Source organism: Apostichopus japonicus, chromosome 14, assembly GCF_037975245.1.
Source record: "Apostichopus japonicus isolate 1M-3 chromosome 14, ASM3797524v1, whole genome shotgun sequence".
In the NCBI taxonomy this organism is placed as follows: Eukaryota; Metazoa; Echinodermata; class Holothuroidea; order Aspidochirotida; family Stichopodidae; genus Apostichopus; species Apostichopus japonicus.
The window spans coordinates 624,093-737,307 of NC_092574.1; the positions used below are offsets into that span (position 1 = coordinate 624,093).

The 113,215-nt window shown below is 38.6% G+C and overlaps 3 protein-coding genes and 1 long non-coding RNA gene across 51 annotated transcripts; 3 read left to right on the forward strand and 1 right to left on the reverse strand.

Annotated features, from left to right (window-relative positions):
* Nucleotides 1-940: 940 nt before the first annotated feature.
* On the forward strand, nucleotides 941-40,638 carry LOC139979730 (BRISC complex subunit Abraxas 2-like). Of its 25 annotated transcripts, none has more exons than XR_011797286.1 (19): nucleotides 941-1,211; nucleotides 7,680-7,811; nucleotides 10,850-11,115; nucleotides 11,611-11,809; nucleotides 11,923-12,145; nucleotides 16,228-16,338; nucleotides 17,646-17,740; nucleotides 18,094-18,407; nucleotides 18,554-18,686; nucleotides 19,143-19,385; nucleotides 21,764-21,941; nucleotides 22,507-22,686; nucleotides 28,779-28,989; nucleotides 29,323-29,391; nucleotides 30,784-30,878; nucleotides 33,569-33,700; nucleotides 34,983-35,067; nucleotides 35,662-35,782; nucleotides 38,459-40,638. XR_011797286.1 is itself a non-coding variant. In XM_071990790.1 (5 exons), the coding sequence occupies exons 1-5, from the start codon at nucleotides 1,195-1,197 to the stop codon at nucleotides 38,527-38,529; spliced, it is 426 nt and encodes a 141-aa protein (XP_071846891.1). In that variant the 5' UTR covers nucleotides 962-1,194; the 3' UTR covers nucleotides 38,530-40,638. The 25 variants fall into 25 exon arrangements, 1 of the variants encoding a protein (XP_071846891.1); XR_011797293.1 differs by having other exon boundaries at nucleotides 18,554-18,667; XR_011797287.1 differs by having other exon boundaries at nucleotides 18,557-18,686.
* Nucleotides 40,639-44,428: 3,790 nt separating this feature from the next.
* LOC139979699 (uncharacterized) lies at nucleotides 44,429-88,713 on the reverse strand. 22 transcript variants are annotated; one of them, XM_071990738.1, is made up of 23 exons: nucleotides 87,511-88,706; nucleotides 85,467-85,598; nucleotides 83,429-83,726; nucleotides 82,652-82,850; nucleotides 82,316-82,538; nucleotides 79,213-79,451; nucleotides 78,374-78,565; nucleotides 76,465-76,582; nucleotides 75,138-76,328; nucleotides 74,687-74,877; nucleotides 73,320-73,481; nucleotides 72,872-73,018; nucleotides 71,130-71,200; nucleotides 69,500-69,705; nucleotides 68,979-69,153; nucleotides 64,728-64,892; nucleotides 62,392-62,707; nucleotides 61,927-62,036; nucleotides 60,977-61,069; nucleotides 57,214-57,345; nucleotides 48,059-48,228; nucleotides 47,109-47,237; nucleotides 44,429-46,707 (listed from the first exon to the last, which is right to left on the reverse strand). In XM_071990738.1, the coding sequence occupies exons 21-23, from the start codon at nucleotides 48,114-48,116 to the stop codon at nucleotides 46,481-46,483; spliced, it is 414 nt and encodes a 137-aa protein (XP_071846839.1). In that variant the 5' UTR covers nucleotides 48,117-48,228; nucleotides 57,214-57,345; nucleotides 60,977-61,069; nucleotides 61,927-62,036; nucleotides 62,392-62,707; nucleotides 64,728-64,892; nucleotides 68,979-69,153; nucleotides 69,500-69,705; nucleotides 71,130-71,200; nucleotides 72,872-73,018; nucleotides 73,320-73,481; nucleotides 74,687-74,877; nucleotides 75,138-76,328; nucleotides 76,465-76,582; nucleotides 78,374-78,565; nucleotides 79,213-79,451; nucleotides 82,316-82,538; nucleotides 82,652-82,850; nucleotides 83,429-83,726; nucleotides 85,467-85,598; nucleotides 87,511-88,706; the 3' UTR covers nucleotides 44,429-46,480. The 22 variants fall into 22 exon arrangements, 6 of the variants coding, with proteins under 6 accessions (XP_071846839.1, XP_071846843.1, XP_071846838.1 ...); XR_011797278.1 differs by lacking the exon at nucleotides 57,214-57,345 and having other exon boundaries at nucleotides 47,109-47,259; nucleotides 64,728-64,879; nucleotides 87,511-88,713; XR_011797268.1 differs by lacking the exon at nucleotides 57,214-57,345 and having other exon boundaries at nucleotides 47,109-47,259; nucleotides 62,290-62,707; nucleotides 87,511-88,712.
* Nucleotides 65,996-67,300, forward strand: LOC139979700 (uncharacterized). Its single transcript, XR_011797280.1, has 2 exons — nucleotides 65,996-66,377; nucleotides 67,119-67,300. It is a non-coding gene; the product is annotated as an uncharacterized lncRNA (long non-coding RNA).
* On the forward strand, nucleotides 85,667-111,091 carry LOC139979698 (calcium-activated chloride channel regulator 1-like). 3 transcript variants are annotated; one of them, XR_011797262.1, is made up of 3 exons: nucleotides 85,667-86,915; nucleotides 105,577-105,747; nucleotides 107,191-111,091. XR_011797262.1 is itself a non-coding variant. In XM_071990735.1 (3 exons), the coding sequence occupies exons 1-3, from the start codon at nucleotides 102,465-102,467 to the stop codon at nucleotides 107,373-107,375; spliced, it is 540 nt and encodes a 179-aa protein (XP_071846836.1). In that variant the 5' UTR covers nucleotides 102,286-102,464; the 3' UTR covers nucleotides 107,376-111,091. The 3 variants fall into 3 exon arrangements, 1 of the variants encoding a protein (XP_071846836.1); XM_071990735.1 differs by lacking the exon at nucleotides 85,667-86,915 and adding an exon at nucleotides 102,286-102,648; XR_011797263.1 differs by lacking the exon at nucleotides 85,667-86,915 and adding an exon at nucleotides 102,631-102,726.
* The last annotated feature ends 2,124 nt before the right edge of the window (nucleotides 111,092-113,215 follow it).

Sequence of the window (113,215 nt, forward strand, 5' to 3'; positions counted from 1 at the left end):
ACCATTTTGTTTTTCAGGTTCACGTGACCGCAAAATGGGGCGTGTATTATGTTTATTTGCAGCGAAATTTGCAACTTTTTACGATTTGGTATTTTTCGGTCATTTTTACCAAGTGATCCGGTAACGAAATAGCTTTACCCAATGGCAATGCCTGAATAGTTTCATGATATTTGGCCACTCCTACGACGTTTTAATGTTTTTTGGAATATCCGCCAGTTTGAGCACTTTGGGCGGTCATAACTTTCGATTGTGGGGTTGTACTTTGACTATGAGTCCTGGGATGAATCCTGGGATGAATCCTGGGTGACTCCTGGGATGAATCTGAATCCTGTGATGAATCTGAATACTGGGATGAATCTTGTGATGAATCCTGGGATAGCTTTCAGGTTGGTGCCAAAAGTTTTTGATTTAGGGTGGCATACTCCTAATAGAATCCATCCGCCCGATTGTTATTCTATCTCAGGACAAGTTCCAAAAAGCAGCAGGAGAATATCTTTTTTGTTGACCCGTTATCAATCATGATCTGGGTTTTTCTGTGGCTTGCATGTTGAAGAGCATAAATGAAGATACATATGGAGCCAAAATTGGGTCAATTTAAAGGCATTGAAGAGTCGCCCCAAACCGCGTGCGGCCATCTGAAACAGTTAACTTTCCGTGGCTTGCAAGTGACGATTTGTTCGTGTCTAGACAGTACAGTAATGAACGTGATACTTTGTTACCTTTAGTTGCACCTGAGATGTCCATCGTTGTATTGTCTGTACACTGTGCTGTAGGTATTGACCGCAGCTGTACAGTTATCCAAACTTTCTTAAACACACGGCGATACACTGTGTCAGCATCCTTCCTATAACAATTTCTATGCACGAAGTAGGAAGAATGACGTCATACGACATCGACTGAAGCCACTCATCAAACTGGTGGCGCTTTGCTTGTACGACAAGCACAGCCGTATATAGCTCTGACGATAAGTAGAGACCCTCTCTAACGACAGGAAAGTACCAGCGCGAAGTACAAACACTATGCCTTTGACATAACTAAAGTGATAAAGTTTACATAAATCACTCCAAATGGTGATATCGTGTGCCGCATTTCGCCAAAAATGTGGCAGTGGACTGCAGCTTCCACAGGCAATTCTTTAGAAGCGATAGCAGAAGCATTTACATATGAATAAAATTACTTAAGTGTCGTCTGCCCATGCATCTAATGATCTAGTGAGTATATAGTGCTGTATTGTTTTTCACTAGACCTAGTTGGAGAGTTGGATGTAGGCTAGTATTAGTAAGCCTACTGTAGGCCCCTAGGCCTAGACCTGCTATACGGCTGTCCTTTTGGATGCGAAATGACTTAAGCCTAATGACAGCAATTATCACCACCTCATTTTACTTAAAACTTTATCCCTAACGATAGATCCACATGCCAGAATAACTGAAGATGACATTTACATAGCCTACCTTGCCCTTGGTCTACTGAAGAGTAAGACTCTAGTCTAACGTAGGTTCGCCTAGGTCATAACGAAGCCTACAATATTTCAGTCTTTTAATATATCTACCAGAATTGTACAAATATTCGAACACATTCTCCATTTGCAACATATTCCCAACAATGTTCAAGTAAGTGTGGCAAAAGGGTATATGGCCTACTGTAAGCAGTAAAGCAGGCTAAAGGCCTAGCCAGTAGCCTAATCTGAGTCTTGAGGTAGGCTAGGCCAAAGCCTATAGCCAGGTATGTTCTAATTACAGGCAATTTGCATAAATTTACTCAACTATGATTTAAAGGCCTAATGATATTCACTGACCATGTTTGGACAAAGCTTTGTAGGCAATACAACACACTCAAGCCACTACTCGTGATAACATCTCATTAATTGATGACAATATGTGACTGAATGTAGATATGCATCAAACTGTTTGCACTCTCATTCATAAGGTGGGATCTGTTATTCTGCATAATCTACTACCCACTTTGTAACATTAACATTTAACTGAAAGCTGCATGCACAGACTAATATGGAAATATTACACAAAAGTAGGTGTGTGGAAAGGGGGAGGGGAGTGGGGTGGAAGGTGGAGAGAGGGTTGCTTCTTCACTGCATTTCCCTGGGACAACTATGACACTATCTGAGTGGAGCACTAATATAATAAAAGCAAGAAAATGTTTGCCATATGTTTCTCTGATACCGGAAATGACATTAAAAGTTGCATAAAGCACTCCACTTGCTCATAAGAGACGAGAAAATGTTTCAAAGTTGGTTCTCATACTGTAAGTCAGGAGTATAGTACTTACTACTCTGATCTGGTCACCATAACATGTCTCTCTTGTGAAAAGTACACCTACTCTTTCGGAGAAATGGGTAAAATCAAATTCCGTTTTCAAAGTCGAATGGACAATGTATGTATGACGACTTATAAATGATCTGGCTCTTTGCCTCACTTTTCTCAAGGCTTCACAGCTTCAACACACGATTACTTAATTTATGTCACATTGAAATACTTTTCTTGACTCACAGGCAAAATGTTTATCGATCCTTTCATACAGAATCTCATATAATCTTTGATACAGCAATCTTCTTTATTCTTGTATATTCTCCTATAGGCAAATATGGAGAATAGATGTGCAATACAGTGTGTCAGTTGTGGGAAGCATGTCCTCTACCGTGCACACCATGTAGCCAGGCAACACCAGGTGAAGGACAAAGGCCAAAGATTGTGGCTTAAGTACTAGTGAGGACAAATGTAAGTAGCAACGTTTGTGTAAAGTATCATATTCACTCAATGAAATAGAAGTAAAGTTCTAATATTTTGACAAGTAAAATTACTGCCTTGTTTTATTAAGGAACTCACATTCTTCTTCCAATTTGAATGACAGCATCTAGCTCTCTCCTTTTCTGCTCAATCAGCATGCAATTGTATTAGCATCCTGTACTTCTGCCCTTAATCAAAAGTACTTTTATTCCAAGGTACTTTCAGATATAAACCTTCACGGTTCAAAAGGTCTCCTGTTAGAAATAACCCTTCACAGTTCACAAGGTCTCTCCTGTTAGATCTAAAGATGCAGTACTTTAAGTGGCTAGACCATGTTTCATATTGTGTGATGTGACTCCAGTCAGTCAGTAACTTTATTCGGCAGTGGATAACTTTGATTTGTCCAGTGGAAAATCCTGGAAAAGTAAAGAAATTTCAGTTTCAACCCTGATAGTTATTGAAATCTTTGATAGCCAAGTACTGTAACAAATTTGTGTTGAGATAATACTAATAGTATGAAATGTTATAAAAAGGTGAAGCTAATATGTATAAGGGTCAGATCCAAAACCTCTGCCAATGTTATGAACGGAATTCACAGAGATAAAGTCCCATCAAAAATAGTGTGAGAGTTAGTATTTGGTGAGGTATGCATGATTGATCTAAGTTGGGATACCTCTACCATATGATGGAAAAAAATTAATTGGGTGGTGCAACATTAGTCTGAATATGCAAATTAGGTGTTCGTTATGGATGGAATCAGAAAAATGATCAATTCCCACCAACCTTCATAGTAGGTCAAAACTCTGTGAAGTTTTCAGGATTTCAAAGTATAAGGTACTGTACATCACAGGCCTGGTACCTAAGCTTTATCATACTCCCACTCATACCCACTTGTACCTCCATTAACCCACTACCCCAAGCCAAAATTCTGTGTTATGGACGAAATGTACAATGTTATGGACGGAATGTTTCGTCCTGATTTAGGATCAACTCTTGAATTGTGAAGTGTGTGTTATAAGTTAATACTTATGGCTAATATGTGTAATAATATCAAATAAAATTGAATTTATTATAAGAAGGGAAAGAGCTACAGTAGTCCTGAAATAGGAATTGTTATGGATGGAATGTTATGGACGGAAAGTATTGAATTAGCCTAAAATGAATTGCTATTGCTATTGTTGCAATTCCCACTTTGCTACTTGAAATTTGGAGGACAGGCTGTTCTAGTTTCCCCATGATATTTCCTAGTGGGATCCAAGATTTGTCTTCAGGTGATGGCCAGAAGAAAGTATTGGTAGGGCCCTTAGGGTGTAGGAAGGAGACATAGACATCATTATTGTCAACTGATATTTTGTCCACCTTTGCCAACCACCAGTCTCCTTCATACACAACAACCACATTGCATGAGGATGACAACTTGGATATATCAGAAATTGCTGTTAGAAGTGTAGGTTTGTTTCATTCATGAAGTCAAACCTCATCAGTCAGGTCAGTTGCAACTGTTTGCTTTTTGCTGACTGTGCCACTCTCATACATCAATGACCGGAATGTTCTGTCACGTTCTGCACCATACTGGCTATTTTTGTAGAAATTTAAAGTAGTTTTTGACTTTTCTGTGGGCTGCACTAGGCATTCTACTTAATGAACCTGCTGAGTGCCTGAGACTCCTTTACTGTCACTTATGTCAAGTGCAGGCAGTGCTTCCTTCCCAAGGTAAAGTACTTGATATTTCAGGTTGTTTGGTCAGCATATTCAGCAAAATGCTTGGCATCTCTGATAACAACTTTGCTTGCCTTCACATCCCTGTAAACACTCATTTCACATGACCCCCCACACCATCCACAGGGCCCTTCCCATGATGAGACTTTTTTTTTTCCATATCACCTTTAGGTCTGATGGATACATTGTAAGTAGGTAGAAACAGTATTGACTTTTTAACTGCTTAGCACATCCGTCAGACCAAAAGTGAACAGTATGCAACTCAGGGACATGATGTCTAAGAAGAAGCACCTTCCATATCATGAATAAAACTAACTACTGTAAGTGGGACAAAGTATCCCTGTTCTAAGGTACAGTTTAGTTTAAAGCCTACTGTAATGTTACTAGTAGTATGCATACTTATGATGTGTACCAGTTCCACTACTGTTGCTCTTGATTGTAGTTTTGGTGAACTGGTTCCCCATCAAACTGACTCTTTAGCTACGTGTATAATTTTTTTATTGTCTCTCCTGCAACAAACTCAACTAAAATACACCACATTGCTCCAAAATAGAAAACAGATTCAAGCATGTCTTGCTCTGTGTTCACCAGGACATGACACACTGCACAAGGCATTTAACGATGACTCATCACAGTGGATGGACCAGTGCACTTTGTAGTATGAAAAGGCACACATGAAAAAAAAAACGTTTCTCAGACGGGTAGGGGTTAGGGTAGAGGTTAGGGTAGAAGTTAGGGTGGGGTGAGGGTGGGATTAGGGTAGAAGTTAGGGTGGGGGTTAGGTTAGGGGTTAGTTTAAGGCAGCGATAATTTCTTCTTTTCTTTCCTTTTTAATTTAGTGTAAACATCACCTGAAAGCCTAGAAAAAATACTATATATACATGTAAAAAAAAGGTTTTCCATCCTAAATAGTATTCATTCACATTTGATGCCTTTGGGTAACATATTAAAAAACATTCTGCATAGTTTTTCCAAATATAGTAATTTCCATCCATAACATTCACATTCCGTCTAAAATGTTTTCCTAATTCCATCCATAACACAGATGTTTCATTGAACCCCAGTTATCTATGTGCAAGAATCTGGTAATTTTTCACATCATCCTTAATGGCATTGATAACCTTCTAGAAGATTACATGCAAGTTTTATCACTGAAGTGAACTTTAAAATTGCCAGGAGATTAATGACATCAGGTAGCGTTATGGACGGAATTAATGATTTTCTTCTCGATTAGCATCTTAATTAGGGATGCCCTACTTAATTTTTTCAAAAACTATTTTGGAGAGATCAGTACCATAAACAATTATTCAGGTGCAGATTCATGTGAATTCCATCATTCCTTGCAGTCCAGTGGCACAAATCACTGTTTCCGTCCATATATAACGCTGGCTTAAGTGCATTTTCGATATAATTAAGCAGTACTTGTTAACAAAGAAACATACAAATTTAATTTTTTTGCCAAGCAAGCTTAAATTGTTCTTGTTTTGGACAAAACTATCAAAATTGATAATTATGATCATCTAAATGTTAGCCCTGAGGTTGACAGGTTTTGGATCTTAGCAATAATCAAACCAGGTTTTGAGACTGAAGACTTTCATTAACTTGGAGATAGTGAGCTTGGTGTCTTGGTAGCACATGCAATAAAAATACTATTTTTGTGGCATAATATTTAATCACAGTACTTTTGTTAAATTTTTAAAGTTAATATTTTATCAAAATGCCACCCTTTTGGACCCATAATGTATTGAATAACCCATCATGTAAGTTTCTAAGATAGTAACCATGTTTTAATTTATTTGTATCTTCACAGAGGGGCAATCCTATACTGTACAGTAGCTACTCAGATTTTGATGGCAACTAGAGTAAAGAATTTAAGTGATGACACACTGGAAGGAAAACCTGCAAAGATAGAAATAGATGGAAGTATGTTGAAATAAAGTATTCAGAGAATGAATTGTGACTTGAATATATGGCATATTGCAGTGATTTTGTCATGGACAGGAGAGTTTGCAGCTAATCAATTCATTTTGCTGCCATCTTAAAGTGTTTAAATGATTACCTGCTTAAATATTGATATCGTACAACATGGTGGATACCAAATCAAATTCATCAGTTGCGCTATTATGCCTCGGTTAAATATTTTGTAAAAAGTGTCATGAATGTTGACATTATTTTCAAATTCATCTTCGTCTGGACAAACATCATATTTCTTTCCGCCGGTAGGCGTAGTCCCTCCATATATGATGGGCTGTAATTGTTGTACTCCCTAATCCTTACTCCTGTGAGTCCTGTCACTGTACCTATCCCAAATCCCTACTGTACCTTTCTCACCCCTCTGGAATCCATTTAACATAACATTCAACTGTTAGACCACACTGCTACTACTGTAGTTGAACATTACGGTTGAGTAATTGCACACAAGAATAATCAAAACAGAATATTTTGGAAAACAAAAGTCGGTAATAAGTAGTTTATTATATAAACAGTATCAGTAAATGGAGCAACAATAAGCTGTAACAGAAACCAACAGGGTAGGATGCAGAGATATTTATGTATTGAAAGCTTTTATTTAATGCAGTTTGGTGCCTTGCATCAGCAATTGCAGTTTTTACCTACAGTAAGTACCCAGTTTATTAATGTACTCTCATTAAGAAACCTGAGGGGCACAGCCACTATTTCGAGGGAGAGAATTAGAAATTGTCTTTGATTTTCATTGAGATAGCAGGGGCACTACGGCAACTTTGTAGTTTTAGTAGGAAAACAAGGCTATTTACATACACTTGTTATGAGGCACCAAGGGGCATGGTTTCCAGAGTGAGAAAAAACATGTAGAATTGACAGAATTTTAAGATCAACTTTTCTTTTAGTGGTTTTGTGAAAACTGTACATCAAAACCTTAACATTTCCTGCAGCTGCTCAATATTTGCTGGCTCTTGGCACAAATTTCGCTGGAGTTTTGGACAATCTTAGAGACTTAGATGATAAAGTTGTAGGATGATCAAGAGGGCACCTAAGGCATTGAAAGGGTTAAAGGCATACCGCAGTTGTTGCTATCAGTGATGGATGATTTTTAAGCTCATTACCGCAAGAGGTATTTTGCCATCCACCTGCTTCCTGACGTACATATTTTTACGTTCATTGAGTGCGTTTTGTTTTATCTTCTTTCACCCTTTGTCTGTCTACATTGTTGGTTCTCTTTTCTTTCATCTTCCGCTGCAGTTTATTCTCCCCACAAAAGGTCGCTATCGAAAATTTAGGAGATACGGCTCAGTCCGAGTACAAGCATGGCTCATCTCTGAACACGGAGTCCAGTGGTAGCGATAGTTACAGGGACATTTTAACCAGTCATAAGTAAGTTTTACTCTCTAAACATGTTTTATTTTAAGCAAGGTTTTGTCAGCTGGCAACATATTATCTATGTTTTATTCTTTTGTAAAACAATTCAAAAATAAGAAACTGACTGGGAAAAGTAAATGCAATGTATTGAGACAAGTTATTGGATAATCCCAAACCGAATGTTTACTTACCATAAATGTAACTGGTTGAAAGGTAACGCTGTGTCTTGGTAACAACATTTTAAACTATCTCAAGTTGTAAAGGATTGGGAAGGTAACTAGAAGTCAATTTGGGGTGGGGGTGAGTGGAGGAGGGGTGGGCGGCTAAAATAAGCTGCTTAAAGACCAACTATGGAGACTTTTCGATGAACATAAAATCCCACCATTTTTCATGTATGTAATCCTTAACTGACTCCAATTACATTGCTGTAATTAACTTTACCAATTTCGGACGTTAAATAAGTGAAAAATGGGACGAAAAGTCAGCTTCTATTTCAGACATTCCTGAAACATTCCTAAGACATCAGGTGACCATGTGACATCAACGTTTGTATACCTCACTCACAACTATACTTTTAGTGTGTAAAGTCGTATACTTGAGCTGCCAAAAACATCAACGATATTACTCCTTTTTCCTCAAAATGTCACAATTCTGTGTTGTTGGAGGTTGCAGTTATACCTCATCCAACAAAAGCATCAGCTTTTTTAGATTTTCGAGTAAAAGAACCGACGTAAAACGCCGCAGACTTTGGATCATTTTTTTGAGATCCACGCGGAAAGATTTTTCAGCACCCGGAGTATCTCATGCCCATGAGTCCACATGCATGACCCTGCTTCTGTGTATGCAAATGTCTCATTCTGTGAAAATTATATACTGTCGATAGCTGTGTCGGACCATGGTCGGACATAGCTAATGTGAAATTGACCGGAAACACGCCCTGGACGTCCTTACATGTAACATTATATCACGCAATTGACAGTAATATATTTACTGTAAGAGATGACCGTACAGTATATATATACCGTGCCAAGGGTATAGCATTGTTAGTACATGTACGGTAGTTAGTTACAACTCTCGCCGGCGTTGGCTCACAGCATGTGTAAATAGCCATGTTAGGATTTATCTATTTCATTTGTTGTATTCCAGTATCGTGAGTTCGTGATACATGTGTAATATTGTCCGTTCTGTTTATTCCGACATCTGCATGGTCCAAGGAGTTGAATAAAAACGGTAGTATGTAGCGATCGGACGTTTTATTTCGTTAGTGACTGTCTTGTGATTGTGGGATGTTAGTACTGGTCAAGGCCTGTTTCAACTAGACCTAACTCTATGGAATTACACAGACTCACGGTAGTTTTTCGCCCAGGATTGAACAAGAAACGTGGATTAGGATATTCACTGCTAAATTTGTTTATTGACAGGATACTTTTTCTGTGTTTGTATACTTTTGGATATTAAAACGAGTAAGTACTATGTAAGTATATTGTACCGTACGGACCTATTGACGCTACGCTATGTAAAAGATGCCTCCATTTCAGTGGAAATTTTGCTAATAAAATAAGCAATTTAACTAAAATTTCTGCTTATAATTGTCTTAAAACTTGTTGTTAACCTTCATGTATTCTTGTTTTAAGCTAACAGCTTTTCAAACGCTCGAAATTGGAAGTCAAAAACAGTACAATTGTTCGCTATCTGTGTACAAACAGTGCCTATATCAGCGTTTGATTTTCGCGGTATACAAACTTTGACGTCACACGGTGACCAGAGGCTCCTTTGGGTCAATCTCTGTTTTCAGACATTCCAGAGGTTCATGTCACGTGACTACCCAAAATGTCCATTTTCGTGGTCGTTTTAGATGGGTTATAGTAGGTTTTCGAAGATTATTTTTTACACATGTTGATTATGGGTATGTAAACTCCTAAATTAATGGAAAATCTCAACAACAAAAAATTGCCTCCATATTTGGTCTTTAAACGATATGATTTTTAAATTTACAATATAAACAGTTGACTGTACTGCAAACTACACAGTGCATTTTAAAGTAGACCACTATCTATTTCTTGCTGTAAAGCAGAACTGTTTGTGACCTTGTGTTGAGTTTGTTTTGATCTCATCTCTCTTCATGTAATGAATAGTTAATGAAAAGTTAAAATTGGTCTAAATTGTGCAAAAGAGTGTGTCCTAGACTGTTAGTCCGATCAGGTTCAAACTTGGTGGGTAGGTGCCTGACCATGTACTGTAAACTTGATCTTTGGTGATTGTCTAAATGTCATAGGTGAAAGGTCAAATACCCAGAATGTGTAGCCATTTTCTGCTTGTCAGCATGTTGGAAAAAGTCATTAAACCACAAATATGTTGACTATAATGAGACAAATTTTAAATTAGAACTTATGCAGTTGTTTAGGGTTAAGGTCAAAGTTCATTGTAGATCCATTCTATCATAAAAGAGATGAGTACCATAAATTGCCATCTTGTCTTATGTTTTAATCATAATAGATGCTAAGATCCCATAACAGGGGAGTTTATTAGGCAAGTTTCAGGAGAGATATGATTGATAAAGATGGCTACCTTCAAGGTATGCAAGGAATTAAGATGACTAATGAAGCAATCCATGGCAGAATGAAGGTGAGATGACAAAACTATTAATTAATGGATCATTCAACTGTCAATTTGAGTATAGTTTCATTAGTTTAATGTACGTTTAATTGCTTTGTTCAAGGGCTGTCCTAACATGTTAGTGTTTGATATCATGAGATGCAAGGTTAAATTGCGACTAACATGCAACATCATGTACAGTAACATGTTGAAAATTTCAAGTTTCATTGCTTACACTACATTTCGATTTAATAGAATGTTGAGTGAAACTACCCACTGCTGTAGGGGATGAAACATTTGGTGTTTAATCCACAAGCTCCAGCTCATTCATTGGGGCTTAAATTTCAACTCCTACCCAGATCCCAACGAAGAGAGTAAGTGACGTCTGCTCTGTAACACGACAATAGCATACTCATAACCAGTACTTTAACAACTTGTTTAATTTTTCATTTATTTAGATTTGGGTGCATGAAAATTGTCATCTCAGACCAGAGAGGAGAATTTGTTAATGCTCTGAACAAGTCCCTGTTTGACATGACAGGGGTGGGCCACAGAGTATCCTTCAGCTACCACCCACAGACCAATGGGCTGGATGAAATTTCAACCAAACTCTGCAAAATGCAAATGTCACTCATCAAAGTTGTCAATCAAAACCAAGATGACTGGGATGAAACACTGTCTTCGATTCTCATGGGGTACCGTACAGCAAAACATGGTTCAACAGGTCTTTCTCCTTTCGTTGTGATGTTTGGAAGGTTTGTAATAACATATAGGATAAAATCTCATTCGACACATCCCAGGTCCTGGGAAAAACTGCTAAATAGAGGACCACCAATAACCCTATTTAAGTTACAACACCTAAACAAATAAACAGATTAATTCTGTGTATGGTACACTCTTCAGCAAGTACAAAAGATGAACATTCATTAAACTATAAAAGCATGCCAATTAATTAAGATACATGCAATTAATGCCACTGACATTGGTTTTGTTTTTCATATACTATATATCATATTTTGGGCTGGTATGCAATTTGGACCTATAACAGCACAGAATATACTTTGGTTTTATATTTCTGCTGGTTTGAGTATGTGATGTGACTCAGGATTTATGGTTCCAGGGTCTTAATAGTGAAAATAAAATATATAAAAATTTATTTATTCTTCAGTCAACAAAGTGTTGTGAATAATTGATTGTTAATTTATCTTCATATATCCAGAGAGCCATTGTTACCAGTCGACATTGAAGACTCCATTGTCCAACCAGAATCTCCTGCTGCAGCGATGCACAGCGGGAGAGGGTTTTACAAATCATGTCACAGTCGCAGGACATAATCAAAGGTTTTGTGAAAGAAAATATTGGCAAAGCCCAAGAACGGCAAGAAAAAGAATTTTGACTAAAGGCAGCAATCAAAACAGGTTATTACATAATGCTATGTTGTGCATTGAAAACTGACTGTAGTTAAATGAATGGCAACATATACATTGTATTATGATGTTTATGTATATTTGCTGGATTTTGTTTTATTCAGAGCTTCAAAGTTGGTTCTAGTGTTCTTGTCCGGAATGCAGGAAAGGATGCCCGAAGAGGAGGGAAGTTGGAAACTCTTGGCTTGGTCCGTATGGAGTCAAGGCTGTGAATGAGAAAGGGCTGTACACACATACTAACAGTTCCACAGGCATTCCTTTGAAGAAGAAATAGGACCAAAATAGATTTTAGCTGACATTCTCTTGTTAGCTCCAATCTGAAGAATGGTAGGTTGGTTTGAGGTGATCCTTGCAGCAATGATGAGCTAAGGAGGGTCGTTATTGCTTTTGGTGCAGATATTGTGCAACAAAATGAGTGGGCAGGGCTTAAACATTAATACCTGTTAGCTCCAATCTGAAGAATGGTAGGTTGGTTTGAGGTGATCCTTGCAGCAATGACGAGCTAAGGAGGGTCGTTATTGCTTTTGGTGCAGATATTGCAATTGCTCACCAACCATATGTGGTATGACTAAAGTTTATTGTGCTGAGCAGGTTGGTTACACAATTCAATGTTTTCAGTGCTATTATTTTGCTGCATATTGATGAGATGTGTGACAAAATAAGGTTCAGCTGAAATTTCCTTATAAACACAGAATCGGAAGAATTTTATTCCATTTGAGTTGATACTTAACACAATGATACCTCATAGCCTGCAGGAATGGTCCGTCTCGTTTTCTTGGCAGATATTTTCCATTTTCGCCCATGTTTGTAGCATCTCAATCATTATTGTTAGCTTTTTCTAATATTTGTAGAACCTTAATTACTATTAAGTGTGTGCAACCCCCTTCCCTCCCCCACACACAAACAAATGCATACACAAAATTACTGTACTCATGTTACATCATGGAAACCATAATGCATTTTAACTTGGTTGATTTTTCATATATTGAACAAACTAATATTAAGAAAATGTCCCTTAACATATTACTTAATTCAAAAGGGAATTTTGATATAGCATCATTATGGTAATGTTGCTTTACTATTCCAATGTTGTTGTTATAATGGTAGAAATGATATACTGCTTAAATCTTCATGGTGGTGGCAGCAACCCAATGAGATTCCTGGCTTGCAGCTGACAACATCAGGAACTTGGCCAAAGTTGGTTGAGTTGATAATCTAACACACTGTCTAGACTGAGTTTGCAGGAAGAACAGCCATCAAATTACCATTTCCCCAAAGAGTGGTGTAGCTGGGAACCACATTGCACTTTGCATGTGTGGTTGGAGTATTAATTTTATACAGGTTGTAAAACACTGCATGAAGTCACATTTATTCTTTCATCAACATTGATTCTATCATCACAGTAATCCTCATAGAGGCAGTTCCAGAATAGGGACTGATATTGACCATCTTAAATTTCTGTTAGTTTAAAAAAAAATAAGGATACATTTTATACATACAGTATATTTGATAGACAGTATACATAATATATGTGTTCAAGATCTTGCCACAAAGGCCAGTGTCTGCAGCTCAGCATTATACAAGTATGGAAGTAGATGTTGTGTTACTTGGCCAATATCTCAGGACGTAACAGATACAGGGATATTGTGACGCTGGCCAGTTTCTTAGGACATAATCATCACACTTCCTTAACTTTGCTGTATGGTGCCATGTTTTACAGATAAAAACGTTGTAATTAAGCAATGTGTAAGTATACTCGAGTTTTCAAATTTGCTTGCAACTATATTGAATCAATAATTTCCATGCATGGGATATTTTCAACATATATCACCCAAAAATGGTAATATTTGCAGTGGTTGGGATAACTTGATAACTTGTTGGTACATGACTGAAAATTATTACAGTACCAGCTATACTTGTAATACTGTGCCCATGCTATTGGTATAGTTCTGCATTTATTGGTTCTTAGCAAATAACCATCCAACATATGAAAATCAATTTAATACTGTATAGCTTCTCAAATTGATTCAGTTGAAATCTGAATTTTATTGTCAACAACAAAGATGTTTGACGACTAATTAATGGAGACACCTAATTAACCCTTAATGCACTGGTCTACATCAACGGCGCATGTCTAAAAGATGTTTGACCACTAATTAATGGAGGCACCTAATTAACCCTTAATGCACTGGTCTACATCAACGGCGCATGTCTAAAAGATGTTTGACGACTAATTAATGGAGACACCTTATTAACCCTTTATGCACTGGTCTACATCAACGGCGCATGTCTAAAAGATGTTTGACCACTAATTAATGGAGACACCTAATTAACCCTTAATGCACTGGTCTACATCAACGGCGCATGTCTAAAAGATGTTTGACTTCTAATTAATGGAGACACCTAACTCATCCTTATTGCACTGGTCTACATCAACGGCGCATGTCTAAAAGATGTTTGACTACTAATTAATGGAGACACCTAACTCATCCTTATTGCACTGGTCTACATCAACGGCGCATGTCTAAAAGATGTTTGACTACTAATTAATGGAGACACCTAACTCATCCTTATTGCACTGGTCTACATCAACGGTGCATGTCTAAAAGATGTTTGACTACTAATTAATGGAGACACCTAACTCATCCTTATTGCACTGGTCTACATCAACGGTGCATGTCTAAAAGATGTTTGACTACTAATTAATGGAGACACCTAATTAACCCTTAATGCACTGGTCTACATCAACGGCGCATGTCTAAAAGATGTTTGACTACTAATTAATGGAGACACCTAATTAACCCTTAATGCACTGGTCTACATCAACGGCGCATGTCTAAAAGATGTTTGACTACTAATTAATGGAGACACCTAATTAACCCTTAATGCACTGGTCTACATCAACGGCGCATGTCTAAAAGATGTTTGACTACTAATTAATGGAGACACCTAATTAACCCTTAATGCACTGGTCTACATCAACGGCGCATGTCTAAAAGATGTTTGACTACTAATTAATGGAGACACCTAATTAACCCTTAATGCACTGGTCTACATCAACGGCGCATGTCTAAAAGATGTTTGACTACTAATTAATGGAGGCACCTATAATTAACCCTTAATGCACTGGTCTACATCAACGGTGCATGTCTAAAAGATGTTTGACTACTAATTAATGGAGGCACCTAATTAACCCTTAATGCACTGGTCTACATCAACGGTGCATGTCTAAAAGATGTTTGACTACTAATTAATGGAGGCACCTAATTAACCCTTAATGCACTGGTCTACATCAACGGTGCATGTCTAAAAGATGTTTGACTACTAATTAATGGAGGCACCTAATTAACCCTTAATGCACTGGTCTACATCAACGGTGCATGTCTAAAAGATGTTTGACTACTAATTAATGGAGGCACCTAATTAACCCTTAATGCACTGGTCTACATCAACGGTGCATGTCTAAAAGATGTTTGACTACTAATTAATGGAGGCACCTAATTAACCCTTAATGCACTGGTCTACATCAACGGTGCATGTCTAAAAGATGTTTGACTACTAATTAATGGAGGCACCTAATTAACCCTTAATGCACTGGTCTACATCAACGGTGCATGTCTAAAAGATGTTTTGACTACTAATTAATGGAGGCACCTAATTAATCCTTAATGCACTGGTCTACATCAATGGTGCATGTCTAAAAGATGTTTGACTCCATGTTGTGCTTTCATCTCATCTATAAATCCAAGTACTCTACATCTGGTAGAGCGGTGCATGATAGAGTCATGAGGTGACTGACACTTATGTGATTCTTAATCATAGTGCAGGGTGTGGCTAACTAAATTATTGAATGTCTAATCATGTCCATTAAGTACACCTACAAAAGATATGGTAGGAGTATTTGGGTGGGGCCGGGATGGGGGTCAAACCTACTCAAGTTTGTACGGAACGCTGATTTTTTATACAAACATATCACATTTTCCAGATCTCCGTCAAGAATATTTACTTTCACACAGAAATAATTCACAAAATTTCCTAGCTGAAGCCATGCAAAAATTCTATGCCAGCTACCCCCCTTTCCTCCCCCCTCCCAAAGGACCAGCTACCCCCTTTCCTCCCCCCAAAGGACCACCTACCCCCCTTTCCTCCCCCGAAAGGAGAAGATTTTTTGATTTCTATTGGTTCATTATGATCAGTAACAGATGAATTAACATATGGTTATATTACTAAGAAAGAGAAATGTAGGCCATTTCACAAATCTAGCAAGACCCCAATGTTACAAACTTATTTTAAAGAATATTTCAGATGGAATTTTGGAAAGCCAGTTAACTGTTGTAAAAGCAAAAACCTTTGTCTATAAGTGAATAGTTACAAAACTTGTCATGTTTTTCTTTGTTCATTTATTCTAGATATATGTCAGATTATATTGATATCATGGAGCCTGACGATGATTCATATGCAAGGGATGAGAACCTGAAAGCCGTCATTGAAGAGAGTCTGAGGGACCTGGACGATTCAAGGTCAATTTTAATCTTCAGTAGTTCAAGAAATATGCCATCTGATTATATTGCAAGATTGTCTTAATATTTCTACCTTTATTTACAGCATATGCTGCAGGATAAAGGCTTAATTGGTTAAATGTCTCATATAATTTTTTGAAACTAGTAACCTAAACAGCAACGTAAACACAAATTTGCCATCCCCTTACGTGACATGGCCTGAACCTTTGCCGTTCTCCTTATCTTTTTTATTTAACTTCATAACTTTCACTTCGGTAGTTGCAGCGGAGCAACTGCATAATACTAGCCTACTACTGTACCACTACAAACTCAATTAGGTCTTACAGTTAGCACTAACATATCATTAGGCCTGGGTCTATCACACCTCGATTATTTTTTTTTGACAACTTGAACATTGTTGGCCCATGTATCCATCGCTAGGCCTATTGTATTTGTGCATCACTATGATGAAGCTGCCTTAGCATGGCTGGGTTTAACTGTGGCAGAGTACCTGTAAATATTCTTTCAGTTTCCATAGATGGCTTTACCATAATTTTTCCAGTTTGGTGAGGTTAGGCTGTACAATAAAATTAATTAATTCCATCTTTAAAGATATTTCTGGAAATTCATTAGAGCCATATTTCATATTATCATATTTCTTTGCTTCTTAAAGGCCAGATGGTCTCAAGTTTGGCAATACAGTCCTATCATAACTACTTGCTTTCTCCTAATACTGGAGGTTAAATAGTAACAAGCACATCATCATGCACATATCTGAAGAAATTTCTCTTTCATCAGTCATGAAACATCAGCTTGCCAAGCTTTAGCATACAGCTCATTGCCAAATTTGCCTTTGCATTTTTTATGGCAACTGCTGCTTTCATGTCAGATTCATTCCGGTTAAATGACAAATAAACTGAATTAGCTTTTCAGTATTGTAAAGCTCAAGTTTGTTTGATAATATCAAACTGCTCAAGTCTTAAAGTCACAAAGTTTAATTCATATTACATAATATTAGGAGATCAATCAACCCTTAATATAAACTTTCATGTGAATTCAAAGTTAGCTTATTTAAATAATATAACTGATTGCTTATTGCCATTGGTACCAGGGTTGTTGTACCAATGTCATTCCTGACATACTATTAGTTAAATATGGGCAGTTCATGCTTGCACATGCAGCTGTTTTGGATTTCTGTTTTAATTAATTTGACAACCTCTGGGCAAAGACTTGTTTTATAGCCGTGAGAGTGGATTGGCCTCCATGATTGACATAATGACAACTTTTGATTTTCTACCTGTATATATTGATTCTCCTCTCTTCATCAGGTATGAGTCCACTCAGGCTGCTCCCAGCCCTTTGATGTCCACACCTTTAGAAGGGCATATGGTTCACAAAGAATGGATCAAGACATAACTGTCAGGTAAGGATGTTTAATGTAGGCATTCCAGTATTTTATGTTGTTACACTTACTCATTTGTGGAGAATGCATTCTTGTTGTTTAAATATGTTAACAACAATTATGTTAACTACCACATACTTATTACAACATCTGACAACATCACAGTAGTGGGTATAATTGTCAATCTTTCAAAGGAAGTTGGTCTTCAAAGAAATATCCCCTTGATGCTAACCTGTGTGTTATCATCAAAGACCATCCAATTGGCCAGATTATGTTGCATACCAGAAAACATGAGTACTCTTAAAGACACTGCATGGAAATTTGTGGAAACATTTTTTTAACAGAGATGTTGAAGATGTATTATCTTTACATAGTTCACCAGTCCAGTCAAGTGGGCCATCAACAAGTCATCAGTCCAGTCAGATGGGCCATCAACAAGTCATCAGTCCAGTCAGATGGGCCATCAACAAGTCATCAGTCCAGTCAGATGGGCCATCAACAAGTCATCAGTCCAGTCAGATGGGCCATCAACAAGTCATCAGTCCAGTCAGATGGGCCATCAACAAGTCATCAGTCCAGTCAGATGGGCCATCAACAAGTCATCAACAAGTCGTCAGTCCAGTCAGATGGGCCATCAACAAGTCATCAACTGCCACAGGATGAACCAATCACATGAAGGGTCATTTGTGTGAGTTAAAAGCCATTTCATTGTCAGGGATGAAACTCTTTGTCCAAACACCATGTTGGTAGATAATTGAGAATTATAGTCCCTTATAGTCCATCGGGCAGGCTCAAATTTGAATTCTCAATCATTAACATGATTTGTCTTTTCAGCAGCAGGTTTGAGTATGAGGAGATTGGGTACTACATCTACCCCATAGAAGGGTTGGAGTGAATGTTCAGAATCGAGTTGGGATGGGGAGGAGGAAGAGCACTCTTCAGACACCAGTGAGGATCTCAATAAAAGGTACCATTGTTTTTTACATTATATTATGGACTGTACTATGGGTGGGTCCGTTTGAACTACGAGTTGACCTAAGAAATGAGACAAGCACAATCAGTTCCATCATGGTTTTGTAAAATCAAAATCTCCCTTCAACAAAACTGAAGATGTCATCCACTGTATCTTCGTGTGTTGTAGATTTCAATTTTTCATATGTCCATTTAATATTCTAATTGTTGTTTGTTTTGATGTCTCAATGAACTGTTGCAGTCATGTTGGCTTGTGTGCGTGTGTTTGTGACACCTACTTTACAATCACAATATCTCAAGGAGAGCAGCTTGGACTGATTTAGTATGTAGGCACACCACATTGAGTACAATGGCGGAGATCAAAGGTCATTTGAAGCTTGAAAGATGAAGAGCTGATATTCAATTACATTTAGTGAGTGTTGTAACAACAACTTCTGCTTTTCATACTAAGCCATCCTGAAGGTGCACCTCAGCCCTGGATGATGAAGAAGTTATAGTGATGCAACAGAAGGAGATGAGGACACCAGTTTTGATGCTGATGCTGTTTCAAGAAGACACAACCTTCATAACTTACCTGGGGAGCATTCAGCAGCTGTTGAGAGTCATCCCTGTACCAATTTGTTTAAAAATATTGTGCACATCACCAGTAAGGACCACAAACAAGACTGTAGTGACTGCTCTGACAGTCTAATGGGTAGGTAGTGCAATGATATTTATATGTTTATTATGTTTATGTCTTTTCATTCTACAATACACATTACTATGGAAATGTGGCAAAGAATGCTGTTATATCGGCTTCCTTCTGGTTCTAACCACAAAGTACAGAACAGATGTTTGAACAATGGTTTTATTGTGAAATACATAGATCCCATGAATCATAGATGGCCACCCTGTAGATCATGGGCTGAAGAAGCTTGTCGCAGTACTTCATGTGGCTCCCTCAGAGCCCTGGGTAGAAGCCTGTGTGAAGAGATTCAACAGAGACTGCACTACTTAAAGTACAGAGCGACCTCCTATCATCCCTGGACAAAGGATATGTAACCGCGTTAATTATGCCCGATGTATGCCCGATCGATCACAAAACCATGCTGCAACGTTTCGAGAACACATTTGGTGTTACTGGAGATGCCTTGTCCTGGATGTCATCATACCTCTGCGATCGCAAACAAGTTGTGACCACCGGTGATCATCATTCTGAACCTGTCATCTTGTAGCGAGGCGTGCCTCAAGGTTCAGTTTTAGGTCCTAAGATGTACAGTATGTATACAGCGCCGTTGGGCGATATTATTCGACGTCACCGATTAAACTACCACTTTTATGCTGACGACACACAGTTGTATGTGTCGTTTAAACCTAACGATGAGGATGCACAGAAGGAAGCAATGAATGTAGTATCCGAATGCTTAGCTGATATCGAGAATTGGATGCACAATAATAAGCTAAAGCTGAACCCTGCCAAAACAGAAGTGATGTTATTTTCCACTAAGCGCAACAAAAACTGTGTCAATAACATTCATTAAATATCGGCGATTCTGTTATCACACCAACACCAACGGTAAGAAATCTTGGTGTAATGTTTGACTCTCATCTGAACATGTCCCAACAAATTAAGAGTGTTTGTAGGTCTGGATACGCGAGTCTTCAAAATATTGGTCACATAAGGTGTTATTTAACTGACGATGCAACCAAATCACTGGTGAATGGCCTAGTAACCTCACGTCTTGATTACTGCAACTCACTGCTTTTTGGTGAACCACAATCGACTTTGAATAGGCTGCAACGTGTCCAAAACACCGAGGCACGTATAATAACCAGAACTTTGCGTTTCTCTCACATCTCACCTGTCTTACGAGATCTTCACTGGCTGCCTGTTCACCGTCGTGTCGAGTTCAAACTATTAGTTCATGCATATAAATCAATTCATTTTCAAGCACCTCAATACTTAACTGATATGATAACTGTGTACAAGCCTAACAGAACACTGAGATCGGCCAGTTCCCTTACACTAGTGGTCCCCAGAGTAAGGACTGCTACATACAGCGAGAGACAATTTAACTTAGCTGCTAGCAAGCTATTGAATGCTCTGCCAAATAATATCTGTGATGCCAAAACATTAGCCATTTTTAAGAAATTACTTTAAACTCACTTTTTCTTTTTAGGAATTTCACTATATTGTATTTAAAATTTTTCCTTAGTATATATATATATATATATATATATATATATATATATATATATATATATATATATATATATATATATAAATATATATATATATATTATTATATTAATATTCAAGCTGCGTCCATTTTCTTTTTCGTATTCATATTTTAAGGGGTTTTGTCATTTTGTTACTTAAAAATACTTAAAACTCACAAATTGTTCACAGTTTTATAACCTCCCAGCTTGACATGGGAAACTCACTTTTGTTTAGCCTCCCTCAAATTGCTTGCCTTCAGCGCATCCAAAACGCATGCTTGGTCACCTTCATCCCACACAAATCCTGTTTAGTATGAGTTACATTGGTTGCTCATTGTGTTCAAGTCACTAAATGATCTTGCATCAGAATAAATAGATGCTCTTCTTACACCATATAACCCTCCTCATGAATGCACTACGTTCCAGCAATATGTCTCTTCTCTGTGAACCGAGATCCAAACGTACATGGGTGGGGGAGGAGGGGATAGGGCTGTTTCTGTCTCTGGAACTCATTTCCCTCACAGGTTAAATCTTGTTCTTCAGTAAATCAGTTCAAGAAAGCTCTGAAGACTTATTTAATGTCACAAGTAATTCCATAATCTGCCAGTTCATTTATTGCATTGCCTGTGTTGTTGTTTACCTCATGTTATTTGATGTAGTATTTAAGTTTGTAGTATTAAGTGGTTATGTTTTGACTTTGTATAATTAAGTTGCAGCTTTCAAGATATTGTATTGCGCCTCGAGCACCTGCTGGTGGAGTTTGTGCGCGTTATAAATCCACATTATTATTGTTATTATTATTATTATTAAGGCTACTTGATATCATCTCATTTTCCCTTCTTTTTCTTGGTCTGGTGATGGAATGAATGACAGATTATAAAACCAGTGACGTCCTCAACATGTCTGTGATTGATAAATGACAAGTGCAGCTTAAATCACCAATTATGGAGAAAGAGGCTTTCATTGAGACAATGGATATCTTAACAAAGAATGGCTTGAAAGTTAAGGAGGGTTGTGACTGATGCACATCCCCAGAGTAAAGCTTACATGAGTAAGTTTGGTATTCTACATTTAACATTTGTATAGCTATGCACTCTTGTTTAGGGAGGGACCTTGAAAAGTTTCTGATTCATCATCATTGTACATAGCAGGCTAAAAACCTTTAAATATAAGACTAGGTGGAACTTTCTGACAAATATCAAGCTGAAATGAGACTAAACATGGACCAAAAATATGACAATCTTGTAGATATTAGATGTTTTAGTATATATATAACATAGTGATTGCATAGAAGTTGGGATGTTCCTCTGACCTATCTGAGCATACAGATTCTGCTTTGTTACATTGGCTAGAAATCATTGAAGCAGTCATGGTGTAAGGTTAAAGTAACTCTTTTGCTGATAGGACATGTTTCAAAAACACAGAAGGACAAATGTGTAGTTTTCTAATCAGATTGCATACACTTGTTGTAGAAAATTAATCTTTAATGAAATTTGGGTCTTTAATAGCTTTGATAAATGGTCAACAGTAACTGAAATTCAAAGAGACCTCACCTATATTGCCGCAAACAAAAACCACACCATTTTCAACCTGTGAACCCCTTTTTCATTGCTTAGATCAGGAACCAGAAATTTTACACTTTTTTGGTGTTTGGCATGGAGCAAACAACGTTGGGAAGAAAATTGCAGAGGCCTTGTAGAAAAAATATAAATCTACCACTGAGTGCTTGGATTGGAAACATAACTAATCACTTCTGGTACTGCATGCTCCAAGCTGGCAGGGGATTATATTTCTTGGTAAGAGTAATGAAAAGGGGCTGGGAGCTATCATAGTAAATGAATGTAAATAAGAATGTTTTCAAAGTTGATGTTCTCCTTTAGATTGTCAAAAATGTGCCCCATTTACAACCTTGACCACTCGATAGATTTATGTTGCACTGCTTGTGTTTATCCAAAGGTAATTTGAATATGTAATCTGCAATGTCTATGAAAGAGATAGATCGAACTGAACCCATTTGAAGAAATCTATGTTACCAATCAAGGTCAGTCATAATCGTATTGCCCGCTTGAACCTACACCTATTAAACAGCATCCCTTGAACCTACACCTATTAAACAGCATCCCTTGAACCTACACCTATTAAACAGCATCCCTTGAACCTACACCTATTAAACAGCATCCCTTGAACCTACACCTATTAAACAGCATCCCTTGAACCTACACCTATTAAACAGCATCCCTTGAATCTATTAAACAGCATCCCTTGAACCTACACCTATTAAACAGCATCCCTTGAACCTACACCTATTAAACAGCATCCCTTGAACCTACACCTATTAAACAGCATATGTATCAATTCCATGAGTTTGCTCTCCACTCTTGAACTTACACCTATTAAACAGCATCCATTGAACCTACACCTATTAAACAGCATCCATTGAACCTACACCTATTAAACAGCATCCCTTGAACCTACACCTATTAAACAGCATCCCTTGAACCTACACCTATTAAACAGCATCCCTTGAACCTTCACCTATAAAACAGCATCCCTTGAACCTACACCTATTAAACAGCATCCCTTGAACCTACACCTATTAAACAGCATCCCTTGAACCTTCACCTATAAAACAGCATCCCTTGAACCTACACCTATTAAACAGCATCCCTTGAACCTTCACCTATAAAACAGCATCCCTTGAACCTACACCTATTAAACAGCATCCCTTGAACCTACACCTATTAAACAGCATCCCTTGAACCTAAACCTATTAAACAGCATCCCTTGAACCTACACCTATTAAACAGCATCTGTATCAATTCCATGAGTTTGCTCTCCACTCTTGAACCTACACCTATTAAACAGCATCCCTTGAACCTACACCTATTAAACAGCATCTGTATCAATTCCATGAGTTTGCCCTCCAAACTTGAACCTACACCTATTAAACAGCATCCCTTGAACCTACACCTATTAAACAGCATCCCTTGAACCTACACCTATTAAACAGCATCCCTTGAACCTACACCTATTAAACAGCATCCCTTGAACCTACACCTATTAAACAGCATCCCTTGAACCTACACCTATTAAACAGCATATGTATCAATTCCATGAGTTTGCTCTCCACTCTTGAACTTACACCTATTAAACAGCATCCATTGAACCTACACCTATTAAACAGCATCCATTGAACCTACACCTATTAAACAGCATCCCTTGAACCTACACCTATTAAACAGCATCCCTTGAACCTACACCTATTAAACAGCATCCCTTGAACCTTCACCTATAAAACAGCATCCCTTGAACCTACACCTATTAAACAGCATCCCTTGAACCTACACCTATTAAACAGCATCCCTTGAACCTACACCTATTAAACAGCATCCCTTGAACCTACACCTATTAAACAGCATATGTATCAATTCCATGAGTTTGCTCTCCACTCTTGAACCTACACCTATTAAACAGCATCCCTTGAACCTACACCTATTAAACAGCATCCCTTGAACCTACACCTATTAAACAGCATCCCTTGAACCTACACCTATTAAACAGCATCCCTTGAACCTAAACCTATTAAACAGCATCCCTTGAACCTACACCTATTAAACAGCATCTGTATCAATTCCATGAGTTTGCTCTCCACTCTTGAACCTACACCTATTAAACAGCATCCCTTGAACCTACACCTATTAAACAGCATCTGTATCAATTCCATGAGTTTGCCCTCCAAACTTGAACCTACACCTATTAAACAGCATCTCTTGAACCTACACCTATTAAACAGCATCCCTTGAACCTACACCTATTAAACAGCATCCCTTGAACCTACACCTATTAAACAGCATCCCTTGAACCTACACCTATTAAACAGCATCCCTTGAACCTACACCTATTAAACAGCATATGTATCAATTCCATGAGTTTGCTCTCCACTCTTGAACTTACACCTATTAAACAGCATCCATTGAACCTACACCTATTAAACAGCATCCATTGAACCTACACCTATTAAACAGCATCCCTTGAACCTACACCTATTAAACAGCATCCCTTGAACCTACACCTATTAAACAGCATCCCTTGAACCTTCACCTATAAAACAGCATCCCTTGAACCTACACCTATTAAACAGCATCCCTTGAACCTACACCTATTAAACAGCATCCCTTGAACCTACACCTATTAAACAGCATCCCTTGAACCTACACCTATTAAACAGCATATGTATCAATTCCATGAGTTTGCTCTCCACTCTTGAACCTACACCTATTAAACAGCATCCCTTGAACCTACACCTATTAAACAGCATCCCTTGAACCTACACCTATTAAACAGCATCGGTATCAATTCCATGAGTTTGCTCTCCACTCTTGAACCTACACCTATTAAACAGCATCCCTTGAACCTACACCTATTAAACAGCATCCCTTGAACCTACACCTATTAAACAGCATCCCTTGAACCTACACCTATTAAACAGCATCCCTTGAACCTACACCTATTAAACAGCATCGGTATCAATTCCATGAGTTTGCTCTCCACCCTTGAACCTACACCTATTAAACAGCATCCCTTGAACCTACACCTATTAAACAGCATCCCTTGAACCTACACCTATTAAACAGCATCCCTTGAACCTACACCTATTAAACAGCATCCCTTGAACCTACACCTATTAAACAGCATCCCTTGAACCTACACCTATTAAACAGCATCCCTTGAACCTACACCTATTAAACAGCATCCCTTGAACCTACACCTATTAAACAGCATCCCTTGAACCTACACCTATTAAACAGCATCCCTTGAACCTACACCTATTAAACAGCATCCCTTGAACCTACACCTATTAAACAGCATCCCTTGAACCTACACCTATTAAACAGCATATGTATCAATTCCATGAGTTTGCTCTCCACTCTTGAACCTACACCTATTAAACAGCATCCCTTGAACCTACACCTATTAAACAGCATCCCTTGAACCTACACCTATTAAACAGCATCCCTTGAACCTACACCTATTAAACAGCATCCCTTGAACCTACACCTATTAAACAGCATCCCTTGAACCTACACCTATTAAACAGCATCCCTTGAACCTACACCTATTAAACAGCATCCCTTGAACCTACACCTATTAAACAGCATCCCTTGAACCTACACCTATTAAACAGCATCCCTTGAACCTACACCTATTAAACAGCATCCCTTGAACCTACACCTATTAAACAGCATCCCTTGAACCTACACCTATTAAACAGCATCCCTTGAACCTACACCTATTAAACAGCATCCCTTGAACCTACACCTATTAAACAGCATCCCTTGAACCTACACCTATTAAACAGCATCCCTTGAACCTACACCTATTGAACAGCATATGTATCAATTCCATGAGTTTGCTCTCCACTCTTGAACCTACACCTATTAAACAGCATCCCTTGAACCTACACCTATTAAACAGCATCCCTTGAACCTACACCTATTAAACAGCATCCCTTGAACCTACACCTATTAAACAGCATCCATTGAACCTATACCTATTAAACAGCATCCCTTGAACCTACACCTATTAAACAGCATCCCTTGAACCTACACCTATTAAACAGCATCCCTTGAACCTTCACCTATAAAACAGCATCCCTTGAACCTACACCTATTAAACAGCATCCCTTGAACCTACACCTATTAAACAGCATCCCTTGAACCTACACCTATTAAACAGCATCCCTTGAACCTACACCTATTAAACAGCATCCATTGAACCTACACCTATTAAACAGCATATGTATCAATTCCATGAGTTTGCTCTCCACTCTTGAACTTACACCTATTAAACAGCATCCATTGAACCTGGTGTAGGTGTAGGTTCAAGGGATGCTGTTTAATAGGTGTAGGTTCAAGGGATGCTGTTTAATAGGTGTAGGTTCAAGGGATGCTGTTTAATAGGTGTAGGTTCAAGGGATGCTGTTTTATAGGTGTAGGTTCAAGGGATGCTGTTTAATAGGTGTAGGTTCAAGGGATGCTGTTTAATAGGTGTAGGTTCAAGGGATGCTGTTTAATAGGTGTAGGTTCAAGGGTTCATCCATTGAACCTACACCTATTAAACAGCATCCCTTGAACCTACACCTATTAAACAGCATCCCTTGAACCTACACCTATAAAACAGCATCCCTTGAACCTACACCTATTAAACAGCATCCCTTGAACCTACACCTATAAAACAGCATCCCTTGAACCTACACCTATTAAACAGCATCCCTTGAACCTACACCTATTAAACAGCATCCCTTGAACCTACACCTATTAAACAGCATATGTATCAATTCCATGAGTTTGCTCTCCACTCTTGAACCTACACCTATTAAACAGCATCCCTTGAACCTACACCTATTAAACAGCATCCCTTGAACCTACACCTATTAAACAGCATCCCTTGAACCTACACCTATTAAACAGCATCCTTTGAACCTACACCTATTAAACAGCATATGTATCATTTCCATGAGTTTGCTCTCCACTCTTGAACTTACACCTATTAAACAGCATCCATTGAACCTACACCTATTAAACAGCATCCATTGAACCTACACCTATTAAACAGCATCCCTTGAACCTACACCTATTAAACAGCATCCCTTGAACCTACACCTATTAAACAGCATCCCTTGAACCTTCACCTATAAAACAGCATCCCTTGAACCTACACCTATTAAACAGCATCCCTTGAACCTACACCTATTAAACAGCATCCCTTGAACCTTCACCTATAAAACAGCATCCCTTGAACCTACACCTATTAAACAGCATCCCTTGAACCTTCACCTATAAAACAGCATCCCTTGAACCTACACCTATTAAACAGCATCCCTTGAACCTACACCTATTAAACAGCATCCCTTGAACCTACACCTATTAAACAGCATATGTATCAATTCCATGAGTTTGCTCTCCACTCTTGAACCTACACCTATTAAACAGCATCCCTTGAACCTACACCTATTAAACAGCATCCCTTGAACCTACACCTATTAAACAGCATCCCTTGAACCTACACCTATTAAACAGCATCCCTTGAACCTACACCTATTAAACAGCATCCCTTGAACCTACACCTATTAAACAGCATCCCTTGAACCTACACCTATTAAACAGCATCGGTATCAATTCCATGAGTTTGCTCTCCACTCTTGAACCTACACCTATTAAACAGCATCCCTTGAACCTACACCTATTAAACAGCATCCCTTGAACCTACACCTATTAAACAGCATCCCTTGAACCTACACCTATTAAACAGCATCCCTTGAACCTACACCTATTAAACAGCATCGGTATCAATTCCATGAGTTTGCTCTCCACCCTTGAACCTACACCTATTAAACAGCATCCCTTGAACCTACACCTATTAAACAGCATCCCTTGAACCTACACCTATTAAACAGCATCCCTTCAACCTACACCTATTAAACAGCATCCCTTGAACCTACACCTATTAAACAGCATCCCTTCAACCTACACCTATTAAACAGCATCCCTTCAACCTACACCTATTAAACAGCATCCCTTCAACCTACACCTATTAAACAGCATCCCTTCAACCTACACCTATTAAACAGCATCGGTATCAATTCCATGAGTTTGCAAGCATTGTTATTGATATCTGACATGATTACCTCACATCAATCATTGAACTCCTGTGCACACCTAACACATATGCAGGAATCTGAAACTAGCCTTACATATTGTGTAACACTGTGTCCTTTTGATGCCCATCTTTCAACCAAACAGTGGTATCATAAGGATTCTGTGAATAAATGTCACATAAACTAACACATTTTTCCATTAAAGTCATATTACCCTACCAATCACTGTAGGCACGTTGGACAGGTCTTTTACATCATTTGGTAGGCAGACATCAGTGGAATTTTGGAGTAAGAGGTGGCACAGCCAAGAGTGAACATGGTCTTTTGGGAGAGAACTGTGAGTCAAAAGAATACAGGAGGGGTCTCCCGCACATCTAACACTACGGGAAGTTGCTCTTGATCAACGCCTCGTCCATAACGTGCACTACTACACACGGTTCAGGTAGATGTTAAGGATATATCTAAGGGGGACGGTCATTCACTAAAGCAATGTCATAACTTGTTTATCTCACAACATTTAAACCCCAGTGACACCATTGCTTTCAGTTATACTGTTATTAAACTTAATTCATCCATCCAATTCACATCTCAGTATCATGCTTAAACTTATGTGAGTTATGTGTTTTTCTAAGTGTCTACAGTGTATCTTTGCACCAATTCCATGCCAGCTCAATATCAAATTTAATGGACATTTTCAATTGATGGTGCTATTCATGGTCAATTTGATATCATAATTCACAGTTATAGAACAAAGTTCTATCCTTATTTTTCACAGTCACACTAGTGGACTAGAAAATGTTCAATCTCACATTCTGGCATATGCTGCAAAGAGATTTGCATACAGGTAACTAGTATTTCTGCTTTGTTTATACTGAAAGGCGTATGTTGTCATGCAATTCCATTGGACTAATTATCTGAAGTATTCAGAAAATGTATTTCTGATGTAGTCCCAGTAAGCTGTAGGCTATGTATGAAAAAACATATACATGGCTTTATAGCTCAATATGACTATGAAGGACTCTATCATCCACCAGTACAGGACTGACAAACTCCAAAGTGTTTGTGATACTTCTTGTATAACATTACCCTTGTCCTTTGTGTTGGTCAATAGTCCAAAGGTCAAACACTGAAAATATTAATTCCAGAGAGAAAAAAAACAGAAAGTCAAATGACTTAGTGATTCCTTGCCAGTCTCTCATATACCTGACATAATCTTTTAGCTCTTTGAGGTATCCTGTTTACAAGCCGAAGTGTCCACACACCATCACACCTCTTTGAGATATCCTGTTTACAAGCCGAAGTGTGCACACACCATCACACCTCTTTTAGGTATCCTGTTTACAAGCCAAAGTGTCCACACACCATCACACCTCTTTGAGGTATCCTGTTTACAAGCCGAAGTGTCCACACACTATCACACCTCTTTGAGATATCCTGTTTACAAGCCGAAGTGTCCACACACCATCACACCTCTTTGAGATATCCTGTTTACAAGCCGAAGTGTCCACACACCATCACACCTCTTTGAGGCTCCTGTTTACAAGCCAAAGTGTCCACACACCATCACACCTCTTTGAGGTATCCTGTTTACAAGCCGAAGTGTCCACACACCATCACACCTCTTTGAGATATCCTGTTTACAAGCCGAAGTGTCCACACACCATCACACCTCTTTGAGGTATCCTGTTTACAAGCCGAAGTGTCCACACACCATCACACGTCTTTGAGGTATCCTGTTTACAAGCCGAAGTGTCCACACACCATCACACCTCTTTGAGATATCCTGTTTACAAGCCCAAGTGTCCACACACCATCACACCTCTTTGAGATATCCTGTTTACAAGCCCAAGTGTCCACACACCATCACATAGATTCCTTTTGCCTCTCGCAAGGAATCAAAAAGGGGAAAAAAATGTTTTCAATTTTTATAGTGTGGCTCTTTAGACAACTCAAAAAGTTTGGAGCCTTTGACCCAAGTTTTCCTTAACTCTGTTGCCAACACCTGTTAAAACATCGTGGATGATAGCAAAGTCAACTGAGCTGAAATCTTTTGTAAGACATTTGAGTAACTGTTTCTTTTGCTTTTGCTTTCGTTGAAGTTGATCAATACTCAAATGCAGTGAAACTGTCATCAAAACTTTATATTGATGGTATTTTGTTCTGGTTTTATAATGCAATGATTCACAAAGCTGGCTTTCTCCTAACCTATTAATTACTCTCCCTTATTTTCAAACAGCCCTCCTCCATTGACAAGGCCAGAAACCCTGTTGTTGCTATTGACTACCAAAAGCAAAAGAATCGTTAACAGTTACAGAGGGAAGGAGAATCAGGGTAAGTTGTGTGGATTCTGTCAAGCCATAGTCAATAGTAAACAATTAATAAACAGTACTTGTAATAATAAAAATAATAAAAATAACAAAAAGTAAATGTCATGGTTAAAGAGGCAGCAAGTCACGTAGTTTGCTGATTTATTTTATTGATTTGTACATCCAGACTTTGCACATCTCTCTCAACCGACTGCTGTGACTGATATTTTCATGAAGAGAGATTTAAAAGGAAAATCATTTCAGATGAAATTATAAACCAGTGCTGTTATCTTGATTCATGTGTATGTATATGTCTTTGTAATACCCACCATTTAAGCGTGATATATCTAGATTGGAAGCTCAAAAGCTGAGTGCGGCAGATACTTCCTGTGGATTGACTGTGCAAGTCTGGTTCACTATTGTTTGTTCCTTTTCCTTGCCCATTTTGCACCAATAATTCATACTACTCTTTAAGTATACTGACTTCCTTTTAGAGGAAACTTTAAAGGAAATAGTACCTGAACCTTTTCATGGGAGAGCACCTGACTTTGTAAATCAGTTTGTCAGAATCTCCCAAAAATTATTTCTTCATCCTAAATATGGAATGAACTTTTGCTGTCTTTTTTTTAGGGGGGTGGGGGAGGTGGGGGTGAGGGAGGTGGGGGGTCATCAGAAACAATGTATTGCTACAGATCCTGCATATGTATAATGGAATGGCAAGTTCTCTCAAAATATATTATTTCTGTTGATCTGCAAAGATCAATTGAAAGATTTGGATTTAACACTGTGATTTTACCTGTGTCAATTTTACTCTACTTCCCTTTGAACATTATAGGCAGTATGACTGGCACATCTACTGTATCTAGTCCTTTAAGTGAATGCTTATTTATGTAGTTTTGTAGCTTGACCCTGTGTAATGTTACATTCTGACATTTGCATTGCACTCCTAATGTTATTTATTGAATGATGCAAGGGAACATTCAGTACATACAAGTGAGAGTACTAAATCAGCAGTTGTGATGCTGATCAAAATCATTACAAGGTTATCTGTGTTAGGTCCCCGCTAAGAACCTTTTACAGAAATATGAACATAATTGATACTGCACCAACTAAAGCATGGAACTGGTGGTGATGTTTATCACAGCTTCAAATTGTATACATGAAATAGCTTGGAGAATGATAAATGCAGCTGTTAATTTCAGGAGATACTTACCATACATATCACAGTTCACAACCAATAGTTCATGAAGTATTATGATGCTTAATGTTACAAATAAAGGACCCCCTTATCAATCTCAAAAAGTGCTCCCCCCTTTCAAATTCCTGGCTACGTCGCTGGCTGATATGCTGTGAATGTGAGTAAAATATTCCAAATTGAACATTGAAATATGTATTGCTAGTCATGCAGACGTCAAAGTGATAACTTTAAATCCAAACTTGGAAGAAAATAATACTAAGCACTTTCTTTATCTTACTTGATGAGTAAAAAAAACCTGATATTTTTTGGTACACATGTTTCCGCACACACACCACACGTTATCTCACAAGAAATGGTTGCTCACATTGATTTTCCAACTCAACAGTGTACTAGCATGATATTACTCTATTGATAAATTAAGTATCCTTAGGCCTACATACTACGACAAAATCAGGGCTTTTCAACATCCAGGACACTTTGAAGGTGAAACAGTTTGTAACGCATACTGTTCACAAACGCTGGTATTTTATGGTTTTAATACACTTAATGATTAAACCACAAAATACCAAAACTTTGCGCTGCTGTGGCTTGAAAACTCCCCATATTGATTAGAAATTATCCTTTCAAACATTTCTGATGGCAATCACACCAACTTTATTATTGGGAGGCATATTTTTTTAATGTCAACATGGGAATTTGACTTAATGCCAAAAGGTCAAAAGGTGGAGTAGAACAACATAGGTGGTGTTTTTTTATTTTATAACTCGATGTTTTTTCTCGATTGTTATAAATCTATCCGGCTACTGTATGTGGCAGAAATAGCAGTAGCAGTAGTTTGCAGAGATATTTATATATTGAAAGCTTTTATTTAATGCAGTTTGGTGCCTTAAATCAGCAATTGCAGTTTTTACCTAAGTACCCAGTTTATTAATGTACTCTCATTAAGAATCCGGAGGGGCACAACCACTATTTCGAGGGACAGAATTAGAAATTGTCTTTGATTTTCATTGAGATGGCAGGGCACTACGGCAACTTTGTACTTTTAGTAGGAAAACAAGGCTATCTACATACACTTGTGAAAAGGCACCGAGGGGCATGGTTTCCAGAGTGAGAAAAAACATGTAGAATTGACAGAATTTTAAGAGCAACTTTTCTTTCAGTGGTTTTTTTAAAACTGTACATCAAAACCTTAACATTTCCTGCAGCTGCTCAATATTTACTGGCTCTTGGCGCAAATTTCGCTGGAGTTTTGGACAGTCTTAGAGCCCTGACTTATATGATAAAGTTGTAGGATGATCAAGAGGGCACCTAAGGCATTGAAAGGGTTAAAAGGCATACCGCAGTTATTGCTATCAGTGATGGATGATATTTAAGCTCATTACCGCAAGAGGTATTTTGCCATCGACCTGCTTCCTGACGTACATATTCTTACGTTCATGGAGTGTGTTTGGTTTTTCTTCTTTCACCCTCTGTCCGTCTACATTGTTGGTTCTCTTTTCTTTCATCTTCCGCTGCAGTTTATTCTCCCCACAAAAGGTTGCTATAGAAAATTTAGGAGATACGGCTCAGTCCGAGTACAAGCATGGCTCATCTCTGAACACGGAGTCCAGTGGTAGCGATAGTTACAGGGACATTTTAACCAGTCATAAGTAAGTTTCACTCTCTAAACATGTTTTATTTGAACCAAGGTTTCGTCAGCTGGCAACATATTATCTATGTTTTATTCTTTTGTAAAACAATTCAAAAATAAGAAACTGACTGGGAAAAGTAAATGCAATGTACTTTATTGAGGCAAGTTATTGGATAATCCCAAACTGAATGTTTACTTACCATAAATGTAACTGGTTGAAAGGTAACGATGTGTCTTAGAAACAACATTTTAAACTATCTCAAGTTGTAAAGGATTTGGAAGGTAAATAGAAGTCTATTTGGGGTGGGGGTGAGTGGAGGAGGGGTGGGCGGCTAAAATAAGCTGCTTGTAACGATATGATCTTTAAATTTACACTCTAAACAGTTGACTGTACTGAAAACTGCACGGTGCATTTTAAAGTACACCACTTTCTATTTCTTGCTGTAAAGCAGAACTGTTTGTGACCTTGTGTTGAGTTTGTTTTGGTCTCACCTCACTTCATGTAATGTATAGGGAGATGAGATATTGTACTTCATCCCACATCAGAAATGTGAGTGAGTAAGTAAGTGTGCGTGCGTGGGTGGGCAGGTGGGTGGATGTGTGTATGTTTGATAGTGAGTGAGCAAAATTAAGTATGTCGCAAACTCCTCCTAGACCCAAAGTCTTGTCAAGTTCAAGCTTGGTGGGAGGGTGCCTGACCATGTTAACTCATGCTTGTGTGATTGATGACGTCAAAGAGGTCGAAGGTCAAGAAATCTAAAATTGGTTTTTAGCCATTTTCTGCATGCCAACTTGTTGGACAAAGGCATTAAACCACATTATATGTAGAGAATGAAGAGACAAAGTTTAAAACAAGACAGATTTAGCTTTTTAGGCTTGTAGTTAACAGGTCAATTGAGTTAAAGTTAAAATTAGTCTAAATTGTGCAAAAGAGTGTGTCCTAGACTGTTAGTCCGATCAGGTTCAAACTTGGTGCGTAGGTGCCTGACCATGTACTGTAAACTTGATCTTGAGTGATTGGTATAAATGTCATAGGTGAAAGGTCAAATACCCAGAAACTAGCCATTTTCTGCTTGTCAGTATGTTGGAAAAAGTCATTAAACCACAAAATATGTAGACTATAATTGGACAAATTTTAAATTAGAACTTAAGGGTCAAGGTCAAAGTTCATAGTAGATCCATTCCATCATAGAAGAGATAAGATGCCATCTTGTCTTGTGTTTTAATCGTAATAGATGCTAAGATCCCATAACAAGGAAGTTTATTAGGCAAGTTCCATTCTTTTCTGTTTTTCTTGACAGGAAAGATATGATTGATAAAGATGGCTACCTTCAAGGTGTGCAAGGAATTAAGATGACTAATGAAGCAATCCATGACAGAATGAAGGTGAGATGACAAAACTATTACTTAATGGATCATTCAAAGTCAATTTGAGTATAGTTTCATTAGTATGTAAGTTTAATTGCTTTGTTCAAGGGCTGTCCTAACATTGTTGGTGTTTAGTATCATTAGATGCAAGGTTACATTGTGACTAACATGCAGCATCATGTAACCTATTGAAAATTTCAAGTTTCATTGCTTACACTACATTTCGTGCTTAATAGAATGTTGAGTGAAACTACCCACTGCTGTAGGGGATGAAACATTTGGTGTTTAATCCACAAGCTCCAGCTCATTCCTTGGAGCTTAAATTTCAACTCCTACCCAGATCCCAACGAAGAGAGTAAGTGGCGTCTGCTCCTGTAACGCGACAATAGCATAAGAGATGGTGGTATGAACAGACCTTATGGGGAAAAAGTTAACTAGTCATTTAATGAAAGTGAAAATATTCCCCATCTTGGTGGGGTGGAATTCATTTCCCCTGTGGGTTATATAACAAAAGAGAAATCTGTAAGCAATGATGATTATTTATGCATCTTTGCGTGATTGAATACTAATCCATCTTTGCGTGATTGATTATTAATCCATCTTTCTGCTTAGACGTTGAAGGACAGCATAGTAAAATCAGAGGATTCCGTGAAGACACTGGTAGCAGAGATCAAGATGCTAGGTCAAAGGGTCGTTCAATCTCATAAAGCCGTACAGAAGGAGGAAGAGCCAGGTACATTTTCAAGTTTCTTCCTTTTGGGTTTGTTACGTTGAGGGTACAAGATGGATATGATGCTCGCATTGTATAAATTATTGGTAGCAGTATGCTGGAGACAATGGGTTGTAGGACTATTGTTTGTGAGCTGGTCACACATATGGTCATGTGCGAAGAAAGTTTGAATGTTTTTCAAAACTAACCAATGAGTCTGTCTTGCGTACAAAGATTTACTTCGCTGCTAAATGAACCCGAGCACGTGCAGCAGGAGTGTCAAGCATAAATTAGGGAAGTTTAAATTTGGTTAAAATGTTCTATTTATGGTAGTTCGCAAGCGAAGATGTTACCTAACTTAAATGGAATTGATACCAAGTTTTTGTATTGAATGAGTGCAGTTGTTAAATTTTATGCTCCCGCCAACCCCACCCCACCCCCGGAAAGAAGTATCCCTAACCGTGATGAAATATCACTTAGTAATATTCAGTCTTACCGAAGGGGATGGAGTACAACAGAGTTGAGGAGAGTGGAATTTTCTGAACGTTAAAGAATACATCAAGTTTATTTCCTTGTCCTCAGATTCAGTGTAAAGTACATTTGGTGAATATTGTAAGGATAACAAGCTCTTTCCCTTTTTCCTAGAACTGAATAAGTATTAACGCAAAGCAAATTGCTCTTTTTACCCATCATGAAAGTAGCTGTCCAGTTACTAGTGTATTGGAAACAATATTATACCTGCCATTAGTTTTGCCATATGTAACTGGGCATGATTTTTTTTGGGGGGGGGTTTTCCTTAAATTGTATGTGCATTGTGTCACGTTTGTTTTGACAAATAAGGCTTTGTTCTGTGCAGTGATAATTTTTTTCCTATAATCCCAGAGATATAAATATAAATATATTTGGAGCAAAATCTTGAAAAGGGTGTAACAATATTAACGTTGGGTCGGGTCAGATCTTTGCGGAAACCCTACACATGAAGAGACTAGGAGAAAACTGGTTGGGGAGGATGGGAGAGGGGGGGGGGTGGGTCTTGGTGGAATATTTAGGGACATTGCAGTTATTGTGTGTTGTTCTCCATCTCAGTTAAAGACCTGTTATTTATTTGTAAATAAACACCCAGTTACTTAGTATTTTGCTGTTTTGGATGCAGCCAAGGGTGGGACCTAGATTTCCCATCTCTTAGATTTTGTCTGTAACCCCACCAAAAAACATATCCAGTACCACTAAACCCTCTCCGAACCTCTGTTGCTCCATTTACCTGAGAGAATCTTGCTATGAAATTGACTGACTTGCTACACAAGTGCAAAGATATTGGGCATTTTCTTTCCATTAACAGAAACTCTAGTGTTATCATCAATATAATGATAAACAAAATGGAGAAACTTTCAGCATATGTATTAAAAATAGTAAACACTTACTTACTGCCTCCACTCCACCCTCCACTTTAATATTATGGCTTTGCTTTCTGATTATGGGTTGGTTTGAGATGTAGTACATTTCTCCGTCCGTGTTATTGTCAGATAATGAAATGAGAATAAGAATTAATAAAATTGTAAAAGAAAGTTTCCTTCCTCGACAGCATGACTTCATATCCGTCACTTCTTCAGTATCTACCTAAATGACAAATGTAGGCTGAATTTTAGACACAATAATGTCGTAGTCCACCAGAACAAGGTTAATTTGAGATTTTACACTCATACACTGCTGATCCAGTTCCAAGCTATTCACCGTTAAAATATGCTAAACCTTCGGTTTATTCCTTTAAAGGCTAACTTCATGATGTTATCAGCTCTTCTAGTACAGGCTTTAATGTTAATGTTAACCCATTGCTTTACATTCTAATAACTCACTCAACCAAAGCATGTTCCTTAAACTTGATATTAAAACAACAACACCCTTGCACCCATGGAATAAAAATTAAACACCATCTATCCAAAAGTTGACAAATTTGTACTACCACTGTAAACATGTCATTTGAGACAGGTAAAACTCTTTTTGTGATTTTGTGTTGGATCTGAGGAACTGAGCTAAATGGTTAAAGTATTAGACTAAATAGTCTTGTCACTCTAAACTGATGAACCTCGGCAAATTAAAGGGTTGTACCCTCAAAAATTAAAAGTGGCATAAAAATCCAACCTGGCCTGATAGCACGTTTTTCAACGGTTCAAAACAAATTAACTGAGGTTTGTTTCTAAAGTCATTTTTTTTATGAAGTTTTCCTTCATGTCTTCCCATTGTAATATAGCTTGAAATTCTATTGCAACTCGAATACTTTTGGCCTTCATGTTGTAGTATATTCCTTTTTTTAATTTTTTTTTTCACATTTTATAATAATATTCTGTAACTACTGTAGTTGATACAACAATACTAGACATTTTTACTAGTAGATGGGTTATAAAAAAATTAAAAAAATATTTGACATTTCTGACATTACATAAGTTAGGGAAATCATTAAATGTTCTTACATCTCTGTCTGTGGCTCTGACCCCCTCCCACCAAGAGAGTGTTCATCCCCCACCCCCTCCCATCACCCAAAGCAATCCGTGTTCGCTCTTAAAATTATTGGCTATCGTTGACTCATTCGAGTCTTTAAATGTAACATGCATGATCCACACTTTATGCAGAGTACAGTACTTTCGTCTAAATGGCTTGTGTATTCCTATCTAGTAATTTTCTTTCATACTCTTCTATGGACAGAACCACCTATGGTGTCCACCATGGAACAGCTCCCGAGTGACCTCCAGAAGACTTCGTTCCAATTCTGGTAGCGACGTGCGGAACGCTTCATCAATCCAAAGAGACAAGCCGATGGAAGTTTCCTCCAAAAGGATTAGAAATAGGACTAAAGTTGAAGAAGAATCGGAAAGTGATTCGATTCAGCTACCAGATAGTCCTGCCAGTCTCGGACTTTCAGGATCACAAACTTTTTGAGCCACCGATATTGCAGCTTCTTAAAAGATATATATATACATTTTATATATATATATATATAAATATATATATATATATGTAAGCTTTTCTACTTTTTTTTTTGTATGACCATGTGTGTAAATATTGAAGCACTAAGGATATGCAGTTTTTTTCCCTTGAAATAGCAACAGATAAAATGGAGAATACTGTTATGAAAGCTGTACTTAAAACACTTTTTTCTGCAGAAATCTATCTATATTTCATGCATAGTCTTGAATACTTCTGCAATACCATAAGACCATCTCTGCCCTGCACCTAAAAATACCGGTGTTTTTTTCTCTCTTGCATGTTTTCAAAGTGCTATTTTCAGGGGTATCTTGTTGAAAATTTTCTCAGATTAACAGATGGAAATTATGAAAGGTTTTTCGTTAAGGATGGTCATGTGATGATGCTAAAAGATAATCTAATGCCTAAAGAGTCTGTAAATTCAGAAGAGAGGAATTTATAAGTATCCTATGCCAGGAATCTTCGATTGATTCCTAGCCAAAGTGCAAAAAGGAAGCTAAAGGTGTATGTACGCAGGTAAACGTATGTTTATGTGATGTTCCAACTTGTAAATGGGATGACTCACCAAGCATATCTTGCATGAATTTCATGAAAATTAGGATGTAAATTTACAGCACTGAATTCTTTGGCTGCTCCAGTTATTTAGCGGAGTCAAGGTCAATTGAGGTCATCAGCGGCCAAAATACAAAAACCTCATAGTCGAGTTTGGTGAACATCTTTAGCATCGGTAGAGTGTCATAGTTAGGTGGTAGGTCCCCCTCACTTAGCATTACACTTTGAGGTCAAATGTAACTTGGAGTCATCAGCTGCCAAAAGCCTGAAATCCTTGTCGACATAGCTTCAAAATCAAAGCTGCGATTATCCTCATGCTCAGAAATGTACAAGAACTGAATGTTCTATGAAGAGGTCAAAGGTCACTTAGGGTCAAATTCTGACCATCTTGATAACTCCAAAAGTTAAGGTCGGATGAATCGCACACCTGGTATGATGGTGCCCCCACTGACATTGCAATCATTTCCTTTTGGTGAACATAATTTGGTCAACTTCAGTTTTAGTTTGTGAAGTGGCCCAAATTACAGATAGGTCTGAAGTAACCTTGAAAAATGCATAAAACAGTCAATCAGGTAAATGATATCTGCTTCAGAAGTGGTAATCATGTGTTTGATGATCTTAAAACACACCTCAAGTGATCCCTGGCAGTAATTGTCACTAGTTGAGTCCAAAGGGGGTAAACAGGCTGTCTGAAAAGTTGCCTTCTTCTGTGTAGTCTATATATACTAGATGGCTTTGGTTTTGAAAATATTTCAGTGTATTGAAGGGGTAGGTTGGTGGCAGAGCTGATTTGCTAACTCCAAAAAGGTAAAAGGTAATGTCCATGCTCATACATATTCAACATCTATGGGTCTATATTTCACATAAAAGGAAGACTGTTCTTTCTGGATTTTAATCCACTTTTGGCCATAAAACTTATGTACTGTAAAAACGTTATCAGTGACTGAATAGGTTGATGTCCAAAGAGTGAGTTAGTACATGTTTTGTGGTCCAGGGATTTGAATTGTCAGATCATTTCTGGTTCTCACTTAATTCTTGAACAAATGTTAACTCACTTGACTCTACATCAGTCAGATAGTAAAGTGGGATTTTGTGCAAATTATACGGCAAGAAAATCACAATTCTTTGCCCCCTGTCTAGAGAATGCTTAAACTCCTCTCTTTGGGGGGTTTGATATAGATGCAATATTTTGTTGTCACTAAGTGGACACAGTTTGTTTATTTGCAAGTTTTGGTTGTTTTGTACATGTAAGCTGCAAACTGAGAAAATGTGAAAAATGTATGGTGAGTTTTTTTTAACTTGTGCTTTCACTGGAAGAATAAAAAAGAAGAGCATGAGTTGAAATTGAACCAGGGACCTTGTGATGCCTACTTTTTTTGTCTATCAGCTACCTTAGGATGCATTTCCAATATTTAAAGATCTGGTTGTTGGTTGTAAAATATAAACACCTCCACTGAACCTTGTCAGGGAGGGGGGTGGTTGCCTACTCGCCTCACCCGCTTGGAAGCCTTGTCAGGGAGGGGGGGGCAGCCAACTCGGGTGCCGCTTGGGAGCCTTGTCGGGGGGGAGGGGGTACCGACGAGTTCCTTTTACAGAATTCACCGGCCCAACCGGGGCTTGAACCCATGCTGCTCAGTATCATTGCAGATGGAACAACCGATCACACCATTTTGGTTCCCAATAAAGTAACCTTCGTTTCTTACCTTTATACTTCCACCTACTCCAAAGAACAGAAAACTAAAAGACTCTGGTTGGGTCTTGAACTCATGACAGTGTGATGTCTGTCTCTCTTAGTCCAGAGCACTAACCACTGCGCCACAGCAACTGTTGAGAAATAATGCTCGTTTCTAATATTTAAGGTTCATAATGGAAGGAAAGAGGTATAAGAATAGTAAAAGGAAAACTGCCTTCACTGGGGTTCGAACCCTAGACAAGGAGTTAGTCTTGCTCTCCAGGTACAGGCACTACCAACTGCGCCACTGTAACTGATGAGAATTATTGCTCGTTTCTAATATTTAAGGTTCATAATGGAAGGAAAGAGGTATAAGAATAGTAAAAGGAAAACTGCCTTCACTGGGGTTCGAACCCTAGACAAGGAGTTAGTCTTGCTCTCCAGGTACAGGCACTACCAACTGCGCCACTGTAACTGATGAGAATTATTGCTCGTTTCTAATATTTAAGGTTCATAATGGAAGGAAAGAGATATAAGAATAGTAAAAGGAAAACTGTCTTCACTGGGGTTTGAACTCATGATAGAGCGTTTGTCAGTCCAGAGCACTAACCACTGCGCCACAGTGACTGTTGAAAAAGAGTGCTCGTATCTAATATTTCTACTTCAAAAAGGAAAAGATTAAAAAAAAAGATTAAAATGCGTCGAGCGCCCTCTTGCGGCCTCGTTTTTGGTCAGTTTTCAACTTCAGAGGAACAATAGGAGAGCGAAAAACTTTTAGGTCGAACAAAAGATTTCAAAACCTTTGTTCGTCCTAAAAGTTTTTCGCTCTCCTATTGTTCCTCTGAAGTTAAAAACTGACCAAAAACGAGGCCGCGAGAGGGCGCTCGACGCATTTTGCCAGTGATACGTGATTTCAAAGCAGTCAAATCACGTATAAAAGAAATATTTTGGAATTGGGTGCTGTGTGTGGACGTGCAGGGGGGCCAAGAAAACCTGATTTATGATTTATGAACAAAAATAGAAATCATATAGACAACAGCCTTTCCCGGTCAGATAATTACACGAAATTGGTGTATAACAAAGACAAGGGTGTCTTCTACTCCACGTCTAATTTTAATGTCGATGGGTGTTTCAGAGAGGACAAGAGAGGAGGCTGAAAAGAGGGGGTTTTCCAATTTGTACACTTATAAAGAACACGTATTTCTATCTTGTACTTTGGGACCACGTATCTCCCGAACGGAAGCAGATATGGACCTGGGAGTTGCAGATTTGTGCACCTGAGCATCGATTACTCCCTGTTACGTCTTTTGGGCGAAATCGATTTTGGGTCAAATTTTGACAATTTTTATTTGCGCCAAAAATAGGATTTTTGTCTGAAAAGTTAAAAAAGTACCTCTTTTTGGTACCCAATTCCAAAATAAACTTCAGATTCGTAATCAGCGTGTCGCGAACTACCAGAAAAGATACACATTTATCGACTTTGCGACACCAAGTTTTTTCACCTCAAACTTGCAAAAGTAAGACCGAAAAACTTTTACGACGAACAAAGGTTTAAAATCTTTTGTTGCCCCTAAAAGTTTTTCTATTGTTCCTCTTAAGTTGCAAACTGAGCGAAAGAAGTTTCATAAGAGAGCGCTCGACGCATCTTGTCAGTGATACGTGATTTCAAAGCAGTCAAATCAAACCTTTGTTTGTCATCTTGAGTTTTATCTTGACATTTATGAATAAATGGGTCAAATTTTGGCATAAATTTTGGATAAAACTGCTTACGGTTTTTAAAGGTGAAAACACTTTTTGTCGCAAAGGCGATAAATGTGTATCTTTTCTGGTAGTTCGCGACACGCTGATTACGAATCTGAAGTATATTTTGTACTTGGGTGTTGTGTGGGGGCGTGCAGGGGGGGGGGACTGATTTATGATTTATGAAAAAAATAGAAATCTATAGACAAAAAGCCTTTCCCGGTCAGATAATTACACGAAATTAGTGTATAACAAAGACAAGGGTGTCTTCTACTCCACGTCTAATTTTAATGTCGATGGGTGTTTCAGAGAGGACAAGAGAGGGGGCTGAAAAGAGGGGGTTTTCCAATTTGTGCACTTATAGGGAACACGTATTTCTAGCGGGTCCTTTGGGACCACGTATCCCCCGAACGGAAGCAGATATGGACCTGGGAGTTGCAGATTTGGGCTCCTGAGCATCGATTACTCCATGTTACGTCATTTGGGCGAAACCGATTTTGGGTCAGTTTTGGGAAAAAAATCAAATCAGGTTTTTTGCCCCCACACAACACCCAATTCCAAAATAAACTTCAGGGTCGTAATCAGCGTGTCGCGAACTACCAGAAAAGATACACATTTATCGACTTTGTCGTACGAGTGAGCTCGACGCATCTTGCCAGTGATACGTGATTTCAAAGCTGTCAAATCAAACCATTGTTTGTCATCTTGATTTTTTATGGTTTAAAAGGTTCTAAGTTTTGACAAAATTGTTCTACTGAAAGTTGGGGAGGAAAGGGTGGGGGTGGGCTGGGTTGTATTATGCATTACAAAACACATTACAGAATGTTTCAATTGGCTTAAAAGGGTGTAGTAGACCTATTGCTTTAGTTACAAGGCCTTTCAAAGGGCAAAACGATTTTTGAGAAATATCTACCTTTCATATCGACTGCAATATCATCCTGTCTTGTCAAAACAATTTTGTTGGCAAACTAGTCTGTCAGATTATTCATAACATCCTGTTATATGTGTGGGTATGTTAAGCAAGGTCAACTTCCAGTTCCATTTGTAAGGACCAGACAAGTTCTCAAATCAGTCTCTGTTTTTTCTTCTACAACTAGAAATAAGAGAGAGACAGACAGACAAGAAATAAACACGGAAAGAAAAGGAATTTCAGGAATGTCTGTTTATTTTTCTACCTCTTGCGGATCACGATATTACCCCCCCCCCCCCCCACCCCCCGCCCCACCATTTTGATTGAAAATTAATTCCGAGTTTAGAAAGGTTAGGGTAACAGTAAATTTTGTCCGAAAACTATAAATATTGGAAAAGAGAAGACCCTGTCACTCCCCTGCCTGGGATTAAGAGTCGATCAGAAGTCTTCTCTTCAAACCAACCAAACGCTTCACAAACAGAACCTCTTTTCTGGAAAGGAAAAAAGAAAACACTTCAGATCGACCTGGGTGATCTTGCCGTACAAATACAACGTCAGGATTAATACCATGGCAATTTCTTTACAGCGTTTCTGACCGTCATCATTCACTTTCCGATAACCATTTTTAGGTTTCCTTATGTCAATATTCAAATTTGGTTACATTACACTAATTAACTACCATACAGGATATATATACAATCAACTTTTTATCTCAATTTAAACTTTTCATGAACTTTGTATCATTTTACAGCCTTGCAGTTATACCTTGCTTCACCTTCCCAATTTTTTTTTCCATTCTTTTTTTAATATTTCTGAGTGCAAAAAATCTTTTTCCAAAAATTTTAGTTAAGCTAACTACATGCATGGACTATACAATCCCTGGGGTATCGGTTCCCATGGTGACTGCAAAACCCTCCATTAAACACGAACGCTCACGTGACGACAACATGGAAAATCAGGCATAGGCATCATGCTAATTTTGATATATGACATGAATATTCATTGTGCTTCTAGTTTCAGTACATCTGTAACGAACATAATTTGCTCCAAACTTGTCTATAAATACTACCACTTTCCATTTGTTATATTTCCCTTCAACCTCTGCTATTGTTACAAATCTCTTAATAAGGCACCACCCGTCATACACACAATGGCTGTAGAATGAGTCATTGCAACCACATCACCATGGTAACCTCACAAAATACCAAGAAATTTGTTGAATGAATTGTTTTCTACTTGGCTGCTCTTTTCCTGCTGATCTGAATACTTTGATATATCAATACAAATTTATGAATATTCATTAGCCCTGCACTAAACTAACATCAGCTAATAAATATTCATAGCCATAACACCAATATTTATATATCCCATTGAACACCTGTTCATGGGGTGGCCTCTGATCATTGTTAAGTTGTACATGTTTACCATGTGGACGCAATGCCAAGTTTTTGGCCCTTGGTACGACTGTTCCATTTATCCACGGGACAATGGTACAGCCCAGTCACTGAACCCGCCCAGAGGTACACAGGAATACACTTAATCGTGGTCTGAAGATGGCTATTCCCTTGTTATCAAATCACAGCATGCATAACTACAGGTTTGTTCACACCCCCCGTGCTAGCTTTTTAAACTTGTGAAATGCATTTGAAGTTTACAGGCAAATATTATTCTGCATCATCATCATAGCTACACCTTTCATAAATCAAGATCAAAACTAGATACAAATAACGAGTCAACAGCGGGCTAACAGACTTCATACTTTAACAACCGGTCGCCGTATTTCACTGCTTTTTCTGTGTTCGACTTTAAATAAAAAACAGAACAGTTTAATATTTCTATATATATGACATAGGAAACAAAGACATATATGATAATTACCTTAATTTTGTTTGTTTTCCATACTTTTTAAATTGCACTTACTAAGGTACTCCTACAACTAAGTTTTAAGTAGGTCTGAATCCAAAGGCAGTAGAAAAAAAAAAAAAAAATGGAAAAAAAAAACTATCCTTAAAATATGGAAAACAGTTTGTATATATGTCAAAGAGCTGTAGTTATCACTGTGACCTGGCCTCGAAACAGAAACAAAAGACAAACTTTCTCTTCACAACATGCAAACATTCAGATAGGTTAAAAAAAAAAAAATACAAATGAGAATAACATTTCAGGGAAATACACAAACCGAACCGACACATGGTCCAGTTACGGAAACCGGGGCATGCAAGAAGGAAGGGGCCTTTATGTGCGCCACTCTCATACATATCTACACAAAATACTAACCGAGGAGAGTGATACGACTCCAATGCTTAAAATCTGTTCAGACAAATACCTGATATTATGTACTATACGCTAAAGTTATTTACGACTGGAGTATGTACTCTCTGCAATCCTGTTAGAGAAAAGTAAGGGAAAAAAATAATAAAGAGAGGGAGAAAACTTTCCCCTGGTCATAATGCTGCTCTAGTCTAGAGTTAATTTCACTATTTTAAATAACAACCCAATAAACATATATAATGGAAGCAAAAAAAAACCTCTGCCCTGACTACTTCCCGTCGCCGTGGACACTCGAGAGAAGCTTCTCGCATCACGGAGTAGGCATATATACTTGACTTGCATATAGCTGTTATAAAGCGTCTACCAACATAGTACTTGCAAAGAGAGAAAACAAATATAACAAAATCGTAATAACGAGAGGGGAGGGAGGATGATAGTGATCAGTACTTGGGAGATATGCTGGCCGCCTCTCCTTCTCACAGCGTCGGACAGTTGAACTCTAACAGGACTGCTTACTAACGTTTACAACCAACTTTCCACAAAAACAAACTTATGAAAAGAAATTTGACTCGTCATATTAAAAGTAGCGTTACTTCCTCTAGCTCTCCGCCTTTTTGTCCTTCTTCTTCTTTGACAAGAATGATGGCGTTCGGAACTTCTTCTTCTTCTTGGTCGGCGAGAGGGACGAGTCCTTCCAGGGGGAACCTTCCATGCTCTGACTGTCCTCGGGGGTGGAGGAGGGTGCCCTGTCATCGTTGTCTTCCTTTTCGCAGTTCAGGATACCTACCGTGGTCGTTTCTACCATCCCAGGTTGATCTGAAAGAGCTGTGAAGAGAGAGAGAGAGGATGGAAAACTGCGATCGTACAAGAGAGAGACATTGATGAGATCATAATTAAATTCTACCATGACTGTATCAAACCCAACAGAAACGCACCTATTTATGCATGTGGTGTATTGAGTGGACCATAGTATGGTCTCTCATGGCTTACCTGTACATACATACACACACACACACACACATACATACTATAGCCAACTTATTTTAAGTTTTAAGAGGGTTGTGCTAGGTTAAGAGAGAGGAAGCTGGAGAATACAGGACTAAAATGAATTGTAAGATCACAATCCACAGCTAGGTTATGTAGCCGTGTCTTGAACAGGAAGAATGACAACGACCTTCCATCTCTCTCTCTCTACCAGTAAGTGGTACGCTCTAGCAGACTATTACCTCCGTGAATGGTCACAGTCTTAGTTGTAATTTTCTGTGTTCCGATCTTCTCTCCATCCTCACTCTCCTCCTTGGTTTCTTTAATTTCAGTCTCCTCGGCTTGCACGATCAGCTCAATCTCTTTCACATCTTGAAGAGGACATCTTCACATCTGGAAGAGGAGAGAAAAGTAGATCTATGAGTGAGAGATGATGATGATGATGTAATCCATCGACTGAGAGCGGGTCAACACCACCCTCCAGAGGTGTGACGACAGACCATTCTATTTCAGCCTACAAACAGGGTATAAGCTAGGGTGATGGTGTAAGTAGGTAAGCAGTGGTGGTGGGGGGGGGGGGGGTTTGGGATGATAGCCGAGTTTAACAGAATTGGAGTGGGAGGGTAGGAGCATGATTTTAATGTGGTGGGATGGGGAGGGGGGTAGCATGATTTAAGCCAGAAATGGAACTGCTGAGGAGAGATTCAAATCTGTGTTGCGGAGGAGGAAACGTATGGAGATGGGTTTTCTCACTCTCCTCTCAGTGTTTTACAGAATTGGAGTGGGAGGGTAGGAGCAGGATTTTAATGTGGTGGGATGGGGAGGGGGGTAGCATGATTTAAGCCAGAAATGGAACTGCTGAGGAGAGATTCAAATCTGTGTTGCGGAGGAGGAAACGTACAGAGATGGGTTTTCTCACTCTCCTTGAAGAGTGAAACAGACAGACTTATACTGATAACATCTAAAGTAAGGTGTAAACCTGTCTTTCATGGCAATTCCCTTTCTTTGGTAGGGGTAGGGAAAGAGAAGGGGGGACAAGAACTGAAAGGTCATAGACCCAAGCCGTGTCAGTGAGCCCTCATATCAGACCAATATGCCCACCCCCTGGACCCCCCACCCCACCCACCAAAAAAAACCTGGATAAAACAATTGAAAAAATATCTACAGGACTTGTAAAATGAGATGAACAAACCTTGACCAGTTTTGTCTGCAATTTCTTTCTTGTAATCAAGGATTTCTCTCTCTGACATCGACGTGAATGGATTGGGAGCGTAGGCCGTGTACAGTACAGCCTAGTCTTGGTACTCCCTCTGGATAATTCCTTTAAGACTTGGCGTAGACTTGAGCGTTTTGGTCGATTGGCTGAGGAGGGCAAAATCAAGGAAGATGAGGTGTGAGCTGTTAATTCATATTTATAAAAACCTCTGTTGTGTTTCTCTCGTCCCTCATTTGACAAAGACAAGAATCAGCAGAGGATGAAACCATTCATCACATTTGTCAGTTTAATTTTCTCAATGTGTAATATAATATAATTACAACTTCTGTGTTATATGTGTTTAATATAAAATTAACTCATACTTCTTCCATTTGTAATATATATATATATATAAAGGCGGCCATCAAGGCATGAAAATATGACACCAAATATTGCAGAAAGACTCAAATATACATCCCTCTCTCAAGATGGAAAGCAGAAATGTGATAGTGTTAGTTTTGATATAATGTACATGCAGAGGTTCATCATAATAATAATTATATGGATAAATGCATTATAGGTTTAATAATTCCTATCAACTTTACACTTGCATATATGTTCAAGCTTCACTGAAATGATAGCAAAGAGCAATAAAAAGTAAAACTTGTAACTCTTGACAGGAGGAACTCTAAACAGGTAAATTTGTCAACAACAGGTTGGAAGAAAGACTGGACCCAGTGACAAAATGTTGTAACGGTTTGACCGTCACAAACGCCCATTACGATAATTACAACCAATTTTAACTAAAGGCAACTGTACTGCTATCTCTTTGTATCATAGTCTCTCAACAGTTTAAAGAAGCTCATCTCATTTAATAACAATGGGTCCAAGGAAGTAGAAGAAAAGAATGCCACAAAATGTGACAACTTAACATGGTCCTGGAGTGAATGCTGATTGGTCAAATCATACAGAAGATAAAAGCATTGTACATTAAGCAGGTCATGCAGAACAACACTGACCACAAAACTTGATATTGTTGGATAGTTACTTAGCACCACCAAATAATCTGTTTACGATATTGTTTGATATATGTTAATTTATGCATACCTTAATTTGAATGGTATGGTTTGTGTTATGTAATGTCTACCAAGGTTTCTTGGAGAACACTTTCTTGTTACTAGCTCACAATACATTATGTTAACCGTTTAGACAGATCAATGAAGTTTTCAGATAAGTTTGTTAGGTTGTCCCGGGACCGACACAACAACTGGCGACGAGGATAGTCGGAAATAAAACGTAAGTTCTAAAAGGAATTCTTACCGGGAGAAGGAGAAACTATGGCTTCCAACATGTTAAAAGTGGAAATTTATGATCCTGATGTGGAAATTTGGGAATCATACAAGGAACGTTTGATACTGTTTTTCCAAGCAAATGGGTTGAGGATGATAAACAGAAAGTGGCGATACTTTTATCTTCAATGGGAGCAAAAGGCTATGGACTTTTGAAAAATCTTGTATCGCCAGACAAGCCATCATCGAAGAAGTTTAACGAAATTTGTGGGACTTTGAGGGAATACTACAATCTCAAACCCCCAGTTTTATTGGAGAGATTCCGATTTTACAACTACAACCAGAGGTCGTCAACTACAATTGCAGAGTTTTGGGCCTAACTAAAGAGAAGGACTAGCACATGTAATTTCGGAAGTTTCCTGAAGGATGCACTGTGTGACTGGTTCGTTTGCGGGATTTACGACAACGGTTGCCGGACAAATACCCCCCGGACAAATACCCCCCGGACATATACCCCCCGGACTCATACCCCCGGGACAAGTACCCCCCCGGACAATAACCCCCCGGACAAAAACCCCCGAGGACGAATACCTCCGAGGACAACTACCCCCCGGACAAATACCCCCCGGACATACACCACCGAGGACAAATACCCCCGAGGATAAGTACCCCCCAGACAAAAAACCCCGGGACAACTACCCCCGGACATACATCCACGAGGACAAATACCCCGAGGACAATTAACCCCACCCCCAACAATTACCTCCGGGAAAACTCTACCCGCATAAATACACCGGCACAGATACCTCACCCAGGTTACTACCCGAACAACTGAAAAAAAGGCCGTGGTCGGCGCAACTTAAACCAATTGGTTAGAAACTGAGCCGTAAAACCTTAACAAATCAACAAAACAACTCTCTCTCTCTACCGATCAGGGTACTGCGAAAGGGACCAACTGGTGTAGCAAGCGGGGATAGAGGAAATACTACCATCAGAAATGTTGGGATCGCAAAAGCGATTGTGAAAAGAACGAGCGATCAAAAACTATTTTAGTCCATGGATGTGTAACCATGGAGGACCTCCATGGTGTAACTGATGATTGCTCCGGTTTGCATCCAAGGGCATTTCGAAAAATGAGATATATGCAGGCCCATACGCTGGGGGGGGGGGGTTGAATGGTTTGGACGACCATCATATAAATAAATATTGAAAATTAAGGGGCCACCCCTCCCCCTAAGACTTCTCCCACAGGATACAGATCAGTATCGTGAATTCGACAGCCATGGCGAAATCATGCGTGCGTGTCTGATTTACAAAGCAGAGTGGAAATGAGGAAATGGTGACGGTCGTGGGGAGGGGCATAAGGGAAAAGCGCATTTTGCACAGAATGCGAAGAACGCGTATTTTATGTAGAATGTATGTAGACTTAGATCTCATTTGAGAATGCACGTCACATGCCAGTGATATCCAAAAAAAGAACACATGACAAAGTTCTCCTATCCCCAGTCTCTTTTCGGTCCAACAACAGCGAATAATTGTCGAACAGTGGCACTCCGTGCTTCTGTGAATATTTAGTTTAATTGAGAGTTAAAGATTGAAATAGAAAGTAAGAATGTATCTGATGTCATGCATGTATTACAAGTTGTAAGTCTGATTTAATCATTTTTACTTCAACTGTTTTCATTTATGACAAGTGATGTCTCTAACTTTGATTGTTTAGCATATACCTTCTGTTTGTATTTCAACAAGACGTCATATGACCGTAGGATCGGACACGATAGTACGGCTGAAAAAATTGCGTTTCGAGTTTGTGCCGCAGTCGTAATTTATGGGCTTTAAAGACTTACCCTAATCAATTTTTTTACCCTATAACCCCAATTCTGGTCCTACCAGTCCTAAGTACGTCCCTGCCTATAAGCTATACAGTATCGGTATCCTGTAGCAACTAAGATAAAAAAAATATAACATTGTTAATAACATATTACATAGGAAGATTTATTGCACATGCCTCAATTTTTTTTCTATTGGTGCTTCCAGGGAACTGCTACTCAGAGTAGCAGTTCCATGGAGCGTCGTCGCGCCTGTAATTTTGTGTGTATACCGAATTTGCATATATACCCGATTTGCGTGTATACTAATTTTGTGTTTATATACCGGGGCCCCTTGTCGACTTGTCTCGAGTGTGAGTAGTTTCGCACAGTGCTCAGAGAAGAGGAGAGGCAGGTTTGTAACTATTACAATCTGATCTTCTTCTCGGGGTTGCCATTTAATGTCCCAATCCGACAGACGTGAGTCAATTCTCAGCCTTAAGCCAACCTGTCCGTCGCCACTGCAGGAGAGCCTTGTCGAACCTAACTAATGAACACAGTTAACCCGAATCAATTGCTTACCACTACAAATGGAATCAACAACAACTGCAGTACAGCTATTGGACTGCACCGGAAATTGAAAAAAAACTAACATTACAGCTTTTGACAGCCATACTCGAGATGGGAATTGAACCTGTGGGGCCAGCATCACAAACACACAAAATGGAGGCGTGAAGAAGCGAAGACCTTATAGGAGACATTTTTGTAGGGGTGGGGACCTTGAGGTGTAGTTTTTTGATACCTCTAAATAAAAACACACCCTCAATGCTGATTGTGTATATGTGACATCACCATGAATTTGGATGCCCCAAATCCCCAAATTTACCCGAAACTCCTGGCGGCGCCAATGATGTTAGTATAGTCTTGCCTTAGAAGGGCAACATATTACACCATTTGGCATCTAAGCACACTTTCCAGTAGAAAATCTCTTAAAGGTGATGGGAAACCCCATGAAAAATCCCGGGTAAGCGCCAGACGCTACCGGCCTTAGTGAAAATTATTACAAGGAAAACCTATTATTCTTTGGCTTTTGGGTGGCAATTTGTGGGCAATGTAAGCAATCACTATCTGTTTATAGTTGGAATGTAGAATTATTATAACTAGGGAAAATTAAATTGATTTCTTAGATTATCATCATTCTTTTTGCAAACAAAATGACCAGAGAATAGGTTTTTTCAAATGGTAGTGACGTCGTGGTCTCAAGCCTCTTTCTTTACTTATGTTTCATACAATCGTACATACTATTATGAAACCTTATTCTGCTGGTATAACGGGCTACACCGTAACCGGGTTTGACTATGATAGCCCAGAGGTCCATGAAACAATGCATGGGGGGTATGGATGATGATCATGCACACCAAACTAGAGGGGTGGACCGTGGTTGTGCCTGCCCCACCCCCCCCCCCTTCTGGTCCTCCCATCCTAAAATGGCGTGCACTCACAGGAAAAAATAGCTTAGAATAAGCAAAACAAGAGGAGCCTGGAGGCCGAGTGGCTAATGCTTTTGTTTCATATATAATCCTGTTAAGTTGTGTCCTTGGGCAAGGCACTTTTATCTCGACAGTCCCTCTCCATCCAGGTGTATAAATGGGTACCTGTGAGGTAACTAAGGTGTGTGCGCTGGATTCTCAGCAGCCAGCCTGATGACCAGGGATTCAAAGTGCTATGAGATGGCCGTGCCATATAAAGCGCTATACAAAAACTTACATAACATAACAAATCATCAAGTAAACTTACTCAGAAGAAAACTTGAAAATGGTAAGTCGCAATAAGCCAGAATTGTTCGGAGATTAATAATACAGAATAGTTTCACTATAACAAATACTAAATTAAGTACCAGCAGTGAGCAATGCCCAACCCAACCCGCGGGCCTCGGTCCATTGTCAAACCCTATCCAGGAGTTTTGGGGGCTTATATATGAAAAGCTCGAATCTTTTTAAAAGTCGGGAGGAGGTTTTAAGGGCCAGGGCACACGACGACCCTAGAGGTGCCAGTTAAACCGTCACCCTGACCCAATTGTAAATATGCTCTCGGAGTTGCCCGAGGGACCAGGTTTAAGGCGGTTGTTGAGGCCCGCGGGAAACTAAACTCGAAAAAAAGACGGGCGTATCCGTCGCTGCACCCGTCTCCTATAGTTAACGGCATATGTCCAGGGGTATATTCGTCCGGGGGTATTTATCCGGGGGTAATTGTCTAGGGGGTATTCGTCCGAGGGGGTAGTTGTCCGGGTGGGTACTTGTCCGGGGGGTTTTTGTCCTCGGGGGTAATTGTCCGGGGGGTATCTGTCCGGGTGGTAGTTGTCCTGGGGGGTAGTTGTCCGGGATGGTATTTGTCCGGGGGGTATCTGTCCGGGTGGTAATCGTCCGGGGGGTTATTGTCTGGGGGGTAATCGTCTGGGGGGTATTTGTCCGGTCACGACGACAACAATATCCAGAAAAGGCTCTTGTCAGAAGACGATTCATTAACGTTGGATAATGCCGTGAAAATTTCCATGAGTATGGAGTCCGCCGCCAAAAACGCAGCTATTATCAAGGGTCTGCCAGCGTTCATCACGTGACATCTAAGCCAACCAGTCATTGAGTGTACTGTTCGTGCTGCGTTAAACCAGGACATTTTAAAAAGGACTGTCATTATAAGGACTATAAGTGTCATGTTTGTGATTGTGTTGGACATTTAAAGGCTGTTTGCAGGCGAAATTCAGATGTAAGTAAACCATGTGATAAGGAACGTAATTCTAAGCATAGGACAAGTAAAAAGAGTAAACATAGTTCGAGAATTAAGAGAATTGAGCAAAATTAATCTCAAATCGAAAGGGAGGCCCTAACAATTGTTTATGGAGTATGCATTTTCCACCAATATCTTTGTGGGAAGCAGTTCACTTTGTAATACCCAATCATAAGCCATTGAAGTTTCTGTTTGATCCTAACAAAGGCATCCCTGTGTTAGCCGCATCTAGATTGCAACGTTGGGCTATCCTTCTGAGTGGTTATGAATATGATATTCAGTACCGTACATCCAAACAGAATGCAAAAGTCAATTTCTTCTCTAGATTGCCAAATTCGAGCGTGCATACTAGTGATAAACTTAAAACAGTTGATCAGTTTACTGTATTGTGGACGAATGAAGCTAATGATTTGAATCAGGTGCAAATTCAATCTTTACCTGTCAGCGCAAAAGAAATTGCAACAGCTACGAGTAGTGATCCTATTGTATCGAGGGTTAGACATTTTGTTCTGTATGGTTGGCCGGAAGAAAAAGTTTAAACAAAGAAATGACGCCATATTTTAGTAAACAAAATGAACTCTTAGTCGAAGGCAATTGTCTTTTATGGGGAATTTGTGTGATCATTCCTTCGAGTTACCGAATTCTAAGCGAATTGCACGCCAGTCATCCCGGTATGGCAAGGATGAAGTCACTTGTTAGGATGCATGTATATTGGCCAGGTCTAGATTTGCAGATTGAGCAGCTTGTTGAATCGTGTAATGCATGTCAATCAGTTCAATCTGTTCTCCCAAAGGTTGATGTAAATCCTTGGAAATGGCCCACCGCACCATGGCAACGTATTCACGTTGACTTTGCGGGTCCATTCCTCGGTCATTTGTATTTGATAGTTGTTGACGCTCATTCAAAGTGGCCAGAGGTCATCCTAATGAAATCCACAACTGCTAATAAAACTATCAATGAATTGAGGACCATATTTGCACGCTACGGCTTGCCAAAAGAGCTAGTATCAGATAATGGCCCCCAATTTATTGCTGAAGAGTTAAACATCTTTTGCAAGCAAAATGGCATTCGCCATATTAGAAGTGCTGTCAAACACCCAGCATCTAATGGCGAAGCAGAGCGCTTTGTTCGTACGTTTAAACAGGCAATGAAAAAATGTAAATTCGAGAGTGGCAACGTTCAAATTAAAATCGATCGATTTCTGTTGTCATATAGAACCACACCTCATGCTTTAACCAAAGAAACGCCTGCCAAATTATTCTTTAAGCGAGAATTGCCAACTAGACTATCAGCTCTAAAACCAAATTTGAATTTTTCAGTGTCACAAAAACAGAATTCAAATACTGAAAAGCCTATTAGATCTGTTTCCGTAGGAGAAAAGGTCATGGTTTTGGATTTTAGATCATCGTCTGATAAATGGGTTGAAGGCATCATTTTAAAGTATTGGGTCCTGTAACATATTTGGTTAAAGTTAATGAAAGTTGATGTATGGAAAAGACATATTAATCAAATCAGATCAAGATCATGTAAGCCTTATAGTAGTAAAATGCACACATTTAACAATTTAAAGCCTTTTGCCAAGTATTGTGGATTTAGATACTACTGTTGACTCTGCTGAGATCAATAAACCGAAATCAACTGGTGTTGATGACGTCAATCACGGTTTAAAGAGAAATAGTTCTCCCATTTCTGAGGTAGAATCGCAGGAACAGAATTTGAAATCGCCAGTTGTTGTTTCGGTCCCAGACGTGGCAAAAGCTTCAAATCCAGTAACACTTAATTTGAGACGTTCTTCACGTACTCGTAAACAATTTGTTCCATTTAATATTTCATCGTGAGTAATTTTAGAAGTCTAGAATAAAAAGTTTATGGTAAACGTTTTATTTTGAAAAGTTGCCAGTTGCCATATAATTAATAATTTTGTATAACAAATATTGCGAATAATGATATTTATTCTTAATTAGAAGGGGAGGAATGTTGGATAGTTACCTAGCGCCACCAAATAATCTGTTTACGATATTGTTTGATATATGTTAATTTATGCATACCTTAATTTGAATGGTATGGTTTGTGTTATGTAACGTCTACCAAGGTTTCTTGGAGAACACTTTCTTGTTAATAGCTCACAATACATTACGTTAACCGCTTAGACGGATCAATTGTGTTATAGTGTTTTGTCAATGAAGTTTTCATATAAGTTTGTTAGGTTGTCCCGGGACCGACACAACAGATATGGCGTGACATCTCCCTCATTTCAGCCCCCTCTGATGGCCAACGATTTCCCATCCTCCACCCCATCCCAACCCAAGTGAAAACTTCAATGTGAAGGGGAAATATTACCAGAATTTGTCCTAAAAAATGTTATTATTCAAAAAAATTGAAATTTGTATTCATATTATATTATAACAAATATTTGGAATAATAACTTTGAAAATGTAAAGTAAATGTGAGTGCATGCATGCCAAAAAAAATGAAGAAAAAGAAAAGGAATACATGAAAACCTAAAATGTGAGCAGGCACAGGCAAAGCAGTTAATGTGCAGATAAATAAAAGTAGGAAGAATACAGAACCAAAACCAAAACGAAACCTTAATAGAGAAATGAACAAAAGCACTTTAAGTATTGAGATTTGGGCTGCTTGAATGCAGGAAATTTTTATTGACAATGCACATTTATTGGTTTGTTTTTAACTCCTTCTGTTCTGCTTAAATAGGCCGCACAACGTATGTAAAGGCATTATTGTTTTTATAACCATTTCCACAGCTGTTTGTCTGCACTGGAAAGTGATAACGAAAAACGGTCAAACCACTTTTTTTTGAGGGACTAATTAATTTCAAGAGTAATATTTCTTGATTTTTCTACTGCGAAAAAGTGTTAAAGATCCGCCACGGCTGGATTGAATGCGTTCAACTTGCCAAGATAACTTCCTCCACAGGTTTGGTTAAATTACTGTTTATCAATCATTTCAGTTGCCCTGAATTCTTCTGAAAGCCTTGGATTCATTAATTACAAAATTTCAATATCAGGAAGACAGGCTGTTTTCTCTTTTGGTCTTCATTTGTGCACTTGTACACTCATTTGTGCGTTGAAGTCACTCAGACAGACTTGACAAACTTGATGTTGCATAGCAACTAACAGCGCTCTCAGAAGACACTGTGAGTTTCTGTGTGAAACTGTGACTACAAATTTGACTATACCCTGTCTGGTCCCACAAAAATTGCATGTAAGCAGGCACCTGGATAACTGTTAGACAAGATTTGGTGTCATATTACCATCAAATGAATGTTTTCTTGTTTTTGTGTCTTTATCATCTCTCTGTCATTCAATTCACAGGGGTTTGAACTGTTGAACCATGCTGATACACCCACAATAACATATTGACAGCGAAACTTTCTCCGATGGCACTGTGACGAGAACGTAAAAATAATGTTAATAAAAATGATTGCAATGTTTGGGAAAAATGAAAGATATAAGAAAAACTTCCCAGTGTTAATGTAGTTTACACGACTGTATTTCTCTGCCATGCAATAATTACCAGAACTGCATCTGATGTGTCTTAACTTCCAGATTGGGTTTGCTTCTCTTTGGAGTAGTACATCCAATTTTTCAATGTTCAGATCAGAAGTAACTTAATTTGGAAAATGATAGCCTTTTTTCCGCTTCAATTTTCCCTTCAAAATGATAAGCATTTCCTTGTTCTTTTTCTTTGGTTTTAATTTCGCATCAATCTTGATGCAGTTGAAATTTCTTGATGTAGTTGAAAACTTTATTTGTCTGTTTTTTGCTTTTTCAAAATTTTGTTGAAAACTGATTGGTTAATGTTTTTCTATAAATATTGAAGACTTAAAAAAAGAAATTATCCTGCATTTAAAATTGTCTGATCACCGGTTTGAACATCTGAGCACAACACTAGCATTGTTTTGCTGCAAGCGTGTAAAGGAAAAGCATTTTACAGCATGTGGGTTGTGTTTTCGCCTTTTTAGCTTTGGTATACATTTTTCATAGGCCTAAGACAGAGAGCATAAAAGCCAAGGAATAGAGAGTTTGTTTAGGGTATTCAAACCACATTGACTACTGGCAGTCAAACCTGCAATCAGTAGAGTGGCTGGTAGCAATTCAATACTTGTTTAAATAACCTGTTTCTGGTCAAGTAGCTACTGGATAGTTCCCTAAAAACACTTTGATGAGTTTTACTTCAGCACTGTCGAAATGGGTGCAATTAGTCTGTAAATATATGATGCTTGGCATGGCAAAACATGGATGGGACAGATATTGAGACTTTCATATTTAGAGAGGACAGAAACAAACAAACAAGCAGAGACTTAAAGTTGAATCCAGATGTCCTTTTATCACTGAATGGAGAATCGGTTGAGAGAGCATTTCAGAGAAGAAGCCTGAATTGAAAGCTAAAAGATCAATCAATTTTGTGAAGTAGCATTTAACGTACGACACTTTTTATTCAATTCCAATTACCACCAGGTGAACGCAATATCATGCAATATTTCCATATGAAACCCTTGGTGTATTTCTCCCCCTCCAACCCACGCCCAAAGAGGTGCAACTTCACATGGCTAATTAGCCTGATCACCTCTGTCCCTTTTGCTATATGCAAAGTAAAGTAAGACATCTTGATTGTCTCTTACATTTGATCTATCTGTGGTTTTAAGAATTTTGCATATTTTTAATATTCAGGGTGGCATTTAACCCCCTCCCCCCACTTCCCCAAACCCATCACCCTCCACCACCAAGAAAAATGAAAATGGATAAAGGAAACAGGGTGAGAGAGAACTTCAGTTTCTACTGATGTTTGTTCTAATTACGTCCTCATTGATAATTCAGAAACCTCAAGTCTGCAATATAAATCCACCGTGACAAAATGATGATATTTCTTTGCCCAACAGCAACAACAAAGAAATGCCCAAAAAGATGGCTGAATTAAGAAAGAAAACAGTTTCTCCTTTCTCTCCCCTCTTTTTGGTCGAGGCAACATCGCAGTTTGGAGAGAAAGTCGAGCAATTTTGGGGGATTTAGTTTAAGGAGATTGAAGAAAGACAGGGTTTAAAGGTGACATGCACTACTGTAATTTGATTAAATGTTGAGCTATATTCCAAGCAGGCAATTTAGATTAAAGGAGCACTTTTCCCCCCAATTTTTTTTTTTTTTAACTGTTTGTAAGCCAAACACGAAAGCTAGAAACAGTAAAAACATGGTAAAGACTAACGCTAACAGCTAATATGGACATAGTCGGAGGTTAAAGCTTCCTCTTTGTGTAATTTCTATCATTTAAACATCGATTATGTTCGTATTTGATATGTTATACATAGTTTGGTTTTTTATTGAGATTTTTCAAGCTGAATACTACTTTAACTGAACAATAAACATACAGTCTGGCAGGATCAGAACCGATGTTTTCAGAAAATCTGGCAAATCTAAAATAATATTCTTTGAGAATCTCCTGGGTATTAATTCTCTAAACTATAGTTTCATTATGAAATTATCTTCTTGTATTTTTTTTCTTTCTGATGTTCAGCAAAGATACACACATTACCATAAAAACATTTTTTCATGCAAAATGAGGGTGAAAGTGAAGCTTACGAAAACAATATCACTTCAAAAATAATTTCAAAACAAAACACTCAATTGAAAAGTAAACAAAAGCTGCAGGCAAGTCTTTCAAACATGTGAGTCTAGTCAAACCAATCCGAAAACAACTGCAATTTGGGGGTGGGGATAGGTGGGGGTAGAGGTTGGGTAGAACAGCACTGATCAAACCGAGTTCACCAACAAAAGTAAAGCAAAGCATTGATTTATGACTCACATAAAAGGTGACATGATTTCTACACTTAAAACCAATCACTTTGTGTAATCATTAATGAAGAATATCAAAACAAGCCATAACTGAAAGATATTTGTTTCCGAGTAAGCTGGCTTTAGTAAGTTGAGATTGATCAATTAATTCCATCTTATCAATGGAAGTTTGTTCAACCTATTGATTTTAACATGAAGTGCAACTCCAGTGGCATGTCCAAGTACTAGCTTCAGTGTCAATTTACCCACACATTTTACTGGGTGGAGTGGGGTGGGGGGGGGGGGAGGAGGGGGAGTGGCTAATATCTCAACTTTTCCCTGTAGCTTATGTACTTTCTTGTGGTACATTCACTGATATTACTTACATAGAACCTAACGGCAGGAATGTCGAGACCATCCGTCATTTTCACCACACTTTAATAAGTACACATGAATCGTATCCTAACGACTGTCACACCAGGCACATTGATAAAACAAAATTGCCCCCCCCCTCCCTTTTATTTTCTCTCTTTCTATTACTTAGTGCTTGTTTTGGATTAATGATGAAGATTTTTACAATTTTTCTAAGCAAGGATACTTAAGTTTTTGGCAGCCCATTGGTAGGTGCGGTCAAGATAATGTTTAATCAAATAACATAAAATAATTTTTGGGATTGGGGGATAGGCCAGCCAAGCTTTTACCTAACTACAGACAGAAAAAAAAGAAAGACTTTCTATTCTTAAGTAAACTGGTACCTTGAACAAACTTTACCATATTATTAGATCTTGATCAATGTTTACAATATTACTAGAGGGTCATCGGGCTGATACAAGTGGTTTACTCTCGAACCAGTGTAAAAGCTTAAATGAAACAGGACACTGTTGTGCTGGTATGAGACGCGTTAGAACACAACAGGTAGAGAGGGCGCTTTTTTCTGTCCTTGTCTACAGTAGCATACCCGTACAACTGCTGTGTAACCTTACACCAACTTATTACGATCTTGTCCATGAAACAAAAAGCCTTATCAGCTGACATACTACCGAACCTAGTAGGTATACTTTATACTAGTACGCAAATCATAAACAATCTATAAATAGAAATAGGTGGGTGGCTCTGCTCTTCATAATCTAAAACAAGAGATATCCTTTAAGAATGTGGACTAATAAAAAAAATGCAGAGGGGGTGGTGGGGGTTGGGGACAAGAATGGAAGGTGGAGGGGGCCAGAGACAAGGAAAATTCCAACGCACCTGTGTTCTGCAAGCATCTCCGTAAGTTATACCTGCCAGAACTTCAGAGATGGGTCCACGGTGCGTCTTATCCCCAAAACGCTCTTGCCTAATCTGAAATTCAAAGAGTAGACAACATCCTCGTTGGTAACATTATAACACTTCTATTCATAGTCTCTCTGCCATTAAGGATGAGGCATTAAAAATTCATGCCTTCTGCCACCACGGTCCTGGCACCAGCTGCAAGGAGCGTGTGGCGTGAGAGCTTAATGCCTCGTTCTGTTGGATGCAGGTGTGACCTCATCACTTATTCATTTCTGGCTAATATGATTACGGAAACTTCACAGGCAGACACTCTTTGGGACATCTATCAAAGATGTCATAATGACAGAACACATAACATAGCACTAAGAAGACACATAACATAACACTAAGAGGACATTGAATAGTGATACTAAGGAGGAGAGATTTAAGAATGAAAAATGTATGTGTTTAAAGTTCTCACAGCAAATTTTTGAGGCTTGCTAAGGGTCTGCTGTGTGTAAAATGATCCTGGGTGGGAAGGGGGTCGGGGGCGTGAGGAAATATACACCCATCCGCTTCAACCTACCATAAAAATACAAAAGTAGTAAATAGCACAACTTAAAAAACTTTCTTGGGTGAACCCTCCCTACATGTGGAAATGGCTACCTAAATGGGGAGTCCGCTCCCTACAAGGGGAGAACCCTACCTACGTGGGGAGTCCGCTTCAACGAATCCAGGGCAACACCCACTAATACACTTTTACATTATCTTCTTTTTTTTTACCATTTTTTCTATAACATACCAGATACATCATTCACTCCTCGGAAGACAGAATTAGGGGAAAGGCGAAAAAATGGAAAAGAAGTGAGAGGAAGGAGAAAGTGGTGAGAAATAACAAAAATAAAACAATCAATTAGAAATAACAGTGTATAACGTCATCAACGTACAGTTTAACCTTCTTCTTGTACTCCTTATGATCTTGTCCCCGTCTTGCAAACTGTTGTGGATCAGTGATAGCGACTGCATCACCACTCTTGGGGTCCTTGTCACCTACCCACTGTGAAAAATGTAATGAGAGAGAAGAGTTGTGGATGATGCATAATCACATTGTCCAGAATGGTTACAATCCCACTTCCCCCTCCCCCCACCAACCCTTCTATCACTGTTCACCCTCTGAAAAGGTCAAACATTTGCTAAATAAATAGCAAACAAACAAAGGATGACTAACTTCTGATAATTCCATCTGTAGGACATTTTAGATTTAGATTTTTTTGTTTCTGGAGTGCTAAAATCAAAACATTTTCATTCACCTTGGCAAGTGCCTCGGTGATGTCTCCAATTGTCAAAGTCCCCAAATTGCCCAAAATTAAGGATTGTGTCGGGTGATTCTGTCGAACGGATGATGTGCCTACCACCAATTACATGTCACTACTACTCAGGTGTATCTTTGTCTTGTAGCCCTCGTCTTCCCCTTCCTCTCCCCAGTCGGCGTACTCTTGGGCTACCTCCACCTTGGAGTATGTGTTTGGCGTGTTCAGCCATTTCGTCTTCTCGCCGGCCTGCCTCCTGTTCAACATCTTGATCGGTGACTCGTATCTGCTCTTCTCAAATTCGTTGTCGTAGATGTAGGTGAAGTTGGTGGAGGCGGCTGGGTAGCCGACGTCGCTCTTGGGCTTCAGTTCGTGTCTCACAAACGGCTTGGCAGTAAATGTAGCCTGTTCTGTAACCCTGTCACAAAATAAAAAGTTCCTGTGATCAAATTTTTGTGCTGGGTGCAGATCTAAGTCACTCTTACATCTAACATCAGCAGCACAACATTCCTCCATCTTTGTCTTCTTTGCTGTTTTACTTATGAAATGATTACATATCAAGTCTTCCACAAGTATCTCTTTACAAATCTCACACATTCGCTGTCATTGGTGCATTCAGGACCAAACTAATTGGAACATTCTGTTTCTATGCCATTTCCATGAAATACTGCACAATTTTGGATGCAGGTGATCTTGAAAATATTTTCAAAATTGGTGGGGTGTGCGACAGATCACTTGTAGGGAGCTTCATGAAGTTCCCCAAACCGATAAAGTATCGATTGTGTTCAATAGCGTATGAAACCATTCTGATTATTAAGTCAAGAGCTTGCCAATACTATACATGTATATATTGAATCTAAGAGAGTATCAAGCTGTAACAATTAGAGTTTCAAGTAAGACACAAATCAAATCAAATGGTGTATCCAACCATCCTGATACGTCACAGCTGTTTACTTTGACTGAACGAAGCTACCTTTTTTTTTTTCCACTGTATTTATTTACAATACCGTAACACATAATACAAAAGAATCAGCAAAAAGACTTACATAAGAAGCTTACATAAAGAAATCATAGAAGTCGTTAAGGTTACACAAATTGTTGTTTTGCTTAGAAATGAAATAGTGAAGGTCAAGTTGAAAGCGAAACTTAAAATAAAATTCATCACATGTGGGATATTGTTATTCAACCTACAAGTATGATTATACTTTTTAGCATGCAAAATTAAAAAGTTCACAGGATTATCCATATCACCAAAATCACCAAAACAAATATTGGTCAAATTAAAAGTACAATTAATTTTAATGCAATTTGAATTCACTGCCTCCCAGAAATGCTCAACGTGACTACAATTATAAAACAAATGTATTAGTGTTTCATCGGCATTCTTGCAAAATGAACAAAGTGGAGAATTAACCATTTTCATTTTATAAAGCAAGCTATCTATGCCTAAAATACGATGAAGAAAACGCAATTGTAGATATGCTACTTTGGGGTCATTCACAGCCGTATAAGGCAGCCTAAAAATCTTATTCCAAACTATTTTCACTGGAAAATTCATAGCTTGCCACTTCATAATAGACGACGGGGGCATGCAGAAACCGGTAATTAGCTTATTATAAACATTTCTGGTTATTTTATGTGTGCGCATGCACATATTAAAGTTATTTTCACTCATTGGGAGCAAAACAGAATCATTGTACCCCCTCCAATAACTAGGAATGGCGTGAATAATCCCAAAGTACGAAGGAAAAGGAAAATTTCTAATATATATTTTCGCTTGAAACGTGTTATATGGAATTAACGATCCATCATTTTTAATGAAATCTTTCACATGAATTGTTCTGTGATTTAAAAGATTATACTGGAAAATTACTTTATTGTTAACCAATATATGACTGTTGTTTAAAATGATTTCATTACCATAATTACTGTCTGGATGATAAAAATTAAACTCAGCCCAAGCCTCACACACTTCTCTGCAAAAAATATTAGAAATAAAAGAAACTGCCTCCTTATTGAAATTACATTTAAAAGGAAAAGCACCACCGAACTGTTTTAGGTACAAATCAAAAAATATTTTCCAGTTTTCCTCTCTGAGGGGCTAAATACCGTTTTACCCAGCTACAGTTTAGACTTTTAATGAAAGATTCAATATCTGTCATATCAAAGCCACCATCTGAACGAAGCTACCTGCTTATCCACACTGACTTCCTACAACTCACTTCTCATTGAATTATCTCACTTAATAAAGCGCATTCGCTTGGTACGCATATGATCAAAAAGCTCATACATTAACTAGCGACGCAATCGGTTGGCAATTAGCATAGTAAATGCTCGCTATGTCTGCCCAGATCTTTAAATGCAAATAAGGCTAGTTTGTCTGCTGCACAGACGTTGCAGGCCAAGTGAGTTGGAATTTTTGCATTTTGAAATCTTACCATATTGTCCATATGTCTCATCATGGCTTCGAACTCCAGTTCACTGACCTTCAGTTTGTGTCCTGTCTCACTGACCCCACCTACGCCCTTGGCAGTCGCTTCGCCGACCTTGTCTCTGACTTCATCCGGTAGGTGGATGACATTATCCAGGCCTACGGCTTGTATCTGTCACGAATAATTAGCATACGGTAATGCATTTGAATGCAGTTTGTTGTTACATTATCGAACACAAGTCTTACGAGCGACTCTTTTAATCTCTCTTATTCCTCCTTTGTCGTTTCTCGTTGCCGACTTTGCTCTGCTGGTCCTAACACTACTAAGGAGATTCTAATATATGCCATCTTATATATGCCATCCGAGGAATGAAACTCAACAATTTCAAATAAGAGGACGACAACATCGTACATGATTTGCCGAAGAAACCATCCGTTTGGCATTTATGCTTCAAAAATACAAGACCCAGTCCTTTCTAGCTTAAATCCGGTTTGAACTTTTATCCTTTTGATGAAACCTTTGAATACTTCTCATTTTAAGCATTTTGTCTTCCATCTCTCTGACAAGGGACAAAAGAGCTAAATACTGCCATTACAGAACAAACACAGAAATGCAATTCTCCTTCAACAGGCAAATATTTGAGCAACTGTCTGTCTGGGCAATAATACTTCATTTGTTTCTATCCCAAAGCACATTTGTCGGTCAACAAAACTGGACCAAACTTGGCTATTTGATAATTTGCTCTTTAATGAACAAAAAGATGTCAACTTCTCTATGGTGGATATAACCAATGCCTGGATTCTGCAAGGCACCTTGATAGCAAACAGGCAAAAGCATTATGTACAATATGTATGAGGTACAATAGAAGCATTGTAACACTATCAGGAAAACGGAAGTTTGTGTTTAGGCGTCTTCTCCATACGATTTGATACAGAATCCTGTGGACGCCTGCGGGCCCAAGCTGAGCTCAAGCAAACTTACAAAGACCCTCAGGAGCATCCCAGCTTTCCTTTCATGATGTTAGTGTCATCACATTAGTATTACTTATAATACGCTTTCTGGCCAAGATGAAGTGCGCCGGCACAGCAATATTTGAAATATACCGCGGAGGATTGAAAAGCTGAAGCCTTTCCAAAATCTCATCGACCATATTCATAGACCTGCTGTTTTAGTATTCTGTGCTTGACTCCATTTTGAATAGATATTTATTCCTTGTGAATGTTATTCAACTTTTATTAGTTTGATTTGTTTAGATTGAATTTGAGCCTGCAGAAATAAATGTTTCAGTTTTGAGTCGGACTAAATTTATTCCAGTCCTTGCAGCCTAACATGTGGTGGACTGAACTTTATTGACATTAGGCTGAAACTTGGAAGAAAATATAATTTTATCCCACAGCGATAGCCCTAGGCCTAAATATCCAATAATGGATGTTCAGAACTTGCTGCAGTTATCCAAGAATATGGAAAATATTGTTGACCCATCGAAGAAGACCAAGCCTCAAAAATGTGTTATTTATTGGATTACTAAAGATCAACAAGTTAGTACAGAGCCTTTAAGTTCGGTGATGGACAAAGAAATTGCAATTGAAAATGCAGTCTGCTTGATAAAGTGGAGAGGAAAGGGGCCATATTCTAGAAAAATCATCAAAATAAGTGGTATGTTGACCTTTTTTCTGTTTCATTTCTATGTGTAATCATTTGAAACTTTCTGACAGTGGCACAATAACCAAGTTCAACTTCTAATTTTCTCCTGTCTTGTGCAACGACAAACAGCATATTTGCAGTTAATAAAATTAATAATCAAATTAAAATAACACATTGAGGCTACATGTGTAGTATATTTCTTGTTTAGGCCTAAACTTATAGGGTTACTACAGTTAAGCTAATTCTTATGGGTGCATGGGGCAATGCCTGTGTTTGGTAATTATTTGGACATTCAGTACTTGGATTTTCCTAGTTTTACCTAGTCAAACTTCACGTTCAAGTCTGACGTTTCTCTTACCGTACTACAGAGATTTTACTTACCATTGAAATAGCGTTATAAAAATGCAAAACATTCAAGTGGTGGGCATGCAGGGTTTAATGTGATTACATTTCTGTTTTTCATATGTGGTTATATGCAAGAAGCCAAACTTTTCATCATTTTAATAATTATTACAGGGGAAGGGGGGAGGGCTAGTAAGGTTATATATAAACTTTGTGACATGTTGTAAGACATGTGTAAACATGCTTGCTTGCAAAAAAGTGGGGTCTAAAGCCACCCATCTCTCCCCCGCGTTGCGACGTCCCTGTATTATGCACTGAATATTATATTTTCCGTTTCTGGTGAGTGGTTATTGTGCCAATGTATACTTGTGCCCTATCATTATTAATTATTTCTATTTGTTTTATGTTCAGGGTACATTCACAGTATGTGTGGCAGAAACCAGTGGACAGAGCCACAGCCACAAGAGATCAACAAACGATTTGCATACAAGTGCAAGAATGCTCCAAGATACATGAAATTGAAGAAGCTGTAGTTTTATTTTTGTTTTGTTTTGTAATTTTATAGCTGTTGAATAAAAAAGGAGGCTTCAGAATTCTGGTTATTCTCATTATTTGTTTGAAGAGTTTTAATCAAGGAGCTAGGACAACAAGCTGGCCAAATTCCTAACTCTCCTTACTTGGAACTGATTAGCATACAAGTATTCAATAAGTATTCGATTAAGTATTCAGAAACCTGTTAAGCCTTCATAAATTAACAGCATACAAGTATTTGAATACTTGCGAATAAGTATTCGAGTAACTATAAGTATTCGTCAGAGCCGAATTATTTAAATGAGCAAATACTTATATGTAAATGAGCTAAGTATTCAAATAGCTATTCCAAAAGCTACTCGAATACCTATTCGAATACCTATTCGAATACCTATTCAAATACCTAACAGGTATTCGAATACTTCACTCATTTACATATTTCGTCTCTGACGAAGGCTTATAGTTATTCATATTAGTATTGGAATACTTATTTTGTACTGTGTGTTATATGGTAAATTTTCTGAATACTAAGGAAATCTTTGAATACTTATTGAATACTTATCAAATATATTCGTGTTAGGTAAGCGTAACTTTATTAGAAAGCAGATAATCCGCTTTGTAACGATAATTGTTTGTTATACCCAGACTCGACAAAAAAAACCACACAGAATGATTGATAAAATTGTAGGTTGACAAAACCCAGACAACCAGCTTTTGATGCTGCAGGGAGAAGAGAGGACCAAGTACTCCCATTCCTGCTCATCAACACCCCCCACTTCCCCCACCACTTGTAATCCCAACCCACTATTAAAGTGTGTTGCTTAACCTTCAAGACATACAAATAAAAAACTCAATTATGACTTTCATAAAAGATCTCTAAGAGAAATTTTTCCCACAGTTTCAACTGGTAGCTTTTCTAAGGATTTACAGTAGCCAAAAGACAATGAAACACATCTCCCAGGTGGGTAACCTTGCCCTTGGGGTCAGGCATCAAAAAGAATATTATGGGAACTTTATCGCTGAATGTCAACATTATTAGTGCACATACATGTTAGAAAGCAAAAATCCCCTACTATGCCTTACTCCAAATCCATGGAGTCAGCAAGTCGCATCAAGACAAGCTATAATTCCAGTCAGACGTACTTTTCAACCGTTGTTATTTTCTATTCATTTCATGGAGCAGGCTTTGCTATTGCAGGTGGCTTTCTGCTGTTACTCAGAGCCTAGTTCGACTCAGGGAAAAGCAAACAAAAGTTTGTACAGAAGCAGAATCTTCAGAGGTGGAGAGAGTAGAGTGTAATGACTATATATTGATACAGAAGTAGACTACGCTATTTGCAAAATCAAGTTCCGTGTAAGCTAGGAGATACAATCATTCCCAAGACAATAAAAATTCCAAACTGATTATATTGTTTGGAAACAGTTTGACAATTTCAGATAACTATTCTCAGAGGAGAGGGTCATATCAAAGATTAACTCAATCCATACCATTTACTTTGTGTTTGGAGTTGACCAATCTTGTCCATTTTCATCCCTCAACCCCCCCCCCCCCCTTCTCCATTCCCGGCTCTTTAGAAAACAGCTTAAAAAAGGAAAACTGTAACTTTCACAGGTCTCCAAAATATTCTGAAACGGAGGAGAATGAAGAAACTGTAACATAACCAGAAAACATTTGGCCTCACACTACTAAGTTTTACAAGCAATCCGACCACATTGGACCAAGTCCAGCTAATTCTTTACCTGTATCTCGCATGCTGCTACACAGTTGAGGGCTAGGAAGTACGCCTCCTCTATGGACCCACCACAGCAGACGATACATGGTTATGCAAGAATAGGATCTTGTTTTGGGTCCAGGGGCCCTGATGATTTGATCCTTCTGTTCCTCCTCGACCACGATCCCCATGCAGTCATTGTACTAGATCTCAAAGCAAAGATTCAAAGCAAAAAATCAAAATCCTCCATATTCTATGACATCTTTGCTTTTAACAATTTGCTTTGTTCAACAACTTGCAGGAAGGGTAATGCTAGGCAAACATATTGAATATTCAAAGAATATTTAAAATCCTCCATAATCTATGACATCATTGCTTTTAAGGTAGTTTTTCTTCTTTTTCTTTTCTTTTATGTGGTCAGCAAATTTATAAAGCCAACAATGTGACAAGTCAAGCTAAAGATCTTAAAAGAAAATGATCAAAATCCAAGTAAAGAAAAATGGAACCTGCTCTAAGAATCATGAAATAATTATAAAGGTGGATACTCACAGCAGCGGCTGCTGAAGTGTGCAAGTGTTAAATGCATTTAGTACCTGGTCTGGAAATATTATTATTATTACTATTGCTTTGGCAGACTTTTAACTTTGAACACTATCTATCAATATGTAGCAACTGCTTTGAAGTTGATGAGAAAAACATCTTTTGGCCGAGAAGCATCCAACATTGGGGTTATTCCACTCATCTCCAGAAGTTATCTGTTGATCCCAAAAAAAATCCCTTAGTTCATTGTTGCCTTTAAATAAAACAGTGAGTGACTTAATTATTTAGATTACACAAAAGAAGGCAAAACTATATCAAGAAAGACAATTGATCAAGTTAGCCATTAGCTAGCATTTGAAAGCAGTAGAGAAGACCAGCATATGCAGAGAAGCCTCCTTGATAATTGAAACATACACTGTTGTTCAATAACTCTATAAACACTACCTGGCAATTGATTGGACATTGTTTATATGTAAAGGATTGGGTGGTTAGAGGAGTCTGGTTGCGACATCCAAGGGGGGGGGGGGGAGATATAGTATGGCAAGGGAAGGCAGAACTCAGTTTTTCTCTTTAAGAGCTGGTATTTTGTTCCCCACTAGCAAGCTCTACATAAAAAAATAGGAGGAAAAGGAAAACAAATGTGTAATAAACAATGCTTGATAAAATCATAAACTAGCTTTTAAATGTTAGAACACTCCTTTAATGCTCAGAAAATATTAAAGAGTGAATGGCTCCTTTAATATTAAGGAGTAGAAGGCTCTTTTAAATGCTTATGCCATGCAACCCACAATGCATCTCATGTCAAAAATTAACATTCTATTCTAAAAATCATGGCTATAACCGACATATGATCAAAAAAATAAGATATAAAATCTTAAATTTGTCCAAAATCCATAACCATCTAAAAAAATATTTGCTTTGTCAATAGATGATAGCTGAAGGGAATCAATACAGCTTATTTACAAAGAAGTAAATTAATTTACTGTTCCAAAACCACGATTGAAGAACTATGGTTACAGAAGCTTCCAATACTCTGGGTCTTATCTCTGGAACAAGTTACCAGATCACATTCGAACATGTTATAAATTTTCTACTTTCAAAAGTCTACTTAAGACCCATTTTTTCACTTGTTCTTTTGTAAATTAATTTACTTCTTTGTAAAGCGCTTTGAGCAGTAACTTTTGTTTACTGATTTGGCGCTATATAAGTCTCATTTATTATTATTATTATTATTATTATTATTTATTACAACTCTAAGTGTACATATGACCAACTAATCCCAGTGCCATGGAATACTATTATGTACCAACGCCAACAACATTATGAACACAACAGTTACCTTTATCGAACACATGGACACGGCCATCTTATACTACAAAAACTTGTGATAAAACTGAGGGTGCTACTGGCAAATACCGCAGAATATGTACAACCTATCTAGCCTTATGCTGTCTACCAACAGAAATCACCTACAATATAAAAATGAAATGCAAGCAAATATGAATACTTGTAACGTCTTCTCTCACATGCTGAAATAATTATTGGATCTAGTACAGTAGTAGCAGGCATATCACATAATATAACACATGCTTGGACCTAAGATGTTTAAAAAGTGAGGAACGAACTTACCTGATTGTACCTGGTCTCCATAGCTGCCCTCAGCATACACTGCAAACGTACATTTTCTGCAACACCTAACTTCACGTCAAACTACAAAAAAAGCATCATATCAGTCAAAATCTTAGAAAAGTTACAAATGAAACATGTTTTTACCTCATAGAGCTTTTGATGATAAACTGACACAGGGAATGTTGATTAAAAATAACAGATATTTTTGGATATATACATAAATCTTAGATTTCGTGTATAAACCACGTTGTCAATGGTCCTGACCACAAACTTTTTCAGGTCCCTTACCCGCAACTTCCTTGAGTTTTGAAGGCTGAAATTGTATACACCAGTTTGAACGGCCGCATTGCAAATAAATTAACGCATATCCCTACACTAGTTTGGAGGGCTGAAATTGCAAATAAACTAGTGCATATCCCTACACTAGTTTGAAGGGCTGCATTGCAAATAAATTAGTGCATATCCCTACACTAGTTTAGAGGGCTGAAATTGTAAATAAACTAGTGCATATCCCTACACTAGTTTGGAGGGCTGAAATTGCAATTATAACTATTGCATATCCCTACACTAGTTTGGAGGGCTGAAATTGTGCATATCCCTACACTAGTTTGGAGGGCTGAAATTGCAATTAACTAGTGCATAACCCTACACTAGTTTGGAGGGCTAAAATTGCAATTAACTAGTGCATAACCCTACATATAAATAGACCTATCAAAAAGCCCAATGCTTGAGATCAATTTTAAGTTGGTCTGACTTCATGAAGTCCTATTTTTATGTTGACACAGAAAGGAACTATGTACTAAGATCCAGATCCACTGGATATTACATTTTAAAAGAAAACAGAGAAAAGGAAAAACTCTTCCCAGTGGCTGCACTGTTCCCCGGAGACCTATTCTTTGGGAGTTTGAGTCGCAAGCCCTCTAGCCACCGATTTACATGGGCGCCCCTCCCTCTGCCAGAGCCTCCTCCCGGTTTAAAAAGTCTAGCTTATCTAGATTTTAAGTTATTTTTTGAGTAGGTTAATTCATTATGTACTAATGATGGAGATTTGGAAAAAGGGAGTCCGGGAGAAGGTTTTTTTTTTAAATGTTTCAAAAGATTGTTATTCATTGGAGCTAAGAACGTAAAATTCTGAACTTGAAAATCAAGAACGAAAAAATTACATGTACAAACAGGAGTACAGAATAAAGAAGCAGAAAAAAGTGCGGGAAGCCAAAAAACAAATTCAAAAGAATGTAATAAAAATATATATCACATTGTAAATGTTAAGATTGCACAGATCAAAACAAAGACTTAAAGCAATGAATGAAACAAAATGGAAGAGAAAGCAATGAAAGAGAATGAAATATTTGGATTTTATGAGGATAACTTTCCAGGGTCTGGCTCTAATGTACTGGAAGGAATACCGGCCTTTCTATATAGACATCTAATTTGGTAGAAGAGTAGGTACAAATACCATTGCAGGGATATTTGTCTGGTTTGGTGGTAAATATAACACATTTTACCATGCCCCGAACTGACTTCAATTCATTAAGGGCATTAAAGCAATAAACATCCACTATCTTTGTGTCAAAATATGAGCTCTCTGTTACATATGTGATGGTGTGTTAACACATTGCATAGAACTCCTGACTATTCTGTCATCTGTGAATAGGACTGCATAAAGCAATTTTAGTCTAGTATGTTAATTATTTAATGATGTCTATTTTCCTCAAGATGAGCTTCATTCTCAAAAGTTATACCTATACTTACATTTTATGCCTTTGTTTGCTAGCTGGGTCATCTACTTGGTTAATTTCAGTGGAACAGGTGTCACTTAACTGTGTCTTCTCCTCTTTACTGCTTGCATGTGTTCCTCTCATTCCTTAATTTGTCCATCAACTTCATGCTCCAGTACTCCTGTTTCAAAAGGAATTATAAATAATATCGAATGCTCTATGTTCACATACTGGGTAATCACCAATCACAATAAATCCCATTCCAACCCCATAGCTTCACGCACACACACACATCTAATCAAATACACACACATGCTGTTCAAAAGCTATTATTTCCTATTCACAGTTGGTTTGGTCTACCAAACACTCTGAAATTCTCTACAAAGACAACGATGCACAGAGCTGACCTTGACAACCTAGGATAAGGAATTATATTTTACCCAGCCCAGCCACAATAGCATGTGCATATAAACATTACTTACTACAGGATGAGCTCCAGGTATGGCTGCCTTTCCCAGGAATGGGTACACCCCGCTGCCTCTGAGTAGTGGGCAGTTCAAGTGCAGCTCGTAGATAGCTCAGCAGCATCTCTCTTCCCAGTCCTGCTGTCAGCACACTTCAAAAGTCAGCCAACCAGTTTGGACCTGTAATGAAAGAAATTAATGAAAATGATATAGAGGGGTCTAATTAAGAAGACACTGCAACTGCATGGCCTCTCTAAAGACTCTCCAATTTCAGGCAGAATATGATCATCAATATCACAACCCTCTGAGTAATGCAAGAATTAAGACTCCATTTGCTCCTGCAAGCCAATGCAGAGATGTAATAGTTGAGAATGTCACCATGGATACATGTTATTGATTACCATCACAGTAACAAGTTGTGCTTAATGGGTGAAATGAAAAGAAGAAGGGATCACAAGGTACAATGTCCAGGCAATGAGAGCTGTTCAGCAAAGATGCCCTATTTCGGAGACGAACAAAACGGTGGAAAGATTTGTGAATCCAAATTACTTACAGGTAAGAATCCACTAATGGTAAAGTGTCTCACAACTGATGCTTATGGCAAGGCATGTTAAGGGTTCAGTAGTACAATGGCTGTAACTACTCATTCTGAAACAGAGAACCTGTTAGATCAAGTTCAGTGGCGGAGGCTTCATACAGTCGGGGGGGGGGGTGGATGCCTCCCTGCCAGACTCAAAATGGACTGCTGGCGCCCTTTTCAGCTTTTTACCACTTTTTACTTATTCGCGATTATTGACTTTTTATTACACTCTCATCTACCTATTGACATTTGTCACATTATCTGCAAAGGGTCAATTCCGGCGATCTAGGGAGTAACTTTACTCAAAAAAATTCTGTACACTCCGCGCCAACCTTTGGTGGCGCTCCGCTTAGATAGTGTCGAAAGCGCCCCTACAGACCCTTCTCGCCCCCCCTGACCAATACCCCTAGCTCCGCCACTGATCAAGTTCTACTCAAGTCACTCCGCAGAGCACTGACTAAAGCAGTATTCTTATCTGATATGTTCCTGCAAAAACTGTAACAAAGAAGCGCTTGACACAAAAGCGCTTTTCAGAGGAGTTGACCTACCCTGTACAGGCAGAGGTGACTGCTTGCAGGAGAGCACTCAAATAAGACCACTGCAACATTGTGAAAGTTTTATCAACATGTTTAAACTGCCTTGCAAAGTGCTACATTGGAAATCATTCACATTGCCCAAAGCATTTATTTCTATGCAAGAGGGGCAGGAAGTACACATTTCCATGTATGCCAAATGCTACAAAGGGTTCTCTGCTAATATCCCACACTGACAGCAGGAAGCTAAACAAAATACCTGAGACACCCACCTGCAGCAAACATTATGGTCCACTCGTTTTGAGACTTAATTCCACTCAAATGTAGATACCATTAATTAGGCTTTCACTGTGACCAATCCAAAACATAGTACCACATTTTCATGCAATAGTCAGTACAGGGACCAGTGCCATACACATAACATATAATGTGCCTGAAGAGTCCATAGCCAGGAAGATGGAAGCTGCAATATTAAAGGTGAGCTCAAATAGTTCATGTTTCCAGACTCAGAAATAGATGCAAAGAAAACAGCAATGTGATGAATTATGTAAGAGAGGCAAGGCATACAGATGGAGGAGAGCACAACTCAGAGAGAGAAGTACAAGCTACATGGTAGAACTATAAACATAAACCAGTCCAGTATCTATAAGAAAGATCAACTGATTCAAGACCAGTTACTCTAGGATGAAAAACTACACTGATCATAAAGATGACAATATTTACCAGAGATGCCAGTAATTTTAGTCTATCCACACTCACTGGGATGAGTTAAAACAGTATCACTCACTCAGGGAAGTAAGCAATCAAGCTGATGACCATGACCTTGGCAAATGCCATCAAACTTGCAAGGCCTTCTGCTGTGTTGCACTGCAAGATACTGTTGAGAGACGTGACACCTCTCTCCACATGTAGGCTGTTGTGGCATATGTAGGGGATGTCAAACGGTTTGGTCCTTAAAATTTCTTTACTTTGCACAATACTTTGAAGAGCATATATGTCACAATGTGGACTCTGCTGCCTCTTCTCTTAGCTGCCAGGGTTAGCATTGTGAAAATAATGCCATATGCTGGTGCCCCTGGCTTACTGGTGGTGTAGGCACCTGTCCACATTCTGCATCCCCTTGTGCCACATGCTGGGGCTGATGTATGTTTTGCCAACTTTTCATTTATGTCATCAGCCCATATGCCATCCAATCTTGGTCTGACATTGTAAAGGTGTGAGTTTTCCAGTTACATATGTCTAAATGTATATAGGCCTATGCTTATTCTGAATGCAGTTTGGGGCTCAGTTCAGCTGATTCTTACACCACATTGAGTAGTAATGTATGCTTTTAAACTTCTGACTGTCGCTTTTGCTCTGCTAGGTACACTGCACAGAAGTAGGCTACTCACCAGATGTACAACTTACCTATCAAATGAGCTACATGTACTACTTAGTGAGTGTAAGTCTGTGATGGTATAAGCTCTGAGGTGATGGGTATTACTTTCACTTTTCCCCTTTGAGGTAGCTGAGAGGTCTTTCACACCTACCCATGCAATCATCCCATTCTTTATCATAAAGTTGAAATTTGATTTCTTCTTGAATATGAAACTTTTTCCTAATTTTAAGTTGCTAACTCTTCAAACTCAACAACTTGTTTCTGTTCTTTTATGGTGAGATCATAGATGTGAGGAGTTCATAAATACTGATTTAGTTTCAGAACCAATTCCACATGTTAATCTTCTTACAACTGTTTATTCAACATCTATGAGAAAAGGTTTCCTCATGTAAGTGAATGAGGTGTCAATGTTCCAAAAGTTTATTGAACCTTTCTGTCCAGCACATTTTTGGCATTTATATATATGTAAAATTCCACCTGTTTTCTGCCATACTTCCTCTGTTGGAAATGGTGTAGTGCAACCCTGCATTTCTGTACTGTAAAGAAAGAAAAAATAGATAACTAAAATCCTGGTTATCAGTACTGAAGGGCTCATTTGTTAAAATTACAATTCATTTTTCTTAATCGTAGTTAACCATAAACATAGATTGAAAAACAGATCTTGTCTCTTACTATTTTTATAAGCAGAACTGCATGTGGATTCCTAACATAGTTAACGATCAGCTATCTGCAGTATTCTGTTCGTAAGGTGTTTGTGTAATGTGGCTGAGCAAGAGTCTTTCCAGTAAAGCTGTTGGAAAAGGGAAGATCACTAATGGAGTAAATGAAAACAATTAAATGATACCTTAAATAACTGTTGACTAGCTGATAAACATATTTATATTCTTAAATGCAATTTCCCCAGATTAGTGATAGTAATATACCTAACATGTGTTCATCCGTGGGTGCGAAAGCAATTATTTACTCTGTCACTGTGAATTTCCCTCATGCAGTGGCATTGCTGGCACGACTCTTGCTCAACAGTGTTCATGTTACATTTGCAAAGAAAAAGTTAAGCTTACCTTCTAAAAGGTTAAGTTAATCTTAAAAGTGCTAGTTCAAATAGGTTAAGGAGGTTGGCTTCTGCAATTGCGTAGGCCTACAGCACACATACTTTATGCTTGACCTTATTAGTTTAGATTAGTTTAGTAAAGAAAAAGGATCAGGAGGGACACTCAAGTCCCCATCAAAGACCCTATAGGAGAGGGAAGAAAACTGATGACACAAACGATCAGACCCGATTACAATGCTTAAAGTGCTTGTCCAAAGCATTCTTAAACCCATTCACACTACAGTACTTGCAAGTACAACTTTCTCAGGCAAACCATTCCACTCATTCACGACCCTATTAGAAAAAAAGTTATGCCGAATATTAATGCTACTTTGTGACTTGTGGAGTTTAAGACAATGACATCTGGTACAACCACTATTAGCAAACATGAAAAAATCAGTGACTATCAAGATACTTAATCAAGATATCACTTTTATGAAACCTACGTTTGAGTTGAATCTTGGACTTGGGTCACTGCATAAAATAGATCTATGGGAAAACTGTCCATGAACTTGTGTTTGAGTTACTTTATTTCTCTGAAATTTAGTGACTCTAGCCCTGACTCGTCGCATAACTGGTAATAGTTCCTGAAAACTCCACATGAATTGAATATGGACCACTGAATCAAGAACTACTGGAGACTAATAATTCTTCACATCCTTAGCTAGATGAAGTAATGGTTTCTAATACAAACGGTATACTTTATCAACCCCGTTCTTGAACCATTGACCAGAAAATTGTGTCCTTTCTGGAGAGAAGTATTGAAGGAGAACCGGACTGATGGTGTGCTATTTATAATAATCCCTCTGCCTAATACAAATACCAAGGTATTTAATTAAAAAATAGTGAATTGCACATAAAGCACCTAAGGCGACATCTTTGTCGCCCTAGGTGAATTCATCTCTTTTCACAACACTTAGGACGACATAGCATAAACTCACCACTTAGGGCGACGATGGTGATTTAGTGTAATTTCGTCACACTGGACCATTGTTCTCCAGTATGTGCACTATTTATAATAATCCCTTTGCAAAGTACATATAGCAAAGAATACAATTAACTAGTTAATTAATTTCACATATACATGATGCCCTATGTGAATTTAACTCTTTCCACAACACTTTAAATAAATAAATTGGGAAAGACAAAACACCAGAGATCTACAGTCAATATGAAAAGATGCCTTTATACAGTATTTAGAACTGCTCAATGGGATCATTACAACTCAAGCTGGATCCTAAACCTGAAAATTTTCAACATATGAATTCTGGCCATTAACTTACATCACTAATAGTTTCAGAATTTGACTCCTGTTCATTTGTCAGTTTATTGAGTTATCGTAATGACAGGCTGTTAGCATTACACTCATAAACACACATACTGCTACTTCACAAAAATGCATTGTGTTACATATTGAAACAATTTTACATAACACAAAACAGCATGGAATGAAAACAATATGACAAAAACAGGGAGTTTGCAGGAGCTCACCAGGACTCGCAAAAGCCTTCAAGATCTTTGCAATCTAGACACACCTCAAGGTGCCCCTGCATACTCAAGCATGACATATAGCCCTTGTTACTAGGATATATTGGAATTACTGGATAGGAGTTTGCCCGACAGTGCCAAGTCTCATTGCAGGAAGTCCACTTCATCTCATTTGTTGTATGTAAGAAGAAGTACCTGGAAAGGAAAAAATAAGTTACTCATTACAACAATGTTGCATTTCTATTGCAATTTCCATTTGTTCCTTTACCCTCTGGATTATCAGGTATAAATGAAAACTTTCATTCAGCTTTTACTTAAAATTATCAGAATTACTATTAAGAGCAACAAACTTATAAATCAGATACAGACTATCATCTAAACCCAGCCTTACAAAATGTGCATCCTCATTGTATTGATGCAAGTTTATCAGTCAGATCTAACTGGTGCCATAATACCTCTTTCAAAAATGACTAATTCCCTGCAAACCTAAGCAAATTCCCAATCAGTTTCAATGTTAAAGGTAGTCTGTGTATGACCCAAATTATAGGATGCTATAATTGCTAGAAGTTTTCAACAAGTTACTTTCATGGAGGCCCTTAGTCCAAATTGTTCTCAGACATTCTTAATGAACACACAAGATGACTGAATGTCCCCGTGAGGTAAATTTCCTCAAAAGTGGTAATAAAAACAGTTTATAGAATTTTGACCAAAGGTGACCATACTTGAATATTTGCATATTTTGGGCCAACATGGCATAATTTTAAATAATATATTGAAAAGTTCACTTTTTTTTTTTTTGGTGTTGCTTTGATGCTTTTCACAGAACAATCTATATCTCTTACTCATCTAAAAGTTTGCACTGGCTTTGGTTACAGGAAGTGCATGATGATGTGTAAACTGCACCAAGGAATTCTAATGCATCCTCCTGTGCAGTTGAATCAAACTCTGGAAGAATCTGTTTCAACCTTGCGAGACAGGAGGCCCATGAAGTTCAGGTTGAAATTGCGTGGAAGAGAGCTTTGATTACTTCCATTAATTCAGAGCTATGTTCATTATAGTGTTGAATGATGCTGTAAAGAAGCTAAAAAAAGAAGGAAAATTTAGATTTGTAGGAAATCGACATCTGACATGGGTGGCTCATCAATATAAGTGGAAAAGATTTGGGTTGCAACCTTCATTTTTATCTATTTTTTGTTAATGATTGCTTGATGTTTCAAAGCACTTTCTTGGAAGTCTGTCACTAGCTTCTGTAGCTGAAAAGTTACTCTCATCAAGTAAAATGATAAACACATCATATCTTAATAACCATTTGTTGGAATATGCTACTGGGAGAAAGGAGTAGAGGTATCATGAACTTGACAAAGAGAGTGCCCATGTTGGAAAATCTAGTATATTTGGGGGATAATAAAACTTAAAACCCTTCATTGTTGAAGTGAAAATTATGATATTCTGCAATAAGTGCCAATCCTTGGGATGGGGTTGGAACATCACAAAATGCCCCTTGCAATTGTGCTGATATAGGTTGGGTTTTTCCCTTTACTTCTCCAGGCATAAGGTTTTGTCAAGTATATGGTCCTGGCACAGTAAAAGTCTTTCATTTTTCAACATTTCCAGGTGGGGAGGATCAAGTCACATGAAGTCTTGCACCTCCATAGCTTGCAATCCCTGCCTTAATGAATTATTTCTAAAGCTGCATGGGTTGTCTTAGGTTATTTACCTTTAATTTGAATTTGAAGGACCACTGCATGCTTTTAAGACAAAATTGCAAACTGGACAAATTAAGAAATATGATGTCCTTTAAGTTGGCTGAATTGGGACAAATTCATTCCAAAGTCATGACTTGTTTTCTGAATTTTCTCTGTTCTTTCAACTTCCCTGTACATATTGGTCAAATGGTTTAAAATGAGTTGTATGAATAGTTGATAAAGCTGATATATTCTGACAAGTTGACAACCAGTTATTTCAATTGAATCATTTTTAATGAATTGTCTCACTGTAATTATTGATTGAGTGAGTGATCAGTCAATTAACTAAATCATTAATTGAGTTAAAGTTCAATTAAAATTAGTTAGGGGAATCAATTAAAACAAGATCATGAAAATTAGATGACCTGTATGACTGAACTTTTCCTTTGAACTTGTTAGAGCAGTTTAAAACCTGTATGTGGTACTTCTAGCAACTGTCAAGTTGGAAAAAAAGAAAGTTCTCTTTACATTTTGAATAGCAATTTGGATTTTAGAGGACAAATTATTCCTTGCAAATAAATGCTTTCTTGAGTTCATTCATTTCAATTAGATGGCATATTGTTAATTGTTGGTGACAATAAAATTCAGATTTCAACTGAATCAATTTGAGAAGCTATACAGTATTAAATTGATTTTCATATGTTGGATGGTTATTTGCTAAGAACCAATAAATGCAGATCTATACCAATAGCATGGGTACAGTCTTACAAGTATAGCTGGTACTGTAATAATTTTCAGAGTCATGTACCAACAAGTTATCAAGTTATCCCAACCACTGCAAATATTACCATTTTTGGGTGATATATGTTGAAAATATCCCATGCATGGAAATTATTGATTCAATATAGTTGCAAGCAAATTTGAAAACTCGAGTATACTTACACATTGCTTAATTTCAACGTTTTTATCTGTAAAACATGGCACCATATAGCAAAGTTAATGAAGTGTGATGATTATGTCCTAAGAAACTGGCCAGCGTCACAATATCCCTGTATCTGTTACGTCCTGAGATATTGGCATAGCAACACAACATCTACTTCCATACTTGCATAATGCTGAGCTGCAGACACTGGCCTTTGTGGCAAGATCTTGAACACATATATTATGTATACTGTCTATCAAATATACTGTATGTATAAAATTTATCCTTATTTTTTTTTAAACCAACAGAAATTTAAGATGGTCAATATCAGTCCCTATTCTGGAAATGCCTCTATGAGGATTACTGTGATGATAGAATCAATGTTGATGAAAGAATAAATGTGACTTCATGCAGTGTTTTACAACCTGTATAAAATTAATACTCCAACCACACATGCAAAGTGCAATGTGGTTCCCAGCTACACCACTCTTTGGGGAAATGGTAATTTGATGGCTGTTCTTCCTGCAAACTCAGTCTAGACAGTGTGTTAGATTATCAACTCAACCAACTTTGGCCAAGTTCCTGATGTTGTCAGCTGCAAGCCAGGAATCTCATTGGGTTGCTGCCACCACCATGAAGATTTAAGCAGTATATCATTTCTACCATAACAACAACACTGGAATAGTAAAGCAACATTACCATAATGATGCTATATCACAATTCCCTTTTGAATTAAGCAATATGTTAAGGGACATTTTCTTAATATTAGTTTGTTCAATATATGAAAAATCAACCAAGTTAAAATGCATTATGGTTCCATGATGTAACATGAGTAATTTGTGTATGCGTTTGTTTGTGTGTGGGGGGTGGGAAGGGGGTTGCACACACTTAATAGTAATTAAGGTTCTACAAATATTAGAAAAAGCTAACAATAATGATTGAGATGCTACAAACATGGGCGAAAATGGAAAATATCTGCCAAGAAAACGAGACGGACTATTCCTGCAGGCTATGAGGTATCATTATGTTAAGTATCAACTCAAATGGAATAAAATTCTTCCGATTCTGTGTTTATTAGGAAATATCAGCTGCACCCTATTTTGTCACACATCTTATCAATATGCAGCAAAATAATAGCACTGAAAACATTGAATTGTGTAACCAACCTGCTCAGCACAATAAACTTTAGTCATACCATATATGGTTGGTGAGCAATTGCAGATCAGGTTTTAATGTTATGCCCTGCCCACTCATTTCGTTGCACAATATCTGCACCAAAAGCAATAACGACCCTCCTTAGCTCATCATTGCTGCAAGGATCACCTCAAACCAACCTACCATTCTTCAGATTGGAGCTAACAAGAGAACGTCAGCTAAAATCTATTTTGGTCCTATTTCTTCTTCAAAGGAATGCCTGTGGAACTGTTAGTATGTGTGTACAGCCCTTTCTCATTCACAGCCTTGACTCCATACGGACCAAGCCAAGAGTTTCCAACTTCCCTCCTCTTCGGGCATCCTTTCCTGCATTCCGGACAAGAACACTAGAACCAACTTTGAAGCTCTGAATAAAACAAAATCCAGCAAATATACATAAACATCATAATACAATGTATATGTTGCCATTCATTTAACTACAGTCAGTTTTCAATGCACAACATAGCATTATGTAATAACCTGTTTTGATTGCTGCCTTTAGTCAAAATTCTTTTTCTTGCCGTTCTTGGGCTTTGCCAATATTTTCTTTCACAAAACCTTTGATTATGTCCTGCGACTGTGACATGATTTGTAAAACCCTCTCCCTCTGTGCATCGCTGCAGCAAGAGATTCTGGTTGGACAATGGAGTCTTCAATGTCCACTGGTAACAATGGCTCTCTGGATATATGAAGATAAATTAACAATCAATTATTCCCAACACTTTGTTGACTGAAGAATATTTAATTTTTTTTATATTTTATTTTCGCTATTAAGACCCTGGAACCATAAATTTGAGTCACATCACATACTCAAACCAGCAGAAATATAAAACCAAAGTATATTCTGTGCTGTTATAGGTCCAAATTGCATACCAGCCCAAAATATGATATATAGTATATGAAAAACAAAACCAATGTCAGTGGCATTAATTGCATGTATCTTAATTAATTGGCATGCTTTTATAGTTTAATGAATGTTCATCTTTTGTACTTGCTGAAGAGTGTACCATATACAGAATTAATCTGTTTATTTGTTTAGGTGTTGTAACTTACATAGGGTTATTGGTGGTCCTCTATTTAGCAGTTTTTCCCAGTACCTGGGATGTGTCGAATGAGATTTTATCCTATAGAGGATCAGTGTAGCTATGCAGGATTTGTCCAAACTCTCTTGTCCCTGATTGCTTTTCTCTGTACAGTATATGACCTTTACAAATGTAAACCTCTATTCAGCAATGGTAGGTTTGAATTATTACAAACCTTCCAAACATCACAACGAAAGGAGAAAGACCTGTTGAACCATGTTTTGCTGTACGGTACCCCATGAGAATCGAAGACAGTGTTTCATCCCAGTCATCTTGGTTTTGATTGACAACTTTGATGAGTGGCATTTGCATTTTGCAGAGTTTGGTTGAATCTTTCATCCAGCCCATTGGTCTGTGGGTGGTAGCTGAAGGATACTCTGTGGCCCACCCCTGTCATGTCAAACAGGGACTTGTTCAGAGCATTAACAAATTCTCCTCTCTGGTCTGAGATGACAATTTTCATGCACCCAAATCTAAATAAATGAAAAATTAAACAAGTTGTTAAAGTACTGGTTATGAGTATGCTATTGTCGTGTTACAGAGCAGACGTCACTTACTCTCTTTGTTGGGATCTGGGTAGGAGTTGAAATTTAAGCCCCAATGAATGAGCTGGAGCTTGTGGATTAAACACCAAATGTTTCATCCCCTAGAGCAGTGGGTAGTTTCACTCAACATTCTATTAAAACGAAATGTAGTGTAAGCAATGAAACTTGAAATTTTCAACATGTTACATGATGTTGCATGTTAGTCGCAATTTAACCTTGCATCTCATGATATGAAACACTAACATGTTAGGACAGCCCTTGAACAAAGCAATTAAACGTACATTAAACTAATGACACTATACTCAAATTGACAGTTGAATGATCCATTAATTAATAGTTTTGTCATCTCACCTTCATTCTGCCATGGATTGCTTCATTAGTCATCTTAATTCCTTGCATACCTTGAAGGTAGCCATCTTTATCAATCATATCTCTCCTGAAACTTGCCTAATAAACTCCCTTGTTATGGGATCTTAGCATCTATTACGATTAAAACATAAGACAAGATGGCAATCTATGGTACTCATCTCTTTTATGATGGAATGGATCTACAATGAACTTTGACCTTGACCCTAAACAACTGCATAAGTTCTAATTTAAAATTTGTCTCATGATAGTCAACATATTTGTGGTTTAATGACTTTTTCCAGAAATGGCTACACATTCTGGGTATTTGACCTTTCACCTATGACATTTAGACAATCACCAAAGATCAAGTTTACAGTACATGGTCAGGCACCTACCAACCAAGTTTGAACCTGATCGGACTAACAGTGTAGGACACACTCTTTTGCACAATTTAGACCAATTTTAACTTTAACTCAATTTACCCGTTAACTACAAGCCTAAACAGCTAAATCTGTCTTGTTTTAAACTTTGTCTCTTCATTCTCTACATATAATGTGGTTTAATGCCTTTGTCCAACAAGTTGGTATGCAGAAAATGGCTAAAAACTAATTTTTAGATTTCTTGACCTTCGACCTCTTTGACGTCATCAATCACGCAGGCATGAGTTAACATGGTCAGGCACCCACCCACCAAGCTTGAACTCGACAGGACTTGGGGTCTAGGAGTTTGCGACATACTTAATTTTGCTCACTCACTCACGCACACACACACACACGCACACTCACTTACATTTTTGATGTGGGGTGAAGTACAATATCTCATCTCCCTATTCATTACATGAAGGGAGATGAGATCAAAACAAACTCAACACAAGGTCACAAAGAGTTCTGCTTTACAGCAAGAAATAGATAGTGGTCTACAGGTACTTTAAAATGCACTGTGCAGTTTTCAGTACAGTCAACTGTTTATATTGTAAATTTAAAAATCATATCGTTTAAGCAGCTTATTTTAGCCGCCCACCCCTCCTCCACTCACCCCCACCCCAAATCCACTTCTATTTACCTTCCCAATCCTTTACAACTTGAGATAGTTTACAATGTTGTTACCAAGACACAGTGTTACCTTTCAACCAGTTACATTTATGGTAAGTAAACATTCGCTTTGGGATTATCCAATAACTTGTCTCAATACATTGCATTTACTTTTCCCAGTCAGTTTCTTATTTTTGAATTGTTTTACAAAAGAATAAAACATAGATAATATGTTGCCAGCTGACAAAACCTTGCTTAAAATAAAACATGTTTAGAGAGTGAAACTTACTTATGACTGGTTAAAATGTCCCTGTAGCTATCGTTACCACTGGACTCCGTGTTCAGAGATGAGCCATGTTTGTACTCGGACTGAGCCGTATCTCCTAAATTTTCGATAGCGACCTTTTGTGGGGAGAATAAACTGCAGCGGAAGATGAAAGAAAAGAGAACCAACAATGTAGACGGACAGAGGGTGAAAGAAGAAAAAAAAAACACACTCAATGAACGTAAAAATATATACGTCAGGAAGCAGGTGGATGGCAAAATACCTCTTGCGGTAATGAGCTGAAAAATCATCCATCACTGATAGCAACAACTGCGGTATGCCTTTTAACCCTTTCAATGCCTTAGGTGCCCTCTTGATCATCCTACAACTTTATCATCTAAGTCTCTAAGATTGTCCAAAACTCCAGCAAAATTTGTGCCAAGAGCCAGTAAATATTGAGCAGCTGCAGGAAATGTTAAGGATTTGATGTACAGTTTTCAAAAAAACACTGAAAGAAAAGTTGCTCTTAAAATTCTGTCAATTCTACATGTTTTTTCTCACTCTGGAAACCATGCCCCTTGGTGCCTCTTCACAAGTGTATGTAAATAGCCTTGTTTTCCTACTAAAACTACAAAGTTGCCGTAGTGCCCCTGCTATCTCAATGAAAATCAAAGACAATTTCTAATTCTCTCCCTCGAAATAGTGGCTGTGCCCCTCAGGTTTCTTAATGAGAGTACATTGAGATAACCATTTTGCCTGTGAGTCAAGAAAAGTATCTCAATGTGGCATAAATTAAGTAATCGTGTGTTGAAGCCGTGAAGCCTTGAGAAAAGTGAGGCAAAGAGCCAGTTCATTTATAAGTCATCATACATACATTGTCCATTCGACTTTGAAAACGGAATTTCATTTTACCCAGTTTTCCAAAAGAGTAGGTGTACTTTTCACAAGAGAGACATGTTATGGTGACCAGATCAGAGTAGTAAGTACTATACTCCTGACTTATGAGAACCAACTTTGAAACATTTTCTTGCCTCTTATGAGCAAGTGAAGTGCTTTATGCAACTTTTAATGTCTGGAAAGTGTCATTTCCGGTATCAGAGAAACATATGGCAAACATTTTCTTGCTTTTATTATATTAGTTCTCCACTCAGATAGTGTCATAGTTGTCCCAGGGAAATGCAGTGAAGAAGCAACCCTCTCTCCACCTTCCACCCCACTCCCCTCCCCCTTTCCACACACCTACTTTTGTGTAATATTTCCATATTAGTCTGTGCATGCAGCTTTCAGTTAAATGTTAATGTTACAAAGTGGGTAGTAGATTATGCAGGATAACAGATCCCACCTTATGAATGAGAGTGCAAACAGTTTGATGCATATCTACATTCAGTCACATATTGTCATCAATTGATGAGATGTTATCACGAGTAGTGGCTTGAGTGTGTTGTATTGCCTACAAAGCTTTGTCCAAACATGGTCAGTGAATATCATTAGGCTTTTAAATCATAGTTGAGTAAATTTATGCAAATTGCCTGTAATTAGAACATACCTGGCTATAGGCTTTGGCCTAGCCTACCTCAAGACTCAGATTAGGTTACTGGCTGGGCCTTTAGCCTGCTTTACTGCTTACAGTAGGCCTAGGCCATATACCCTTTTGCCACACTTACTTGAACATTGTTAGGAATATGTTGCAAATGGAGAATGTGTTCGAATATTTGTACAATTCTGGTAGATAAATTAAAAGACTGAAATATTGTAGGCTTCGTTATGACCTAGGCGCAACCTACGTTAGAGTCTTACTCTTCAGTAGACCAAGGGCAAGGTAGGCTATGTAAATGTCATCTTCAGTTATTCTGGCATGTGGATCTATCGTTAGGGATAAAGTTTTAAGTAAAATGAGGTGGTGATAATGCTGTCATTAGGCTTAAGTCATTTCGCATCCAAAAGGACAGCCGTATAGCAGGTCTAGGCCTAGGGGTCTACAGTAGGCTTACTAATACTAGCCTACTGTACATCCAACTCTCCAACTAGGCTAGGTCCAGTGAATAACAATACAGCACTATATACTCACTAGGCCCTAGATCATTAGATGCATTGGCAGACGACACTTAAGTAATTTTATTCATATGTAAATGCTTCTGCTATCGCTTCTAAAGAATTGCCTGTGGAAGCTGCAGTCCACTGCCACATTTTTGGCGAAATGCGGCACACGATATCACCATTTGGAGTGCTTTATGTAAACTTTATCACTTTAGTTATGTCAAAGGCATAGTGTTTGTACTTCGCGCTGGTACTTTCTTGTCGTTAGAGAGGGTCTCTACTTGTCGTCAGAGCTATATACGGCTGTGCTTGTCGTACAAGCAAAGCGCCACCAGTTTGATGAGTGGCTTCAGTCGATGTCGTATGACGTCATTCTTCCTACTCCGTGCATAGAAATTGGTATAGGAAGGATGCTGAAACAGTGTATCGCCGTGTGTTTAAGAAAGTTTGGATAACTGTACAGCTGCGGTCAATACCTACAGCACAGTGTACAGACAATACAACGATGGACATCTCAGGTCCAGCTAAAGGTAACAAAGTATCACGTTCATTACTGTACTGTCTGCACTTTGTAGCGACACGAACAAATCGTCACTTGCAAGCCACGGAAAGTTAACTTTTTCAGATGGCCGCACGCGGTTTGGGGCGACTCTTCAATGCCTTTAAATTGACCCAATTTTGGCTCCATATGTATCTTCATTTATGCTCTTCAACATGCAAGCCACAGAAAAACCCAGATCATGATTGATAACGGGTCAACAAAAAAGATATTCTCCTGCTGCTTTTTGGAACTTTTCCTGAGATAGAATAACAATCGGGCGGATGGATATTGATTCTATTAGGAGTATGCCACCCTAAATCAAAAACTTTTGGCACCAACCTGAAGCTATCCCAGGATTCATCACAAGATTCATCCCAGTATTCAGATTCATCACAGGATTCAGATTCATCCCAGGATTCACCCAGGATTCATCCCAGGATTCATCCCAGGATTCATAGTCAAAGTACAACCCCACAATCGAAAGTTATGACCGCCCCAAGTGCTCAAACTGGCGGATATTCCAAAAAACATTAAAACGTCGTAGGAGTGGCCAAATATCATGAAACTATTCTGGCATTGCCATTGGGTAAAGCTATTTCGTCACCGGATCACTTGGTAAAAATGACCGAAAAATACCAAATCGTAAAAAGTTGCAAATTTCGCTGCAAATAAACATAATACACGCCCCATTTTGCGGTCACGTGAACCTGAAAAACAAAATGGTGGCAGTCCCCAAGAAGCCCTAGGGTTACCTTAGGGTTAACATGGTTTTGTTTATTTCTACATGCCCATGGCTATGTGTCTGTATCTCGCTCGGATGATAGTGGCTGGTAAGGTGCTTCGATCTACACCAACCAAGATGGCGTCGGTTGCTCACTTCCGAAGTGAGGGCACTAAAACCGGTTTTTTTTTTGTGGAAATTCGGGCAATATGCTGAGGATTTTTCGGGCACCTACTGGAAGAACAAGAATTTGCAGTGTGTTTTTCAATTTTTTGGTGAAAATTCGGGCAATATGCTGAGAAGTTTTCGAGCACTTACTAAAAGGAAAATAATTTGCAATGTATTTTCAATTTTTTTGGTGAAAATTCGGACAATATGCTGAGAAATTTTTTTGGGCACCTACCGGTACTGAAAGATAATAATATGCAGTGTGTTTTTCATTTTTGGGGGGGGGGGGGAATTTGGGCAATATGCTGAGTGGCGGAGCGTCCATACAGTCAGAGGGGGCAGATGCCCCCCCTAACGGACTCAAATGGACTGCTGGCGCCCTTTTCAGCTTTTTACCACTTTTTACTTATTCGCGATTATTGACTTTTTTATTGCGCTCTCAAATACCTATTGACATTTGTTACATTTTGTTGGTGCAATTTTCTGACAAATGGCGATGACACCTATTTATTCTTCGTTTATCTGCAAATTAGCAAGGCCTGGAAAGGGTCATTTCCGGCGATCTAGGGAGTATCTTTACTCAAAATTTTCCTGTACGCTCCGCGCCAACCTGTGGTGGCGCTCCGCTTAGATAGTGTCGGAAGCGCCCCTACAGACCATTCTCTCCCCTGACCAATACCCCTAGCTCAGCCACTGGCACCTACTAAAAGAAGAAAAATTTGCAATGTGTTTTTTAATGGTTGAACTTATTTGTTTATATCATTATTGTTGTAACAACTTCTCAAATAATTCTAACCAATATGGAAGGGTAATATGATTTTACGTTATTAGCATGTGATGTAAAAACCGATGAATGCCTATATGATGTGCACATTGACATGTGGAACGCGCGCGCAGCGCGCGAAAAATTCTGGTTATATTTTTCGGGCAAGTCGTTACAGCCCCCCCCCCCCAATCAAACGAGGCTCCTACGCCATTGCTTTGGGGCACTCTACGCCAAAAGTACGCCCCATACATCCAAAGTGCGCACCGCTCGTGAAATTCCCTAAATGGGCTTTCCAACTGTGGTTAGACTACCCGTCTGGTACCTCTCTATCTCGAGGAATGGGCTCCCCAAAATAGGCCTACAAAAAAAAAAAAAAAAAAAAATCAAACTTAAAACCATTTACTACCGGTGTAGTGTACAAAAATAACACTTTAAATTACGACATCTCCAAAACGGGGTGCGTGACTGGAACCGGAATTACCCACAACCATCCCCACCCCTCGGGATTATGATAAAAATTTCAGCATCGATCTAGGTCCACCAAAATAACATGTCGGGTACTTTTTGCTACGGCTAGCTCATTGGTGACTTTACCGAGTCGATTGGAACAACGGTTCTGGAGATATGCGCCCTCAAAGTCGAAAAAGGGCGACATCTAGCGCGTACACATCTTTCACCTATAGGGTAAATGCACTTTCCCGGCGACGGATGGAACAACAATTATTTGTGCGAATATAGGGCAACTTGTATCTATTCGCCAAAAATATTACTTTCCCGGATGTGGTCCCTATCAAAAGTTGAAGGGCAGGGGGTAACCGTTTTCATATATGAAATCAGCGTCAAATTCTGAGTCGGATAGGCGTAGTTCCGACCGATTTCATTTTGCGACCAAATTCGATGAATGTTTTCAAGGGGGCATATAAGGGATAATTTTTGACAACGGGGAGACTAACCCGAATTACACCAAAGTGACCTAGTTTGGCATGGCAAACAGGGGTGTATCTACGGGGGGGGGGGGGGGTAGGGGTGTCACACCCTCTGGCGCAAAAGATCAGTCGGCAAATCAGCGAGCAAATCCTTACTTTTATCATATTATATGTATGTACCTTTCTATTTTCCTTATATACCAATTTCGTATAGATTTACCGATTTTTTTCCGCGCGTTCCGCGCGTTTCTCCTCTGTCGCGTGACGCACATTTTCTGGTACCCTCACCCCTCCCAAAAAAAAAAACCTCCACCATAATAGTGCGGACTTATTAACTGCAAATTCAGGCGTAAAATGTAACATGTACGCGTCTTGGTGTTAAATTCATATTTTGAACGCTAGTATTAAGATTCTGAACACTTTTCTCCATTTTTTAAACGCCCGGACGCTTATTCGAACACTAAGTTATTGCTAAGTTCATTTTGGAACGCCTGGGCGCTTATTTGAACACCTTACCGTATTTCAACGCCTTCAACTTCGGACTATAGTGTTCATTTTCCGAACGCCTAGTGTTCAAATTCTGAACGCCTAATGTTCTATTTCGGAACATCTCGTGTTTTATTCTCAGAAATAGAACATTAGACGTTTGGATATAATACACCAACGTTCAGAAGTTGAGCACTAGCGTTCAGGAGTTGAACACGGTGTTATCGCCAAGAGGGGACCAGGGAGGCATGTTCCCCCTAAAAAACATTGAGCCCCCCGTGTGCCCCCTCTAACATAAATAAAACAAAATAAAAAATATGAGAAATACAGGAAGGAGAGTCTACTGCAGCATCACAGGGGCCACCTGTCCACAGCGTGCACTTGTGCCCCATTTTGCCCTATGTTTCAGGAGAGAATAACCCTCATTTGTTCAAACCCATGGCAACTAACAATCTGTGAATACATTTACTCCGAAATGGGCACATTATAGTGCACCAAGTTGGTCAAGGAATGACCCCATGTCCTCAGATATAGGCCTATAGGAACGATGCCCTAAAATGTCCCCAGACGTAATATAGGCGAAGAAAGCTATATTTCTCGACTTGCCGTCCTGGGAGTCATACCACAAAATTGTGAGTTTGACACCGGCATTGACATTTTTCGACAAATCTGCAAATTGCGAGTGGAAAATAAGGAAAGATTTACTGGGCTTTCAGCCAAGTAACATACTGAATGGCCGAACTATATGTCAAACTGACATGATCAAAGAGTGCGTCTGAAACATTATTAGAATGATAGACTGATTCTCAGCGATAGTATTGTCTCCTTTTCTTGAAAATTTGGTTTTTTAGCGGTTTTAAGAGCTTTAGGCTACGTCCCAGAAGTGAAAACCAGGCCTATGCGATATGTCACGTCCGGTTTTTCAGCAACTATAGCTTACTGCCGGTCCGCGGTCGAAGGGTCGTTCATGAGTGGTCATCATGGAGATTCGAAACCATTCAGACCAATGATATATTTTTCGCACATGTATTTTTTTTTTTGGACACCCAAAATCCAAGTGGGGGGGGGGAGCGACTGGGGGGACAAGCTTTCATGGGGGGGGGGCTGTCACATCCAACTGCTTGCACGTAATGTAGTAGCGAAAGTAGGCACCTTATCAACGTGCTGAAGGCTATGAGACTTCATTCGCGAAATTTTATTTGATTCTTCGGAAGCCAATAAGGTCATTTCCAATTGCCAACAACCTCCTATCCTTATGAGGCGTAATGCAGGTGTTATTTACTAGGCTGGTAGGTGGTAGATACGGTAGATTATGACACAAGGTTTCCACAATTTGTCTTCTTGGCGGGGGGGGGGGGGGTGATAGACTTGTGCTCTAACTTAAGCTTCAAAGATAGTGTGGTGTCACTGCAGTGCAGATAAAGTCCCAGTAATTGCGCATCTGAGACTGGTGGTGGGTGGGGAAAAAGAGGGCTGTCATCAAATCTGCAGATGCATTGGAACAGGCAAACGAAATGTTCACTCTGATTTCTCTTATCGATGCTTTGATGAAAGTAATGCATCACTGTTTTGAGTTCTATTATTTATTTCATAGCAGCAAATTTGTTGCCGGGCGGGGGAAGGGGTCGGTGTTTGTGGAAAGATCTTCAAAGGGAATAAGTATTACAAGAAGGATGAGCAACGTTGACAAAACACATTGCAGGTGGCAAAGAACTAACAATCCTGATGATAAAGAGGCAGTATCATTTTGAGTTTTGTAAATTATGTGAATTCCAATTTGTATCATTTATTTGGGGGCGCTCCTCCACTTCCACAATGAGCCAGGTATCACTTATCTTCTTCAACTCTAGGGGGAGGTGAACACCTCTAGCAGTGGTCTGAATCTATTACAGGTAAATGCAAATCGCCCCACTGACGTAGGTCCCCCTCCTATACCCCCTTTGCACATGCCACTGGCTAATACAGAGATAACACATTAGAAACCATAACTATATATGATACCAGATATATATATTCCCTAATTCATAGAAATGTTAACACATGAATTTACTGTAAAGCTGCTTTCTGTTTGGAATTTTGTAGAACAATCAAACAACTGCAATCATTATTATGATATGATAGTTATATGTAAAATACTTAAAGCTAGTCAGTGCCATTCCTAAGGTGATAAAAGACCATCAGTTGTTAGTCTCAAATCTGCAAAAATGGCTAATGCTATCAAAGGTCCTTTCCAGAGTACCTTCCACATTACATCCAGATAATAATAGAATATGAGAAGATTTAATTATTAAATACCATAGCAATCAAAAATGATTTGAAATTGCATAAGTGATAAATACTGGACTTTTAAAATATTTGTGGATAATGTTAACAAATGACATTTTACTCATTCACCTAAAGATCATGGGATGAAGCAGTGCACATTAATGAATGATTCCTTGAAAAATGGTGGGGGGGGGGGGGTGTAAGAGAGTAAATATTACAAACCAGCCTTTTATTACTAATATACAAACTAAAGATGTCTTATCGCTGGCTTGAATCTCCTTGCATCATCCATACTCAGTAAAATTTGGCATCTAATATCTATCGTATCTATTTTTAAGTACATAAATTTATAAATTTTCATGCTGTACAGTTTAGTACACATTTTAGGCACTCACTACAGTTTCAAAATTGGTTCACATAAAATGTTACAAAATATTAGACAACCTATATGAATAAATGTAACAGAACTTGTCTGAAACACAAGGAAAACAAAAAGAGCAAGAAGACAAAATTTCAGCCAACGTCAAAACAAAAAGAGCTCAGACAGAGAAGAGGAAGAAGAAGCATATGGTAAAAAAGATATAAAAATATAAATGGAAAAATTAATTGCATTTCCAACCATGATACATTTACACAAAGAGAAACAAAATTTCATGCAACATTATTTCAATGATAATCCTATGCTAACCCATGGATTACACATAGTCACATATAGGCAATATGTATATATATATATATATATATATATATATATATATATATATATATATATATATATATATATATATATATATATATATATATATATATATATATATATATATATATATATATATAATATATATATATATATATATATATATATATATATATATATATATATATATATATATATATAATATAACGAAAATCCACGTTTACTCCAAAAGAAAATATTATTAGAGAAAACCAGAGAAATAAGATATGACTCATAATTGACAAATAAGGAGTAATGTTTTAGAAAATATATTGGAATTTTCGGTCCCCCTGGGACCTTCGTCAACAATACTTGGCAGTCGAATGAGAAGTACAAAATGTGACACAATGAAAGTATTACGCTAGATAAGTGTAAGTTGCAATGATAGAACTAAAACCAAATAAACCATGACTACACAGGAAGCGGATTAAGGAGCAAAGAACGGATTACATATGCTCGTAGAACTGATAGTTGTTAAGGGGTCCCAAGTCTTTGTTGAGGCCGGTGATGTGAGACTTAATACGAAAGATCCAATCGATTTCTTTACGTTTACGGTCAGCAGTTGATTTGAAGTCCGAGGCAATTAAAATACATTTTAGGTTTTTTTAGAGAATGACTATGAAGATTGAAATGTTCGGAAACTGGGAATCCTGCAAAATTATCACGAATAGATTTTTTGTGATTATTAAAACGTAAGCGGAATCGGGAGCCTGTTTCACCTACATAATTGCCCTCTTTGCAAAGTAAACAATAGAAAATGTAAATAACATTAATAGAATCACAAGAGAGGGAAGGGGGTCTTAGACTAAAGTCAACATTGGGAATCTTGACCACGGTGCCTGGGGTAATATGGGGGCATATTTGGCATCTAGGTTTACCGCAAGGAAAATTGCCTGCGGAGGTGGAAACTGAGCGGGGAGTCTGGAGGAAGTGAGAAGAAATTTAAGGTTGGGGGGTTGACGAAATGCTAGCATGGGGGGTACCTTAAACGATTCTCCTACAGACTGATCGTCTTGAAATACAGCAAATTCCTGTTTGATGGAGCGAATGAAAGATTTGATGAGGGGGTTGTAACTGGTAACGAACGGAATGCGTGTGTTGGGACTTTTAGACTTGTATTTTAATAAGTCCTCACGGCTCAACTTGTCGGCCCTGGAAATACCCTGTCTAATTAAGTGAAGGGGTTATCCGACGTTCAAGAAATAACCAGTTAATATGGATACCTGGTGTTTAAAATCACATGGGTTGGAGCAAATGCGTTTAAGTCTAAGGCATTGGCTGTAAACAATAGAACTCTTGAGATTATGTGGGTGAAAACTATTAAAGTGTAAATACATATGAATATCAGTGGGCTTATAATAGACCGAAGTGGTTAAGGAATTGCCATCCAACTTGACCAGAACATCTAGGAATGAAATTTGATGTTTGGAAACTTCGACAGAAAATTTAATGCTGTCATGAAAGAATTAACCTGATCAAAGAAAGACTTAAGAGATTCTTCACCATGTGGCCAGACAAAAGATATATCGTCAATATATCTATAATAATGTGATGGCTTAAGAGGAGAAGTGGATAGCATTTCCTGTTCTAATTCGTGCATAAATATGTTGGCGTAACAAGGTGCCATCTTAGTGCCCATAGCGGTACCATTGATTTGTAGGTAATATTTCCCGTTAAAAGAGAAATTACTTAATATGAAACGTAAAATGGGACCAATTATCAGCTTTTGATGAATCAAAGATGCATGAATGTTATGATGACATAGCATATAAAACATTTCTTTAAAGAATAGGGAAATATTTATTGGCTACAATATTGAAATAAGTTTTGAAATTTTGTGAGATTTTATATTTTAAAAACCTGATAATATTGTGTAAGAAAACACCTACTCATCCAGGTATTCACTTATTATCCAGTTTTTCAAATTATGGTGTAGCAACAGAATGGCCCAGTTTTTGCATAGCATTTCTTTGTACCACCTTAGTTTGTTTTGCCTGGAGATATCAAAATATGTGTCCTTGTGTATTCAAGTTTTGTGACCCCAGTTAAGATTTCAAAATGTCTGAATACTATAGGCATGTTACACTGATAGTGGTTTAGATGTATACATTGCTTTAGATGTATAGAAAGAAACAAATCCTAACTCACTCAGCATGTATATTTACTGCAATTTGACGTATACAGCTTCCATTCTAGAATTGATCTTTCATGACCTTAACCAGAGGGTCATAAAAAATATATAACTATTCTTCCTTGTTTTTTTCCCCGTCCAATCTGATTACTTCAGCCTATTCACGAGGATGAAGATGAGAATATTAAGGAAGGAACGATGATAGTTTGAGACATCGTCGGCTGGAGTAAGCATCACCTATATAAAAGATTTTATAGCTAGTCGTGGCCGACGGTGCCTAGTCAGAAAGTGAGTAGCTGTGAGTAGTTATGATCCTGATTCCTAAGGCCGTTGCCAGTTGTTGTCCTTTCCAGCATTTAATTCCAAGTTGAGCTCTTAAATTAAATAGTAAGTTCAAGGACAGTTTTGGTAACCTTATGAAATCATATTCTAACGTTATGTTATCTCTGACATTGAATCTTGTCTACTTGTCGTCTTCATTCCTTGTACTTGTTTTAGATGTAAAACGAGAGAAAACTAACGATAATCGTAAGGTCGTATTGTCTGTTTAGCTCCTGTAATATTGGAGGAGGGTCGCTGGACCGTTAAACATAATATTATTTAAAAATTTAAAAATACATAAAAATATCAACATTACTAAGCAATCATTCCATTTAGAAATACAGACTTCATCTATCGTACGCTAAAAATCCAAACTTTACTAAAAGAATCCGCCAAATGTATCAACATTTGGCTCTTTCTAGCTCAAGTCAGGTTTTGTTATGAATATAACTTCTTTTGTAAACTTCCTCTTTTGCATGAGGTGTAAACTTCACTTGCACATCTTTTAACTAGAGCACCAATGGTGCAGAAGCTCATACCTTTTCGAGCTGAAAAATGTAGGGCCCACAAAACCAATTTTGGGCCCGTGAGGGATACCCCCCCCCCTCCGTTAGCAGAATCCTGGCCACACCACTGGCTATAATTCCTATTTTCCCCTTTAAATCCTATTTTACCCACTCTCTCAAACAATACCACTGACCTACCCTATTAAACTTTCTCCCCCTCTACCTTAGCAGACATAACAACCACTCCCTACAAGACATAACTTCACAAGCTGCTGTACATACCTCAGGCTCAAAGACTTCTAAGAATCCGCAAGTGCTGATTGGCTATAGGGATCTCATGCTTACAGTTCAACAGTTAATAACAACTCCCAGTCCTGCTTTAATTCCACTAACAGCCTCGGCAGAGCTTAACCACAAATGTAAACAAACACTGCAGTGACTGGGAGACAAATTAAAGGAGCTTTGGCAAAAAGTGAAGGCTCAGATTTTTTTAAACAATGGGGAATAATTGTAATTAATTAACTTTTGACCAACATTTTTTAGGCATCACCTTATTCATACACAATCCAACAATCATCAGTTCAACTTTGAATATGATCCATCAAAATCTTGAGGAGATTGAGATATTTGAAAATATTACAAAGAATGACCCCCGATGACCCCCTAAATGACCTTTGACCTCAATTTTCCGAGCACCCCTCGTAACTCTCATCCCGAGGAACATTGTGACCAAGTTTCATTATAATTGGCCATACACTGTACGAACAGGAGCAATTTGAAAATATAGGGCCGCGGCCCGGGCCACAAAAGACCCCTAGTTGATCTTTGATCTCAAATTCATGAACACCCTGAAGGTAAAACTACCATAGTACTATCGTGACAAACCCTCAACATTGTACCATGGAATCTGTAGGAGAAGAAGCATTTTGCGTATTTCCACAAAATGGCCCATTACGGCCCACAGGTGACCTTTCACCCCAAATTTTGGACCATCTCTGATGGCCCTATACCCAATGGTCCTTGTGTCCAAGTTTCATGAAATTCCATCAAACACTGTGCGAGTGGGAGTGGTTTTACCAATTGTTGAAGGATAGAGTGATAGAGTGATAGACGCCGCACTGTAACAATAGCTCACACCAGCATGCTGGTATAAGCTAAAAATTGTATAAAGTTTGTTGAAACGTCTTTCCCCAATTGATAATTTCTTTACGGTTATTTCTATCATTTTTGGTGTCGATAATAGTTATATATATATATGCATTCATATGTGAATGTATGCGTGTGTGTTTTGATGCCAAGCTTGTAAACACGATATCTCTAGAAGTGAAGCTTGGACAGATAGCACATTTTGTATGTAGGAGACCCTTATAACGGAGAAGAACCTAATTGTTTTCTGTGGAAGTCAAAGTTTATTTGGGGTCGCCAGGGGTCAAATTCTGAAAAACTTTGTAAACACAATACCTCAAGAAGTGAAGCTATAAATCAACATTTATATAGTGTCATTTATATCAACCCCCCCCCCCTGCCCAGTAAACTGACCTGTGTTTACCATGCCATAGTGTCATTTATATCTTCGGGCCATTTATATTGTAACAGCTATTTCTGGTTTACAAGCAGAAGTCTAGTGCAATGAAGCCATCGAAACCTCAATGCGTTTCGCATTCTGGTTTATTTATAGGAAACTGAATTTGTTGAACTTCACCTGCACGTATCAACCTTGACTGCAATTTTCTGATACAGTCATCCACCTTCCCCTCCGCCCCACCCCTTATATTTTCTTACTCATGGTTAATTGTTATATCCAATTAAGGTACTGTATAACCTCCATGTTGCATGTGATAGCGGAAAGACACAGTCGTCGTTTTAAATGTTTGTAGGGGCGTGGGGGGGGGGGGGGGAGGATGGGTGAGTGGGAGGAATTGAATTGGGAAAGTTGGGACTAACGCTATTTATGTTTCCTTTCATTACTTATAGAGTTAAGGTTGGTACACTATATATGACAGTGACTGTTGTAAAACTGGCCAAGTTGGTGTTACCTTTTGAGGAGCACGGGCAACACTTGTTCAATGCAATTTCAGGCTCTCTCCAGAGAAGAAACCGACCATTCCGATAGTCGCAAACATATCGCTATTTTTGCTGAGCTAAGCCAATCTGATCAGCCAATCCTTGGTGCAAATGTGACGGTAAAGGTCACGAGGTCAACCAAACATGAAGAGATAATGAATCTTCACTTATTCGATGATGGTTCCGGTAGGTCACTCATTTCTGGCTCCCTCAAACGTATTACTTGAAGTCGGTCATGTCATCAAGGAGTGAGGTGGGGAAGGGGTAAGAAATCACTCTTTATTTGCATCCTTTGCTTTCCAATGTTGTTGTTAAAAGTCTAATGGAATTAACTAGTTGCAACCAGCAGGTAAGTATACCGGATGGCAAATATACGTGTAACCAATGATTCAATACATCCGAATGGTGATGTCTGATATCCTTCAAACTTCCCGGAAATTTCATCCTATTGATTTCCTACAAGTTCGGAGTGTCTCAATTCTTCCCGAAATTACGCAAAATGGTTAATTAGTGATAATGATAGAGGCAGTAACCACAAACTCGCTGAAGTTATTTTCAATCAATGGGTGGTTTTTGTTTACGCCAGTAGAGGGCGGTAGACACAAACTCGTTGAAGCTTCAATCATTGCTTCACGTATTCACTTGTTCTGGATTCCTTGCCGGAGGTATTGCAAGGCGTTTTAACAGTTACCTCCCAATTCTACTAAAGTGTAATATATTCTACCTAAGTCGAATTCTATTCCACTTAAGTTAAATGGAATTACACTTAAGTAAAATGTATTCCTCATGAGTGAAATAGAATCCACTTAAATAAAATACAAATGATTAATGTTATATATTACTTATGTGGAATGAAATTTCACTTATTGTATAAGTTAAGTCAAATAAAAGTTCACTTAAAGGAAACGAAGACTCGCCCTAAACCACATGTCGCCCTGCCGTTGCTTGCAAGTGAAGTTTTTTTTCTTATTGCTAAAAAATGCAGACAGTTATGAAAGGTGATACCTATTCATCTTTTATCTGGACCTGACATCAGGGAGTTCCATAGCAACTCCCTGCTGAGATGTCCATCGCTGCTCATAACACTGTCTTATGGGTATTGACCGTAGTTGCATATAGTGACTGTACACTAGTGTCTTATTACCGACGGTAGCGAGCTGTTTGTGTATTTTCTGGGATCGACGGTGGTGTCTAACACTTCTCTTACACCTAAGTCGAAACTAGGTCAGATTACCGGCATGAGACATTTCTTTGTGCGCGAGTAGTCACATCCTTTAAGCTTAGTTAAAATTGGTTCAACACTTGGCTGAATGGTTCAACATACCCTTACACCCCTCCCCCATTTCAGTCACCACTACCAGATCCGTCGGCAAATCAAATTTGACTTAAAATATACACCAGATTGCATCTAAGGACGTTTCAAAACTAAAAAATTTTCAAAACTAAAAGACTGCCAAAGGGGAGGGGGACACCCCCTCCCCTTAGACCCCTCCCCATTTCAGTCACCACTTCCAGATCCGTCGGCAAATCAAATTTGACTTGAAATATGCACCAGATTGCATCTAAGGACGTTTCAAAACTAAAAAATTGCCAAAGGGGAGGGGCACCCCCTCCCCTTAGACCCCTCCCCCATTTCAGTCACCACTTCCAGATCCGTCGGCAAATCAAATTTGACTTGAAATATGCACCAGATTGCATCTAAGGACGTTTCAAAACTAAAAAATTGCCAAAGGGGAGGGGCACCCCCTCCCCTTAGACCCCTCCCCCATTTCAGTCACCACTTCCAGATCCGTCGGCAAATCAAATTCTCCACACCCCCCCAACGAAAAAACCTTCGCTACGTCCCTGGGTTCTTTACTATTTCTAACGACCAAACCAGACGAATGTTACCGTCCTTCATTATGACTTTGTGTTTGAAAACTGTTTCCGTCAGCAAAAGCATTAAAAGTAATACAAGACATTCAAGTTGACCCCATCAAAATAAAGGAATTTTGAGGGACTTTCCCTCGCGTGAACATTTTCGAAAGTGATAAGTGAAAGGGGGTCTTGCGTAGTCTCCATGAAGTCTATGATTAAATGCTTTACCGTTATTTTCAATGATGTAATGATATCATAAACTGATGCATTATGAACTTCCAACCGATAAACATTTTGAGTTACTGCGTTTACTAGGTTTTATGACTTTCATCTCTGTTGAACTCAAACGACTTTTTCACCTTCACAGACTAAAAGAAAACGTGACTGTGCGTACCATCCGATAACGTTAAGGCCTCTTCGTCACAGTGTACATCACGTAACATTTCTGACATTTCATGTGATGTTTATGGATAGAATCCTTTGTATATAGTTTTCAGTAGGGTTCTTATTATTTTTAAATGAACGATCATATTCCCTACCAAGCTGACATGCATGCAACTGTGTGCTAGCAATGTTTATGGAATACACAAGCAGGGGCGTAGCGAAGGTTTTTTCGTTGGTTTTTGAAATTGATAATTTCTTTACGGTTATTTCTATCATTTTTGGTGTCGATAATAGTTATATATATATATGCATTCATATGTGAATGTATGCGTGTGTGTTTTGATGCCAAGCTTGTAAACACGATATCTCTAGAAGTGAAGCTTGGACAGATAGCACATTTTGTATGTAGGAGACCCTTATAACGGAGAAGAACCTAATTGTTTTCTGTGGAAGTCAAAGTTTATTTGGGGTCGCCAGGGGTCAAATTCTGAAAAACTTTGTAAACACAATACCTCAAGAAGTGAAGCTATAAATCAACATTTATATAGTGTCATTTATATCAACCCCCCCCCCCTGCCCAGTAAACTGACCTGTGTTTACCATGCCATAGTGTCATTTATATCTTCGGGCCATTTATATTGTAACAGCTATTTCTGGTTTACAAGCAGAAGTCTAGTGCAATGAAGCCATCGAAACCTCAATGCGTTTCGCATTCTGGTTTATTTATAGGAAACTGAATTTGTTGAACTTCACCTGCACGTATCAACCTTGACTGCAATTTTCTGATACAGTCATCCACCTTCCCCTCCGCCCCACCCCTTATATTTTCTTACTCATGGTTAATTGTTATATCCAATTAAGGTACTGTATAACCTCCATGTTGCATGTGATAGCGGAAAGACACAGTCGTCGTTTTAAATGTTTGTAGGGGCGTGGGGGGGGGGGAGGATGGGTGAGTGGGAGGAATTGAATTGGGAAAGTTGGGACTAACGCTATTTATGTTTCCTTTCATTACTTATAGAGTTAAGGTTGGTACACTATATATGACAGTGACTGTTGTAAAACTGGCCAAGTTGGTGTTACCTTTTGAGGAGCACGGGCAACACTTGTTCAATGCAATTTCAGGCTCTCTCCAGAGAAGAAACCGACCATTCCGATAGTCGCAAACATATCGCTATTTTTGCTGAGCTAAGCCAATCTGATCAGCCAATCCTTGGTGCAAATGTGACGGTAAAGGTCACGAGGTCAACCAAACATGAAGAGATAATGAATCTTCACTTATTCGATGATGGTTCCGGTAGGTCACTCATTTCTGGCTCCCTCAAACGTATTACTTGAAGTCGGTCATGTCATCAAGGAGTGAGGTGGGGAAGGGGTAAGAAATCACTCTTTATTTGCATCCTTTGCTTTCCAATGTTGTTGTTAAAAGTCTAATGGAATTAACTAGTTGCAACCAGCAGGTAAGTATACCGGATGGCAAATATACGTGTAACCAATGATTCAATACATCCGAATGGTGATGTCTGATATCCTTCAAACTTCCCGGAAATTTCATCCTATTGATTTCCTACAAGTTCGGAGTGTCTCAATTCTTCCCGAAATTACGCAAAATGGTTAATTAGTGATAATGATAGAGGCAGTAACCACAAACTCGCTGAAGTTATTTTCAATCAATGGGTGGTTTTTGTTTACGCCAGTAGAGGGCGGTAGACACAAACTCGTTGAAGCTTCAATCATTGCTTTACGTATTCACTTGTTCTGGATTCCTTGCCGGAGGTATTGCAAGGCGTTTTAACAGTTACCTCCCAATTCTACTAAAGTGTAATATATTCTACCTAAGTCGAATTCTATTCCACTTAAGTTAAATGGAATTACACTTAAGTAAAATGTATTCCTCATGAGTGAAATAGAATCCACTTAAATAAAATACAAATGATTAATGTTATATATTACTTATGTGGAATGAAATTTCACTTATTGTATAAGTTAAGTCAAATAAAAGTTCACTTAAAGGAAACGAAGACTCGCCCTAAACCACATGCCGCCCTGCCGTTGCTTGCAAGTGAAGTTTTTTTTCTTATTGCTAAAAAATGCAGACAGTTATGAAAGGTGATACCTATTCATCTTTTATCTGGACCTGACATCAGGGAGTTCCATAGCAACTCCCTGCTGAGATGTCCATCGCTGCTCATAACACTGTCTTATGGGTATTGACCGTAGTTGCATATAGTGACTGTACACTAGTGTCTTATTACCGACGGTAGCGAGCTGTTTGTGTATTTTCTGGGATCGACGGTGGTGTCTAACACTTCTCTTACACCTAAGTCGAAACTAGGTCAGATTACCGGCATGAGACATTTCTTTGTGCGCGAGTAGTCACATCCTTTAAGCTTAGTTAAAATTGGTTCAACACTTGGCTGAATGGTTCAACATACCCTTACACCCCTCCACCATTTCAGTCACCACTACCAGATCCGTCGGCAAATCAAATTTGACTTAAAATATACACCAGATTGCATCTAAGGACGTTTCAAAACTAAAAAATTTTCAAAACTAAAAGACTGCCAAAGGGGAGGGGGACACCCCCTCCCCTTAGACCCCTCCCCATTTCAGTCACCACTTCCAGATCCGTCGGCAAATCAAATTTGACTTGAAATATGCACCAGATTGCATCTAAGGACGTTTCAAAACTAAAAAATTGCCAAAGGGGAGGGGCACCCCCTCCCCTTAGACCCCTCCCCCATATCGGAAAAGCGTATCCTAGCTAAGAATATTTTCTACCCCTTGTGTTTATCAGGACCAAAACGAAATTGTCAATTTTCTAATTTCCGTCAAAAAAAGAGTCTATCCTACCATTAGCCGGCTGTACTGACAACTATGCCTAGACAAAATAACATACGCTTCGTGTTTGAAATATTTTGTAAACAAAACCGGCAAGAAATTGTGACTAATAAGCACGCTTGATATATAGATACAATATTGCACCATTCCCCACCCCTACCACACACCCTCGAATCCGCCACGACATTCGTGCTGTAAAGCAATTAAGTGTTTTTTTTTTTTAGCCACTTTACTTTTTGCCTTCCCCGTTTCGTCCCTGTATTTATTTGTCAGGCGGTGACCAGTTTGTCCTCCTGCGTCCCCATGGGATTACGCCACTGGTATGTAGTTCCTCCGCCACGCATAGACTCATTATGTCTTAGGCAAGGAATAATCATGGTGCTTTCTTCTTTTGCGGCATCCGTACTATAAAAATATCATCGTATTCCTTAAATGACATGAAGAAAAGATTCGTTATTTGCTGCTTTTATCACTGCAATCAAATAATTGTGTAATAAAATAACTGATTGTATTATTTAAATAGGAAATTTACAGGGGACAAGGGATTTTTGTAAAGTTTGATATCAGGTATATAATGCAGGTTTTGCTTCGTTTTAAATAAGTGTGATGATAATTTGTAACGTAAGGTTCATTTTTCGCCCGGATTGTGCATTGCCTAGCGAAGGAAGCGTCAATTTAACCGTCTTCGTGGTCACTGTGTCACGACGAATGAAGACCTTTTTCTACGGAGACCTAGATATTCCATTTATGTTATATTCAGTACTGAAATCAAAGCTACTAAAGAAACTTTAAGAAAAACAGTTGTGATATCATAGTTTCAATTGATAAAAACATGTTTTGACCTTGGATCTGGAATAGTGGCGTGCGCAGAGTGGAAGGGGGGGGGGGGGGGGTAGGTGGCTCCCGACCAAAACCAGGGGGGGTGGGGTAGGCGGCTCTCGACCCAATCCCGGTCGTCATTCCGGGGTAAGTGGTTCAGTGAAAAGAATTAGACCACTACTATGGGTGTACCCCCCCCCCCTTTCTTTAACCTCACACAAAATATTTTTTAGCAAAACCTTACATTAACATTACAATTTTATAATGGTTTTCGTAGACATTTAAAAAAAAATCTGAGAGAGGACACAATTCCCCTCCCCCTCCCCTCCCCCACCCACACATATGCCCCTAATGCGTCACCCCTCTAACGTGATGAAATCGCCATGGAGAAATTAATCGAAAATTCAACCAGCCTAAGTAAAAGTATTAAAACCGCATAGAGTATTGTTTTCGAAAAAAAAAATTAAATTCATTTTCTTTTTAATTTGAACACTTAAATTTGAGGCCATATGCTGTGTGATTGATCATGACCTTAATCTGTTTTGGCATGTTTTTGTATATTCAGGGGCAGATTTCCGACGGAATGATGGCATATACTCTTTTGATTTGACAAACTCGAATAACACGTGGATATATGTGCTGAAGATAATAGTGACACACCCAACGCACGCACGCGTTGAACGTACAGCTGGTTTGCCGTTCTTTGCTGAAGACTTGTTGAACGGTAATTTTTCTGGTGAGGAATTAAACTTCTTACGAGTCGAAGAATAAAAGATTAGTTTAGTTTAAACCCAAGGCCGCAGGAAGTAGCTTACTTGAGACCCTATCCGTGTTAGATCATGGATGAACACCGGCTTCTTTCAAGCCTTCACTTTTTGATAGTGTTCAGAGGATAACGAGGCAGGGGTGTGTATTCGCCCCCCATTCCTGCTCCCGGGACCTACGGACGAGAGTGTCTGCCCCAGTATCATACCACTTTCTGAAATACTGAGGTTGGCAAAGGCACCCCATTCGACATCACTACAGTGCAGCCATAACAAAAAAGTTGTTTCGAAACCAAGTTAAGAACAGAAACAAATCCCTTTTCCAGTGGCGGAGCTAGGGGTATTGGTCAAGGGGCGAAATGGTCTGTTGGGGCGCTTCCGACACTATCTAAGCGGAGAGCCACCACAGGTTGGCGCGGAGCGTGCACAAATTTTTTGAGTAAAAATACTCCCTAGATCGCCGGAAATGACCCTTTCCGAGCCTTGCTAATTGGAAGATAAATGAAGAATAAATAGTTATCATCGCCATTTGTGATAACTCGGAAGTTATTTGGGTGTTGCAAGTACATTCGCTTCATCACAATCCCTGCGGTATCTTTGTGGTTGCTCATGTTTTCGTAGCCCTGACACAATGCCTGTTGTGCCTATTAGGTATTTTGGACCTGTAAATGCCAACAATACCACATCTTGTCAGAAAATTATACACCAAAAAAATGTGACAAATGTCAATAGGTAGATGAGAGCGCAATAAAAAAGTCAATAATCGCGAATAAGTAAAAAGTGGTAAAAAGCTGAAAAGGGCGCCAGCAGTCCATTTCAGTCCGTCAGGAGGAGGCATCCACCCCCCCCCCCCTGACTGTATGGACGCTCCGCCACTGCCCTTTTCCTAAGTTCAGAAACCAGAAATACCAAATCCACGAAAGACTCCGCACATCACCACTGCACTACAGCGATTTTTGAATAGGTCAAGAGAATGTGGTTCCTGGCGGAATTTTGATACTGGAACCTAAGGGTTGTGAGACGGACACTAACCGCTGAACCAAGCCTTTGCCCTTATACCCCCACGGTCAAGGTTAATTGTCTCAGAAAATTAAAGGTGGATATATTTTTCAAATAGTAAGTAGTAGGTGGTGAAAACTAGATCCTCATCTGCTGATAGCATTGCTAACATGTTATGTAGAGGCGATGCGTTGTCTTATCCCTCAAATGGCAACCCTGCTGATGAACGTGCTACAAATAACAAAATGAACGCCATTTCATTGGTTTACCTAACATAGTTTACCTGCATGTTTATAGTTCCTTTGGGTATGATAGCCTGATTATTAATTATACTTTTAATTTAATATTATGATGTGATTGGACTAACTCTCGAGTCTACGACTTTGATCATGACGTTACTGTGATTTGTCGTTCAGATTATAGCTTCTTCCTCCCGGGAATACCATCCGATGATCTTAAAGGAGATGAATTGGGTAACTTCTCTTTGGGTGCATCGGGAGGAGCTACCCGCGTAGATTCTGGCTTTGCCGCCAGGGATGACGTCATACCACCGAATCGGATAACCGACCTGGAAGTCGCTGCGGTAATAATTCCATGGTGACGTTGACGTTTACAGCGCCCGGTGATGATTTGGATTCTGGAAAATGCAAGTTTTCCCATTCTCTTGTACAGTATTATTGGGAGGAATGTTCGAATAAAAAATTCAAACGTATCAGTTTTAAGCAAAGGTTTTTTGTGGAGTTCTAGTCAAAGGCAGTTATTGAAATTTGAGCATGAGTGACCAGTCTTGGACTTCCTAACATATTTAGAGCGAACAGCCTACTGATGTTCAATCAGTTAACCAGGACAACGAAGGCGATGTGGGGGGGGGGGGGGTAATCTTGACTTCATTCTCGCAAAGTTCTCAAAGTTTCCGTAATTTGCTCTAATTTGCTCCTACTCTAAACAGAAATCACAGTAGATATTAAATATTTAGGGTTTCATTTGCATAAATATTCAATAATAGCATTTAACTGCTCACCTATGTCATTTTATTATCCCCCCCCGCCCCTCATCCCCACCAGAGACACTACAGTAACAATTGCAATAATCGATATGAAACGTATGAAGTATGCCTGCTTCGCGAATATAGTGCAATAACTAATCAGCAAGCCTTGATTCTAATATGAAAAGTAGGGCCATGCTTATGATACTCCAAAATGCTCCGGGACTACCCTAATTGTATGTGACCATTACCAAAAACCAACAGACCTTTCTGGGGCTTTAAACAATTAGATTATACTCATTAAACAAAATGCAAAATCGAACAGGTAACAATCTGCTGCCTAGAGTGAGAGAGAATATTAAAAACTTTAAAAGCCCGGACCCCCTCCATGGAGTAAGTCAGTAACCCCCCCCCCCCCCATATCCAGTATTGCAAGGAATCACAGAGTCAACTGGCGTTCTGGTTCTTTGCTATTTCTAACGCCCAGACGGATATACCTCCATTAAGACTTACTGTGTGAAAACTGTTTTTCGCTATTTAATAGCAATAAAAATGATTCGATTCAAGTTGCACCCGCCCCCCCCCCCCCCCCATCAAGAAAAGGAATTTTGAGGGACTTTCCCTCGCGTGAACATTACCAGAAGTGGTATGTTGAAGGGTCTTGCAAAGTCTCCTTGAGGTCTATGATTAAATGCTTTACCGGTATTTTCAATAATGATATCATAAACTGACGCATGATGAACTTCAAGCAAGATAAATTTTTTAAGTGTTTACCAGGTTTTATGACTTTCACCTATTTTCACCCCCGATAAGACAACCTGTTTTACTCCCACTCTCGCAGGTAATCATATTTGTAGCAGTGACCTTAAACTTTAAGTTAACTAAGATTCACTTATGCCAATGTTTGGGTATCAAGAAGGGAATAGTTCCCTTGACTTATTACAAAACACTCAAATTTGTTTTAAAGTAAACAACAACTATAATTTCTTATGGAAAATTGCCCAATTTACATATAGAAAGAAAGGAATTGATGTTAAATTACAATGAATACTGTCAAAGTATTTCCAAAGAGGAGGGGGGGGGGAGACTTTAGATGTTAACAAAACAGAGATTTGGTACTGATTCTACAGACATTCTATTAGCAGTAAGCTATGCACATGTTATCACATACTGGATAAGTCAAATACATTCATAATAATGCAAGAGAAAAAACAAGGCTTTTTTTCCTAAGTTGATGTTTAAGTTCCAACTCATATGCTCGAAACTATATGTTGTAAACTCTAAATGGTCTCAGGCGACTATAGAAACGTCAAGCACTTGTTTATAATAAAATAATATTCAAGGAGTTATATGTTACGCAAACTACGATGGCAGTTGGGTTAAAATATAACATTATATTGCAATTTTCTGTTAACAGACTGAATGACGTAGACCAGTGAATGTTCATATAAAAATCCAAATTTATATGGTATAAAGTCTTCCTATTCATTGACTTTTATCAGATTTTCAGGCCAGGAATTTTTTTTTTTTTGGGGGGGGGGGAATAACTCTTGATTTCTGATCCCGAGGTGGGGCATGCAGATTTGTTTGAATTCCAAAGAATAAAAAACTCTTGGAATCGTGCGAACAAATAACGACGATGAAATTATTGAGTCATTTTAAACTACTTCTGAAACGGTTAGCTGTATGTTATTAGTCACTTACTGCTGAAGTTTAGTTTTTAAAATACTACTTGGCCAAAATGTTACCAAAGGTACTGAGTATTGGTCTAATTTAAGATTTCAAAGTCAAATAGCTTGTATATATAAAAGCTTCCAGATCATTCTTGCATTCAGTTTAAAGATTCTAAGAAACTGATGACCTCTAGATTATCACTGTTGTGACAGAAATACCACTTTCAATCCAAAGAAATGAATGTTTCAATCGTCATTATAACACAACAATAATTTAATAAGATGATTGCATTACTGTGATCTGGAAAAAAAGAAAATAATCAGATTCTAACTTAAATTGTGTTACAGATACTTTTGGACTTAAACTTATGAATAATTATAAGTTTGTTTTTGATAAATGCAATTGTTTTAAGGTGGACTAATCACACACCTCCTACCTGTCAATAATACTCTTGCTTAAATTTACAGATTATTTATGGGACCTAGAGTTTAATTGCTGATATAAAGTGTAATGACTCTTATTTTCAGCAAGACAAAAGTATACAGTACGTTGATGTTTACTTTATATAAGAATGAACCTAACTTGATAGACTCAACTTGTTTCCGCTTACATAAATTATTTTACACTTTTTCTTCTTTTGTATTGACGGATATGTTATAAAGTAACGCAGTTATTGTAATTAACATATATGTAAAATAACTGAATATACATATACATAAATGCTTCAATTTTTATTGCAGATATTAGAAACAGAATTTAATATTTAACTTTTTTTATTTTATTCTCTATGATCAGGGGTTGAAAGGCTGGGTTTTCTTCATCTGCTCATTATCTGAAATGAAGAGAGAACCAGAATGCAAAAATGCATTGTGGTTTTGATCACTGGCGGATCCAGGGCCTTTGTTTGGGAGGGGCCAAAGTGGCATTAGAGTGATATGGGGGAGGGGTCTAACCCCCCCCCCCCTGTAGTGCCAAGACCAGGCGCGGCGGAACGGAAAAATTATTGGGGGGGGGCTAATGTGTGGAGACTATCTAAAAGGAGCGCCACCATCGGTTGGCGCGGAGCGTCCAAGAAAATGTTGGTTTTTTTCAAACCCCCAGATGGCCGGAAACGGCACTTCCCGAGTGTTTTATGCTGCGAATACCTAACCCTAAAATATGGGTCTCAATCCTGCAATTTCTCAGATTGCACGTAAAAGTCTGTAAAAACATTGTAATTTGTATATTCGATGGTGTTTTAAGAGAGTAGCTATTACTCGTAGTGTACTCGCAAGACGTTTTTGAGTGTAGTAAGGGCAGTGGCGGGGTTAGGGGTATTGGTCAGGGGGGCAAGAATGGTCTGTAGGGGCGCTTTCGACACTATCTAAGCGGAGCACCACCACAGGTTGGCGCGGAGTGTACAAAATATTTTTGAGTAAAGATACTCCCTAGATTGCAGGAAATGACTCTTTCCGGGCCTTGCTAATTTGCAGATAAACGGAGAATAAATAGGTGTCGTCGCCATTTTGTCGGAAAATTACACCAACAGAATATGACAAATGTCAATATGACAGCGCAATAAAATAGTCAATAATCGCGAATAAGTAAAAAGGAGTGAAAAGCTGAAAAGGGCGCCAGCAGTCCATTTGAGTCCGTCAGGGGGGGGGGGGGGGGCATCCGCCCCTGATATATATGGACGCTCCGCCACTAAGTAAGGGGATGTTGGAGAACTGGATGAAATGAGGCAAGTCATTGGCCTAAGACGAAGTTGTGTTACGCTTACCGGTACTCACACTCACTGCTTCCACACACGGGGCGTGAAGACGCGGTTGGGGTGACAATGTGGTCTATAGCCAGGGGACGGTCCCCCAGCAATTACTAAAATTATTACACCTATATAGTATACGTGTGCATCGGACACATCGACGAGTATGCATTGAAAAATGGGCAGATGCACGTTTCGGAGCCTTGGTAAATATTGGGGGGCTTATCATGCATTTGACCCCCTCAACTTTTTCATTGGGGGGGGGGGCTGAGCCCCCCAAGCCCCCCCCCCCGGTTCCGCCGCCACTGACATGGGCTTGTAGTCGATTATCGTGCTGAAAGGGATAACATGGTTCAAATTTGTGAATTCATGTGGGCTGATAGGTGCTATTTCTCGCTATTTTGAGTTCCAAATGATTACCAATTTGCTAGCATTTCTCTCTAACATATTCCTATAATGATTGCGGGTATGGGGAAATTTCACCATCTTCCTCAATTGTTATGAGTAATATGATGATTTTTGTTATGGATGACTCGCCGGACAAGGGCTCGAATCTATGACAAGGCCCGGCAAGTGTGCAAACCACATCGCAATGTATTTCGCGATTCTTAACCAGGTACACAGAACAAGGCGGTGCTTTTAATGACGTGACCTAAGGGTGAAGGTGGTGGTCACTGTGCAAATGGCATTTGACATACCCACCCCTCGTTTTTCGCTAGTCCATTCACTTATATATGCTGAACGCTCAGCAAGGTGGTATCAGCTATACTACTTCCAGAGTCTTTGGTGTGATTCAACCAGGATTCGATAAGCCGAAAAGCGGGTGCTCAACCACTTGAGCTAATCTCTCGATATATGATCTGGAATAAGATTTTCCAGAATTCCGAGGGGGCAGTCAGGGTCTATTGAACTCTCTCGTAGTGGTTGCGGCTATCAGACCATTCATGCCAGTGTAAATTCATTTGAATATTCGCTTTCGGTGAGCACGAATGCTATGGTGATTGCTCCATCTGTTCCCACGTTTCAGCGCCTGGCACTGCCAGTCTCGAGAGGAACACAGGTCATGACTGTTTTGCGGGTTTTCTCTGTTTAAAGCTTTTTTTGCTCGTTGGCACACTGCATTCGAGATTCAAGATATCAATGTTCAGGCTCCCTACCTCTGCGCTGGTGATAATGTTATGTCAAAACGTGGTTTGTAACCCAACTTTTCCGATTTATGAGAAGAAAAAAATCCAGGGACAATGCGCACTGAAATACAAGAAGTTTATTTACTCGCTAACGCTAACCCTAATCCCTAACCTCTCCCCTAGCCCTAACAAAGGAGAACAATCAATACTATACAAAAGGAGCAGCGAATGAGAAAACACCCTGTATCGGGAACTCACAAATATCTACAATAACCCCTTTTACTAATGGGAATTTCCACAATGGTCGCTATTTACCAAGATGGCTGTCATTTTGCCCGAAGAAACTTCAGTTCTTTGGTCGATTCTAATTATTTTAATGTCCGAAAACTCATTTTCTACAATTGGGAACTCGAACATATCTACAAAAATTCGGTTTATGGCCATCTTGTTGGTGTTAAACTCTAAAAACTACCAGCAATATAGCGAAGATCGGCGAACCCCTCCCTACACAATATAAGTTGAATTCCCGAGAGAGGGCGACAAACAATGTAGATTGTCATTTTGCACCCCTTACATACCATGATTTACCTCAGTTTCCATAATTGTTCGTGGGGCGTAGAGTGTTCTTGGCTGTTCCAGAGTGGCGTGCGCCATTCCCTTCAGCAGCCGAATTAATTCCAATAACGGTCTGTTTTTTTTGCCAAAAAAGCAGCAATCTCATTTTCAAGGATAAAATATTTCAGTTTATCAGCATCCGGCGGAACGGTAACGTGCTTGCTGTGAGGTTCGGAGACCTAGTGCTTACACATCGAGACGGCTGCACTCAAGGCCGGGCGGCGGAAGCACTTTTAATCTGGGGGGGGGGGCACCGACATCAAAGGGCACTTTGCAGAAATTCGATTGGACTGATG

Coding starts and splice junctions, on each gene's coding strand:
- LOC139979698 (XM_071990735.1), top strand. CDS start 102,465: ATGCAATTTCAGGCTCTCTCCAGAGAAGAAACCGACCATTCCGATAGT. Junction 102,649..105,576: donor CTTATTCGATGATGGTTCCG/GTAGGTCACTCA, acceptor TTGTATATTCAG/GGGCAGATTTCCGACGGAAT. Junction 105,748..107,190: donor GTTGAACGGTAATTTTTCTG/GTGAGGAATTAA, acceptor TTTGTCGTTCAG/ATTATAGCTTCTTCCTCCCG.
- LOC139979699 (XM_071990738.1), bottom strand. CDS start 48,116: ATGTCAGAGAGAGAAATCCTTGATTACAAGAAAGAAATTGCAGACAAA. Junction 47,238..48,058: donor TGCAGACAAAACTGGTCAAG/GTTTGTTCATCT, acceptor GTCCTCTTCAAG/ATGTGAAAGAGATTGAGCTG. Junction 46,708..47,108: donor GACTGTGACCATTCACGGAG/GTAATAGTCTGC, acceptor CTCTCTTCACAG/CTCTTTCAGATCAACCTGGG.
- LOC139979730 (XM_071990790.1), top strand. Junction 7,812..10,336: donor GACATTTTAACCAGTCATAA/GTAAGTTTTACT, acceptor GGCAAGTTTCAG/GAGAGATATGATTGATAAAG. Junction 10,422..35,661: donor CAATCCATGGCAGAATGAAG/GTGAGATGACAA, acceptor CTTTCTGCTTAG/ACGTTGAAGGACAGCATAGT.